Here is a 144,179-nt window from a genome sequence, read left to right as displayed (position 1 = left end):
TTCACATTAGTTGTATCAAAATGCCCTTAAATGTGTTTACAACTACATCATATTTAATTGTGTATTATAAACCATTTATTACCCACTTATTTATTATTAGTGTAAATGTTTAATAGAAAAAAGTGAAATATATTTAATCAGTTAGGTTTAAAAGTGAAAATAAACATTATTAGTATCATGTTTGAGCTGTAAATGAGAAGGTAAGAAAACAGGGTGAACAGCCAGCAGAGAGTTGGTGTAATGTGTAGTGACACGTGTCACTTAGTGACAGCACTAATATGTTATGTATTGGGTGAGATCGCAGCTTGGCCGTTTTTGTGCTCCCATGTGTTGTGGTTTATTTACAGTCCATCTGTCATCCAGAGAGTCACACAACTTGATTTCCTACACTGTGAAATGAAAAGCATTACTGGCTGAGTAAAAGTTTGTCAAAGTCAGTTTAGAGATTGTTTTTAAAAAAATGTTTTAGGATGCACCTTTAATGTTTTTTTACACACCAGACTCTAGGGAAGTAGGGAGTACACACTACAGTATTGTATAATAAGTCATGGGTTAACAAACAGGCTGGTGATCACGATGTTGAGGATCCTCATAAACCTGTATATCACTGATAATGATATACAGGCTGACTTATTTAAGCTAAATTGCTTAAAAATCAACTGTTTAACTCTATAACCCAGACTAAAAACTAAGTAAATTAAATCAAAATATATTTTTAATCACATACCTGGGAGTGTAGAGACGGTGTTCAAACAACATATAAATAGGTTGATAAAAGTTGACAGACAATTCAATTAACAGTTAAACGAGGAAACAAAATGTGAAATTTTTCCATTTTTTAAATACTCCAAAAATTGTACAGAGTTTGGTGGATGGCTTGTTAAAAACTGTGACTTATTAAATAAAATGTTTTTTCTATTCACATACCTGGGAGTGTAGAGAAAGGATTCATGTAAATGGTAAAATAGGTACATAAAAAAACGACAGAAAATTAAATTAGCAATTAAACGAGGAAACAAAATGTGAAAATGAATATATATTTTTTTGAAATATTCCAAAAAATGTACATAGTTTGGTGGATGGCTTTTCAAAGACACATTAAATGAATATATATTTTTAATTACATGACTGGAAGTGTAGAGAAGCTCTTCAGACAACAAGTAAATCATAAAACAGGTAGATAGAAATGGAAAGAACATTAAAACACATTTTTACATTTTTTAATTTCTCCAAAAGTTGTACAGAGTTTGGTTGATGGTTTGTCAATAACATGTTGGGAATGTTGACTCATGATCTCAGTTTATCTGATATTCTGGCCATGAGCTGATAATACATTGTTTGCAAAGTCAGGAAACATTGACTTTATTATTTACAGCTCTGCACCTTCTAGTAAGCCACTGCCTTGGTTTCCAAAATAGAAATCTTTTTTTCTAATAATAGTAGTAAATGTATCATGCAGCGCAGTCATGCCTGAAGAAGTCGTGATCGTGTCATGCTCGGTTTATAGCGTCGATGTGGAAACGCTTGAAAAGAAGCGCTTGGAGCACCCGCCACTCTGTCGTACTCCAATGTCCTTGTGTGCTTCCGTTACGTGACTCGCTCCTTTCTCCTCGTGCTTGCTCACAGGCACCAGATCACTACGTGTTCTTGAATCATAGGAATCATTGAACACCTTTTAATTGTATTCCATCGTTCATTTCACATGCCTGATTTTATCGTGCGTACAAATGATCACTACTCATCATCAGCACCGCTGTTGGAAGAATCTCCGAAATAAATTTGATGAAAACAATTAGTTCTGCGTCATTTCGTGTTGGTTTGTTGCCACCGTGAAGTGAACGAACAAAGGCAGAGGGGGTTGTTTTACTTCTTTTTTCCTTTTCTTTTTTTTTTTTTTTTGAAAGGAAGTAATTTATGTGGACTTGCTCTCGTAATTGGAGAGCGGGGAATTGGCGTCGGGACCGCGGAGCAAATGCAAAACAAAACTAGAAAGGATAGAAGATGGCTCTTTCTGTCTCTCTCTGTGTGTGTGTGTGTGTGTGTGTGTGGAAAATAAGAGAGAGTGAGAGGGTGTTTGGTGTTTTTGGTATAGCTCCTCTCATCTCTGTTGAAGGCTTTTATCGTCCTCTCTGGTCGTGGCGCTGATGAGGAGCTTTACAGGCGGCGGGAAAGAGAAGGAGAAGCTTGTTAGAGAAGGGAGGTGTTGATGAGATAATTACACAGCTGTCATAGTGCCTGTCTGGCCCAAGAGCTGTGCCATCAGTGTGTCTGCGTGTACACATATGTGTCAGCCGTCTGTGTGTGTGTGTGTGTGTGTGTGTGTGTGTATCTGTACATGTTTGCATGGCTTTCTTCTGTTCAACGTGTGTTTTAGTGTCTGTGTGTGTTCTCTTCAAGAAAACGGTACAATGCACATTTTTGATTGCTCTCGAACGCTGTCGTCTGCTGTCTGTGTGTGTGTATGTATGTATCTATACAGTATTGTGTGTGTGTGTGTGTGTGTGTGTGTGTGTGTGTGTGTGTGTGTGGTTAGATACTTGGTGTAGAATAATAGCTGCACTTTCTCCTTTTGAAATGTATGGCTGTGTCTTTTGGGGTGGAAATGAGGTTTGGAGCATACATTTTACCATTTTCTTTTTCTTCCATAGTTCACCCTTCTGTGTGTGTGTGTGTGTGTGTGTGTGTGTGTGTGTGTGTGTTCTTTTTTGTTGTTGTTTTGTTTTGTTGTTGTCGGCTTTATGGAGTCACTTCAGGCGCTGCAGGCAAACTCCACTTCCTCCAAGACAGCCCATAATTCTTCCATGTTGAATTCAGACACATACGCTCCCTCTTTCAGCCTGCCATGACCGCTGCTTGGGACGAGAACAGAAACTGTGTGTGTGTGTTTGTGTGTGTGTGTGTGCGTGTGTGCGTGCGAGCGTCTGCTTTTGGAAACTGTTGGCGGTGCCCGGCTGATTTTGATACATGCTCGCAACATGAATGGCGGGCCGCAGGCGTCCACACAGCCCACCAACCCACTGGCCAGATTGAGTGGAGGGGTGGAGGAGGGGGAAGCGAAGTAATGGCGGAGGAAAGTTGACCACCGTCAAGGGAAATATGTGGCGTGTCTCAGAGCGAGAGGGGGAAAAAAAACAACAAAAAAACAAGCTCTGGAGTCGGCAGGCAGCTTTTTCATTCCAGGTGTGGAAGAACGGAGAGCAGGGCGGAGAGGGCGAGAGAGAAATTGGTGGAGGCGACGCGGGCTGATATTGGTAGTTTGTGTTTCAGTTATGAGCAGAACGCCGCGGAACAGGAACAAACTCAATTTTGAGGCCCAGGGTCCTTGAGGAGAAGCGCTCGGTCCTCCCCCCGGCTGCCACCGTCAAACGAAGGCTTGACCTCTTCACTGCTGGAGTGTATTTTTTTTATTTTTAGCTGGAGCTCTGCTACTGTAGCACAGGAAGCTCTGACCTCAGTCAACACCGCCTTGTTTCAATCCTGCTGTCTAGTGACTGCGGCTGTGATGACAAAAAAAAAAATTAGGTTAAAGGAGTCGCCAACACGCACAAAAAAAGCCCCCCTCCTCCATATCAAGGTTCAGGTGTGATGCAAAGAGAGAGCCTCAGATCTGTTTTCCTGCTTGTAAGATGAGAAGCAAAAACCCCCCCCAAAAAACAAAGAGCTAATTACTGCCTGTCCTCTGTTTTATTCACACTGGTTCTGTCACATAAAAGCAAAGTAGCAGACATGCCACTAAGCCTTATCGCTTGTATACGAGTCATAATTCAGACGGCTCGAGAAAATGAGATAAATGACTCCCACCACCTTCAAAAGACAGAGGGATTTCTCATTTGAGTGGAAATTAAATTAATACCACTGGGGAAAAAGCTTGTGAATCTTCACACAGGGTGCGCCGCGGTGATAATACATCGCCTCATATGTTTTCAGATTCGGAAGAGGAGGAGGGAGCAGAGGGGGGTTATATTTGTCTTTTTTTTTTTTTTTTTGTCCTTTAATAATAACAGTATAACGGAGCAAAAATTCCCTGGGCGCGTTGAGGAATTATTAAATCCACTTGCGCCACTACGCCGCTTTCATTATGTCACTTCGGTGGGCTGATGAAGAGCACTCAGAGGAGTGTAATTGGCGGCATCCATTTGTGACCTTGGCTCGAGAGCGAGGGGGCCAGCGCGCCATCAATACGAGGCGATGGGACGTCGGCGCCCTGAGGGAGGGAGAGGCAGAGAGAAGGCTGGTAGAAAAGAAGGGGAAGGAGGAGTGGAGGGAGGGAGGATGGAGGGATGAGGAGGATGGTGGCACTGCCATCTGTCTATGTGTTCTGACCCACTGCCCTCCTCAGCGGCCCAATGCCCAAATTAGGAGGAGTGACACACCAGCTAATTGCAACATGTGAGTGTTTGTGTGTGTTTGTGTGTGTGTGTGTGTGTGTGTGTGTGTGTATGTGTGTGTTTGTGTGGGAAGCAACAGTCTTTGCACGGAGATATTAGAAGATCATGAAGCTCCACTTAGCATCATTTTTATGGAAAAATACTCCCGTCTTATTAGTCTAAATCATGAAGTGGAGCTGCAGCAGACAAGAGTGCTCTATTCCCATTACCATGTTTTAGTATCAGCCCATTTGCCTCTATGAATTGTCGGTGTACACTACTTGACCCACAGGAAGTGACAAATTGACACTTTAGAGCAAATCACGAAACTCTCTAAAGCAGCGGCCGAGCACCGTTAAGTGGCGGACTAACCCAGATTACATCTCATCTCTTCACTCTGCTTTCTGAACAGGTTGCTAATCACGAGCATCTTGTGCGCAGTTTACAAGCATGTTATAAAATGTCTTGCTATTCAAGGTTATTATTTTTTTTAGAATGGCTGACTCCTGCTATTTGGAGCCACCAAAGAGCCAGACGGCTCAGTGTAGCTTTAATAAAGTCATCTGCATAATCACTGTTAAAGTCTCTGTCAGCCCACACAGGTTGGGAACAACTATGCTGGGAGTTTCTAAAGTTTCCAAACTTAGAGATCCGTTCATTTGTAATTTTGATATCAACAGAGAATTATCAGTAAGTGGTGCAGCTCTATGGCAGTGCGGGTTGTTCCACACTGAAATAACTACTGGATGGAGGATGACTCTATGATGATCTCCTGACTCTTTATGTAGAGCCATTATCAGGACATCATTTTAACCACCTCATCTTCAAAACTAATGATATTCACCTTATATGCGAGTACAGACAGATATGCTAATATGGATTTAGACTCATACTATTGTCTCAAATCACAAACTTCCATCAGTACACTCCTGTATAGTGTGGAAATTTCAACAGGTTAGTGTTGTCTCAAATCAAACGTAGCCATTGCACACTTCCCAGAAATGATGATTAGCTAGTTACCAAGCTAGTGTTAGCATTGGTGTTCTCGTTCGCGGTACCCAATCTACAGACTGCTAAAATAACCTAAGAAACCTACTGATGGCTCATATGTGACAACAGTATAGTGGTGCACTGTAGTTACAATGTCCTCAGCTGGTCACTCCCCTTCTGCTACAGAGCCAAGATGGTGAAGAGGGCGAGAAGTGTCCATAGTTCCACACTCATTGCTTTTGAGTGTAACATGTGGGTACTCATAGTGCACTGCATTTTCCCATACTTCTACACTCAAAATATTAAGTTTAAGTAGGTAGGTAAAGTATGCGATGAGACAAAGCAATAGTCTTGTTAATTATTATTGTTTTTTTAGATCATTGCTTTGGTTTTAATATGACACATTGTGTGGTTCAGTCTCATCAATCTAGTTTGCAGCAGCAGCAGCAAGTTTATAGCAATCAACTTCATACCAACATTTAGGTTACCCTTCTAGCACCAAACAACAGACTAAGTTAACATCTAGCTAACATCAGTAAGTTGAAGATGAAGAGCAGTTTAAGAGCCAGACATGTTTCTCACTAGGTGATGGATATGAAAATCGAGAGTGAATGATTTTAAATTGAGTTAAATGATCATTTTTCTTAGTGGCCACTGGATGGACACTACGGATGAATAATATGTCAGGGTGTGAGTGTTTTGGGCTTGTTTAGTTTGTTTTGGGCTTCCTCTGCCTCTGGACTTTATTGACCAAACACGTCCAACAAAACAGAAAAACAGTTTGCTCACACAGTCCAGAGGAGGGATAATGAAGTGGAATGGAAAACACCTGTGTAAGTGTACCATGGGCGTACAGATGTGTGTGGGTAGCTCTGATTGTTTCGCAGATGTTTGACTTTCTGTAGGTGGTACTGTTCTCTCACTCCTCATCAACTTAAACATTCAAAAACATCCCTCAATACCAGATCTTTCTTTGACTTAATGCTTGCAAGTAATCAGCCAGCAGCTCAACATTATAAATGATCTGCCTGTGTTTATCTGAAGACTAATCAGTATGAGTGGAAAGTACTTGCACATGAACTTGGCCAGTTTCAAGGCAGAAATGTTGCATATTGTAGCTGTAACATGCAGGAGACACAGGAAGAGAGGAAGTGTCAGACAGAGAGATGAAAGATGAGGAAAGTGTTTTGTTAAACTCATTCTAATGTGAGGAACATCACTTGGCTGCTTGACAAGCAGCCCTGGGGCAGAGCTGCAAGTGTTGAAGGGGAGAGACACACACACACACACACACACACACACACAGGCACGCACAAACACTTGCTAGCGCAAAAAAATATGGACGCTGTCACTGTGCGGAATTTAGAGTTCACTAAGTCGCTAAGATCTGAAGGTGTGTCGAGACAGAATGCGAAACAAATTTTAGATGCAGCATCATTACACACATAGTCAATGGAAAGATGTGAGTGTGCGAGAACGTATGCAAATTCACTCTAGGTGGCACAAATTAAGAACTAGATGTGTCAACTTGAGCTAAAATGTGTGCTTTTACTGGAGCTTCATGAATCTAGCAGACACATTTATAGAGACAGGAGAAAACATTAGAGAAACTGGAGAGAAATATAGAGAAGCATTGGAGAGTTATGAGATCAGTCACAGAGTATAGTTAGCTGTGTTAGTTGACTACAGCAACCTGATCTCACAGAAATACATACAATAACCACAACATCTTAACACTGGATTCCATGGTGGTGTCTTGACATGTGTTGTGCTGAGGTGAGTTTTACATATTACGTGCCGCCACCACGGCATTCCATGTTAAGAGGTCGTGGTCATTTCACGCATTTCTGTGACGTTCGTACTGTCAGCAGCTATTGGCTGTCAGAGACAAATCAACATGGGTTGTTGAGACATTTCAGTTGTCAAATATGCATGAAACACAAGGTGAAAATTGAATTTGCTTCAGCCTGAGTTTGCCACAAAAATGTAATTTTTATAATTAACTCAGTTAAAGCTGACACAATATTTGTCATTATGTATTTAATTTGTCTGAAAATGAATCTGTATTCAGAAATGACTCAATGTTACTGTAGGTGTAGGTGATAGTGGCATGTTTAATAATTGAGTGAATTTGTAAAATGAAAAGTAAGAAGAAGCTGACATGTATTATTCTGAATGAGAGCTAATGGCTTTGAGCTGCTGGGTGACAGTTAAAATGATATGTCAAATTATTTCTGAATTTTTTTGTCAGGTTGGCAATTAACAAAATATTCAACTATTACACACTGTGCAAGTGTGCTTGTCATTGCTCACATGCTGGTGTTATGTTATTCATCAATTATTTACAACTTGAGATACTGTATATTGAGCTGTTGATAAGAAAGGACAGAAAAGAAAAGAAAAGGAACAGTCTGTGCGGTGACATTCATATTTAAATGAACAGCTTAATAGATATTTCACATTAATTTAACAGCCAGTCAACGGTGAGCTTCTAGATTACTTCATGCTGCACATTCGCCAGTAAACATTTTGTTTCCTGTGCTATTCTGAGCCTGGATGACTGAAGTTCCAGCTCCAAAGGGTGAACCAGGTCAAGGTGACATCACAAGCTGTGACACCCGGCTCAGAGTTGCTGTGACGACCGTCTCGCCTCATCAGTCACCCCTTTCAGACAGGTGTATGTGTGTATGTGAGCGAGTCTGTCGGGTACCAGCGCGCGCAGAGGATGGTGACGAAGGACAGGATGGATGGATGGAGGGGAGGATGAGGGGGAAAAAGTATCATTTAAAGTTCATCACTTACCCCTTCTGTTGTTGTTCTTTTCTCTGCAGTGAATCTACTGGACACGACGACGGTCTCAGGAGACTGGGGTTGGCTAACGTATCCGTCACATGGGGTAAGACTAAAGCATGTAACACACACACGTCCACTAATAAATAACCATACAGAACAAACTTCTGTAAACTCTGTAAGCTGTAAACACATATTTTTCATATCTTCTGTGGAATCCCAACTGCACAAATTATCACCCCAAAGTGACACCTGTTGCAAAAGTAGTCCTATTTTTATACCCTGTCATCTTGAAAGCGTTTGATTTTCCAGTTAAGAGGGAGCCTGCGCTTATTATTAAACGGTATCCGGTTGTCACGGTGACACCAAAGGGCTAATTACACGTTCATCCGTTGAAGGCAGACAACTTACATATAACGCTCACCTAATTCCAACATCAGGTCCGACATTATTTTCAGACGCCTCCACATATTGGCAGCAAGGTGCAAATCACAGGAGGGTTGGCTGTCCCACATGGGGAGAGGAGGAGGGGGCGGAGGGGGGGGGGGGGGGGGGGTGGAGGGGAAGGGAGCGAGATGAAAGAGGTGACAGCGAGGGCACGCCGTCGCATCATTAGCATATTGTAATGCCACATGATGATGCCTGGGGGTGATGAATTAGGACTCCAGCAGTGATTTTTATAGCAGTAAGATGCCACCGTGTCCCGGACTCCCCCGGCTGTCAGCGAGGTGGTAGAAACATTTAACTCACCTCCGGCCCACACAACAGAAGGTGGTGTGATTGAACGGCGGCCAGGAGGAACAGATGGATTGTCTTTCAAGTCCAGAGAAAAGAGCTGGAAGAATTGGATTAGGGTTTTGGGGGGCGATATGACTCCTTCCGGGTAAAAATCAGCATGAGAAGTGAGTCTTCTTCTGCCCTGACAGGTCTGTGTTCTAACATCTAGATTACATCAACTCAGCCCGTAGTGTTTCATTTAATTGGTTCAATATGTCAGGTATATGCCTTCCTAACTATTCATTCCTAGACATTGTTTGACTCTGAGCTTGTGCGCAGGAAATGTTTGATTGGATGGATTCAGTGCCGGAGCTCGGCTTGGTGCCAGCTTACGTAAGGTATGCATGTTGTGATGGATGGCACAGATCTGAGGAAGGTGATGCCAGCTGTAGAGTGTTTGTGCTGTCAGCCAGCCTTTATTTAAGCACTAATTTAAAAGTGGCACACGTTTATAAGAAGAAAAAATGACTTTTATTTTAGGCTGCAGATGAAAGTTCAAGTTTAGCTTGGTAAATTAACACTGAGGCTGTGTCCAAAATCAATCCCTCAATTGATCCCATGACTTACATAGTAGACTAATGATCATTTAGCGTCATCTCTGAGAGGTGTAATGTGGATGTATTGAGAGAACCGGACAACTTGGCGGACCTTTCCCTCCATTAAGAATTGCTCAATGGCCACATCCCCCGAAAAGTTTCAGGCTTCCTCAAACAATTTTAAAATTCAATCTACCATTATAGGCTCAGTGGTAATCACTGTTGCCCCACTGCAAGAAGGTGTAAAGTTCAAAACCTGGCTGGGGCTTTTCTGTGTAGAGTTTGCATGTTCTCCCTGTTCTTGCATGGGTTTCCTCCCATTGTCATAAAACGTGCATGTTAAGTCAATTCTCCTGGCACGAGGCAAGGCACTGACATAGAACTGGACTTGGTCCCTGGCCACTGTACAGTATCTTCATTTCATACTGCTCCTAATACTTACGATGGGTTAAATGCAGAGACTGAATGTCACTATACAACTGTATGTGTGACAAATAAAGTATCTTTACCTTTGGAGCATTAGACTTCTGAGTCCTAGATTCCTTCATGAAAAAAATCATTTTTTTTCTATAGAACAGTTTCCAATCACACAAACACTCATTTAAGGATGTGTGTGTTGCTCTGAAAACAAAAAAAACTGTCAGTTGTTCTAAGCATGTAAACAGAAGCACAATGTACAGGATATGTCAAAAGGAACCCATAGAACACACAAACATGTTTATTCATATAAAAATATCAGATTTTGTAGAAATGTTTCTCTTTAAAATGACAATACCAGCATTATATCATTTTGTGAGATAAATAGCAACATAGAAAGAAATAACCAAGCTAAAATCTGTATTAGCATGGCGGGTCAATAACTTGGGACAGTGCCTGCAAGCTGCCTGATATCAGGATTATTCCCATTTGGTCACATAGAAATAGACATTTTACTAGAATATGTGTAGAGGAATGCACTGTGACATATTCATTAAGCCTGTGCTGAAACACTAATGAGACAAATCAGATTTTTAATGCCTCTGCCATGTTGAGATCAAATTGTCAATATACAGATTGCTGTAGGACTGGCTCAACAATGTATTACTGCTCATTCACAGAATTAAACGACTCGTATTGTGACCACGGGCAGTGACAGCGTGTATTTTGTCATTTATGTGGGTACATAGTGTTTGGAGAGAAAAAAAGGGCTTGGTGTGAGTAGTAAGTCACAGTGTAAGTAGGTGAAAACTGAAGGAGCGGCTGGCCTCCACGTGGGAGGTTTGATGTACTCAGAGCAGTAAGTGCTGCTGTAGACTGGCTCTGTTTTGTGCTTGATAATGATGCATTCAAACTGATTCCTCAGCAAAGCTATCAGACCAGCAGCAGCACTTTATTGCTGCCAGTCCGCTTCTGCTTTCAGGTTGCTTTTTTTTCCCGGCCTGCCTGAATGGAAAGGAGAAAAGTACCAATGAATGTTTGTACTGCTAAAGAGAACATGTACATAGCTTTTTCCTCCAGGATAAACTACAACTACAAGCAGCCATAAAGAATCTAAAGCACCTGGCACATAGATGTTTATAATAAGTGATAGTGCAGAACCATTCAAGGATAGGTTCAGTCTTTTTCAATACATTACTCATATATGTACTCTGAAAGCATTGGCGTAGGAAGCATTGAAAATGTGATGCTGGACTCCATCCAGGGACCTTGGAACTATAAAGCATGAGTACTAACCTCTCCACTATGTGGGCACCCCAGATTATAAGTTTTTTAAGAGTTACCTAACTGAACAATGAGGCTGCTGTCAGTCTGTGTGGAGACTTTGTAACAAAAACATAAAAGCTGTGAGCAACTGGCAAACTAAATATGAGCCTGTCATTTAGTTAAATGCCAAGCTTTGATTTTTTTTTTGACACAGTGCTGACTGGATAGACTGATGAGCTGATTTTCAACATGGTAAAAGTGGGTGGGTGGGTGGGGGGGTCTAAACTAATAATTTAAAAAAGTGGGATTTGTCCAACCCTCCTATAATGGTGCGACACCCATGATTGAAAGAGTTTGTTGGTGTAATCATTACTGCTGTACGCCTGTCAGCTACTTATATTGTCTCAGAAATAATCACGATAAACAATATTATCGTAATTTGAAGATCATTTTATCTATCTATTTATTTATATTTTTTATCACTGATATAATGATAACATAAAGGGGTTGGGGTTGGGATTGTAGAGTGGGAGCTATGCTTATGTAATAACACAGACTGTCATTATGTTTGGGGACAGAGTTATTTACCTTTAATTCTTCTACAGTCTCCACTCAGGACGTACACAGTGAGGAATGGAGGACACTACTTGTTTAGTCAATGTGACATGAATAGCCTGTTAGCTGCTAATGTGAAGTGTGGCAATATTGAGGGAAAAACATGATGAAGGTCATGTCCATGCATCATATGATAAGTCCATATATAGACATGATGATGCTGATAATCACGTTGTTGTATGATAAGTCGATAACATAATTATTGTAGTCCCAATAAACAAATTACTATGACAACCAATTACATTTTTTTAATGTTGGCATGGCATGTGACTATTCTTTTAAACAAAAAGGGAATTTTTTCTTACAGAGACTCTATGAATAGTGTGACTTATATGCAAAGACCTTAGGGCAGAATATGTGTGTATGTGCATTTGAGAAAGAAAAAGAGAGAGAAACATTGCTGAGACCTCATGGGCTCTTTGATAAATGGATGTTTTGACAGTTTCTAAATCTCTCTCTCTCTCTCTCTCTCTCTCTCTCTCTCTCTCTCTCTCTCTCTCTCTCTCTCTCTCTTTCTCTCTCTCTCTCTTTTTCTCTCTTTAAGGTACTCACACACTCACACTCATTCAGAACACATATAAGGTCATTTTTTTTTGCCATCCTGACAGTTTACAGTGTTATGAATGTGCCATGCTAGCAGCATCAGTTTTTCCACTGCCCTCCGCTCAGGGCAGCAGCAGCAGCACTTTGATGGTCTTAGGTCGAGAAAACACAACTGCAGTGGAAAGGAAAAGATTTCTGTTTCCTGATGATTATGTCACATAAAGCCTTTTTCTTTTATATGTGCGGACATGCCTTGTTAGAGCCATAAAACGGGTGAGAAGTTCGAATTTGGCGATATCATTTGAAACACTGTTACATAACGAACACAAAAAATAACTTGGCTCTGCTCTTATCAGCAGGTTCAATAACATTATTTTTACACTGACGTATTGTTCAGGAGGCTGCACGCATGTCACTGTGAGCGAGCGAGCGAGGCAAAAGGTGAGACGGAGAGGGAGAAACAGATAGAGAGGTTGCCTACGGGGAATACAAGAGGAATAAGTGTCAAATCCACGCTGGAGGAAGATGGATTGAAATTGTCAGCGTGTAGTTTCCTGAATGTGAAGTCATTTTCAGACAGAGGGACGGGGGTCGGGGACAGACGGCTCCTCTATGCAGCTCAGACAGCAGTTTATTTTTATTTTCTATTGTTTATTTGCTGCCACATGAATTCACTTTGCTTTAACAGTATATTTAACACTGCACTGCTTTATCTATTTATACACAGATACACAGGGTAGAATGATAATGTGTAATGTGTTTAGGCCTGTCACAATAATAATGCTATCGGCTTATTGTACAACAACATGATTATCAGCATCATCATGTCTATATATGGACTTATCATATGATACATGGACATGACCTTCATCATTTTTTTCCTTCAATATAACCATACTTCACATTAGCAGCGAAGAGACTATTCATGTCACATTTGTTAAGCAAGTAGTGTCCTCCATTCTTCACTGTGTCCTGAGTGGAGACTGCAGCAGAATTAATACCATAATGACATGATATATGTAGCTCCCACCTTCCAATCCCACCCTCCACCCCCCTTGCACTATTATGCTATTATATTATCATTATATCAGTGGTATAAAATGATCTTCAAATGACAATAATATTGTGTATCGCGATTATTTGTGAGAAAATATATCGTCCAATAAAAGCAGTTATCGTGACAGGTCTACAGTGTATTGTATGAACTTATATTGAGGAACACATGGAAGATTATAACCCATAACAGTAACAAATCATTTAACAGCGAAAGAGCAGATATTTCTCAGGGTGGTGGAGACTAAAACTGAGCTAAAAGGAGAGTGAATGTTCTACATACATTCATCATGTAGCTGGAAACATGACATCTATATCAAATGTGTATATCAGCAAGTGTTTGCTAACGTATTCACGATAAAAACATTATAAGGCGATCATGTATCTATGTTTATAGTTTGTTATGCTGGCCCTACTTTAAGTGGCAAAATAAAATAAATGAATGCAGCTTTAAAGGATAAGGCTGATGATATTCAGTATTTTTCTTATTGTCAACAAATCCCATCATAACAGCAGGTGACAATGAATTGAACAGGTATTGTTTATGTATCTAAAGCCTGATAGGCCTGTATCTTAATCCGCTGTGACACAGAGCTCCACCGTTATCCAAAATCTATTAAAAACACATCAGTGAGCCACACTGTTAACACTGCCTGACATGTTCCTTCACTGGGATGAATACAAACAGTGGAGTTTACCTTCCTCCTGCTCTACATACATATTAATACATATAGTTTACTACTTTTTATGTTTGGTCTTACTTCATTCTTCATTACTTCATTCTTCTTCTGATCTTTGTTTTCCTTTTTAATACCCCACCTCACATTTCTGGTTTTATCCACTTTATTTTCTAATGACTTTATTTTTTATTTATTATATTTTATGAATCTATTCTTTTATTTTAGTATACTGTATAGTATACTATACATTTTTATCCTGCCTCTGGTGTTGCCTCATTGCAGATTCATGAGAGTTATAATAGAATATAGAGTATATAACTTCCTGTTATATTATTATTATACAATTATACAATATTATATTACTATTAATGAAAAGTGCTACACAAATATTGGTTGGTTGATATATAGTAGTATGTATTCATCCCCAACAAATGCACTCTATCTTCCTGTTTTGCTTCAAACTAAAGTGTCCAACAGTGTAAGGAAATTAATGAGCCTTTTGAAAAAACTATATACAGTATATACATATAGACTATATATTTGTGGCCTACTTTTTAACATTTATGTCCAATAGGCTTGAGGCAGAGAACCACTGCCAGTGTAGGGATACACACATTGTTAGTTTTGGTCATTTAATGGAATTTGTGGTCAGTGAGGAAAAAAATATAGAATAACACCAGCTTCATCCTTTAACAGCAGAGCCAGCAGCAAATCCCTTAACTGGGCTTAAATGAGAGAAAAATGAGACATCACTAAGATGTGAGCTTGTAGGAATGGAAGGCAAGAAATGGAGAGAGAGGGAGGGAGAGAGAGAGAAGCTGAATTTTATTTTTATTTTTTTTTATTTTTTAGAAATGTTACAGCCGGATTAAAATGTTTCCAGGAAAATAGCTGAAGATTGTCAGCTTGCACTTACTGCTCAATCGATGTGTGTGTGTGTGTGTGTGTGTGTGTGTGCGTGTGTGGAAAAGGTCTTTATTAGCACCCTGACCTCTCCCTCTATATGAGTCTCGTTTTCGATGACATCATGACAGATCACGTCTTCGACTCAAGGGGCTTCTTTCCATCCAATTTATTCAGGCAATGGTTAGGACGCCCGTGGGCTGTCCTGGGAGCATCTTTCTCTGTTTCTCTCTCTCTCTCTCTATTTCAGACACACACACACACACACACACACACACTCACACACTCTGTCTCCGGAGCTTGTCAGATAGGGCAGGAAGACTTCATTATCCTCCCGTCCGATCTATGTTGGCCATGACAGGTTCATCCACCGGCCACCCCACAATCGATAGAGCTGACGGTGCAAGCGTGTGTGCATGCCTGCATGTATGTGTATGTGTGTGCGCATGAGTGTGTGTGTGTGTGAGATGATTAACGTGGGCCGTGGAAGCCATGATGTGGATGAGCAAGTGATGAGCTGAAGTGTCAAAAGCCCACAGTCTGTTGCTATTACTAACTCCTTCTCCAACTCCCTTACTTTCCACACACACACACACACACACACACACACAGGCTGCAGGGGTGGAGCAGGTAGGCTGCAGTGTACAACAGCTGGATATTAATGCACTAACATTATAAGTTAAGCCACTAAGCATAGTTTATACTGCTGCTGTAAAATACTTTAAATCTACTTTTCAAACATATTATTACCTTAGAATAAAACATTTCGGTCAAATTATTAACAGTCACAATTTATCAATAAGAATAACTAAATGTAATTTTAACTATGTCTAATGGGTAATTGACCTTTTTATGGAAAAATCCATCTGACACAAGTTATTATTCAAAGAGTATTTTAATATGTCTTAAACATGTCTGCGGGGGGGATTTCTAATTTAGAAATTAGGCCCAATTTAGGCTGTCAAAAAATCTGGCAAGCAAGAAATAATGTGTCTGCTCTGTCAAACATCTTCTCCATCAAGTGGCGGCACCCGCGGGAGCCGACTGTAATAGTTTGTGAAAGTAACCTCTAGTTATCATTCACACCTTTACGCTTTTCCCGTGCCTGCTGCTTTCACACCACAGCAACATGAAACAAGGGAATATATGACAGGTACTGAGCTAGATTGAGTTTTTTTATTTTCCAGCATGGGCTGAGGTTAATGTGGCTTTATGTGCCTGGATCACACAGCTGTGTACAACAGCTTTGTGGTTATAAAATAATGATAAAGACTTTCAATAAAAAAAATGTGTATAGCAAGGTTGTCAAACATATTCCTGCCCTTCTAGCCTTGCTTATTTCTGCTCTCCATTCACAGTCAAGGCTTCTGATCTGGCCCTGGATGTCCAACTTGAGACTTTATGGAAAATGCTGCTTCTGACGTATTTCTACAATTTTCTACAAAAAACAGAACATATTTAAACCATTCATATATTGAACAGCTTGAGTAGTTTCTGTGCAAATAACTTGTAAAAGACTGAGACAGAATATTGTTGAAATTACACTCATTTTCCTCAACACATCTCAGGCTGTTGAGCTGTTTTGTAAATAGATGGTTTATTACAGTAAAGTTATAATATATATATATATGTTATATATTTTATGTATTATTTGCCCATCCAAATAATACATAAGCAGCTGGGCTGTATGTGGCCCTTGAGCTAAAATGAGTTTGACACCCATCATCTATAGTGTCCTGGTTTATAGATATTTTAGAACATAACATGCATCATGACTGCTGTCCAGAAATGCTGATCCCAGACCCTGCAGGCATGAGCCAAGTCCTCAGGCATTGAGCCACTCTGGCATTTTCTTTTATTCTTCTTCATCCAAGTGCCGATATCAGTCTGTGGATATGTTGCCAAGTTGTAGCTGACTATCAACTGAACTCACACTGCATGCACAACTTGTAACTAATGAAGAACAGACGTCATTCGTTCCAATGGAGGATAGATGATAGACTACCCCCAACCCTTTCTTCTTTGCATAACTATAAGTTTATTAATAAAACAGCTGTAGCATTGAACACAACTTAAGTTGTTTGTTTAAAAGGGATATACTTGCAATTCTGTCTAATATCTACTATAAGTTTTCCTCCAATGTGGTTTAAACTCATTAGGATGCACGTGTAGGTCACCTTGGACAGAAGCGTCTGCCAAATAAATTTAATGATGATTATATTGATTATGCTGTATATGCTATTTTTAGTCTATTCCTTCCCAAACACACTCTCGATCACATACTGTACAGTAAATACTTGACAATCAGCACTGTTGGAACGTTTTACTAGTCGTAATAACTAAGCTCCAAAAACCTACAGTAGCTTTGTATTTTGATCACAATAATCATCATTAAAAAATCAAGGACAACAGAAACAGCCATAATAGTGGAGTAGGTTGAGCATACATAAGAGACACTAATGGATAGATAGGTAGATAGATAGATAGATAGGTAGATAACAAATAATATATACAAAAAAACCCTAAAAGTTATAAAACTTAAGCAAAATGATATTAAGAGGAGGAAAGACTAATCAGTATTATTGCAGTGCCCCGTCACTATCTTATGATGTTATCATTGTAAAGTCTGAAGGCTACAGAAATGTAAAAGATAAAAGCAAAATCACAGACAATATTTTAACTAAATCAAATTGGACTACTTGGTCACATCCCACTATCATCCTTTCTTCTTTATATTATATTTCCTATTATAGTAGTTATGGTTTTGTGATTAGCGAGCTAGTCCACACTCTACCTTACCCAGCAAAGTAGAGCACAATATCGACCATCAATATTGTTTCCTTATCACTTCAGGAAAAGAAATGGACCCATTCAAAAGGAGCAGAGGATACAATTTAAAGTTTTGGGGGCAAAAGAGAAAAGTCTTAACAGTTGGTAAGAAAGTAACAAAACAACAATGATACACTGAAGCACTGATTTTGAAATTATTTTACTGGAAAGTAAATTAAAAAGTAAAATAAACTGTTAATGGAACAGTTTAATGAGTGTGTTGTTTAATGAATAAAAACAGGGCTGTCATCAACCAAATAAATTCTTATTTCACTGAAATCGTACGTAACCTTCGACTTATTGATTAGTCATGGAGGAAAAATAATTTAAAGTGATTGTATGTTAGGGGACAGTGTGAACTCAGCAGCCACACATTTCTCTGTTTGTCTGTTTAGCGTCCTCAAGTTAAGCTAACCCATTGTTGCTAACTTTGGAGCTAACTCCCTTCACTTTTCCAGTAGTTGGGGATAACATGTATTAATTGACACACTGTAGTCTGTACTGTACATTCACTGCCAGACTGACAACTTACTGCTAAAACTTTCCTCACCATCACTTTTCTGCCATTCGCTGTGTTACTCCACCACTCACTAGCTACGTACACATATTACACACTGTCCTGTTCCTCAGCGGAGCTGAGCTAACGAGAAATTCCCGGGTACTGACACATGTTTTGGAACAGTGCTGCACAGAGACGCTCCCAAACACTACTGATTGCCAAATAAATGGATATTTGTCTTTATTGTTGGTATTAAAACTATACTTTTTTGGCCTGGTGGCACGCTTCAGTAAACATTGAATACATTCAGTAAACACTTCATATACACTGGGCTCAGTTTATTGTCATTTTCATTAGAATGGACCTGGATAAAAGTCATGATTTAAAATAGTCATAATTAAATGAATGTTTATATTCATAAAATGTGTGAGGGACCTAGCAGTCTTTATTAGGTTGGGCCAGTTCAACGTGAAAACATTTCCATAAAATAATCTTGTGTGGAACCCCTTATTGTTAAATATAGTGAAGATGGATCCAGATTAAAAATGCATTTATTCAGACCTATAGCCACCACCTTGTAAAGTGAACCTGCATACAAAATGTATTTATATCTGCGTGGATCATCTTTAAATAGATAATATAAGTTTCTAGGCAAGAGCATTCGTTGGAGTGTGTACACAGTCAAACTACATCAAGTCATAATTCAATTATAAAAAGAGTGGAGGAGAATGACCTTTGCCAAGTATATGAATGAAAACTGTTTAAAATTCACAGTCAGTGTAGTGAATGTTTGCTAACAGTGTTTGAGAGGCACTTAAAGTCACATATTCAGATTACTCACAAACATTCATTGTTAATCAAGTTAATTGATCACTTCATTTTTGTTTTGCAATGCTCATTGTTTAGAGGCTATTTATTCTAATTTGCTTTTGCCTAATTTACTTTTCATTAAAAACAGTTAGACAGACATACAATACATCCTCGTAAAAATATAATAAAAAAAATATATAACATAAATAACTTCGACAGAATGATATAATACATGATATGGGTGCATGCAAGCTGGCTATGTGCAAGTACACTGTCATTTCATTATGGCTCATTATTGTCCGTTTTTGTTATTAAGGCTACTTTGGGAATTTATAAAACATTGCTTATCATTAGATAATGAATGTCATTTTATAATAATATCACACCAACAAAACATGCAATTATTGCCTTCCAATATCTATTTTCAGTGTTATTTTAGACTGATATTGATAGCCATGCATTGCAATTAGTGTTCTTAAAGATACTCAAATTATAAATCAATCCCTTAATACAATGACAGAGCACATTCTTTAGTATTAAAAACAGCAGTGTAAGATATACAGCAGCAGGTCTAGTCTTAATAAACATGCCAGGTGAAGGACACTTGGATCACAAGACAGTCTGGATGTGTCATCAGCAGCTGCAGAGGAGTGTGTGGATGGTAGATGGTACTCAGTCTGGAGATGGACCGTCTAGATTTGAAAGATTTCTTGTCCAGAACTCTCTCCCCAAAGGCAGCTGAAGCCTGTGTGATCCAGGTTTGAATTTTCCTGATCAGTGCTGCAGTCCTCGGAGGGGAACCAGGTGTTAGAATGAGAGATTTGAGGCAGACGGACCACCTCAGCCTCAGCAGGGTTTGACAGACAGCTCCATTCTGCTGTCGGCTTTAACAGGCGCAGCAGGGATTATCTGTTTGGAATGAAATGATCTGAAATGGGCCTCAAGTGTGGAGTCTTCTCCCTCCCTCGCAGCTTTTCTTGGAGTCTTGCAGACTTCTAAAGGCGGTTGCACCAGCTCCAACTTAGCTTGTCAAACCAAAAACTGCCCTGCGTTCAAATAGTTCAAGATGCTGTTGTGGTGGGGGGTAAGTGAGGAAAAAAAATACAATCCAGGGGAGTTGGGGCTACAAATTGATGCGTTTAATGTCTTATTAGAAACCAAAACATCACATAACAGTTTGTAAAATTCACAGGATTATACAACTTTGTCAAGTTTTTAATGTTTCTTCTCCACGATCATGAGATAAACGGGGAATACAGAGTTCATTTTACAAAGCAGTCCACCAGGAATGTGATCGGCCAACGTAGCGCCTCGCTGGATGACGTTTTTTTTGCTGCTACCTAGGCCTGACACAACAGTTATCAACTTATCGTAAAATAAGGTAATAATCAACATCATCATGTCTATATGGACTTATCATGTGATACATGGACATGAAACCCCTACTCCCTGCCCCCCTTTCTTTTTTATGCTATTATATAATCATTATATCAGTGGTATAAAATGATCTTCAAATGACAATAATATCGTTTATCGTGATTATTTCTGAGACAATATATCGTCCAATAAAAGTAGTTATTGTGACAGGCCTACAATGTATTGTATGAACTTATATTGAGGAACACATGGAAGATTATAACCCAACTGGCCGAACATAACAAATCATTAAACAGTGAAAGAAGCAGATATTTCTCAGGGTGGTGGAGACTAAAACTGAGCTAAAAGGAGAGTCATTATGTAATGCCTACGGCCACCATTCAATAGAATGGCAGGGTTGCATTTTTCACACACAGCTGATGTTGGTCTGAACACACCCTTAGAGTGTTTTCAGATGTGTAGTTAGTTTGCTTCAGGTCTAGTCAGTGCATGAGCTGGTCATCTTGTTGTTTTCCCATCGGTTCAGTTTCACCTAGAAAAAACTCCATCATACAAACATGATGCAGTCATCCTATCTGGAGGTTTACAGCTCATTGTTGACTGCTGTGTGATATGATGATATATATCGTGTGATGTGAGGAATACGTTTACTGATTCTGACGCAAATCACACTCTTTACAGCAGTATTTTTCATCATTTGGAATGTGTCCATCTTGCATGCAGATTACATTATATTGATATGAGATTTTGGTCATATCACCCAGCTCTATTGTTGACATTTGATTAGTACAGTGTGTGTGTGTCCACTGACCCTGCTGTCCAACCGGCTTTACATTTAGCTGATGCAACAATCCAAACTTATAACACTGGTCATGTTTCTACACACAATCACAGGCACACACACACACACACACATACACAGTCCTGTAAAAATTGCATCTCGGAAAAGATTACAATTAAACCATCTCCCCCACTGATCCCAGACCAGTGCAATTAACACTCCTATTCCAGAAAGGTTATCGCTGTCAAAGAGTCCACAGATGTACACACACACACACACACACACACACACACACACACACACACACACACACACACACACACGCACACAAATAGAAGCAAAGTCATTAAGTCTGTTCTGGTTGTGTGGCTGATAGTATGAGAGGCAGAAAGGTGTTGGGCAGAGCCTGATATTTCCACTGAGTTAATATGCAGACCTGTTACTTCACATGGAGCCCAGCATTAAGCCTGGAAATGCCACCAGCAAACACACACACACTCACTCACACACACACACACACACACACACACACACATCCAACCACGGTCACTTTTGGGGACATTACATAGACGTACATTCATTTCCTGGAGACCTATCCTAACCTGAACCACTGACCCAAAACTCAGCCTTCTCCTTATTATGGACATAATTTTTATCCCCATTTGGACAATTAACTTGTCTTAAGTCTGAAATGTGTCCCTAAAAGTAGCATATGACAGACCAGACCACACACACACACACACACCTTCCATCCTCTTTCTCTCCCTCCTGCTCTGTCTTTCTCTCTCTGTTTAAGAGTTTTAAAGGAACCTTTATCAAACATACTAATCTGAAATTAGATCTTTCAAAGCAGATGCTCTTCTCTGGCTTTGTCTTGTCTTTTCTTTTGACGCCTCCCGCACTGAAGCGTGTGTGTGTGTGTGGGTATATGTGTGTGTGTGTGTGTGTGACGTCTGCAGCTTCTGCAACAGTTTAACTCTATAAAACAGGAGGCAGAGAGTGAGAATAATGGATTACAAGCAGTTGGATTGTTCCATAATCTGACCTTTTTACTAGCTGAAGTCTGCCTGGTACTGCTTTACTCACATCTGCTGATGAAGATCATGTGAAATAACCGAAAGCCTCAGAACAGTTCAACTAAATGCTGTTTCAAGTAATCAAAGTACATGTCCACACTCAAATATGTAACTCATTTCGTCCCAACTGCTGTAATGTAGTTACGATTGAAATGCAGTTTTCAACATGCTGTTATTCAATCAACAGGAAATGAATAAGAAGTGATTATGATAATTAATTAAATGTTACTCTCTGGTTGAAGCTTCTCTAATGAGAGGATTTACGGCTTTTCTCTTTTATATCATTCTAAATTCTCTTGAGTTTTGACTCTTAGTTAGACATATTAAGACATTTGATGCATGAGCATGATTCCAAGAACTCTAATTCTAGTTAGGAAACTCAAAGCATACAAGAAAGTCAATTACTACAATTTTGTGGAAATTGGCTACTATTAAAATTGTGGGCTATGATACACATGTATAGTACTGTGTTTTTACAGAAGTGTAGCGCCCACTCTCCAATCCCACCCACTGCCCCCCTTGAATTATTATGCTATTATATTATCATTATATCAGTGGTATAAAATGATCTTCAAATTACAATACTATTGTTTATCGCGATTATATCTGAAACAATATATTGTCCAAGAAATGACGTTATTGTGTAGACAGCGCAATTTTTTTTTTAACAGTGCAGTTTAGGTAAAGAATTGTGCATTATATTGCATTTCATAAAAAAAAGCCACAGGAGACCAACAATAAAGTAAATAACAGTAAAAATGTATTAAAACTTTAGGTATGTTGCATATTGAACCATTAGTTGTGATATGACAAATCCTGCTCATATACACACAAGAAACCTTCCTAACCCTGACCCTAACCCTAACCATTCCTCCTTCAGCCGATGAACGTGAACACACACTCATCATTCAGTACAGAGAGAACAACGTCCAACTGAAGGAAACCAGAAATAAAAGACGTTTTTGTTGGGAGAAATAAAAAAACACAAATAAATCTAACTCACATATATGGAAGTAAGAAATTCAGTTCATAATAGAAAGGAAGGTAGTGTTCTGTATTCACTCACTGGTACACTGAACCAAGTTTTCATCAGTCCTTGTATAGGTCTAAAAGAGCTCCCAAGAGATGGCCTCATCATCATTGTGCCCTTTCAGTCTATTGAGCATAGACTCATAATGTGTGGTGTCAACCGTGGCATTTATCCAGTCCTTCAGGTCTGGTGTAACTGCAGTTTTCCAATGTTAAGATAATTGTGGAGGCTGTGACCAAACCTAGCATAGCAACAGAAAATATTCCCTTTGATACATTTGGTATTTTTGATCTATCTCCTAATAAACATACAGCAGGAGTCAGGAGGATCTGTGCCCAACCAATAAGTTAGTAGGTCTAGAAGTTTAACCCAAAACAGTGTTACTAACAACATTGGTATGAAGACCATTTAATAGTATGAGACTAGATTTCTAAGATTAAAAAGTTTGACTACTTATTTTACTTGTTAGATTCTTGTATTGTTATAATTTTTGTTGTTATTGGAATCAACATTACCATAAACTCTACATTTCTAAAATAATACTGCACCCTAAGTGACCTATTGTTTTTATTTATTTATTAAATTTGTCTTTTTTATTTACTGTAATTACCCAGTTGCACCCACCCCTGCACCACCCACACTTGAAAAAAATGTAAAAACTTTAATTATTTTGTGCATTTCAGGTTATCAACAGCTGGCACATCTCCATAAAATCTTCAACCCTGGGCCCTGCCAGTCATATAATCATCTGTTGTTGTATTAAATCCATTTCATTTTCATAAATACATTGAAGCATGTGACTGCACACGGGCAATTAGAAAGGTAACAGGTCAGATTTGTTATTCCAGTGTTTGCTACTCTCAACGTGTCTTATTGTTTCTCTAAATTATTGATGGCAGGAAGAAGCCTCCAGAGGACAGTGGAGGTCACAGATAACAGCTTACAGTATGACTCGTGGCTCATTTCAGTCTGATTATTCATTAAAAAGTCGATCAGTTCAACAGCAACGCGTTTGTTTGCGCGGTCGGGTCGAGAAAAAGCCTCGGAGCCAATCTTGTTGGAAATGTAACTTGTATGGGAAATATTCTCCATCGGCACACACCCAACACCCTGCAAGAATGTGTGTGTGTGTGTGTGTGTGTGTGTGTGTGTGTGTGTGTGTGTGCGCAAACCCACAGCTGCCTTCAGCTTTCCTCAGAAACAACAATGATGAATAGAGCCTTAAACAGCCAACTCCCTCTCCATTGTCCCTCACACCAGCAGCACATAATCATCTCTCTTTTCAACCGGTTTTCTCTCTATATTTTCTAATCAATCTTTCATTCTCTCTCTTTCATCCTCTTTTTTTTGACATCCACTCTCTTTCACATCACGCTCGATGAATAGACTGATATTGATGTCATGTTACAGGGCATGTCAGAGTCGTATGAGAGCACAGTCAGAGAATTAGAGAGGCGGCCACTCTGCCTTTTTTTTTTTTTTTTTTTTTACTTCGCTTGACGACAGCTTCTCTGATCTTCAGGCAACCCTGATCGCAACTTCTTTGTCTAAACTGGAAGCGCTAAATAGCTCGGATAAAACAAAAGAGAGTAAGATTAAAGACAAAAAAGGGGGAGGGGGGGGGTAGAGAATCAGAGGAATTGAGAAATGCAGATCAGATGAGTATTAATATCCACAAAGAGTCAGAAGAGGCTGAGATCAGGAACACAATTAGCAACTTGTTTGTGTTTTATGTAATGAGTAATAATATCAGTACACCTGCGGCATGCTGGGGGAATCAGAGGACTGAGGTGCAGATGAGTCACAGCATCGCAGGTTCAAATTTAGTACAGTGGCACAATGCTGAGCTTATTGTTGGCTCTCTTATCACCACTCTCTGCTGTCTGTCTGCAGTTTGCTGCTCCAGCACTCTGTGTGCTTTTTATGTTCACTCTGCTTTTCACAAATCTGCTGCAAAGTGACTTACAGGCAGGGCTGTGGTGGTCGACTCTGTCACAGGCTCATGAGGGCTGAGATGATGAAAAGACGTTCCTTTTTCAGTCTTCGTCTCTGCAACCTGCGTCGCTAATCAAACGCCATCTCCAAGGCTTCTGTTGTACATGTTTGACTAAAACAATGAATAGTTTAACTTTCATGTGTGACTTTCAGAAAAGCATTTTGTGATTCTTAACTACTGTTTCTGGGAATTTTACATAATTATTGTAAAGAACCTTTAAACCAGGGGTGTCAAACATACGGCTCATGGGCCAGATCCGGCCTGCCAAGGTGTCCAATCTGGCCCACTGGATATCTTTACAAAATATAACAATTCCAGAAAGGTAATTCCAATTTATATATAATACAATACAATTATCTGAAAAAACAATGAATACATTTTCTCACTCATTTATCTTAAGGCATCTCAGGCTGTTCATCTGTTCAGTAAATAGTTTAGTATAGTAAAGTTATAATATGTATATATGATATATTATTTGTAGGTTATTATGTAATGCTTTTACTGGTCTGGCCCACTTGAGATCAGATTGGGCAGAATGTGACCCTTGCTCACCCCTGCTTTAAACAGTATGGGAAAATATTACATCAGTATAGTTGTGTTCTATAATGCCCATTTCTGTAGTAAAATACCTGTCAATCATTTTACAGCAGGTTCCAATCCTGTGTTTTCAATAGAGTTGGTAATATGATAGATCTAAACTCTCAGGATCTGTAGCCCCCATGTCACACCTGAATCCTGCACTTTCAGACAGAGGCTGAACTGAGGGGCTTTTGAACTGTAAATAAGGAGTTTTGAATCATGCACATATTTTCCAGTAGAGCCACAGATTAAAAACACAGACGTGTAAATATGCAGAATATGTCTTCTTTAAACGTTCAGTCACATGCATCTTCTCTTCTCTCGCTTCTGTTGCCCCTGTTTTAAAAATCTGACAGTGCATGAAGCAAAAGTCCAACTTTGCACAGTGTTAATTACAGCAGTTGTGGATTAATGATTGAATGTGGTAGGAATTCAGCTTATGAGCTTTAAAGTTACAAGTTAATTACTATAAAGCAGCAACAAGCTGATAAAGCTGGATGGTTAAAACAACACTGAAATAAAACATAACTTTCCACTCACATACAGTACAGGCTCATAACCATCTATTTACTGACTGTTGTTTGATGCATCATTTAGTAGATATGTTCACTGTCTGAACTCTGTTTATTCCTCTGCTCCAGGCAACCTGCTAGTTACAGCGAGGGGTTTGTTTGTTTTACATCCCATGTAGCACAAGCGGGTGGTGAGCTGATGATCTCTCTGTGTTAAACAACATTAGTGCTGATGTGAGGATACTGCTGTGTTTAGATGAATGGATCCTTTTTGTTTTTGGGGTTATATCTTGTGCTCTAGCTACTGTTAAGATGCATACAGTATGTACAAGTATGACCATGCAGGTGATGAGATACATTACTCACCTTGTTCCACTGACTGACAGCTGGTTGCTCTGGCAAGATATATATCAATACTACAGAAAAAGGCAGTGAAGGATAAGACTTTTAGCTTACAATGGAGGATTTGAAATATGTTATCTGGAGTAGGAAATGGAATCAACATGGTTCAAGGTTTTTGTAGATACACACTGTGTAAAAATCAAGAAGGATCAAGTGGTTGGTTTATCATCATATCATTTTAATACATGACTGTGGATGATTGGAAAGGGAAGAACTTAGCTGATCATTTCTTTGTTCCTTCAGAAACTACAATAGATGAGGTTTGTTCTTTGCTTGTCGAGATTGTTTAATCTTTAATTCAGCAGCGTTTTGTGTTATTTCATATTTGTGTTGTCAGACAATTTCCACCACACACTGTATTAAAACATGTGGAAAGCATGTATTGGAGTTGGAGTTTTACTGGTTTGAAGAGTTTGGTAAAACAAACAGTGGAACACACTTGTCAATTTAATCATGTGCTTTTATCATTTTTGATACATTTTCCATATTTGTCTTAACATTTTGATCTTAATTTCACCCACATCACTTATTCTGAAGCACCAGAGTTAGTCCTCAGGCATAGTGTTGAGTCAAGTTAAAAATCTCTATGTAACACACTCAATATAAAAAACAACAATTATTGACATTTCTGATGATTCATGATAATCACAACATATGGAAACCACTTTTTAAAAAATGTTAATTTATCTCTACATCACTGCTCAGACAGTTGACCTGTCTGGTCTGTATCCAAAATTAAATGTAAAGTGTTTATTGTGTGTGTAATATTTTCTATAATGTATTGCAGTATAGAGATGAAACTAAAGTCATCCACTAATGAAGGCCTGCATTAGATATGTAAGAATATCCAGTGAGAGCTACAAGACTTCAGTGTTGTTTCAATACCTTTTCACCATACTGTACATGTTGATTAATAAGCCACATGACTAATTGACAGGCTGCATGTAAAGTAACCATTAACAACCTGAAAGACAGCAGAAATCATTGAGATAAATAAAGGATTGATCTGTATATTATTAATTGTTTTGACCTATTGGACACAGCTCAGGACTGATGATGTGATTTAATGATAAAACACATCATCAGAGGGTTGTAGATGTTAAAAAACATGAAGAATGATTGCACTATTCTTCCAATAAGACACACTTGAAACACATATGTGCAGTATGTTGTATCTGGAGGAGGAGTCAGTTTGGTGATGAAGGAGATGATGGAGGTGAAGCATTCAGCGTTTGATAAATGAAGTGAAAATATCATTTAATTTACTGCACGATGAGTTGATCGACATTCCATATTCATACACTTGTCTGTACCTGCAGTATTTGCGTGTGTGTGTGTGTGTGTGTGTGTGTGTGTGTGTGTGTGTGTGTGAGGAGGAAACAGTTTTCGCTCTCCATCTGCCACGTTTGATTTCTCCTGATGAGAGATCCGATGAGGCGACAGGCAGGAAACAGATGTGCAATTTACAGCCAATTAATTTCTCCCTGTCTCATTCTCGCTCATTGTTGTACTTTACTCTTTCTCTCCCTGACACACACTTATCCACACACACACACACACACACACACACATACACTACATTGTCAGTGGGGCCGCTCTGTGAAGCGCAGGCGTTTCTGTTGTCATCGCGATAGAAAACTCTTATCGCGCTCTCAGAAGATAAACACGCCTCGCTGAATCTTCCTTCTTCTTCTTCTTCTTCCTCGTGAGCAAAAAAGATTTCCATTCTTGTCATAACCTAAACAACGACCAATCCTATGACCGATCTCATCGCCTCGCCGTAAAGCTCCTGACAGTCTCCTGTGATCTTTCACTCCTGGAGAAAATTTACAAGGAGAGAAAAAAAAAATCTGAGATTTCCCAAGAAAAAGAGCAACAAAAAAAAGAAAGAAGAGGAGATGTTGAGAGTGCAGCGATGGCAAGAAGGGAATAATGAGGGAGATAGAGAGGTTATACACCGCACTAATTAGTCGGGGTCTCCACAAGTTCAAGGACGGTTTCAATTTAGCTGATAAAGATGAGAGGATGAGGAAGGGAGGGAAGGGCGAGATGGGTGAGACTTCCTACATCTTAATTATCCCAGTGGTTTTTTGGCTGGTGGCGCCTTAGGGAGTATGTGTGTGAGTGTATGTGTGTGTATGTGTGTGTATGTGTGTGTGCTGGAGTAGTGCAAGGGGAGGCAGGGCGAGTCTGGGGGTGAGGAGTGGAGTTCCGCGGAGAGCCCTCGCAGTCGTCTTATCCGGGGTCGAGTTCGGCTGGGCGTGGCCCCCAGCTTCTCCGGGGTCGACGCTTTCCCTTTCAATTACTCCTCCGCTCGCCCCGAGGATCCCGAGCCCAGGAGGAGAACGGGTAACACACGTCTTCTTTCTCGCATACATTCAAATTGGCTTCGTAAAAAAAAAGAAAATAATCAACGCAGTGTACGGGAATGATTTGCTTTGAATTTTATTGTGACCAGCGAATCAAGAGAGCAACAGTTTGGGGGGTGATGAATACAAATTTTCAATCCCCTGCTCGCTTTAACCTGTAATCCTCACTACAGCTCATCTGAAGGAGGGAGATTGGGGAGAATTGCTTTTCTCTTGGCGGAGGAGGAGGAAGTTATAGAGTTTGGTGCTGAGTGAGTCACTGGCTCTGTATACATCCACTGAGATATTTCTTTTTTATTATTGCTTTTCTTGTGTGTGTGGATGTGTGTGTGTGGGTGGGGTGGGGTGGGGGGTGTCACGGTGGGGCAGAGCTGATGGGACGATTATGTTTGAGTCTGAGTTTGTAAAGCTAACATGGGATTAATACAATTAATGGATAAAATTAGTGTTGGTTATAATGCTTGGGTTGAGAGGTGGTGTCACCGAGCCATGGTTCTATAAGAATAAAAGAAACAAAGGAAACAAAGTAACTCATGCCTGCTACATACAACTAAAATACCATTAAATTAGAATACAATCCATCTTATAAATTCATGATACATAAACAGATCAAACCAAACGATTAGGCATGTTACAATTCTTAACTTACTTAAACTTAATGCATTAAAATAGGTTTGGATGTACTTACAATGAACTGAGGTCAAATACGCATGGCAAGGTGAGCACCACCAGTCTGGAGACAAAGGGAAAAAGGGCCTCTACTGGGCCTCTATTTGTAGAGTGGGAGTGACAGTGGGAGGTGCTCACATGCATCTCCTGCTCTGCTCTCCTGCAGACAGGAGTGCTCCGCCTTGGAGTTTGTGACAATTAGGAATTAATAAAAATGTAAATGTAATGTAAACACAAATATAACAGATAAAAGGAAAGAACATTTTAAATCTTATCACAGTTGTGATAAGTGCATATTTGGGAGTACATGTAAAGTTTGGGAGTATATATCAAGTATGGGAGTATATATCAAGTATGGGAGTATATATCAAGTATGGGAGTATATATCAAGTATGGAAGTATACTGTATATTAAGTATGGGAGTATATATCAAGTATGGGAGTATATATCAAGTATGGAAGTACATATCAAGTATGGGAGTATATATCAAGTATGGGAGTGTATATCAAGTATGGGAGTATATATCAAGTATGGAAGTATACTGTATATTAAGTATGGGAGTATATATCAAGTATGGAAGTATATATCAAGTATGGGAGTATATATCAAGTATGGAAGTATACTGTATATTAAGTATGGGAGTATATATTAAGTTATGAAGTATATATTAAGTTTGGGAATAAATATCAATTGTGGGAGCATACATTAAGTTTGGAAGTATACATCAAGTTTGGGAATTTATATTGAGTTACCCAATCAAATGGGTTTTGCGGGCGACTAGCTGCCCCCTCCCACTTGACTGTTATTACCTTATGGGTTGTAGAATCGGGAGTTTAGAGGTGTGTTCGTCAGTATCAACTGGTAACAATCTTTCACCATTGTCTCCTCCTCCTTCCTCCATGTAACATCATAACTGAGGGAGGTGTGGGTGGGTGGAGGGTTAGGGTAGTCCTCTGCAGCAGCTCCATCTCACCACACTCTTGATCTACACTTCTGAGCGGCTCAGTCAAATCTCCGGACACCTGGATCAGATCCCTCTCGCCCACATGTTACTCAGCCTCTACAGATCCTGTTTTGTAGGAGTGCCTGTTTCATCGCGAGTGAACTTCCTACTGTAGTGTTCTCCTCAAACACAGGAGGGTTATTAAAAAAAAAGAGGTGTGACAGTATGGCAGGAGCCTCTTGGGGAAAGAACGAGGATCTAATTGGTTGCCTACTTGGTCTGTGCCATGCGGCCGGCGCTATTTACACACTTACATCCACTCAGTTCAGCTTCTTCATGTCACACTCTGATCTTATTTCAACAGGAAATACACTGAATGAAAGACCCTCTCTTAAAATCCCCTTCAGTTAGAGTTAAGCTGTTTATGGGAACTTTTGACGCCCTGTGATTGAGTCTCCATGTTAGCATGAATAAACCAGTTGACAGAACAACCCCATCCCCTCTTTTACTTATCGTTGCTGGGTTATTTCTAATACAAGAGCACGAAAGGATGATGTATTTTTTTTCTATGACACCATATAAGTGTGCAACTGGATTTGCGCTGACAATGAGAAGCATGAGTAGGTGTAACACGCTTGAGGTTTAAAGCAGACATCTTTACCACGGAAGATTATAGCAATGCTAACGTAACGTAAGCTCACTGCAGAGTTATTACGTTCTAGCAGGTCTGTCTCAATCAGAATATATTACATAGTGCTTGAGAAAGTAAGTGAGCTATAATGTTCCGAATCTTTATCACATTTCATTTAGATTAAATAGATTATTTTTTGAATAACTGAGAAATGTTACGTGTTGGTTCTGTTTCCAAGGATCTTTGCTTTCATTTTTCACACATCTTTTAACAATATCACACGTCTCATGACTATTTAATGACAAAGAATAGACGTCAATCAATAACTGTGGAAGCTTCTGTCTCTAGCTCTTGCTTTCAAACATAACTGTGACCGGGTGTGGTAGCTTAATCTTTCCCAAAAGTTAACATATAGTCCACCAAAAATATCTGTAGCTAGAAAGAGGTTGGAACCATTGACTTTTTTATTCATCAAACAAGCTCAATAATGATTAACAAAATGTATCAAATGCTGGATTGTTGCCCTCAGTACCCCCAATAATTAATCCATTTTCCATTTTTCCAACCTCTTCTTAATTATTTCCCTCTTTTTCCTTTTTTTTTTTAAAGCTACTTATTATTGTGGCAGCTTCTTTCTCTTACTTTCTTTTTGGCGCCCCTGTTGGGCTTTTGTAATTTGCTTTTGGTCCATTTTCTGCCAGTTGATCATTTCCCCTCATGCCTGTTGATACGATCTAACCACAGCGCATTGAGGCCTGCCAACCAATCATCACTTGGCCACCTGTCAGATTAACATTTAAAATAGTCAATCATGAGACTTCATTATCTTGGAAACCACTTTTATTTTATCCCTATTGGATAACACTGCTGTTGGGTGGAAAGCTCCTACAGTTAACATATTTTGTTTTGGACATACTAGGTTCCCCACAGTAAGATAATGGGTCAAGTATCATATCTGTGGAGCCCAACCTAAAAAATTTAATTTAAAAAAGCACATACATTTTTTTCTTTTATCATGGGGTGCCCCTTTCTACTCGAGGGCCCCAGATCACCCATATGGTAGATCCAGCCATGGTCAAATATATTCACTGTGTTACTGATTTGAACTAACATCTGAAGCCTGACTTATCCCCCTGATTTATCACAGACCCGACAGCTGAGTGACGCCTCATTGTGATTTTAAATATGCACATTTATGAATGAAATGCAAATGAATGCATCATGTAAACGCCTTGTTTACATGGAGCAAAAAATAGACTGGTTGTGATGAGAGGAGCTACGATCTGTTCACGGAAATGCGATTATATTCAATCATCTGATTTTTACACAGCAAAGTGTTCCTGTGATTTAAAAAATAAATAAAAATCAACCCTAAATTTAGAATTTAATCTTCCTGTGTGTCCTGCTACAGTACATGAAACCCAGGTATTTACTGGGATCCTCATGTATAGATAGAAGTGTTTGGGAGTGCTGCTTATATATCTGCTCACAATACACACAGGAGGAAGAGGAGGAGGAGGAGGAATAGGCCTCTTCCTGTGATTGAGTTTCCTCCCGGTGCTGGATATAGTACTACACTGTAGGTGCGCTGGAGGTTTTAGCGCACATTAACACATTTACAAATACCAACACATACCACTTCCTGTTCCTCCTCATAATGCTATTACTGGCCGCCGCCGGCATTCAGTAAACAATGTAAATCTAATTACATACATGAGGGGCATCTCATTAAAGGGAAATGTGTCCCGTCGGAATTGCATTAAGTGAATTCCGACGTGCCTAAATGTGGGGCGCGAGATTGCATGTGTTAACCGTCAGTCGCCACGACGCCTGAGCAGAATACATCAACTGTTTAAAAAGCAGCGGTAATCCCAGTTTAACTGCATTTAAGATGCGTTTGGATTTTAAAAGAAAGCACGAAGTGAATGAGAGAGGGGATTTTTCAAATTCAGCCAAAAAACCCATCTCTGCTGTTTGTCTTTATGAGCATCACACCCACACACTCTTACAGATAATGAGGTTTGAAAATCACCACTGATCATCTGGAAACTTAACACCACCACCACGCTGTTTGTCTTCTGAGAGATTCAAATATAGCACACAATACACCTGCCACACTAGCATGGTTGCCGCTTGTGTGACAGGAGTCATCACATGTTTCATTTGAAGTCAGAGCTAATAATCTCCTGATGTGGTTAGGGAGCCGCGCAGGAACCGACGAATCAGTGATCACGTGGGAAATCTAAGACGGTAGCTTGGATGATTTGCCGCTTATGAATCTGAAAGACGTGTGAAAAAAACATGTGACTGACCCAAGAATGTTCCCCTCACTCTCTCTTTCTTTCTTTCCTTCTTTCTGCCCAGTGGGACGCCATTAACGAGATGGACGAGTACTTCAGTCCTATCCACACATACCAGGTGTGTAACACTCTCAGTGTACAGAGGGCTTCAATATTTTATTAGGATTCATTATCATAATAACTTCCAGGATCACTTTGATTCCTGGGAAACTGAGATGACTCAGTGTGAATGAAGTATGTCTTTAAAACAAACAGTGGATCATTAATTAAAAGTTAATCTTTCATGTCTGTTCAATTAAATGATATCATTTTTTATTTTTATTATTAATTATACAGCTGGTTTAACTGTTCCTGTTGAGACTCATTATTTAGAGACACATAACTTTTTAGGGTGAGAATGTGTTGTTATATCAGTAGTACATGCTAGTCTGCAGCTCACTTAAACATGCATACACACACACTGACACACGATTGTTAAATGCAGTTGTTTTTAATGACCACACACCTAATCTCAATGCTGGGGTTACCTTGGTGTTCTCTGCCAACCAGTATAATTATGTCATTGTATAGATTTTAGAAACAAACTAACATTTATGACCCACCCCCAGAAAACACACCAAAGAGTGTTAATAGTCTTAATATTCTATTTATTCAGTTAACAGCTGAAACAATTAGTTTATTGACAGAAAATCAATCTCAAACATTTTTTTATCATATAAAATCAAAAACAGTTGTTTCAAGTTCAAAATATTCATGTTTGCTGGTTTTCTTATTCTTATGATAAAACATTTAATAACTTTTGATATTTGCTGTTAGTTGATTAACTAACTAACTATATAAGTAAACTAACCATGTAACTAACTACATAATTAACTATGTAATTAAACTAACTACATAACTATGTAACTAACTACATAACTATGTAACTAACTACATAACTATGTAACTAACTACATAACTATGTAACTAACTACGTAACTATGTAGCTAACTAACTATTATTTGAAAACAACTTTTAACAACAAATGTTTGACATTTTCAGTTAAATACTTGAGAAAACTAATATCATCAGATAAATCAATAATGAAAATGATCATCATTTTTTTGGCCATAAGTTATAGATTTATAACTTATATTTACCATCATAAAGAACTCATTACTGTTTCAAATCCCAGTAAAGTTCTAGTAGGGAGATTAATTCATCAGTTAATTGTTTGTAGGCTTAACAGTAGTCACATTTCAATTTACTAAAAAATAAAATGCATGAAAAACAGTAGAGTCCTCAGTGGTACAAAACAATACAAATGGATGGACAAGGCTTATAACTTATATATTTCTGTAATACTAAACCAAAGATGCGATGTGAAATGTTCTACCATCAGGAACTAACTTTCCCATTTATTTGAGGTATTACTATGATTTCAATAAAAGAGCTGGAGCTTGCAGTGTGTATCACCTGCACTGCATTTGACACAGTGTGCATCGGGTTTAGTTTTATGAGCAGGAACATTTTATGATTTGCAAGGGTACATATTTCTACCATTCTCAACATTACGATTGCAGATTCATCTTCATGTCAGCTTAGGCTTCTTCACCTGAATACATATTAGCTGATGTGAAGATCAAGGAACCCACATAGCACATTCAGTGCCTAAAAAGGTTTGCTTTTCTTCATAATGTATGTTGCTCTTGATGATCATTACTCTTACTTTAAATCAGGTCTGCAATGTGATGAGCCCTAGCCAGAACAACTGGCTGAGGACGGGCTGGATCCCTCGAGAAGGAGCCAGGAGGATCTACATCGAGGTCAAGTTCACCCTGAGGGACTGCAACAGCATGCCTGGAGTACTGGGCACCTGCAAGGTACTCAGATAGACAGGAGAGGGTTAGAGGAAGGGGGGAGGGGGACTGAAGAGGGAAATGTGTGAGAGATAGAAACAAAGCTGTAAAACAGACTTTTTAAATGCGCAGAATGTAAATTATATTCTGGTATAATATATGGTCAGCATTTTAAAAATCACATTAGCATTAAAAAACCACAATCTACTTAAACTCTTCCACAGGTCAAAGACTCAGGGTGACTGGAAGTACTTCACAATGACCTCTAAACATAATTAGGAAACTACAAATTTAACTTTAAAGTGGAAGTTCACCCAGACGAATAATCTGGTTTGAAAAATGCTTTGCCTGCACACTGTGATGCAGCAATGTACTGTGGTACCATACTACCAAACTATATCACACCTGGGTGTGGTCACAAGTAGAGGGTGACACTGAAGTGGATTTTTCACTCCTGTCCCGCAAAAACGCTCCTGGCACCCCTATCCCTTGATGAATTTAAAAAAAGATTTTGTCCCGCCCCACTCCCGGAAGAATGACTCCCATTCCCCCGACGATATCCAGCGCCTTTAATTAGCCCATAATGACCGACCAGCAACCAGCCATAGCTGACAGGGGAGAGAACGGGATAACCAAAAATATAGATAATAGAACTGCACAATACATTATAACTATAACAATTGCAATATACACAATAAAGGTTGTAATATGATTCCTGCTCCTGCCCGGTCCTGTTGATTTTTTTCCCGTCCCGTCTCAATCACGTGATCATCAGTGAAATTAACTTCAGCACCGCAGGATTCCCACTGGAATCCCGAAAAATTGTCATCTTCTTGTCACAAGTACAACAGGCCACACCCACCAGTGTTGTGGGTGTGTTCAAGAGACTTGTAGAACCTGTTTACACCAGATATTATTGGCATCTAGGGTGATCCGATCACAAGAGGACAACACTAAATACAACTATAAACAACTTCCGAGACGCATTGCGATCTGATCACTCCAACCACTTGCCGAGGTGGCCTGGGATACATTTGACCACATATCTTCTAGTGTAAAAATACTAATGTGCCCTGATGTGTCCTTGGCAAGGACACACAGGAAATATATCATCAATGCAGGACTTGGTGGTTGTTTTGGTAAACAGTTGAAAGAATGGAGAGCAGTATAGATGTACGCGGTTGGAGTAATCTGAACAGTTAGAATAACTCGTTCATAGCTCGTCTTTTATTAGCTTTTAGCTTTTTAGCTCGCACTAAAATCCAATCTGGCACTTGTCTGACATGATAACCATGAGTGGGACCCTTTGACCTTCTAGTCCAGGCATGTCCGAACTATTCCATGAAGAACCGTGTGCCTGGAGCTTTTTGTTCCAACCAAAGAGCACACATGATTCAACCAACCAACTGTCTGAAGACTCAGAACAGTTGATTAAATGAGTCATGTCTGGTTTGCCCCTGCTTGGTTGGAATAAAAACCTGCAGCCGTCTGGCCAATTGTGGAATAGTTCGGACATGCCTGCTCTACTGGAAGCGATGTAGACAGTAACGAACTCTAGACACAAGTGATCAGCTCGAGAAGATTTGAGACAGGTATGAACGCCAGTGTGTCTCGCCTGTCCACTTGTCCAAGACGTATGTTATGTTAGGTGTAAACAGGGCCTTACTTTTCAACCTGACAGATTTTCCACCTTTCAAAATGTGGACTTATGAGGACTTTGACAAACTGCTGACTTTACTTAATGAGACAACAGCAACACTACAAAATAATCAGTGTCTCACTCAATACTTCAGATGAAACCTCTTCTCATATGGAAATCTTAGTGGTCTTGGTTGATCATTGTATTGTTGTATGTTACTCACTAGGTGTGAAAAGCATACTAGATCACCATAGCTTCAACATCAGATTTCCATTTGAACTCATTTTGTAGTTCAGTGAACCCGCAGTACTCCCAGCCTTCACATCATATCATGTTTCTGTTTGTTCTCCAGGAGACCTTCAACTTGTACTACTACGAGTCTGACAGAGCGGCGGGCTCGTCTATACGGGAGAACCAGTTCATTAAGATTGACACCATCGCAGCAGACGAGAGCTTCACAGGGGTGGACCTGGGAGTCCGCAGACTGAAACTCAACACTGAGGTATGAGCAGCAGCACTAAACAACAGCATGAACACTGACTGATACAATAGGTAAATGTCAGTCCAACTTCTTTAAATCTTACCTTTAGAAACTTTATTCCAATTCTTGGCATGTACACCTCCAAGTTCAAGACAAGTTGGAAGCATCCACGGCCCTGGAGAGCGTCCTCCGGTCTCGTCACTCAGGCTGTTTTGTGCTCAGTTTTTTAGATCTGTAAAAGCAAAAAAACAGCAGGGCTTGGTTGAGTATCAGGGGAAATACTGTGATATTGATAACAACCTTGAATTGAATCTGGAGAGTGGAACTATACTTTTATTGATACATTACAATGATTCAAAACGTAGGGATTATTATGCATTAGATTCTTGGGTTAGTACCAAATGTGTATTAGTCCATGGGTGAAAATAGTCCCCAATAAATAATACACTTGCAGGATGGATTCATTGTTTATGTGGTCTTCAGCACTTTGCTCTCTCTTGCTCCACCCAAACACATGTACACCATGAAACATTGTTCTTGGTGTACATATCATTTCTACAATTCAAAGGTTGTTGTGTTGACTTAATTTTGCTACTTGTGTACACATGTGGTAACAAAATGGTGGCCACATTAAAAAAAAAAAAAAAAAAAAACCATTGCTCCATGGCGCCAAAAATGCCAAAAACTCCACAGGATTAAGAACTGTGATCAAAAACTCTACAGCGTTTCATTAAAGCAGATACACCTGTATACTGTATGCTGCCCATAGGCCTGTCACAATAATTACGTTATCGACTTATCGTTATCTTATCAACATCATCTTGTCTATATATGGACTTATCATATGATACATGTACATGACCTTGATCATTCTTTTACCTCAATATTGCCACACTTCACATTAGCAGCTAAGAGGCTATTCATGTCACATTGGCTAAACAAGTAGTGTCCTCCATTCCTCACTGTGTACGTCCTGAGTGGAGACTGTAGAAGAATTAAAGGTAAATAATTCTTACCCCAAACATAATGACAGTCTGTGTTTTTACATAAGCATAGCTCCCACTCTACAATCCCAACCCCTCGGCCCCGCTTACATTATTATTATATACCATTATCATTATATCAGTGGTATAAAATGATCTTCAAATGACAATAATATCGTGTATTGCGATTATTTCTGAGACAATATATCGTCCACCAAAAGTAGTTATGGGCAGCTAGACCACATGCCACCACCATGCCTTTGTCACATAACCCTATTTATTGTGACATACTCAGGTTGTTTGGCTTATCTACTGCAAACCTACATGTTAGGATGGTTATATTTTGATGTTGGTTTTGACCAATATTCCATAAGCTACAAATCATTTTTACATAACATGTTTATCAACTTTAAGTTCAATCTGAAAACTGAGTTTTATATATTATTATCATTTATCATTTTTCTGTGGAAATTTATGAGTTGACAAAATTCCTCTTTTATATTATTTGAAAATATCACAAAGCTGAAAACAAAGCTCATGAGTTGACTGTTTTGGAGATACAGGATTTTCACAGGACCGCAAGGGTGATTTGTTTGATCTCATCTCACAGTATCTTGTCATTCTTTTTTCTCTGCTTCCTGCACATAGATAATAGTCCCCACAGTGGAGATGTGAAAGGATTATCCAATTTTTGGACGTTTAATTCAGTTTATGTCAAACTGGATATTCACTGGATACTTCTCTTTTCTTATATTACTTTTAGTATGTGTTTTCTTTCCTTCCCCAGAAAACCAGAACAGCTGAAACTAGGCTGTGTCCATAGCTGGAGAATGTTAGCATGCAGTTGAGCAGGAGTGAAAACGCCTGTGGCAACTCAAATAACAACCGTTGATTCTGATTACACACCATATGTTTAACTTCTGGCATTTACATGAAACAGTGAGAGAAACACCCCTTAAATATCCCAGGCAAAAAAACATCAATTTCTCATTTCTGCAAAATGAGCAGTCTGATTAACACACATTGCTGGTGTTATCAACAGCTCTGTGTGTCAATTTCACATTAAAAAATCTCTTCAATACATCAAATCAGCTTGTAAACAAAGCTACTACTGATTGAGCTGCGCTGATGACGATTCAACAGTTAGAAGCTGCTACATGTGTGCTTTCTATTCATCAGTGTGTTAAGCTTTTGTAACCTTACAGTATTAAACAGGTCTGAAAACAGGACAGGTACACAAAATGAATCATAACTATTGTATAAATTACACTTGTATCATTAATTATTCAACTACAGTAGCTGCTGCTGTACTTTGCTGTACTTGTAGCAGCTTTAGTAAGAAAATGCATGACAGTAACCCAGCAAATGAGGGTTTAGTTCTTTAGATGCTGGCTGTGACAATAAGGAGATAATAAAGTAACAATATGTAGCCTAACTTGTCATATTCCTCTCATCTGACAGTGTGTCCTGCCACTTTTTCTCGTTTAAGTTCAACTGAAGTTTACTGTGAACATAATGATGTATACAACATCAGGGCATGCCTGTAGTTAAATGACTGGGTCTCCACCATTACCATTAAATCCAACATCCCACTGTGAACCTTTGTTCTGTGTTAATCCCCCTTGTTTCCTGTCATCTTTCCAGCAGTACTGTCTAATAAAGATATAAAAATATATCCAAAATAATGCAAAACTGACTGTACAGCAAGACAACAACATGTGTGACGACAAAATACAACCTGCATACACTTATGAACACCAAACACCAAACAACAGTATATCACTAGAAACAAAAAGTTCCTACTCTCACATAATAATCTATTGGAGGTTCATGAGTCTTAATAATTTGTCTTGGACACAGGGCAGTGCTACAGAAAAAACCTGTCTTTATATTTTCCACAGATCAGTTTGTGTGGGTTTACAACGTAGTCAAAAGTGATATAATATGAAAAGCAAGCATATAAAAACATAAAAATATCCAAATTGTTTTTGGAAGCAGAGCAGTTGATTAATGACTGCTGCCAAAGCTCAACACCAAACTCCAGTCCAGAGATTCAATTAGGGCTGTATTCACACCGTTCCACCTGTTTTGTTTCAAGAGCCACTATGGCAATCACTGTTTTCTAAGATGAAAAACAAAGTCAACTTGACAAACAAATTTTTGTCTCCCCCTACTGGCAGTTAGAGTATTTACACAAACACTGCCAATGTCATCGCTGCAGACCCCTCTACGCATTTTGAGAACAGTCCACCCTGGTCAACAGTCACAATCCAATCATTGCCAGTTGATGTAAAACATACCACTACTGGTGCACCACATTATAAACTCCTGTATACTGTGAAATACAGACAGATTGACCAGGCAGTGATGGGCTTAATCAGCATTGTGTGAGCTCATTTGTAAATGGTTTGTTCATTTATGCAAAAGTCACACACTCCTGCTTTAAGTTGCATTAATTCTTCTTAACACTAAGTAGTTAAAATAATCAAACTTTCATAAATAAAACATATCTATATGCATATGTTTCATGTTACAGGTGTTTACATATTGGGTACAACACTTGACTAAATTACTCTCCTCTTTGGCTGACTCTCTAAAGTGACTTCAGATAGCAGTCTATAATGCAACCTTAATTAGTCAAATTCATACTTACCTAATTTGTGCAAAGTGTCCGTTCTGAAAATACACTTGTAAAGTCACCACAGGTGTTAAACATAATAAAGTCAGTGAAGTAGCTTCACTTCTTAAAGTAACATTAAATTACTCAAATTTGCAAGTACAGTTGCTGTATACTTTAAGACAGCAGTTTCCTTTTTGCTGTTTGAGCCCTCAGAATGAGGCAATGTGTACTCTGAATCCCTGTCACATGATCACTCAGGAGCAATTCCAACACTCATTTTCAAGTTGTTACATTTACAGTTACATTTTGTTCTTTTAGAGGTTAGAAAACATTGAATTACAGTCTTTTTTATATATATCTTGAGTAATATCTATGTAAATATATGTGTGTACTGATGAAATCATATTATCTTCTGGTACTTTTGGGAAGTGTATAAATATATTCTGTGTAGACTATTCTGTGTACCAGAACCACGTTTTGTCATCTGTCTTGTTCGGTTAATTGTCTCATAACCTCTTACATTTACTCAATGACCCCTTCAAAGTGTTCCAACCCCAGGTTAACAACCTCTGCGTGAGACACTATTTTCCTGAAACTGGGCTCCAATTCAAATGCCATTCATGACAAAGTAATGACCAAAACTGTACTGCATCACTGATCTGCATAAACAGAACAAACCACTTTGTAGGTAGTTGGAGCCAAGACATTACCAACTAGTGCAAAAAACTACCCCATGAAATTTACAGCATGACTGGTTTTGTATTACTGCTGACTTTGCATCAGCATGTAAATTATAGTGGTTTCAAAAACTGCTCCTTGTTCTTTGTCCAACTTGTTGCTGCATCTATCTCACTGCAGTAACACCTGAACACACACGCTCATATGTGTGATATATTCTATGTAATGACCTGTGATGTGATATAAGTGTAATAATCCTTTGTGTTGTCACAGGTACGAGGCGTTGGTCCTCTAAACAGACGAGGCTTCTACCTGGCCTTCCAGGACATCGGTGCCTGCATCGCCCTCACCTCGGTACGGGTGTACTACAAGCGCTGCGTGGGCGTGAGTCGTAACCTGGCGGTGTTCACCGACGTGGTGACGGGTGCCGACTCGTCTTCTCTGGTGGAGGTCAGAGGGCAGTGTGTGGATCACGCCGAGGAGAGGGACACGCCCAAGATGTACTGCAGCGCTGAGGGCGAGTGGCTGGTGCCCATCGGCAGGTGTGTGTGTTCTGCTGGATTCGAAGAGCACAGAGACTCCTGTGTAGGTAAGTTGACTAAGGATGTGTTTGGTGAGCTTTAAATGAACTCTGATGGTTTGGTTCAGTTAGGATGATGTAAACAGTCGTTTGTACTCTGGCACAGACCATTGAACTGCACCATCGTCCATCTGCTCCAGACAAACTGTGGTGTGGTTTGATTGTGGTGGGAACACAACAGATACCAACACAATAATTGAAAATTCCAAACTATCATTGAATTCACTTAATTCAGGTGCTTTCACATAATCTATGTAAGTATACACAATCATAAGTTCTTAAGAAAGTTGGAAAGGGTTCGAAGGGGAGTTGTGTTCATGTCTTACTTTCCTAATTAAAACATCAGTGAAACATAGCAACCATCAAATGTCCAAATCCCCATAACATTACACTACAGATTGCTACTGTTTCCAGCTGTTTCTGTTATCATATTGAAGACAGGTGAGGTCCACCCTGAGGTCCAGAGTCTTATAAAAATAAAATGAAGGCAAACCTGATGACCTCCTGAAAATGAATTCTCAAATGTTGCTGTTCTAAAGCAAAAAACCAGTCATCAGATAGAGCCTTGCCTTACTAATTCAGACTGCAACCATCCGGAAAAGGGATTAGATTATTAAGATTATAAAGTAATAGTATTTTTTTTTATCATTGTTTCCTCCACTTGCATGTCGACAGTCCTGATTAAAGTCCTAAATATCAAGTATGACAGGCGGCTGGATCAAAAGGCAAATAATGAGAATCATTAAAGGCGCACAACACACAGTTTTCTTGCAGTGTTTTGGTCATTTGACAGGAGGGATTTCTGTGTTGTTCTTACTGCTACTTACTTGAAATGAGCTGATGACAGTCAGGATTTAACAACTCTTGAATCAGAATCTGATGCGTGTTGTGAGTTTGTTTGTTTGTTTGTGTTGCCAGACCGCCGTCAGTCAATTCTGATTTAAACTCTACACACATTTGCTGTGTCTCAAACTCATACTTCTATACTTACACTTCATATTTTGAGTGTATAAGTGCGTTCACACTGAGAACTATGGAAAAATGCAGTGCTCTATGGACACTTCTCGCCCTCAACAGTCACCATTTTGACTATGTAGCAGAAGGGGCGGGACCACTTTTCAAACAGGAAATGGCAGCAGAGGACATTGTCACTACAGTGAACATGGCTGTATTATACAGATGCATTACACATGTGTGTTTTTGCACTAAGCACCACTATACTGTTGTCACATATAAGCCATCAGTAGTAAGGATAAGAATCAAGAACCAGTTCCAGTTTAGAACTGGTTCCAAATTGTCAGATCCATCAGAATCGTACACTTCCAAACATCCAACCATTTATCTTACCTACCAGTTATGTTAGAGATTATAAACAGATTATAAAATAGTTGTTTTGGCCCTGAAAACATATGTATGCCAGCTTTTTACCACAAGAACTGATTTGCTTGAACAGAGTTGCTAAAGAATCGGACCAATAAACAGAATCGATGATGGCATTGATATCAATAAAATTGTATTAATTCCCAACACTAATCAATAGGTTTATTGGGTTAATTTAGCAATCTGTAATGATTTGGTACTGCGAATGCTAATGTGAATGCTAACGCTAGCTTGCTAACTAGCAACACTAACACTAATTTGATTTAAGACACACTGCTCGTCAACACGAACCGATAGACCAATCATCATGTTCAAATGATACTGTTAATGAACTCAACAGTATGTACTCACCTTCATAATACTCATGACTACCTACAGTAGTTCTTTCAGAAGCTCCTTGTATGTACTGCATACACTGGTACATTTTAATCCAGACAAAGTGAACCAAACTCATGATGAGTCTATTCTGTTGGTGATACTAGAAACATGCAGGTACGTTCTGTCTCGAATAGTAAACACGTCAACTTTTCATTATTTTCCTCATAAAACTCATGTTAGGCATCACAGTCTCCATTTATTCAACTATCTGTAAGTTTCCTCTGAGCTCAGAGCATCAGCAGAAATGTCTGCAGAATATAAAAAGCCTTCAAAGCAAACACATGAATTTGGAAAGGTCCTAACCTTTCTAGTGAATCAAAAAGTCTGTTTGAAGTTCTGGCGGTGGATCCCGTTCGAAAAAAAAAAGAATAAATGAAGTTCAAGGTCCGGTCAAAAAGCTTTTTGAGGTCCAACAGTTTTTCTCGAGTAGACAAATATGAGATACGAGCCCGAGTGTCTCTCTGAACTCCAGTTTCTTCTCTCAGTCTGCGCCGTCTATGATGAATAACAAGTGAAACAATACTCCATCCTCTTTTGTTTGTATTTCTTTTCATCTAAATTCTTCTACTCTTTCCCAGCGTTTTGATAGGCCGACTTCATTCTGAGACCTGTGCATATTTCAGGTTGCCACACGGGTTACAGTAATTAAAACCTATTAATCACAGAGCGACGGATAATTAAACGCTAAAAGCAGTTTGTCAGCTAAACGAGCCGAACGAGACACGCAACACTGCTTCTCTCGCATCCCCCCTCCCGCCCCACCTAAACACCTACACACATACACACACACACACACACACACATATACACACACACGCAAATGTCTGTTGTGTCTCGCCAATCTAAGACCAGCAACAAACACACTCTCGGTTAGACACAGCGAGAGCTCCTTGTCAAAATGTGTTTAAAAGCGTAGGAAGTGGAGAGAGAGTGTGTGTGTGTGTGTGTGTGTGTGTGTGTGTGTGTGTGTGTGTGTGTGTGTGTGTGTGTGTGTGTGTGTGTGTGTGTGTGTGTGTGTCCAGTTCAGAGGGCCACTTACAGACTTTCTATAATTAGTTGCAGGCAATTAGCATCAGCACAGAAATGCAAAACAGAGCCGGTAAAGAGAAGCAGAGAAAAAGTGGTCAGAAGGGAGGAGGGAGAATAAAAAGCACCTGAAGTCACATTTTGTTTACGGAGCAGATTTTATCCACATTTAAAACCTACTGATGTTCAGTCATTAATCTGAGCTTGTAGAAAAATGAGGTTTTTGGGAGGAAACATGCATAAAAATCATCTGAAAATAGATTTACAGATTTTTTTTGCTCTGTGATAATCCCGCGTACTTTATTTACCATTACAGCAGAGCCGGAGCAGAATGTGAAAGGGGCGTGGGGTGGGGGTGGGGGTGTGGGGGGCGTCTTGTCTCTTCTGGCACCAAACTGGGTCGCCGTGCTAATTCGCCCTCGCCAAACCCAGCCACAGTCACGCACCCACTAGACCCAGACAAGACACACAGAGGGAGAGAGGGGAGGGGAGGGCACGAGATGGTGAAAGGAAGGCGACTTAAGTGGCGTAGGCTTGTATGTGTGTGTGGAGGAGTGGAGGTGGGGGGGAGGGTATGTAAAAAAAAAAAAAAAAATCAGACATGAATGTGCGTGAATATGTGTGTGTATATGAGCGTGCTTAAGTGGTTCTCCCCTGATAAAGGTGCAGAGCTTTGGCTGAGAGCACGGCATGATGTATGCGTGTGTGTGTGTGTGCGTGCACGTGTGTGTGTGTGTGCACGTGTGTGTGAGAGAAGGGTTGCGTGACATGCCGTTGAAAGTGTCACAAGGAGGGAAGCGATGAAAGACGAAGGGGAAAAGAGAGGAGGGTAGAAGGGAAAAGACTGGCAGAGTGGTTGACTGGACCCATCGTCCACTTGAGTTTACATCAAAACAGTGCGTGCGTGTGTGTGTGTGTGTGTGTAGTTGGGCAATACAGTACATGTGTGCAGATGTGTACTGTATATGTGTGTGTGTATGTGTGTGTGTGTGCGTGCCTCCCGGCGCCGGTGAAGAATGGACTAAAGTGCCCCATACAGTGAGAGCGATCGAGGACACACTGATATGAGACACACACACTTAGGCTGGTCACATCTACTCAGCTCAGCCGGCTCATCCATGCCTGACACAGACACACACACACACACGCACACACACACACATAGAGAGAGAGAGGGGAGAGGATAGAGGAGAGGGGTGGGTGCTTACTCACATGTGGGTTAGCTTACTCCTCTGCTCAGTCAATGGACCACAGCCTGTCCTGCTCCTCTCTGAACTGCACTCTCTGATACTCTGAGGTGATTTATGACGGTTGAGAATAATATAATCCAGCAACTAGAAGAAGAAAAGAAACACTATTAACCCTTTAAACATTTTGTCACCCTTTTTCTTCTCTTTTTATTTATTCAAATCTTATTATTTCATCCTTTCTGTCAGCATCAGCTTGTTTCAGCACTTTTCTGGATGATGTTTACTTCATGTGAAAGATTAAAACTCACGTCTGCACCATTCTGTCAAATGCTAATTAGAGCTCCAACTAACTGCTGATTAATCTACTATACGTGACATCTTCAAAATTCTTGTTTTGTCCGATAATATTTCATTTACTATCATTTCATTTAGTGTTGATGCAAAAAGAAAAAAGTAGTAAATCTGCATATTTTGGAAGCTGACACCAGAACTGATATCAAAGCAGCTGCTGAGTCATTGTGTCTCAGTTTACTTTGCTGACTTGTAGTTTTTCAGCCTGACATATGTTCTATGTATCTTTGGAAACAATTAGACATAGAACATAAGGCAGAGTGTGAAGTAGAGTTTAAACAGTCTGACATACCAAACAGTCTGTGATGTACATGAGGTTAACAGTGTTTGTTTAGACTAAAGGAGCATCTTGAAAATTAGCTGTGACCATTTATTTTATTAGTCCAAAAAATAATTTCCTTAGTATTTTTTTTTTGTTTTTAGGGTTTTTTTGTAGAAAGAATAGTCAGCATAATTATGACTAATTATGGCTAAAATAAACACAATGTTTTACTGGTAAGTTTAACTTGCAATGAATGACTAAGCTAGAGTGAATCACAGTCAGTGTACAGCTGCTAAACTTAAGATATTCCTTTGTAAATGAACAAGTGCTTAACAATTCTGCACAACTGACTAAACAAATGAAAATATTTTCATTTCTATATAATTAAAACCAAATTGCTGATCAACCTTCTCTTCTGGAAGACTTTGAAGTTATCAGGAAATAAGTGTTCTATAAGACATGACTCAAATTACCAAATATTCAATTACATATTACATTTTTTTTAATTAAATTGAATTAAATTGATTAGGAAAAAAATAAATGAATTAAAAAAAAAATATATATATATATATATATATATATATAAAAATTTAAACCTAACACATATCCTCATCACTCTGATTATACCTTCATGTAGTAAATAAGTCTTCATATATACATTTTAGATTTGTTTTCATCATTATTTACATTAACACATCCTGGTTCTGCTGGAATATTGTACTCTTTTTTTGTTTTGTTTTACATTTTTTAAGGTATCAATTGACAGTAATCCAACAATTGATTGTACATGACCAAATTGATTTACACTGGTTTGATCCAATGTCTGTATACTTTGATCAGTACAACATGTGTATACCAATTATAATATGATGTGTAATATAATGTGATGTGTGTGAAAGATACAAACATAACCAGGACAAATAATGAGATTATAACTGTTCTATCAGTCTGTGCAAAAGTTACGTTTTTTTATGTGATATTTTTTTCAAATTGAAAAAAAAAGGATTATTTTTTTTTGTTTTTTTAAAAGCTCCATGGTTCTGCTGCTTTTGGATGTCTCTGTTTTAAGGCATTATAGCTGAAACATGCACGTTCATCTCCAGCCTTTGAATGACGTGTGTGTTTAAACCTGGTGTGTGTCCTAGTGTGTGTCCTAGTGTGTAGTCCTTGTGTGTAGTCCTTGCAGGTCTGGTTTGTAATTGTCACCTCAGACGACAATTATTGGCCCATCCTGTCACTGAGGGATTGTGGGATTGTTCAGAGCCTCTTTAACTCTCCTGTCAGCAAACGCTCCTCCCTGCCAGTCAGAGAGCAGGAGGAGGAAGAGGAGGGGGGGGGGGCTTAAAGAGTGAGGGAAAGGTTGGGAGATTGAAAAGAAAAGCAGCATGAATAAAAGGAGCGGGGCAACGGAAGGACTAAGAAGGGGTGAGATGTAAAAAAGAAAAGAAAGAAAGAAAGTGAAATGAATGAATAAAAAATACAAAGACGGAGATTATGAAAACAAAGTCAAATGAGAGAAGTGTGGCGTCAGAAAAGAAAAGGTGTGACACTCCGACTCATAATGTGATCGTTATCTGTCAATGTGGCACTGTAGAGAAATATCAGAGGAAGACAGCAGCAGGCGAAAAGGAGGATTTAATATTCCTCTATTAGTTATTACACACACACACACACACACACACACACACACACACACACACACACACAGGAGCTGAGGGCTTTGTCCTTTCTCCTGCCTGTCAGCACCTCCCTCCTCTCTGCTGTCACTCCTCCTCACTTTTGGTATTTTCAATTTATAGCATAAACCATGATGCACGTATGCAGAGGTGGACACACACACACACAAGCACACACACACACACATGCACAGAAACTAGAGCCGTGCATGGCGGTCTCTGACAAGGTGGAGCACTCTTATTGTCCCCAGGTTCCTCAGGTGTAGACAGAAAACAGCTGACACTCACCTGTGCAAAAGGGATTGAACCTGTTTTTTGGCTTACTGTCTCAATAATAATAAACAATAAGTCGTATAAAACAGAGTGAGGACTCAGTTATACATTTTATATGACTGGAAATGAAATAAAATAATAATTCTCTTTGAGGAGACAATAATCAAGTTTATTCAATAATTTTAGTTTCCAGATAATACATCAGATAAATTATCAGTGTATACAGAATATTTCAGCTCATGTTTAAATGATTGTTTGAATAATTTATTGGTTGATCAACAGAAAATAAATCATCTAGAGTTTAAATGATTGATTAGATGCATTTGTCAAGCAAAAATGCCAAACTTTTCACTGCTTCCAGTTTATCAAATGTATTAATTCCCTGCTTGTCTACATTATATATGACTGGAAATGGAATATTTTTGGATTTGGACAGTTGGTTGTACAAAAACAAAATGAAGACATTTCACAGTGTCTGAAAAATGATGATAAACATTTCTGACTATTTTGTGCTTTCTTTTTAGCATAAACAATTGATATATTGGAAAAATAGGCAGACAAATTGTATGTGAGATGTTGTTTGAAGATGCTGTTTAAGTCAAAGCAGTTGAAGCTGAAACAGTGAAAGGGTTTGAAGTGTCTGTGGAAGAGTAAACATTAAAAAGAGTTCAGGCGTTATTTAAAGTTGCTTAAAACATTTCAAATATGAGTTTTAAGTTTAACTTAGTAAAGCATGTAAGCAGTTGTAGTATCAGTCTGTATGTAAACAATAAAAGTAGTTGAAGCGACAGTTGAGCAGTAAGAGGTGAAAGCAGCTGAGATGTCATTTGATGTGTGTGTTAGCAATGAAAGACGTGGAAATGTTTTATCAATAAGAACTAAAATCAATTGAACTGTCACTTCGAGTGTTGGAGTGTATGAAGTTGGTGAAAGCAGTTGATGTGGTGGTGAAGCGTTTGATGAAAAGCAAGCATTAAAAGGAGTTCATTTAAAGTGTAATTTGTGTTTAATGTTTAATTTAGTAAAGCCTGTAAGCAGTCAGATTGTCAGTCTGTATGTAAACAATAAAAGTAGTTGAAGTGACAGTTGAGCAGTAAGAAGTAAAAGCAGCTGAAATGTCATAATGTGTTAGTTATGAAAGACGAGGTAGCGCAGTGTGATCTATAAGAACTGAAGTCTATTGGAACTGTCAGGAGTATATGAAGTGAATGAAAGCAGGTGATGTGATGGTGAGACATTAGGAGAAAATGCTCTTTTAGAGGTAAATCAGACAAGTTAGATCAGCCATTACTGGTAGAAACGGTCTGTCAGTGAAATTGTATCCAGAAAAAACATGTTCCCATCCAAACAATCATGAAACACAGTACAGGCGGCTGCTGTATTCATAAATCGTGTGATTTTCACTTATGTAGTTTAAGTGAAATTAAACTCATGAATCTTTATCTTTGTTCTGTACGGAGCGCCATGTAGCAGCTACGTCTTTCAGCCGACTCCCACTATGCTTCCCTCCAGGCTGCAAAGTTCCTAATGAAGATGCAGTTAAGTGATTTGGGGAACAGATGATTTGGTGAGAACTTCATTATTCCCCGGCTCACGACCACTTGAGTGGAACACGATATTCATAATTGCTGTCAGAATCAACTTGCGGCGGCCCGCTATTGAGAACGTAGAAGGAGCTCAAATTGAAACGGTCTCCGGAGAGGGAGAGACGGGGGAATACGAAGTGATCAAATTAGTTCCATCCTCCTGGCGGTTTGTAAACAACTGCTGATCAACAACACTGTTACTCTTTGGAGGCAAATGACACTGAGGCTCCAGAAACACACCCACACTCGCTGCCTCGGGGCGGGAAAGCTGCCCAGTTTTTGAGCACACACACACACATGCATATGACTTTCCCAAAGAGTGACACAAACTAACACACACACACAGGATTTAAGTCCTTTCACATCATTTCACAAGAGATTTGTATCAACTTTATATGAACTCTGTGAAGAACATTATGATTTTTTTATTAAAGGAGAATTACAGATTAATACGACTTGGCTTGAAGTGTTGTATTTCTGCTTATCATTTCTATCAGTTATCATAACACTGTACACACTAAACTGGGACACTGCAGCATCGCTAAAAAGAAACATGATGCGTCAAGAAACATGCAGTCTAATGATCAGACAGGTTTAAAGAAAAGTCCAGATTTGATAGAGAAAACAAAGACAAATTATAACCCAAACATTCATTTTGGGTCTCTTCACTTTCAATCCCAACAGCTGTGCCGCCTACTGGAACTGGGCCATTAAAACATTCACTTCAGGGCTGCGTAGAAACACTATTATTAGCCAAAATAACTGAAGAATTGTACTTTATAGACTGTGCTGTAATTACCTTGAACATGGTGTGACCTGCCTGTGCTGCATCTTTACTGATCCTAAAACAACAGGATACTGATTTTCAAATTATAGTAATCTTAGTATGCTCAAATATTCAAGCACTGTACCTATTCAGTTAAAATAGCTCCACATTAAACAGCTACATACACTTTAGTAGCTGTTTCCATTAGATATAGACATTCAACCAGAGCTTTCTAAGCATAGCTAAGAATGACATCTTGCTACATACCTAGCTACCTAGCTACATCTATGAAAAATAACAGCAGAAATATGACCACTAAATTACAAATGTTACAAGAATATAAAACTTAAATCAACACATTTCTATAAGCGACAAACAGCTACAAAGAGGACATGTCTGGTGTTGTTCCCTTCAGTAACTGTTTCCACCACATATAGACATTCAACCAGATTTTTGTAGGCAGAGCTAAGAGGGACAACATCTTGCTACAAAATTAGCTACCTAGCTGAAAAATAACGTCAGAAAATTGGCCACAAAAACTACAAATGTTACAGAAATAATAATTTAAATTGAGACATTTCTATGAACAACAAGAAAAATTTAATTGAGGGTTAGGGTGAGGAGAAACTAAATGGCTATTCACTCTTTTAAGCTAACTAGCTGTTTTTTAAAAACATGCTTGGCAGCAAGAGGCGATAAAGGCCTAACATGTTAGCATGTCCAAATATTTTATGTACCTGTAGTGTAGTCTTTATGTAGTGTAGCCATATTGTAGTGTAGTCTTTATATAGTGTAGTCTTTATGTAGTGTAGCCATATTGTAGTGTAGTCTTTATGTAGTGTAGCCTTTATGTAGTGTAGCCATATTGTAATGTAGTCTTTATGTAGTGTAGCCTTTATGTAGTGTAGCCATATTGTAGTGTAGTCTTGATGTAGTGTAGTCTTTATGTAGTGTAGCCATATTGTAGTGTAGTGTTTATGTAGTGTAGCCTTTATGTAGTGTAGCCATATTGTAGTGTAGCCTTTATGTAGTGTAGCCATATTGTAGTGTAGTCTTTATGTAGTGTAGCCTTTATGTAGTGTAGCCATATTGTAGTGTAGTCTTTATGTAGTGTAGCCTTTATGTAGTGTAGCCATATTGTAGTGTAGCCTTTATGTAGTGTAGCCTTTATGTAGTGTAGCCATATTGTAGTGTAGTCTTTATGTAGTGTAGCCTTTATGTAGTGTAGCCATATTGTAGTGTAGTCTTTATGTAGTGTAGCCTTTATGTAGTTTAGTCTTTGTCATTGTGAGTCCCAAACAACCCTGTCCATCTTGTATGGATGTCATTGTACTGATGTCACCATGCTCCCTAAGCTAAGCAGTTACTTTGCCGAGTATAGTATCATCACAACTGACTGGGTTAAAACTGTGAAAATAAAACCCAAGATGTAATAAACCAGAATTGTATTTGAATTCATCAGACAAGTACATCACAGCGAGCAGCCGGGAAAATGAAAAGCAGCTAATTGAGACATCCTCACTCAGCTAAATTGGGATATTCAAGCTCACAATAACACTGGAAGGCTTCCTTACACGCTGATAGATAAACTCCCATCATGGTTCATACAGAGCACATGCACACAATCGCTCATAATGCAGCTATTGCACACAGAGCGACGTCAGCCATACTGATGTGGCTAAACAAGAACTTTACAAAAGCAATGAACAACAGCTCACAGCTGCTGCGGCTGCATGCTGTGCATTGGGAAACGAGGAGTCGGGAACACGTGTTGTGACGCGCAAATGTGTGTATGTGTGTGTGTGTGTGTGTGTGTGTGTCTAAATGTGTAGTCTCATTAAATGTGTAAGCAGTGTACATCTGTTTGTTAGAGTGTGTGAGCATCAGTGCTGAGGGATTTGTTGCTACCATGCCAAGACTAATTAGTCTTTTTGTGTGCGTCTGGTTGGTCCTCATTGGTGGAATTTCGATTGGTCAATCAGGAGAGGAGAGGAATGAAGATAAGGAAAGGAATGGAGGTAGTAAGGAAAGAGGAGAGGAGTGAAGAGGGAAAGGAAATGAGAAGAGGACAGAGGGAGATAGTCCTCCCCCCCTCCCCGTCCCTGGCTTGGACGTATATATTTATTCATATTAGTTTTTTCCTTTTATAAATTCATGTCTTTAATTCCAATTAATTAATTTTGTAGCTGTGATCTGTGTTGTCTTTTCTGTATTCCTGCTGCAAACCAAGTGCCCTTGTGGGACAAAGAATAAAATGAATCTGAATCTGAATCTGAGGAAGGAGGAAACAGAAAGTGGAGAGAAGAGGAAGGCAGGAGAGGAGAGGAAAGGACAGGTGGAAGCAAAGGATGGCAAGAAAAGAGGTGAGGAATGTAAGAGGGCAGAGAAAATTAAAGGAGATGAGGAAACAAGATGAATAGAGGAAAGAAGAAGAAAGAAAATGAGGAAATGAAAGCAGAGAGGAAAGGACAAGAAACAGTGGATGAGAAGAGATGGTATTATTAAACAGTTTAACGCTGTTAAGCCATCATGACTGTGTGTGTGTGTGTGTGTGTGTGTGTGTGTGTGAGGGAGTGAGAGAGCGAGCAAGCGATAACAGAATGAATCATATCTCAGCCAGACACAGCACTGTTGTGTCACTCAAACTTCCCTCCAATCTTTGTTGTGATTGGCCGAAGCCCTATCTCCCCAGCAGGTGCTGAGGGCTACACATCAGTACACAAAGCAACTTTGCTGACACACACACACACACACACACACACACACTTGCACACACGCTCACATACCCATGTTACCAGCCACACAAAGACACACTCTCACAAACAAATCCTCTTATGTGCAGCCCATATGAATGCTTAATTCAGGAATCAAAACACACACACACACACACACACACACGAAAAAGGCCAAGCGTTGCTGGGTAAATTATTGATTGAGTGTGTGCCACCCCTGGCCTGCAGTAGCCACTTCATGTCCCAGTCCAGTGTCTAAGAGCTATTAGTGCTGACAGTAAAGAGACAGGCAACATGATAGCAGATCACTGAGAAGCTGGCAGCCTCCATCTGAAGGGACTGCGGGACTTCTTTAAATGATTTTCTGCCCTGACTTCTTGTTGAGTTAAACTGATGTGCACACAGGGCGCTGTCATTTACTTCTCCCTTTTCTAGGCCTCCACCGAAGAAAGCAGAGTTTGTATGGATGCGGATGGGTCAAATGTATGGGTGTGTGTGTGTGTGTGTGTGTCATGAATAGTAATGACGTTGGCATTTGAGGAACATTCGAGATGTTATTAGCAGGACACAGAAAAACTTCAGTTGATTCCTAAGATAAATCAAACTTAGACCAATTTATCTTTTCTTACTTTAAAACCAGAATAAAATGTGACCTTTTGTCATATTCCAGCTTTCCATCTTCAATTATGTTCAATCAGATGTAACATTAAAGCTGATGTGACACTATATTGGCATTTGTCACATACCTACCACTATGCCAAGGGCCGGATTAACCTGTGATGAGTGCGCCCAGGCAAACTTGAGCTGTGTGGCCCCAGTGATCCCTCCATACTTCCTCCCGCTCTCTGCACAAAAGGATAAGACTTGTGATATTGTATTTTTGTTGTTGTCCACGAAGGCCATGAAAAATTTGAAAATGCATAGTCTGTCTCTCAACACTCTGTGGCACTCAGCCCTAAGCTCCTGACTGCTACTGAAAACTGCTCACAAACATAGTTTTATTTGTAATTTATAGATATATGATATCATTTTATTTCACATTTTTAAAAGGCCCAGTAATTTCCTGAAACAGCAGTTTTTTTTTAAAGTAAATGTAACAAGAGTAAATTGTGCATTTGTCAGGGACTATTTTCACCTGTGGATGAATACATGTTTGGTGAAGCACTGCGTGTTTTTCAGCAGTAGTTAAGTAGAACGTGTGATTGACATAAAATAAACTAGTTTGTTTGTTCATGCTAATGTCAGCCAGTGCAAGGGTGTGACTCACTGATGTGCTTTTATTGGTGACTGAACAACAATGGAGTGTCATGGCACAGAAGAAGATATTTCAGGCTTTGGATACACACACAACACTTGTTAGAACACTTTCATTGTCAGTTTTGGTCTTTTCATGAGATTAGTGGACAATGAAAAAGAAAGTGAAGTATCACTAGACATAGCTGCAAATCACTGCTTTATTTTGTTCTATCACAAGTTACACCAAACACCTGCTTTTCTGTAATAATATCTTGACACATAGTTTATTGTGTGCTGGTTACTTTGTGTAATTTTGACTCAACAGGAATTTACTTAGGAATGTGCACCATTTAAACCCAATGGTTTTACACATGACTCAATGTCAACACACAGTGCCGCAGCAAGGCCCCAAATCATTTTATTTTATATAGTTCTGCATGTTATACCAAGCTTGTAACTAATATAATCAGAAAAACCTAACAGCCAAACATTGAACCTGTTCTGTGGTCATCAGAGGCAGTTAGAGTAAGAGCAACAATTTAATATAGAAGCATTTTTTAATCTTATAGGAATTCATGAATGCTTCAAAACAGTCAAACCAAACTGGGTCAGTTTTGACTCAGGAGGACTAAAGTTACATGGTTGACAGGATGTGAGCATGTGTACAATATTCCTGTCCTTTTATGATCATTGCAGTCTTTAACCTGCAATTTTAAACAAAATCATTATATTAAATTGCACATTAGCATTTTGAACTGAGCCTTTTTTTTTCTTTTGTCATGGAAAGCGCTTTTATTTTGGTAGTGAAAAGCTCATAATGTGGCACAATTGCAGGTCACTAATTCTAGGTATCAAAGGTTAATCAGACCATTCAAAGTGCTTCTAATAAACCTCGGTCTGGAGCAGTTTTGATGAAGCTTAGTTGTCAGTGAATTGACTACTTCTTTCTTTTTAAATAATCCTGCAAAGAATCATTTGACAGCTTCTCAGACATTCATCCAAAGTTGTTCCGTTTCTCCTTCCTATTCCACATATGAACTCCCCCCTTATCTGAGCTGCTTGATGAATCAGAAAGGACTTGTACCTTGTTTTGAATGTTAAGCATAGTGAACTTTTTTTTTCTTCTTCTTCTTCTTCTTCTTCTGATTCCTCTGAGACGGATATGTTGTGACTGGAGCTGCCTGGCAGACCGGGTGTGACCATATTAGCACAGTGTGAGTCCTTCAGTGTTTCAGCTCTCTCTCCCCCGCACACTTTGTCCTTTTCAAATATATAAATAATCAAAAACAGTTGATTAATTTCCCCTCTGATGCATCGCAGCAATTGCTAGCGTCAGAAAAAAAGAGAAAAGTTCGGCCTCCCTCCCGCCCCTCCCGTCCCTCCCCCGCTGCCTCTCCCCACGCCTTTCCCCTCTCGCTTGCATTTCCGACACACACTTTACACCGTCTGATCTTCTCAATCTGCTGCTAATATGGCTTTTAGAATGCCTCTTTTTTTTTTTTTGAGCTACCCTTCCCCTCGACCCCCCCCCCATCCTCCCACTCCCTCCATCAGACGCTGTTTAATGGAGAGACAGCCATTCAATCGGATAATTAACATCCGTTTAACGCTCATTAACCGGGATGTATTTGTCTCGTTTGATTTGTAATTACCAGGCCTTTTTTCACAGGAAAACACTGCGGTAATGTTCCCTTTTGTGATGGCTTCATTGATGCAATTGATTTGAACCCAGCAGGGAGGCCAACAGGGAGGCAAAGAGAGGCAGGAATGTAGAGTACAAGTCAAAAGTTTGGACACACCTTCTCATTCACTTCAATAAGAAAGTGCATCCACACTTTTGACATATGGACTTCAGATATCGACGCCAAACTTGTTATTTGCCTTCGTTTCTTTGATACGTGCTAGTACCTTAACATATAATATATCCACATACAAGTGTGTGTATCTAAACAGACAGTCTTATAGAAATGCTCTCAGTAATGTTATTAGTGTGTTGGTTTTAGTGTAAATCTATATTTCTGGTGGTGGTGGCTCATTTAAACACAGGATCCAGGAAGACGTTTCTTAATTTCAATCAGGCAGATTGGATGGTTAGCAGTTGGCTGGTGGTTGTTTGATTGTTCTTTATGCAAAGACATGTAAAAAGAAAGTGTTTCACATCTGAATAGTATCAAACAAGTAATAATAATAAAACATTAGGTTATCATTTTCACTTGTCTGGAATTGTAGTGTTTTCTCCGTTACAAAGCATTAAGAACTCAGGTATCTGGCATAATAAAATACAAAACAATCTGTTAACATTCAAATAATACATATGACAATGTTTGGTTCAGAGTTGAATGGAGTGTGTGTGAATCACAAGGTGAGGTTGGGACTTCTTCCACACTGTTTACTCCCTGCTTGTTGGACCACAAATGTCTCATTTCCTATTTCTACATATTGAATACAAAAGATGCAGCGTGTGAGGAGGATGTTGAATAGTTTAGAGGCAACTCTAAAGGAGCTGATGTACAAGTCATATAATGTGTTTGTTTTACTGGTGAGTAAAAAAGTAAGTAATGTAAATACTTTTTCAATACGTAATCCATAATTACTTAAAACAAGTGTCAAGGTGTCCGTATGAGCAGTGAAAGAGGTGTTCCTCTCTGTAATCATTCCTCCTGTTCATACGGACTATTAAAACATCTCCTTCAGATGTGTTTTCAATGTAAGTGATAAAAGATAAAATCCACAGTGTGTCCACACATTTAAAAGTAGATGTGAAGCTTATATGAGGCTTCAGCAGTCAGAGTTAGTCATATCAAGTGATATCTGACACATTTACAGTCCTTTTAGCATTAAATTCCCTCTTTGTGTTTCTCTGTTGGGCTGTGGTGGAAGTATAGTAACAAAAAGAGGGACTTGAAAAAGACTGTAACGTTGAAACATATCTACTTGATTGATCTACAGATAAACTTTTTTAATACATTTTTGCACAGGAGGACTGTGGACTGTGGAAGTGCATTGTGAAGGATCTTCTAATGGTCAGTATGAACAGGAGGAATGATTGCTGCAAGAAAAACATGGTTCTATGTTCATTTGGGCTCCTGTTGTTCTGACTGGAAAAACTGTGAACTAGTTCTTTAAAGTCCAACTGAAACAGCATGTCTGTTTTTTACTACAGCAAACAAATCTGTTATTTAAATCACATCCTGTGCTTTCATTTGAGAAAGAAATCAGTATCAACAAGGGAGACACTTGAGTTGAATTTTGTGCTTTCATAACTGCACGTACTTGTCTGTAGATAGACAAGACAGAACCTCTCTGCAGAAACGTGTATCACTTTGTATTCATCACACTTTACTTCCAAATCAACATACAGACATACGGTGAATAAAATCATTTCAATCAAGGGAGACTAAGTTATTAAGTGAGCTTATTTCACATTGTGTGCACAGCATGGAAAAAGTTCCAGGGATACGTGCGGAGTCTTTGGCGATTAGACCCCACTGTGATGTCATCATAGTAAGGGAGGTAGTCACTCCATTAGCCGAAACACAGGAATATCCTCTACACTGGTGGCGGTGAAGGAGAGAAAAACAGTCTTGCTGGGACTGGTGATGAGCTCAGTGGAAGGACTCAGGGGACAGCTGCTTCTGAATAACCAGGAGGTGGATGAGGTGGAGGAGGGTCACATCAATCTGACAATGAAATGACAGCTGACAGCAGCGGAGAAAAGTACAGTTTGAAAGTTTGACAGCAGCAAGATGTTTGGTTAACTCTGATTGGTTGAACTGAGTCAGTTCCAGTCAGCTGATGAAAGGAAACGAGGAGCACTGAGAGAGAAACAATGGCTCATAAATAGTCAAATGAATAAACAGTGGTGCTGACTGCTCATGCTAACTCTAAGTTTAATTTGATTTTAACTTGATTTTCATGAAATATTAATTATTACCTTTCTGACTGATTGACAACACTAATTAAAAGCCAGACAGCAACCTGCTGAGCTACCAAACAAACAATAAAAATACAACTGCTAACCTTCAGCAGGCTTGAGAAGTCATCTATGTCTATATCTATGTCAATCTATATCTCTATATATGTCTGTGTCTATATCTGTCTATATCTATGTCAATCTATGTCTATGTCTATGTCTATGCCTATATCTATGTCTATATCTATGTCTATTGTACATTGAATAGTTTAAACATCTGCAATATTGGTCAGTTTAGATGCTAAATGTTGTGGTCCACTGTCTCCAAAAGCACCGCTAACAAACAGCTGTCTGTGCTGAATGCTGAATACAAACGATGACTTGTGACTGTTGTGGTTTCTGTTGGATTGAATAGGAAGACCACTTAAACAAACGCTGCAATACAATGAGTCTCTACAATATTTTCAGCTCTGTTCACAGTTTCTCTCAATAAGGTCAGTTAATTATGTGGTGGGTGATCATATTGCCAGAGGAAACCTTACCCAGTGGGATAAACTAACTCTTTTTCACTTTGACAGTTTAAAGTTTGCAATTTTTCTTTTCTTTTTTTTCTTCACATTTGGGTCTTTGGTGGTAGGTAGCTGTGGCTCAACGTCGGGCTGTAGGTTTTATGTGTGGTGTTCGGCCTCACTTGTTCCCACTTTACAGTCTAATAAATGCTGCCTCAGACTGGTTATTTTCTCTTCTAACGTGTCTCTGCGGCAAAGTCCCAGAGCTGACTGCATAATGAGCTGCTGACTGTCTTGTGCTAAATGTGCCAGAGTATGTGAGTATGCTGTACAGTATAAACTGCAGTGTAGGCTTGTGCCGTATGGCTATCCGATGGAGCACGGACCACTGACTAGATGACCATGGATTGTTTTATTCCCTGCTGATATGAGGATATCTAAATTGTTAAAATATAAAATCTCCTCCCTACTGTGCATTTACTGGAGGTACATGGAGTTTCACTGTCAATCAGCACAAAGTGACTGCGCTTCTTAATTTAAAGAAACCCATTTGTGATCCTTTTTCCATCTGCTGATCCTGACAAGTATGCTGTGCAATCTGACAAAACCCAGCATCTCTGTTCTTCATATGCCTGCTCAAGTGCTCACCAAAGCTGATCCTTATATCTGGGTCTATTATTAACGAACCGACTCACACGCCTGTATTTACCGACAATTAACTTAAAAGACTATTAATGCATTCCCCATCTCACACATTTACAGCACAACTAGTTTTTAATAGTTGTAATTAGAGAGACAGTGAAACCTCTGTTCAATCCCCTGCTCTCTATGATCACACACACTGTTTTAATGCAGTCCATTGCACCATATAGTTCTCATTAACACATTGTTCTGTGTCTGTTGGCAGACATCTGAGGTGTCATGAAATCTGATCAGCTAATAACCGACTCACGCAGTTAATACAAGCTGTTGTGCTGCTGATGATGAAGTCATTGTTTTATGAGCTCTACATCATCTGACAAAATGAACAACAATACAGATTAATGAGACACTGACTATACGCTTATTTAAAATGAGTGATGACAGAGAAAGGAAGTGGACCACCATTCACTATGAAAGAACAGACACCCTACATCAGATAATAGTTGCATCTTGGATTCATTATAGTGATGGTAAAGATGATGCTGAATGAAAAAGGTTTTGATTTTCTTGGAATTGTAACTTCTTTTTTAACACAAAAGCCATAAAACAGTTCAACATTACTGACATGGATATCAATACCAATCTGACCACAACCATGGCCCACAATGTCTGGAAAATACAAAACAAAAGAAACTGAAAATACATAATAATAGATTTTTGCCATAATCTCCCAGCCCTACAAGAGACATTGGCTGATTTTTTCCTTGGCACAAATAAGCTCAACCCATCTATCTATCCTTCTCTAAAGATCCTTAACCAGTCCCATCTATTCTCTCCCTAAACCCATCCATCTCCACGCACCTGGACCTAAAGCTGACTAAATCAGGCTCACCTCAAATTGGAAGGGGACGTCTTCGTTTAAAGCTCACAGTGAGCTGTAGCACAGCGACAATCCAGCTGTTAGTATCTGGACTGGCGTTGTAAGAGGGAGGGACACTAAGGATGGTGAGTGTCCCATTTCCACAGCTGATCTCAGCGACACGTTCATCCATCACTCAGACAGCTTTAGTGGCTCGTTAGTGGCTTCATGTGCTCCCCTGGGGAACCAGCTGAGGAGCCTTTGGCTAACTTTGTCACTAGATTTTTTGGATTGCATTCGCTTCCTCACAAGGTCGCCACTGAGCGAGGTCGAGGACAACAGGACTAGGGATGTTCTTGAAGAAAATGTAGAACTTTTTAATCAGCTCTTATTGGTGCATACATTTATAAGTAAACATTTGGGATCTTATACTTTCCTGCTTTTCTTCTTCAAGTTATTGACTGATGCAGCACAATTGCAGTTGAACTTGTGTCTGGTGAATAAAAGGCTCTACATTTGCTTTCCCAGTGTTTAGTTGTTTTTTACAGTGTTAAAGACTGTGGTATACAGAAAGTTTTGTTAGGAGGATAATTACTTTAAAGATGGGTTCACATTTTTTTTCCCAGGTGTGTCTTAAAAGAAAATTCAGGTGCCCATATGTATATTGAAAAAGTTTTCCTCCCTGATGTCTTTCCAATAGAAATGATGGGTTGACAAAATCTGCAATCCTCATTAGTGAAAAAATACATTAGAAGTTTGTCTGAAGTGTAAGCTGTCTGACTTAATCAAATCCATAGAGTATCTTCTAAAGTTGTAGTCTTTTAAGTATTAAAATGTTTCTTTGTTACAACCCCTCCACCACAGCTCAGTACAGAAACACTGCCTGTGGAAACACAAAGAGGGAATTTTGTACTTAAAAACAGAATGTTTGACTATAGAATGTTTGATTTGTTCACCTCAGGCTGGAATGGATTTTTGTGCAGAGCGTGGACTGTGGATTTTTTCCTTCATCTCATGAATCTCTTAAATACCAGGATGGACAGCAGGAATAGGATTACAGCAAGAAAAACATGATTTAATATTCATATGGACATCTGACTGCTCTTTTAAGACAGACTTTTCTTTAACCACAGTCTTTCACTTACTTTAACCAACCTGTGGTTACCGTGTTCAGATATTGTTTCAAAAATATTTCATTAAACATAATTTGGGGTTTTTGTTGAAACATCGTATATCAATTTTGTTGTCTGGCAACAAGGCTGATCATTTACAACTGCAGCTTCCTAACAGCCAAGCATTCAGATTTTAGACATCACATTTTACGTGTGACAGATCTCTTACTGTTATAATTAGCTGGTAACATTGTTTAAGAATAGTTATTTCAAAAAGAGAGATAGAGATTTATTTGACAACAATAAAAGTACATGCAGGACTTCAGTCACTCAGTACTGGCATACAAGTCAAATACAGTTGACATAAATATAGCTTATTTCCATTGTGGTCCTTTATGGAGAAAAGGAGGATCATATATATTCAAGTCAGGCAAGACTGGTTAAAACACAAGCAGCAACAAAGCACAGGAACTAACCAACACATCAATCAATCTCAATCAATCATTTATTTACAGTATGTAGCACCAAATCACAACAACAGTCATCTCAAGGATCCTTACACATAGAGCAGGTTTAAACCCTACTCTTTAAGTTTAAGTTAAAGAGACCTAACATTCCCACATGAGCAAGCACTTGGCAACAATGGCAAGGAAAAAACCTCAGGAAGAACCAGGCTGAAGGTGGGCGGCCATCTGCCTCCAACATAAAGACATAACACACATAAAGATAACAGTGATTTAATATTGAATGGTCACTGTCTCAACCTCAGACACAGTCCTGACTCAGGCTGGATTCCCATTTGGACTTCCTGACTACATTTAAAACTGCTTGGATTTAAACTTGACTTGAATGAACTCGACCCTAACTCTATAAGGTTTTAACTACAGCTATAGCACCAAGTGGTCGCCTCTGTGACCTGCGGTGCTAAAACAACCAACAACCGTTCCAAAGATGGAGACAAAAGAAAAGCAAGAAAACTGCTGATTTGTACCTTCACCTGAAATTATTTAAAAACATAAAAGAAATAACAAAACAGCAGAATACAGTTAACAGAGGGTCATGTGACCATCACCTGTAGTGTTGCTTCTGCATCTTTCAATGTCATAAATCTTTTTAAATATAATTCTTCCACAATTTTCACTCTTGCTTTTCTTTTTTTTACAACCAAAATGTGTCTTTACACATTTTACTGATTTGTTTTTTCAGTCCCTCTTTTTTTTTTAAATGAAGAAATGCATTTATTGTTTTCATTTCATTATTGATTTTCAGGTGTATTAAAATGTATCCTTGAAGCCGAGCATCCTCTGAGCCAGCACTGTGCGCTTAAATGTGAGCTTTCACCAGCAAGCCCAGGTTCCACTTAAAAGCTCTACTCCCCTCTACCCCTGCCCCTCTCCTCCCTCAGTCTCCTCACGCGTGGGACGATGATGGGCTTTCTCCAGCTCCCCCTTTTTCCCGATGTATTTATTTACCCACTTATACAGGGAATAAATCAAGGTCAGCACACAATGCTGCACGCGGCTATTAAGATTCATTGTAATGCAAATTCTCCTGTAGCGAGTGCACTACATTGACAGGTACTGACACACAAACAAACACATGCACAGACACACACTTTTACCAAACGCACACATCTGTAAACAGTTTACCTAAAGCAGTGCGACCAAACAGAAATGCATGTGTCTTTTAATACCACATCCCTTTCTTTTCCATTTCCACCACTTGTTCTATTCATAGGCCATATTTCTGTTGTATCCATCACATTGAAAGTTAACTCTGTTGATCTGTTTTAATATGATCAATACACAGTAGAATTAAATGTCAGTCAATATAACTAAACAAATAATATTCTGAAATTCTTTTCATGGAAAACTGCTGAAAAACACTTTTGACTGCAGCCATCATAAAAGCATTTAAACTGTTATCCTTTGTTATGTCGTCCTGTGTGATGCTGTTTAAAAATGTAATATTTTTTCCAACCCTTATTGTATTTGTTAAGTTGTGGCTGTAATTCCCAAGAGCTGCCCAATATCACAGAACTTTATTCTTCATTTCAGAGACAAAGTCTGCAGTGACACAGCCTTGATGCAACAAAAAAGCAAACTTTCAACATGTTTTATTGCTTAATACAATAGTCCCCAAGTGTAGAAACCTCACCACACACATCATTTCAGACTTTATATGCAGAACAATAACTGCCTGAATGGAGAAAGAAACCTGTAGTAAACTGGCCACAGACATGATGCAAATGAATGAAATCACTCTTAAACGAGGTAGAACTGAAATGACTGAAGGTAGCTCGGTGCCTTCCAGACAACAAACCAGTCAGGACTGATCCAGAATCAGCACCCTGGACAGCGGTCGTGACTCTCCAAAAATGTCTATTGGAAAGACTGTGTGAATATTTGGTTGTTAAATGTAACATGCTGTAAGCTGTCAGACTATCTTTTCACATTACTGTTACAAGGGAGTAAACTGTTGGGGTCTCCTGGGGGTAAAGGTCTATTTGTTCCTTCATAATACGCCTAAAACACTGAAATTAACCAGTTGTTCTACATTGGGACATTATCAGGCTTCAGTTGTAAATGTTTTAACTTGTTTTAGACAGTTTGATTAAGAAACTACTGATAGTTTATATTGTTCTCATGGTGCCTTCAGTTTTAAAATTAATTTTTGACACAGGCCTCTACAAAACAAGGCTGCAAGATACAGTAGCTAATAATTCAGGACCCAGATGATTTAAAGTGCTTGTGGTGCAAATTCCTAATCAAATTGGCCGTGAATCAAATGACTTAACACTGTTAGCACACAGTGAAGTTCAGGGACCGTGGGACCAACTTGTGGCCCATTTTGTGTGCTTTTCCAATCAAGTATTCTTACTCTCAATTCCAATCCAAGAACATTGCAAGTACTTCCCATTACAGAGTTCTACAATCTCAAATATTCTCATCATTTTCTTATTGTTCTTTTTTTTAACTTAATTTTTCTACAGTGAGTTGTCAAGAAATTGTACGACAGCTAAGTCATTCTACATTTAGAATATATAACTTACATTACAGTTTTTTCTTGTAAAAAAGTCACTGCAATGGAAGCAAAGTTGTTGCTCGCACTCCAACTTACTGTCACTGCACAGCAACATAAATGCAGCGACTGGTTGTCACTGATTCCATTCATAGTTCACTCTGTCACAACATAGTGTATTCGTAGGAAGTTTCTTCATCCAGGAAATGAAAGGACTGTGACATTCCAGGCTGTAACCAGAAACTTTTTCAAAGCTCGGTTTGTGCTGGAAGAAAAGCATTCACTTCCTGTTTGTGCTGTAAAAGATATTGCCTGAGATTCTGCCTTGGTGGCACACAAAGTAGAACTAAGACAGTCGATAGGATGAGACACACTGGAGATGTTGTTCCCAGGCATTTTTAATGGGTATTTTCCAATGTCACTTCATTTACAGGCATTCGTTGTCATTCTGCATTGACCACATTGGTCTTTGAGCTGTTGGTCTCTCTATTCGTCTTCTGATTGCGATATTTGTATTTTCCCATTTATATCTTTCTTCTGTCCTTTATCCAGAGCGCTGAATGAGCAGCGCATCAGAAGTGAGGTGAAAGGATATCACAGCTGGTCTTGACATGGGCCGCCTTCGCTCTTCCTTTGCATATTCACCTGTGCGCTGATAAATTCATGTTGCGTGTGCTTACTGTGGCTGCATCCGACACCCCCATGTGTATGTTTGTGTGTGTTCTGCATTATCATAACCTTTGCATATGTGTATATGTGTGTGAGTGTGTGTAGAACTCCTGGCGAATCTGTCAGAGACTTCAAAGCGCTCGCCGCCGCCTCTCTCCTTGATGAACGAGCTGTTCCGATGTTTATCGTGACCTGCTTTTCAACTCAGGGGCTTCACAAAAAAAAAACATCAAGGGATGGAGGGATTAACGGGATAAAAAGGAGGAAGAGAAAACAGTCTGGGATAAATATTGCAAATAGAAATAGTTTCTGGTTCCGGTGGGGGCTCTGACAGTGAAAGAGAAGATCACTATCACATCCAGCCTGTTTATCTATAGTGATACACATACTGTGTGTGTCTGGTGTATGTATGTATCTGAGCATCTGCTCTCTGTTTTACATCTGGCACTTATGCAGGTGTGTGGGTGTGTATGCACATTTTTAGAGGTAAAGTTAATTCTCCATCATAATTGTCACCGTTTAAAATCCTCCAGCTTCAGCCTCTTATTGCTGAGAAGTTAAAGCCTCACTTTCCTTGTATGACAGTTATCCTCATGTTACACTAAGTTAGTGATGGCAGATACTAAAGCATTAGCATGTACCACTGTGGATAGCTAATACTCAATAGAGTCTAACACTATAAAAAATACATTCAAAGATTATCTCACATATTTTAAGACATTTTTTCCAGTTTTTACTTGTTAAATTAGGGTTTGAAAATTAGGGTGAAAAAGTAAATGTTAGGCTAACAAGGATACTAAACTAACAACTAACCCATTTTCCAGGTTTACAACCACAAATACGAAGACAGTACTTTAGCCTTTGCACCCACCACCACACCTGCTTCAGTTACACTTAATTCTGAATATGATCGTCACTACCACCACGGCCAAACAAATTACATATGAAAGTATGTGTGTTTCATGTTTGTACACTCATATAAACCTGCATAATGGCTGAATTTTGATTTCCTAGCTAGCTAAAAGTTAACTAAGCAGATTCAGGCTATGGAGCAGTAAGATGGAACTAAAAATGGGGTTCTAAGGATTGATACAGCGTTTACTCAGTTTGATAACGTTGTATTATATTGATACATTTTGTAAATAGAGTATATACACTGTCAGAATTTCAATAGCTAGCTACCAACAGCTGCTATTAGCTATGAGCCTTAATGCTAATGCTAATTCCTGGTTCACGTTCATATTGTGCAGCTTATGAGCAGCTGAGTGTAAAAAAACGTTCAGTCAACTGTCCGCCAACCAGTTGTAATTCCAAGTTGGAGATATTGAGAATTGATTAGCTAGTGATTAGCTAAGATATCTCCCTCTTGAGGAAAAGAACTACAGAAAACAAGATGGCTGTTAAACCCTGTCGCTGGCAGTTATATCTAAATAAAATCACATATCAACACAAATAGAGTCAGTTCAGCTAATTATAAAAAAGTTATATGTTTGTTTGAACCTGGTAGCACTTGTAAACAAACAGTTAATAGCACATTTAGCCTGTATCTCTCGCTCCACTGTAAGGCTAGCTGTGGTGCTAACCATCTTAATGAATGATGTCAACAGGAGGTTCTTCTCATGTTGCAGACATTGTGTGAATGGATCCTGACACAGGTGCTAACTTCATCTACATTCAGTTAGAACATGTGTTTATTTTTTTAAAGATACCAGTTACTTATACTGACTCCTGCTTGTTGACATCCCAGCATACACCTCTGGTACAGTGTCAGGCTTCAGACTGAACATTTTGGCAGAACTCATGGACTTGTATGTGAAATTCTTGAACCTGTCCTAGCTAAGATGTGCTAAGCAGACGCTGCGGGTCCCTCTTGGCTTGTCGGCATGTCAACCTGATGTCTGTAAATAAAATCCAGACATTTCTGTCTCAGCACAGGATTCCTTGGTAAACAATGGAAGGATGCTGAGCTCCAGCTTAGAGCTCCCAGCTCTGCTCTGCATCCTAAAACTGTAGACCTCATTATGTTTAGGTTGTCAAATGTTTGACCACCAGCCACTGTCTGTCACTCCCTTCACAAAAATGTCTGTATGACAGACACACACAGTACAAAGTGTCACGCTCTCCCTCTCTGTCCACATTTACATGTTTCACTGTGACTCTTGATGAAAGCAGGTCTTCACAGCAGAGAGGACAGGAAGAGAGAAGCTGACATTTTCAGCAGTGGCACTGACAACTAAGAGGTCATGACACATCCTATGGTGAATCCTACATGATAGGAATTCAATTATGAAATAAAGCCTTATAGAGGAGCCCCTGCTGTTAAAGCACCACTCTGATAATTAAGCAATATCACACGAGAAGGAGTACTGCTATACTGAATATCAGCACGGCTGTGATTCAGTTGTAGGCATGAGGCCGCAAGATATTCAGAGATTCAGAGATTCAGTACAACAGCATGACCTCTGGTGTGATATTGCTTTTATACAACAGTTCTACAAGCACCATTTATTAATTGACACTGACAATAAGCGAGAACAGATTATGGTTTGTTTGTTTGTTTGTTTAATCATTTATTTGACTCCACCAATATAAATAGCTTCTTGACTGGGCTGTTGCCAAGCAACACAAACGTTTTCCTGCACATTAGCTTGCTACTTTGTGTCGTTGTACACATTAACACAGGCTAGTTACTGTGTATTTTATATATTTATCTGTACAGTATGTTTCCATTTATTGTGCAACCAGTGAAATGAGTTACCAGCTTAATCAGAGACTGTGTCTGAATGGTCTCAAGTGACTCTTTAGTTGACCTGTCTTTGTTTACATTCGTCCTGCAACTCATTACTAGGGCTGGATATCGGTACTCAATACTTTGAGACTATGGACTGAAATACATTGATACCAAGTAGTATCAAAACGTCTCCCGTCAAATGATACCTGCAAAAAAATACTTTTTGCACCTAGAGCCACAAAATATGAATATTTGTATGGATTTGTTCACAGCCAATCAACGCAAGCCTTATTCGATTAATGCAACATGTGATTGGCCCACTGCCACAGCAGCTACAACAACGAGTTCAGCAGCCAAAATGCCACCTAAACATGTGGCATTTTATGCAATTTAATGCTTCGTTTCACATGATGGGTAGCTATAGAACAAAGTACTCAATTGGTATCAGTGTCACTTCAGAGTACTTGGATTGGTACTGGTATCGTCATTTTTTAACAATACCCAGCCCTACTCATTATGAATCCAGCCTCTGTATTTTTATATAAAGCATCTCATCTGTGCCCACTCACCTTCTCTCACCTGTGCCCTCTCACTGCCACGATCTTCCTCACCTTGAGTCCCACATCAGACAGCCTCTGTATGGCAGTGGCTCTCAGGCTGTGGATAGTGTGAGACGTGTGTGTCCCTGCCTCTCTGCACATCCTGGGTAACATCTGTGACAGCTGGTTTACTCTCAGGGGAGCAGCAGTATACCAGAAGCTGTCTGTCAGAGCTGTTACCCTCCTGGGCTGCAGACAGAGGGCTTTTGCACCAGGTGGAATTTTGGAGAGATGCTGCCTGAGAGGGGATTTCCTCGCTCCTTAGACATAGCGCCTCTCTGATTTTCTCTGTCTGTCTCTAGTGTGTCTTTATGATTTTCTGTTTCTTTGTTGGATGTCATGGTGAGTTACTTTGTTCCATTCTCATCACATTTTAGGATGACAGAGTCAAGTTTGAGATCCAGATTCCCCTTTTTTGCCCCTGTGTCCAAAGTGCAACTGAATATGGTACCAGACCTTGTTCAATAAACCTTTTGGACTGTCTGGACTAAGTGTTGCAGAATATTTTAAGGTCTTCAGGTGAAATCAGGGGGTGGTGTGTTTATTTTGTCTTTCCCTGCCTTCCTAATCTCTTTTACAACACCTTTGAAAACATTATTAGCTGATATGAGTTCAGGGTCCTGCATTAATTCCATGAACGGCTAACCGGAGGCTCATTGATATAACGATTTAAACCAGCCCGAAGCCCGAGGTACCTGCTGATACTGTAGAGCTCCCCTTTAGTTGCCCTGATGGATCCATAAAACCGCCTCAAGACTGTGTTCACCTCGATCTTCTCAACGGACTGAATGTCGATGTGTATATTTTTGAGACTTAAAGTAATTCAAAGTCCATGTTGTTTGCCTTACAGTGTTATCTTCAGATTTGCTCTTATCTAACTTGTCTAGGTCGACTGATGTCATTTGAGCACACCTGGAGGTTTGAACTGAAGTATCCAACCTTTTTCAGCCATTCATAATTTACTCAAATGTTTGTTACAACCTAAGCTAAAGAGTTAACAACTGTTTATATAAACAGTTATTACTATTAGAACACCTGTAAATCCAAGAGATACATGTATAGTTAAAAGTCCCAGTGCTGTTGTACTCTATATCAGCACTTCTTGTTGGAACTAAATGTCTTTCATAGTATCTTAAATTAATTAAAAATGACTAACTCAAATGTCAAGCACAAAGAAATCTTCTTCTTCCAGTGGAGGAAAGTAAAATCAGCTCTCTAACTAATTTTCCACTCATCAGTGTGTACAATAAGTGTGATATCCAGTGGGAGTCACCATAAGGAGAAAAAGACATGTCTTAGTAGAAGGGCTTACATCATTTTAAATGGAGTAACAGTGTCAGTGTGAGATGCAATGAAACAATTGTTCTGCAACAATTCATCAGTTCATTGATTATTTGACAGAAAATTACTCTGCAAATATTTTAATCATTAAGTTTGAGTTATTTTTCAAGATAAAATGGCAAAAACTCACTGGTTCCAGCTTCTCAAATGTGAGGATTTACTGCTTTTCTTTAGCCAATACGTCATATCTGGACTATTTGTCAGACAAAACAAATTATAATGGTAATTTTTCACTATTTTCTGACTATTGCACTTTATAAAATATAATATATTTAAATTTGCCTTTCAGATGTGCCTTCATCTTTCTTTGAACTCGTGAACTCATATTCTTGTGTTCACTGTACATCATTGTCAGAGCAATTACAGCTGGCTTGTATCCAATGATAAAGAACTCACCCTCTATGGCAGTGGTAGGCAAATAGCAGCCTGGGAGCCAAATGTGTGGTCCTATAAAATAAACTTTTCCCTTTTATAGGTACCATCACATCTTTTAGAATAGTCTTTATAAATCTACAGTACATAACAATTTAAATCCAATAGATTTCACCTCATAACATCATATAAACTTACCAGATAAATGACCAAGGTGCATACCATAATTTGTTCTATCAGAGCAGAACAGATTTGTGTCAGTATTTTTTCTTGAAGCAGGCCACTGTTTATTGTGTGGATAAGTAATCAATTACATTTCTATTCTTAGTGTACACAGAGGATATGTTCATGTTCATGAGTCATTTTTTTGCCAAATGAGTATTAACATAAGCTGCTGTAACTCTATGAGCTGTCGCTTACTGATGGGAATTATGAAATCTGCCCTCAGATACAACCCTAAAACTGTTATATAAATCAATTTATTCCTGAATGTATTAAAAGAAATGAACAGAATATATTAAAACATATTAGACCTTGGTTTTACCTCACTTATATGTAGGCCCTCCTAATAAGCAATGCTGCAAAAATATATTTTCATGATCATTGTAGCTTCTAGTCTTGCCCGGCTCCAAAAAAAAAACACCTGTGAAAAGGATGTTCAACCACAGGAGAGGTGTAAAACTACAAGGTGCCAAAATGCCTGGGGTGTATATAATGTTTCAAAGTGTTAAATAATTAAAGATCATGCCCTGAGACAATCAGGTGGTCTTAAAAACAGCAAAAGCAAGTGGAGTGTTCATTCTAAAAGACAAAAAAGCATCAAAGTCACATGACCTGTGTGTTTTGTAAGTAAAGCACTTCAAAATATATCTCAAACTTAAACTCATTTATAATGCTAATATTTCAGTGTCACATTTACGCATTTTCTATTTTAATTTTAGTTAGTTTCAGTTTGTACGGATGAAAAAAAAAACCAGGCACACTGAAACCTGGAGAGAAACCAATGGAGTTTTTTCATTATTATTTTATCTTTGAAGGCAAAGATTGCAATGTTTCCCCCGCTATATTGTTTAGTTTCCTCTCTGTTTTTATTTCTGGTTCAATTTTACATGTCTGTCAAAACTTACTTATGCATAATGTGAAGTGTGCAAATAGAAGAGAATGAAGCCTCTCCACAACAGGGTAGGTACCTTTGACTGGACCCTCATAATAAAACAACAGATGGGAAGCCAGCTGGGGATCATTTCCTAGACATAGTGGTTACAGAAGCAATCATTTTTTTTAAAAAGTAACTTTTTAAAAGAAATAGCTGCTTCATGATAGAATTAACTACAGTTTGTTCCACTTAACTTTTAGCTGAAAATAAAAATAAAAACCTGCCTATTAAATTGAATCATGCAGGATATCAAACAAATCTAATCAAATGGTTGAGTTGCACATCAGTTGTATGTGTTTGTGTGTGTTTCTGTGCAATCATGGGGGACTGCATGTGTACTTTTCAGGTGAAAGCATTCAAATTCATCTAAAAATGTCTCAGCCAGTAATCCACAATACATTTTAACTGTTCGCTTTGTTATAATTTCACTCATGTTGGGTTATCCAATTTCATGCTTCTTTTCAGCACCTTTGAAGTCTAAGCACCTAAAAATGGTCTCCTATAAACAGAACAAGGAAAGGTTAGGAAAACACTGTGTCTATAAAACTTACCAACAGCATTCTGGGAATCCTAAATTACCCTGTGTTGGGAGAGCAAACACGAGAAAGTTGGTGTCTACTGCTGCTGCTGCTTTCTGAGCGTATGCAAGGTTTACCCCTGCCCCATTTACCATAGCAGAAGCCTATTAAATGCCTGGAAAAAAAGAAAAAAGAATATATTTATCAGAGCCCCCCTCCATTATTAATCAGCGCAGAGTTAAAAATGAATATGTATCAGAGGAGCTGAATAAGGTTGAAACACGGTCTGGATTCTGATGGTCTCACTGGGAGTATCAACAGTGCAAAGCCTTTTCAGCCCAAATCTGAGGAGAAAGAAGTATGACTTTCATCTCCCCTGCTCCACGGTCTCTACGGTTACAAGGCCTGTAATTATACATAGATTTGGAGGAGGGGGAAGGGGTTGGTATGTCCTAAAATGAATGCTTTTGAGGAGATGACATAGTTTTAAAAAAAAGTTGAAGCAGTGTTGATATGCACGGCTTGCCATGGGAGAGCGATTCATGCCTTTTCTGGCTGCACTTTCTCAATTTTTATCATGGTCTGAGTGATTATGAGTGCAGAGCCCTTCCATGCAAGCTCTCTATTTACTCTATTTATTCTCTCTCTCTCTCTCTCTCTCTCTCTCTCTCTCTCTCTCTCTCTCTCTCTCTCTCTCTCTCTCTGCAGCCTGTGAGGTGGGTTTCTATAAGCCGGTGGCTGGCGATGGCCTGTGTGGTAAATGTCCTCAACACAGCCACTCAGAGACCAGAGCCGCCCTCGCCTGCCCCTGCGACTCCAACTACTATCGAGCGGCAGATGACCCACCAGCAGCTCCATGCTCCCGTAAGCACAAACACAGCGCACAAGATTATCTAATCCCACAGGCAAGACCGCATCCAAGACGTATGCACACAAACACTCACACACATCCACAATACACAGCAACTATGGAATGATGTGGCAGACTTATCTATGCCTCAAAAATCCAATTTCCTGCAGTGATCAAAACCTGCGAAAGAACTCGAACCCTGTCTTTCTTTTCTCCAGGCCCTCCATCTGCTCCAGTAAACGTCATCTCCTCGGTCAATGGGACGTCTGTGAATTTAGAGTGGGATCGCCCTCTGGATACTGGAGGTCGCAGCGACCTGCAGTACAACGTGTTGTGTCAGAAGTGTTCAGGGGAAGGAGGGCCCTGCGAGGATTGTGCAGCCTCCCCTGGAGGCGCCAATGGAGGGAAGTCTGGTGGAGGGGCAAGTTTCGGGACCGCGGGAGGAGGGGTGGTTGAGCGTTTGGGCACAGCCGCGGTTCGATTCGTCCCACGCCAGACCGGGTTGACGGAGCCTTGGGTGACAGTGCTCAACCTGGTCGCCCATACCAACTACTCCTTCCGCATCTTGGCCTGGAATGCGGTGACGCACCTGAGTAACGAGCCCTCTCTTTTCGCCTTGGTCAACATCACAACGAACCAGGCAGGTAGGGTTCGGAACAATGACATACAGTATCTCATCATCAAGGCACGTAGATGTTAGCAGGACACGAGTTGTATGTGAAAGAATTTGTGATGGCTCAGGCAGCTCAAGCTCAGACCAGTGAACTATGATGTCTTATGTTAAAATCCAACCTTGAATAACTCATTGCAAATTATCCAGAGAAAGAGAAATAAGAGATAAACTTAGCCCTCGGGGCACGTTGGCAGCTCACTTGCAGTTGCATCATTTGACTTTAAATCCAGCCTTGGCCCTTCATCAAAAGTCTCTCTCTTCTCTCCTCGCTGTCTCTCTCCTGTCAAATTGAGCAAAAGTGCCAAAATAACAATCTTTGAAAGAAATGTGCTGTCTCAACCACATTTTGTGCTGATAATGAAAAACAGGTTGTGCCACCTGCACTTTGTTTCCATAAGGACTAGCAGCCACTGTCAGCAAACAGTGCTCATGTCCAACTCTGACGCTTCTTTACTCCATACTGAGTCTATAAACACAACAAATGCTACCAGCTTTATCTTCATCCTCACTAGCAATAAACCTGTCATTGATTGGAGGCCGGTTAAGTATTACCTGCACTCAGCGTGAACTTTCCAACTTTACAAAGCCCATGAATCAAAGGATTTATTTATAGCTAGGGTCTGATCAGGGTTTTCGGTTTTAAAACAGCAAAGCTTTCTTGATTTTTGGTCATGGTCTCCAAGTGTGGCCCACCATCAATGGATGACCCCCCACAGCAACTGAGGAGTTGTAAGGTAATAGGAAATAAGAAGAGAAAAGAGAGACGGGTAATGAAATACAACATGAGAAGCCAGTTAAAATCTAACAAGGTCCATTGTGAACATGGTATGTGTCTTAACCACAAAGCCACAATGACACCTTACAAGAAAAATGACAGCATACACATTTATATCTGAAATGACTTCTTGTCACTCAGCAAATTATGACTTGTGTGTCTCAAAAGCACAAGGTGGAAATAGTGTAATGTTATAGTGCTGCAAAATGTCATAAAAAGCAAAAGAAGAAGAAGCAAAATGCCAGTTTCTGTTTACCCAATCTTTCCCTAAAATTCAATTTGTACTTGACATATCAATATTTTTATGTTACTAATGGGTGAAATGACATGGTGTAATGGGAAAGAGGTCCATCGCACTGAAACAGACACAGAGAATTACTAATGGACTTTGCAGTTCCCCTTAGTGCTACTCACTATTTTAGTGTATTTCCGCACATTGTTTTATGGCCCTCAATGTGGTATTTTTAGTTGATTTTCACCACTCTCATTGACCTAATTTCCAGCTGTATTTGGGACGTTGTTTTAAGCAAAAAAGAAAGTTCTGATAAATCATGTGTAAATTGCCAATAATCCTTGCTAACTTGTTGTGTTTTCTGCTTGTTTTGCTGCCCCCAAGTGGCCAAAACAGGTATTGCTCCTGCTTTAACCATGTAGTTTTTGTCCTTTACAAGAAAAATGACTTTGGGAAGGATTAGAATTATGATGGGTGCTCTTGTACTGTAGAATTACTCATTTCTATCTCTTCATTCTCTCTAAGTTAGTGTAAAATTTGAAATTACCAGCTCAAGAACAAGCGGTGTTGAGGCTGAACTGGTTACTATTTGTTATACCCAACAGTCAAGTAAAAAATGCAGGAAACCATAGCCCTTTAGTAATCTAAGCTAGCTTTCATTCTTTTAATCCTTAATTTTAACTGTACAACAGCAGGTTCTTCCCCATTAGATTAGATTAGATTAGAGGCTTTATTGCCATTATTCCCTTTATTCAGGATCAGACTCTGGTTCATACCCTGCTATGCCCTGTCTTACATCATTACCACAGGGAAAGGTACAGGTATTATAGGAATTATTCGTTAGGTTGTCTTCTGCTTGGCAGGGGTTGAAGATGGGGACCACACCTCCAGCCAATAGAGTTAGGAGTAGGTACAAGTAGTTTCTGGATGACAGAGGGGAATTTGGGCTGTAAGGAAAGATGGGTAACCAGGTTATTTAGATTTCTCTAAATAATAATCTCTTAAATAGGCACAGCATTGATAAAAATAAGTCAAAAAGGCCGTAATAAATCATTAAACCTAACCCACATCTCAACTATAGCGACAGGAACACTGGCAGATCAGAAAATATAACATGTAAGCATTTACAGTTTGAAAGATACTTACAAAACAGTGATGTCCTGCTGATACAGATGTCACATGAGATAAAAAGAATCGTTTTGACAGACAGTGACCAAAATGCTGTGTTGTTTAGTTTTGAGTTTTGAAACCATGTGGCAGTCACATTTGAACTAATAATTTGAATCTAGTAAAGAGTGCTACAATTCAACATCAACTATGAAAGTCGTGCAAGTTTAAGAATCTTCAGAAGACTGACTGAGCAGTTAAGCAGTTCCTGTGTAAACCCACATCACTCCATGGTGTTCTTATCACCCTGCTTGTTTGCGATCGTCTCCGAAGTGCCACATCTTGAACTAACAAAGCGGCCACTTCTCCCATTTCTTGTTCAGCCCCCTCTGAAGTGTTAGCGATCCGCCAGGAGAACACCAGCCAAAACAGCGTGACTCTGCTGTGGCACGAACCCGACCAGCCCAACGGCGTTATCTTGGAGTACGACATCAAATACTATGAGAAGGTACTAACTGCTGCATCTGCACCCAGAACAAACACTGTCATCATTTCTTTGGGGTTGTGTCTTAAAATTGTGTTTACTTTCCAACTATCTCAACAGCTTATGATGGGGGGGGGGAGAAAGTGACATAGCCTCTGCTTTACCTGAATAACATAAGCTCATTGTCTTCAAAGGCCTGCGACTAAGCCGAGCCAAGATATTGTGAATGCAGAGAAGTGGAGGTCGGATAGACTCCGGATAACTTAATCCAAGAAAAAGATCCTGCTGGCAGCTCGGCTAATTGAAAGGAAATGGGGGTTGAGAAAGAGAGAGCAAGGAGGAGGATAAGATGGTGTAGATTCCAACTTAGTGCAAGTGACAGTGACAGCAAGCGGCTGGCGGGCGCATAAGCCTCGCGACAAGCTAATTGCTGCGAGTGTGGGAATGTGTGCATGAGTGCGTCTGTGTGTGTTTGGGTGAGAAGATCTATGTGTGTGTGTATGTGTGTGTGTGTTGATAGGAATCAGCTAATTGAGGAGGGAGCAGCCTTGGGGCCTGCAGTCTCATAGCCAAACAACAGGATGGTGTGGAGAGCACTGAAGGATTAGCTCGTCTCTTGCACTGGTGTCTTAATCTGGCCTCGCTCAGGGGGCGAGACGCCTGTGGGGGATTTTCAAGTGGACAAGTCAGCAATGTGCTTTCTTAAGGTTTCTATATGACTGTACTAAACAACAATGAGTCACAGCAGGGTGGAGGCTGCAGCAGTACACTTGCTGAGGATAATAATGAAGACACACACCAAAAAAAGGACCATATTTTGGCACCAAGCACTTCTTACATAATTAGGCTCTTATCCTTTCTAAGGACACATGCATGGTTTACTTTTTCTGTTGTTTGGATGCACCTTGCACCTCTTATTATTGTTACACCTTTCCCGCCTCCAAATTTATGAAGTATCTCTGAATTAAGTTTGAAAAGATGCTGCAGTAGGCAGATCAAAACAAGGTAAGGATAGCAGCGATGACGACGATGATAATGAACTTTATTGTTAGTCGAAACATCCCCCAAAAAAACCCACAGCTTCCTTCAAAAACAATAAATGAATATGTGCATCAAGAACTAAACTTAGCATGGAAGGTAGGTGTAATAAGCTTGGCAATTTACATTTTAACAAATAGTGCATCATAATACAGTAGAACCAATTATGTGAAGGGAGTACCTGTCATTCTTCCTGGCGGATAGAACCTGATTAGAAGATATTTGAGGTAATTATCTGCCAATTACATGGGGCTGGCAGATAAGGCTGTATTCATTTATGATAATAGGATAAAGGATAAGAAATCTAATGTGTGATTTAAGGAAAGATTGTAAAAAAGGGGAGATGGGGGTAAAGCTTTTCATAAATGGCAGATCTACTGTGATCTGCCCTTTTCTGTCTTGATTCAAGATAATGACTTATTTATATAAAAAAACTGTGGCAACTGGCACTGCTTTCTTTAAAAAATAGGTTTACAAAATGATCTTAATGCTATAAGCAGTTTGGCTAATAACGTTGTTATTAGTGGTGTTTAAATCAGTCAAGATGATAAAACATGCTAAAAATAAGTCAATTTCACTTTTTGTCACTTTTTTGTCATTTTTATTGCAGCAAATAACAAATAATGCACCCTAATACACCACCATCACCCACTATGACTTTAATAATAAACATAAAGTAGAATTATCACCTTCCTGACAATGTCAACAAAAATTAAAAATGTATAGACTTCATTAATGTAGAATTTATAACAGAGCTGTTTGGATGTATTGGATTGAATTAGATTGCACAGGTGTATCTTATGAAGTGGTGGGTGAGTGTATATCCCAACTACCCATCCACCCCCTCTCCCCTACACCAACCAACATAGCACACAGACAGGATTGATGTCCAATTTGTCCACATTAAAATAATTAGTTTTAATAATAGTTTGTGCATCATCGACTCTCGCTGATGATAGTGGTTGTGTCCACCCTTAAAGTCCGTTTCCAGGTGTTGGGGAGTACTACTGCATATGTGAAAAAAGTTGTATATTTCCTCAAATGATGCCACTTCAGTCAGCGTCAGTTAGGGATCTAGACTATTGGTTTGAAAATGGAAAAAATCTAGGGATGCAGCGGTAGACAGAAGTGAAGTTATGCAGACCATAACTCACCTTAATCTCCTAATGTGCTGTCAACAGAAATAACAAGATGGGAATGTTTTTTCTTGGATAATCCTGGATAAAAACAAATACCTGATAATCAAGCTACTTTATCCCACAAAAATAAAAAATATTAAGCTGTCCTGCTCATTAATGTACAACATTACCCTCACTGGCTTGATACGACCACATATAGCCCATTAAAGGGGGACTTGGAGTGTCACCAACAATAAACTGGCCAGCGCAGGCATAGTGTTCATGGTTTCAGTTGTGAAATGTATGAATCTACAGTATTACACACTATATATTATAAACCACTATTTGTAGAGAGTTAATATGGAACAGCAGAGCTTAAGTTTTCATGGGGATACACAGTGAGCTCATAAGCTGACCAGCATGCCAATTTCCCAAAAACCTAATCTTTAAATGTGGCCATTTCTCTTGCAGGATAATGAAGAGCACAGTTATTCCACTCTGAAGTCTAGAAATACCAGTGCCCGAGTCTCGGGATTGAAGCCGGGCACCAAGTACATCTTCCAGGTCCGAGCCAGAACGTCAGCAGGCTGCGGACGCTTCAGCCAGAATGTGGAGATTCAGACTGGGAAAGCAGGTGTGTGTGTGTGTGTGTGTGGATTGTATGATGGTATATATGAAACAGAGAAACAGAAAGAGAGCATACTGTATTACTGAATTGTTGCTTTAAACTTTCTGCCTGCCCTCAGCCAGAGGAGCCCTTCAGCAGTCGTATGCTGTTTAATGCAATGGAAAAAGTCCAGTAAGACAGTTTATTCTCTTAAAAGACTTGGCACAGACAGCTTCTCAAAGCCAGGCCAGACTGCACAGCATGGACCGGGGCTAAAGAGACTTGGGTGTCAGTAAGGCCGGTAAGCGCCTCAGTCCATCCTTCTGTTCCATTGATCTGCGCTTTGTTAGAGGGTCACCCCTGTCAGCAAAACTGCAGCCTATCCTAGCTTTAAACTGCTGTACACGGTCCCTAGGTGGGTATGGAGCCTTCATGAGTCTGTCCACCTGAGGCAAGAACAACACAGAAAGTTAGGTGGTACTAAAAACATCTTTTATTGTAATATTTTTCTTTCCTAATGGAGGATTTGGCAGAAAACGAGCAGAGCTGACTCTAGGTCTGCGAAGCTCAACCTCCCGCTTGGTTGGAGTCCCAGTGCTGTTTCATTGACTAATAGTCTCCCTTCATTCTGCTGTTCACTGGACCCCAACGTTCCTCCAGTTGATAATGATTCATTTTCAGACTCTGGAAAACAAGAGAAGTGCCCACATCCCACTAGCCTACATGCTGAGTAATCAATACGTCCTAAAGTTTATGACAAACAGACTGAGTAGCCTTTTTCCAGCTCAGTCGTGTCCATCCTTCAGCAAACAGTGCTGTAGTTTCGAAGGGTTGGGTTGTATCCAGGCTTGTGTGATATGAAACAGTAAGCTGCTTCAAGATGTAGCCTGGTAGTCAGACTGAATTTAGTTTTTGCTACTCTAGCTGCGTGACTCGAAGGATGGAGATATTGCTCTCAGTCAGTCCACCACTTTGTTCCACTTAATAGTAATAACTTTGGTCCACAGACTTTTTAGCTAGCACTGTCATTAGGTCAAAATATTAATACGCATCATACAGTACTTTAAAACTGAACATATACTTAACGTTTTGTGCTAAATCATACATTTTAGCATGCTAACACACTAAACCACCACTTGTTCTACTTGATAGTAACTTTGGTTATCCACACACATTTTAGCTAGCACTGTCATCAGTTCAAAATGTTAATATGTGTAATACTTCAAAACTAAGTGCTAAGTTGTGCTAAGTCATAAATGTTGGCATGCTAAACCACCACTTTGTTCCACTTCCTAGTAATAACTTTTGTTATTCCCCAGGCTTTAAGCTAGCACTGTCATCATCAGTTCAAAATGTTAATATGTCATACTTTAAAACTGAACATGTACTAGTGTTTTGTGCTAAGATGGTGACGCTGGAAAAGTAAAGCTAAATATCAGCATATTAGAATTGTCATTATGAACGAGAATGTTAGCAGGGTGACGTTAGCATTTAGCTTAATGCACCGCTGTGTGTAGGTACAACTCCACAGCTGCCAGTGTAATTGTAGATTCTTACTTTTCCAAATGTTAGTTTAACGCTGTTCAATGCTGATTTTTCTTTCAGTAGCTACCATCCGAAGACCATTGTCATAATTTGATTAAAATGTACATAGTATAACAACTTTTCATGTGTCAAGTAATTTTACTTAAATATGTATATCATCACTGAAACCTTTTTCAAAAGGTTAATATGACAACTAATGTAAATCCCTTCCCCTAAATAGTGAGAGTTTCTAGTGCAAAAACAGGACAGTATCCCTCACTGGCATCCCACAACAATGCCAGTTGTTTTGCTTATGATACCTGACTGAGCTTCAGGGAGTGAAAGTAGGTCTGGTTTAGGTGTTAGTATCTGATAATACAGTTAAAATGCAAAAAAAGGAGTGTTTGGTTTGTATTGGCGAGGACCTATGGGATGGTTGTGGGGATTGTTTTTGGGGGCTTTGATCGTGAGGTTGCCAACACATATCAACGCATTTATCTAATCATGTACATTTATACCTTATTGACTATATTATTTATGCTTAGGTACTGTATGGTTGCTTGGTGTTGTAGCCTCCACTTGAAAAAGGAAATAAAAAATTGGTCACAAAAAAACAAACATATCATTACATTTGAATTTGCCACCAAAATCATAATACATTCACATAATACACAAAAAACTATTACATCTTCATTAAATCATAGGAAGTTTACAATACATCAGTTTTTATTACATTTTATATTACATTACATCATTTGTTACTACATTATGTGTACCCACCATATCAACACTGACAGGCTTAAGACAAATGATAACAGTTTGACAGTAATGTTATGTGACAGACAGTACATCGGTATTTATAAAGGGGCGCTCAAAGGTAAAAAGCTTGAACACATATACATCTGGCACAGTAAACAATCTTTTATAGGAACATTTCCTGCCCATAATGCCACTGACAAACTTTGAAAATGCAAACAGGTGGTAATTAGAAAATGCCAGTCTCTTTAATGAAGCTTCACAGTCTTGTTTATCTTGTTTAACCAAGAACACTATCCCTGCCACCTGTGTTTGTCAGTGTGTGTCAGCGTCTGTGTGTGTTTGTGTGCGTGCGTTTCTAAATGGAAACTGCAAACACCGTTTTCCTTCAGCCTGATGTGTTCGTGTGTGTTTTCTCTGCAGCTCCTCTGCGCTACAACACCATGACTATCATTTGGATCTGCATGGCCCTGGTGTCCACACTGGTCACCTTTCTGGCCATCATCATCTGCAGGAAACGGCAAGGCTACACTTTACCACACTACCCATCGCTGCTGTGTGTGGAACACTTTCTTACACTACTCTACCTCTCTTTGTGTGATGTTTCTTGTGATCAAAATCCCATGTGCACTGTATTTTCCCAACTTTTGCCACATGCAGTATTGGCTTCAAGTAGAATGAAAGTAAAGTTGTAATCTGTCTTAGAATATAGCCTTTAAATGTACTCAAGAAGTGGGGAAGGATCTCATTTAATCCTATATTTGAGAAGCTAAAACACCTTTGTTTGCCCTTCTCAAGTTGATAGGTGCATAATACAGGCTTGCACAAATAATCTGCATGCTTTTCTACCAGGAATAAGGCTGATGAGTAGGGGAGGAGTCCTGAAAGCTGTAACGCTTCAGCTTCTCACATCTTCTCAACTCTCCCTGTCTTATTTAGCTAATTTCCTAACTTGCGATTTCCACCTCACAGTGGATTTAATTATGTTGATTCATGTCCAGTAGGCTTGCAAGCCAAATGTTCCCACTTATCCCATCAGCCCCCCTCCAACACCCCTCCCCCCTTTTTGATGTCCTCAACTTACATCTCTGTAGTACTGCAACGAATAATTAATTTCACCGCAACTTAATTAACTCATACTTCAATGCATATTAAATTTTTCATTTCCATTCTGTTTGAGGGGGAAAGGAGAAGAAGTTGGAGGATTTAAAGATGTTATCCAATTGAAATCATATTGTCCACTATATGAAATGCTACTAAGATGGCTTTAGGTCAAATTTATATCTAATTTATTAAACTCCATTTACGACTCAGGACAGTGTCAGTATTTAAACACTAAATCAACCTTAATGAAAATGAATACACATAAAATACACTAAATCATGCAAGTGTCCTAACTTGGAGACATATAGATGTTTTTTATGCCTTAATCCATCACTTAATGGAACAAATTGTAAATAAAACAGGTGTATTTGGTTTCAGCAGACCTTCTGTCACCTTCAGCAGTTGCTTTTCCTTTTCTCAGTAGCATGTGCTTCCATCTCGTAGCTTGGACAAGTGAATGATTTGTGTAGAAGAGACAGTGTTCATAAGTCAGCAACACAGCTATACCAGGTTTCTGAAGTAGCTTCAGTATATTGAATTATTATCTTGATTCTTGATAAAGTTTTAGCCATGGACCTCACAACCATTATATAAGGGCAGAACAAGTCCTACCCACTTTTTTAAATTATTATTTTAGACCCCCCCACTTTTACCATGTTGAATAGAGTGAATCAGTCTATCTGCTCAGTGCTGCTTTGAGAGCGCTGTGTCAAAAATCAATGATGGCATTTGACTAAATGTTAATATTTTGTTCAACTGTTCCTCACAGCTTTCCTGTTTGTTTGGACTGTTTGGTCTAGCTCGAGTTAGGAACATTGTGGGTATATGACATGTGCTGTAAGCATTCAGATGCCAGGGAGCTCCCCAGTTTTTCCATTTTTGTTACAAAGTCTCTACAGACTGACAGTCTGGCTGTTCAGTTAGCTAACTATTGCAATGTTTCAATGACGGGCACCCTCACAGTCAAGTGGTTAGTGCTCATACCTTATAGTCACAAGGTCCCTGGTCAAGTCCAGCATTAATCATCTCGTAAGACTGTCCCACCCACATTTTCAATACTTCCTGCGCCAGTGGTTTTAGTTTATAAGTAACACAGAATGAAATCCAGTCTAAAACAGAAAACAGCCTCATTCTGACTTGAACCTCAGTATACGCTTGTGATGGTGGCTGAGACTCAAAGACTGAAAAGGCACCCCACAGCGTGATGTTGGGGAGTTAAGATGTCCTCTGATGCTCAGTACTGGCAGGTGTACAAAAGCGCTATTTTTAATTCCTGCAGGAAACTCAGGAAGCACAAAGCTGATTTTTACTCTGGCCCACTTCTGTTTGAAGAGTACTGCATTTCAGCCTGGACACGTCCTCTTGAACAAATTTAAAACAGGCTTTCAAACACAGATACCCACACCCCCACCCCCTGCTAACTAACACTCACAGCAGCCAGTAACAGCTTGTGTTTCACCTCGTCACACCCATGAGACCCAAAGTGTCATTTCTTTTAACCACATTCACTGCCTGCATGACGAAGGTGAAGATATGAACTTGACATAATTAACTTACTCAAAAAGTGTGTGAACATACACATAGAAATAAGATGCAACCAGACCATAAGCAAATTAATTAGCCTACAGGGGCAACATTAGACAATAACTGCACAAACTGTGCTGAGTATATAACTTGAGTGCTAAACACTAAACAAAGATGAACTCATAATGTGTAAAAGACAGCCTGCTAGTTTTGAGTCTGCATGTGTAAAGAAGGCTTTAAATCCCTTAACCCTGTCACATCAATGCCCTGCAGAGATGTGTTAATGTCTTCTCTACATGAAGAATGATGTCAGTCAGCTATCAAAACATGGAGGCATTTGAATAGACGGTTTATTAATTTACTCATTACCTTTATTAGCAAACGTAATTTAAAGAGTCAGTTCATCCAAACTTCAAAATATAGTTATATAATATATGCTTTTCATTTCCTTCTGGTGGTATAACAATTCTATATCACAAACTGATTTCCATTCAGCTCTATTGTGTTGGGGAGGAAATCTCATACAACAACCTGCACAAGTAAATATTATACAATATATATAATATTTTTGTCATTTGGCTGTACTGACACTTTGAGGTCTTTTGTGACTTTGTATTTGATCCTAAATGACAAGATGAACAGATTGACGTTGTTCCTCACCACTGGCAGCCTTGTCTATGTTTCAGCTGTTTTAAGTGAAATGGGCCCCACCCTCTCAAAGGGCCTCTGACTGACATGCAAAAACTGATTAATTGTACACAGTGCTTCAAAGCTAACAGCCAGCTTTAATTGCAGTTAGAACCAGTTAGCAGCTGTCCAGCAGCGTGCCGGTGGTCATACTGTCATGCTTCATGGTCAGTGCTGCTTTTGCATCACTAAAAATGTTTAAAAAAAACAAATATTAACTGCAGGAACTGACTAACAAGCTGACGAGTGAGCAGAAGCCTCGGGCCTTTTAGCAGGGAGGAGGTCAGCCAACTGCTGGGTGGTATAGCAAGGCGCGCTGCAAGGGGGCGAGGGGAGTATTAGGTTGATTCAAGGGTCTGACAGGAGCCCTAAAAATGATTAGAACATAGGTTAATAAAAGGATTAGTCACCATTCACTATTGATGGACATTAAAGTACATTTTATTTACATTGTACACTTAAACAGTTTATTTTTCTTCCAGACAGGCAATCACATGGTCATACTAGCTCATAGAAATATAAAAACAACCAAAACGAAAACCAGTTCAAGTGAAATCAGAAAAAAAACTGAGTGGTGCCTTCATGTGCACCTCGTAAACTCAACTACCAACATAAAGTTATTCTTTTATAATTAATTTCTCTCTTCTCTTTTTCTTTAATTAATTAATTAATTTTGTTTTGGAGTAGGGGGGGGGGCACATTAGTTCTTGAAACAGACCCCTAGATGCTCAACGCAGCCACTGTTCCCTATAAATAAAGCTAAAACTAAGCTTCAACGAATGATAAATAGCTCTTCTAAAAGTTAATAATTCATCATGAACAATTATTGATTTATTAATTATGAACTGTGGTTTTATCTGCAGTGGAATTTGATAGTGTAAATGCTTCACTATTGTCCTGTATTCACCCCGCTGTATGTTTATGTGTGTGTGTGTGTGTGTGTGTGTGTGTGTGTGTGCGCTTTGTATAGACACTGTGGCTACAGCAAGGCCTTCCAGGACTCTGATGAGGAGAAGATGCATTACCAGAACGGCCACGGTATGTTTGGCCCCCGTTCCTCAATTATTACCAATAAAAGATTAGATCGCGTCCCTTGAAGAGGTCGCATTTTCATCCCCGATGTAATAAAGTTCATCCTTAGAGCAAACAATTTTCTCCATGCTGAGCGATTACAGGGGCACAGCGGCCTTATTTCCCGCATGCTGTTTATTCCTTCCCTCTCTCTCTAGCCGTCTGTTCCTTTCTCCAAATCATTTTCTTTCCTTTTCATCAAGTCTTCCCTCCACACACCAGTGACAGGGGGGGGCTCAGATGCGATGTCGCTCTCATTCTCTGATATGTGACCAAATGCTAATGTTGTGTATTTTAGTGTCATTCCCCGATGCGAGGTTCTATATCGACCCGCACACATACGAGGACCCCTGCCAGGCAGTCCACGAGTTCGCCCGAGAAATTGAAGCTTCCAGGATCAAAATAGAGAAAATCATTGGCTCAGGTAAAACCATCAACTTGTGCGCGCTTACACACACACACGCGCACACACACAAACACACAGTGAGAATCATTGGCTGAGCTAACTTAAAATCATTGGCCGGTGTAAAGGCTGTGGTGTGCAGCAGAGAGGAGGATGGCAGAGCGGAATCAGAGCGTTGCGTGGGGCTGTCAATCAAAGCTCCTCAGACAAGCGGAGAATACTAACAGCGTGTCAGCTCCACAATACACTGTGCTAGATATGACTGCTGCAACCATAAAGAGGAATAAAGAGTACAGAAGTGAGGAAGACAAATAACAGCACACTTAAAGTTTCTCGGCACAAAAGATAAGAATTAATGAGAAAGTGGATGATTGGCTTACTTTAGGTTTTGCACATATATGTAGACGGGCTGCCTATAAGTAGATTTGGTTCTCTTATCTCACTTGGGAAATTAAGTTAAGACACATTCTCATTTACAACCATGGCTTAAGAGGAGCTGAACACATTGCATGCTTAATATACCAAACTGACTGTATTTGGGATCATTTTGTGTGTGTGTGTGTGTTTTTAGGGGAGTTTGGGGAGGTGTGTTACGGACGCATGAGGCTTCCCGGGAAGCGAGACATCCCAGTGGCACTGAAGACCCTGAAGGCAGGATACACAGATAAGCAGAAGAGGGACTTCCTGGCCGAGGCGTCCATCATGGCCCAGTTTGACCACCCTAACGTAATCCGGCTGGAGGGAGTGGTAACCCAGAGTACGCTGCTGTCCATCTGTGTATCAGTCTGAACCTAGTTTCAGGATTATTAAGCTTCATGCAAGAGCATTTTCATTCTCTTATCTTAAATTTCTTTTTGTTTTGTCATGAGGTGGACCTGTACAAGTGTGCCACGTCATATTCGTAAATGACGCATAAATAAACGTGCCTTGCCAAGAATAGTTCATTAGTATAATTGACACCCTCAAAATACTAAATAAGGTCAGGCGTCTGGCATAGTTAAAAATAGCTCCATTCATGAAAATGGCACCAAAGACTAAGAAGAAGAACTTTACAAGCTCTGAGATTGAGGTCCTGCTCTCAGAAATAGATTAACAGGAACACATATTATTTAGAAGTGTGGTGGAATTAAAGGTCCAGAGAAAGCCAAATAATGTGAAAAAATGATTCTTAGTGTGAACGCTGTCTCAACTGTTGAGCACAACTTCACAGAAATAAAAAAATTAATTGTTTGACATGAAATTGGATGTCATAAAATGGACCCAAACCATAACCTCAATCACAAACATTTCAATTAAATTTAGAAAAGTAATGATCAAATACTTGCATTGTGGAAAATGAACAACAAATCGCTTTGTAGTTTCAGCCGTTAATATTTATATTGTAAGCTGCCATTATAGCATAGTTTCAATTGCCAATTTAAAGGTGCAGTGTGTAGGATTTGCTGGCATCGACTGGCGAGGTTGAACACCTAAATACCCCTCCTCCAAGAATGGAGGAGAATGTATGGTCACGAAACTTTTCTACATTTCCAATGTAGATATAAAGGGCTCATTCTAAGGCAATGAAAACACTAATTAAAACATGCTTATGAAAATTATAATCCATTTCTGCCAAGTCTATTTCACTAGATGCCACTATATTCTACGCACTGCACCTTTAAAATTCTACATACTGCACCTTTAAATGACATGACAATATCATGTCTAAATTGTCAAATACTACTTTACGACTAAAGAAATACTTCTACAAACAGGGTAATGTTAGCATGATGATGGATTCTGGTTGTGCGTGACTGGTACGACAGGACTGCACCACTCATACATTTTGTTCGTAATCCTAAATACAAGAAAATTGGTGAATACAGCAAGTTTGCATAAATCTCTCCTACGCCCTAATTTAGGAACAAATCTGTGTGTACGAGTGTTTCTTGCATGTGGCCCATTGTCCCTGAAGCAGTTATGATAGGACATCTGGAATATTAATTAGCAAAAGTGTAATAATTACCAATAAAAATACACCATACACCCACCCACATTCTGTGTGTAATGTCATGGAGGCTAGACATAACTTATTTTAACAGGTTTTGTCCCATAAGCTCTTGAGTGCTCTTCCTTTGACTTACAATTCTGGCTCCACATTCACATTTTGTCTGAGTAAGCCCATTGTGATTCGGAGGAGGACCTGAGCTGAAGAAATGAAAAGAGAGGAAAGGATTGTGGGGTGAATGGCCTAATATTTTCCAGGGAGCTCAAATCACATAGGAATATGAGAACGTGTGACATTTTTGGAAGGTAAAAGACTTGCTGAAATTTGATTGGGATAATAACCCTGATAATAATCACATTTTACCTCCTAAAATATATATTCCATCTGCGAGGTAATATCTGAGTGTAAGTGCTGACTGAGTTAAGGCGATTTCAAACCTTGTTTTGCCAAAGTTCTTTAAAGGATCAGTTCACCCAAATCACAAAAACATACCATATATGTTATTTTTTCCAGATTGAACCCCTGTTTTTATAGAAGCTGTTCAAAGCTCAGTGATGGATTGACATAATTATCATGCTATGTGCCCAATTTAATAGTACATACTAACTGTTTACAGTAGGTACTGTATAGTATACTTAGATATTGCTAGTATGCAAGAAGTTATATATCTTCTTTTTTTTCACCATCTTTCTGGAGCTGTCTCACCACCGTTCACAATGTATTTTCCTTTATTAGCTGGTGTGAGAAGCAACCACTATTTTTTTCTGTGCATTGCATCATGAGCTAATAATGAACACCAACAGTGCACTCAATTCAAGCTCTTTTTAATTGCATGCATACTTTTGAAGTATGCTTAATTTTGTCATTTATCTAGTGTGAACACACTACATACTTACAACCTGCTCAGAATTAACATGCAGTGTGGTGTTGAGACTTAGAGTGCCATATGAAATGAACACTACTGCATCTTCATGGTTCGATAGTGTGAGTGTTTTTGTGGTTTAAGTGAAGTGACCCTTATGTGAGATCGAACAAAAGAGCATTGTCTTGACTTCCTTTTAGTTCTGTTTGATGCCATCAGAAATGTGTTTCTTTGCATCACAATTAGTAGCATTTGGTTAAGTTTTGACTATAATCTTTTCTTCGCACAGTAATTTTGTATAGTTGTCATTTCTTTTATACATCATATGCAGCACAGACAGTAAATCAGTCTTAAACATACTGAATAGGTTGTAGTTATTCACTCTATGTTTCTGTTTGTCTTTCCAGGCAAACCAGTGATGATCATCACAGAGTACATGGAGAACGGCTCTCTGGACTCCTTCCTCAGGGTTGGTATTGAAGCCTTTTGGTCTTGAAGGGTCTTAGAAGTGTTTGAGAATTGTAATGGGTCAGGTCTTTGGTCTTGGTCTCCTCAGACTTTGGTGCTAAGGCGTCACTTTGACTGTTGACATGCTGTATCATGTATAATGAGCAGGTGGAGATCTTTGCTTTGCCTGTTCAAACATATCCTGCTCCTCATTGATGTCCATTGAAAATGATGTATTTCCAAGTTGTCAACTAATCAGCTACTAGCTAAAAAACTTTATTTAGGCTTGTTTACATTCCATTTTTAAATAAAGCAGCAGTTTTAAGAGTTTTGTGATTGATTTTCTCAAAACAAAAATGACATTATGCTTACTGTAAATTTCTCTCTTGCTGTGTTTCAAATTGCATACTTCTGTTAGTACCCTTCTGTGTCGTACACTGTGTACACTATGTATGTGTAGAGCACATTTTGACAGGTTAGTGTTGTCTCAAATCAAACAAGGCTGTTGGCACTTCCCCGAAATGACGATTAGATAGTTAGCAAGCTAGCGTTAGCATTCGTGCGGTAACAAATCATTACGGCTTAATGAACCCAAGAAAGATACTGACAGCTTATATGTCAACATCCTCGGCCAGCATTTCCAGTTTGAAAAGTAGTCCCTCCCCTTTCGCTACAGGCCAAGTTGGCGATCAGTGAGGGAGCAAGAAGTGTCCATAGTTCCACACTCACCTTTTTTATTGTTTTGAGTGCACTATCCGGGTACTCATAGTGCACTGCATTTTTCCATACTTCTCACTGTCAACACTGTCAAAACATTAATGGTAAGTACAGAAGTATGAGATTTGAGACACAGCGTTTCTTTATCTTGTACAAAGTGAAATACAGCATACATCACTTCCTGTGTATGGAGGGATAGTTGCCAACCTGTCAGGCACTGGAGGTTTAAAGCAGCAAAAGTTTTCTTTAACAAGTCACAGGTTGAATTAACATTGTAATACACTGGCAATGTCAAACAGCTGAGGTATTTGCTTATGTGAAAATACTGTGGATTATTACTTGAAAGCAAATCCCTAGCATGTTTTATTCTCTTATCTTTACTCTCTTCTCTATCTTGATTAAAATCTCTTCTATTATCACTCTCCTCCCCTTATTTCTGCTGCTATACATCACATCTTTTTGATCTTCCATTAATACTGTCTCTCCTTGCCTCCTCCTTCCTGATATTTCCTTCCTCTCCCTTTTCTTTTTCTTACGTCCTGTAGAGACATGATGGCCAGTTTACTGTTATCCAGCTGGTTGGGTTGCTGCGCGGCATCGCGGCTGGTATGACCTACCTGTCCGATTTGGGATACATCCACAGAGACCTGGCTGCCCGTAACATCCTGGTCAACAGCAACCTGGTGTGTAAGGTGTCTGATTTTGGCCTTTCCCGAGTGCTGGAGGATGACCCAGACGCCGCATACACCACCAGTGTGAGTTTTCACATTGAGGCAAGCATTAATTCAGCCACACCCACACATTCAGACACGTTTTACAGACGAGTCGGGTCATTACATATGACAGGACCTCAGTAATCTAAAATTTTGAAAAAAAGCATCTTTTTATGACATTTTGAGAAATAGGCTTATTATTTATTTATTTTTACTCATGAGTGACATGAATTGATGATGATACTCTCTGTGTGTGTGTTAAGTATGGTTTAAGATCTATGAGATGGTTAGCTTAGCTTAGCATAAAGACTGGAAGCAGGTGGAAACAGCTAGCCCGACCCTGTAAAATGTTTAAAAATCTGTCAACCAGCACAACTACAGTTCACTAATTAACGCATAGTATATTTTGTTTAATACACACACTGACAGAATTAAAAGCTAACTGTGTATCCTAACTTTTGACTGGTACCTTATATGCTGGAACAATTTCTTGGTGAACAAAGCTAGCTAAACTTTGCAAAGACATATTTATACTATATAACTCCCACTAAAACTACAAATTGTTGTTTCTACATTTCCGTTTGTGCATTTGTTGGTGAGATTTAGAGGTGCCAATTGGAGAATTGTTGAACTTTGTGACAGAGTTAAGCTAGTTGTTTCCCCCTGCTTCTAGCTTTTATGCTAAGCTAAGCTGAGCTAATCACCTCCTGGCTCTGGCTCCACACTTACACACAGACAGTGTAGTGGTGGTAACTCTCAACAAGAAAAAAACAAAAAGTATATTTCTGAAAATGTAAATGTTTTAAATTGAATTTCAGAACAGACGACTGAAAGGACAAAATATAAGAATATAAAAATGCCTTTTTCTGGCTATAACCACAATTATCTGATTTTTTTTGTTAGAGCAAATATAATGCATCACAGTTATATTTAGCGATTTACATTGATAAGATAAGTAAAATGTATTTATTATTCTGACACAGCCTTTATTTTGAAAAGGCATTATCCCAGAGTTCTAGCCAGGAAAACTGCATCAAGACATAAATAAAAGTTTGAGGCAAACACAGTTTTACAAAAGCAATACAAACGCAATCAATGTCACATGAAAGCGAGAGCAGAGTAAAGTGCTCCAGGAGGGAGCAGTCCAATATTAAATGTGCAGCCTAATGGGAACAAATGTATTAAATCTTAACTAAAAAAAAAAAAAAAAGGCTGCTCCTCACAGAGTCTGATACGATCAGCTCACAGCAAATAAATGGAAATCAGTTTGACACATTTCTCTGTGGCAGTCTGTTTATGCACAGCAGTCCAGTTACAGAAAGCAAGGTGATTTTATGCAGCATTACTCAGAGACATTCTGAAGGGATTGTAGTGATATTACAGTATCATTACGGCACATCTCTAATTAATGGTTGATAATGGTTGGAGATTAGTACAGTTCATGTCTGGACGTTGTTGAAAAGTGAATCAGGGTGTGTCCATACAGTGTTTTTCTCTGGCAGAAAAGCTGGCTAGTTTTATTTCTATGACAACATATCATCACTCTAACCCTATGATAGACGAGCGTCACCCCATTGCTTTGATGCTTGATTGTTCCTGTCTGACATAGGTCCTATCATAAAGCTCAGGATAGACACACATGCCCAAAACAAGCTTCCATTTTCTTGGTTACCGGGGTTATGAGTCTTAACCCATCTATTATATGATTGGTTGGCTGAAAAAGAGCGACAGTAACAACACCTGCTCCTGTCTGAAAAGTTCAGCTCTCCGAAAAAAGACAGAGGATACAGCACCTTCTCCCTAGACAACCACATGCTGCCTCATAAGCTCTCTCCTCATTGGGAACAATTAAAAAAAGACGCTTGGGGGAAAAAGCTATATGTATACAAACCCGAATGCTGCTTATTGTGTGGAATCTGGCAGCAAAGTCACTTTGAAGAACCTGAAACTATTGAGATCAAGAGTTGGGGTTAGAGAATTCTTGTGGCCAGTTGCCAGTTTTAAATCTTTAGTAGGACATCAAGTCTTTAGGAGTCCAAAACGTTGACCCAATCTGAAAGGCAGTAGGTTTGAACAGACTCTAACACTAACACTGACAACAGTTATCAAGTAATAAGCAGCTGTGGTGGGAATGAGCAGCTTTAGGCTGCAACAGATAATATGATGCCCTACAAACAAATCAAGTCACAGAAACTAATTCAGTAAATAACTTGTTTATATGCTTCAAAGAGTCCTTTGTAGATATAACAGAGAGTCCTATTTTCACCAGACACTAAACCATTTGAGTACTACACATATTGACACAGACTCTGGCCCATGGCAGTAAAAGACAGACTACCTGACATGATTAGGCTGTCGGTCTCTCAGATCCGATCTTGAACAGTGAAGACCTCAAAGTCAAGTATCTGTAATGGGCTACACTGTGAGAGTAACCTTCAAATGTTTAAAGTAACCTACAGGGAGTGCTTTGTTTGTGTAAGACGTGATGTGTCCATTTGTCAACCTAATTAACTGTCAGTTTTTTATCAAGAATAATGTAAGTAGTTCACATACTTGCCAAAATTTGCAAGTCTATTCTTCTCCTTTCCACCATGACTCACTTTAGTCTCCAGTGTGTCACTGAAGTCAGTTTACTCAAAAGTGAAAGTTTACTCAAATACTGCACTTTAGTACCCATTTAGTACTTAACCATGTCCACTGTATTTTTACTCTATTACATTTATTTATGCTACTTGATACTTATTAGATTGTGATTCTACATTCATTGCTTACTTGATCAAACAGCATCACTGTAGTTTTTACCAAACAAGAGAAAATAATATATTTGTTGGGGACTATTTTCTGAGATGTATTGATACACATTTTGTGCCCTAGTGAGTATTAACAACAGAGCAGATTATGTGGAATTCCTTGATGGTTTTGGTGATGTAGAATCTCACCAGACTTTGATCACATGTTTATTTGTCTAGATCTTTTTTCCAACTCTGTCTCAGAAAGTCTGGATTTGTCCTTCTTCGTCTTCCCTACAGGGCGGTAAAATCCCGATCCGCTGGACAGCCCCGGAAGCCATCGCTTACAGGAAGTTCTCCTCCTCCAGTGACGTGTGGAGCTACGGAGTGGTCATGTGGGAAGTTATGTCTTATGGAGAGCGACCATACTGGAATCTCACCAACAGAGATGTAAGCGCGTCTCTTGACCATAACTAACCTTTGATGTTATTATCATAGCAGACTGTGTAATCTTTCTCACTGTCCGTGTGCAGGTGATCAAATCTGTGGAAGAGGGCTACCGGCTGCCTGCCCCCATGGGCTGCCCTGCTGCTCTACACACACTCATGCTGGACTGCTGGCAGAAGGATCGCAACGAGAGGCCGCGCTTCTGCCAGATAGTCACCGTTCTTGACAAGCTAATCCGCAACCCAGAGAACCTGAAGTCTATTGACACGCTCTGCAGGTGGGTGGACCGCTGAATAGATTCATTTCTGCAGCAAAGCAACATGGGTGCATTATGTCACATACTGAGGAGTTCTTTTGATTTAATTTGGCCGGACCGTTCACCAACATTTAATCAAATATTGGTTCATGTGATTAGCGGATTAAGCAGAAAATCAATGTGAGACGTGCCTGCGAGGGGTTGAGAAGATGATCTCCTGGACAATATATGGTGACAGACTGCTAGGCTACTAAGTAACCATCCTGGTGTGGGAGGCAGAGTAAATCCAGTCTCATCCTGCTGCTCGAGCGCGGTGGGATAAAGTTACAGCCTAAAGTTTCCCCCCCAAAGTTCTCTGGCAGATGAAGCGAGCGGTGGCGTTTGCTTTCCAATAAGCTCATCTCTGATAGACGCGCTGTGCGTTAAGTAAAAGCCTCGCTGCGATATTGACATTGATCTGCGGTGAATCTGGGACCAGGTTTAAGAGGACACCTGGCTGAAGCTGGACCCCGTGTAAATTGCTCAGTTCAGATCCCAGGTCCTCAGGAGTCAGCGGTGCGTGGAATTGCGCGTCTCTGTATGTGTATGTAAGCGTGCGTGTGTGTGTGTGTGTGTGTGTGTGTATGTGTGTGTGTGTGAGGTGAGGGAAACAGTGAGTTGAGGAAGAGGCAGAGGAGAAGGAGGAGTGTAAAGGATTTCTCCCAGTATTAATCTACCCAAAGCAGCCATCCTGCAACCACAGCCGCCACCTCTTCTCTATCATTTTAACTGCTATTGATTTTCTGCCTCGGTTACTTGCACATTTCAAATACCCCCTACCCCACAACTCCCTTCCCTCCCCCAACCCCTCTCCCTCTTCCTCACTTTTTGACTCTTCTCGTTTTTTGTACTTTCTCCAACTAATCTTTTTGTCTTCCCATTCATCTTCCTCTCTCTCTCCCTCTCTCTGTCTATCTATCTATGGACCATCTGTCTCTCTCGTTGGATCGCAGTTTAAACAGTCCTCCGCTGATGGACAGAGCTATTCCCGACTTCAGTAGCTGTAATTCAGTAGACGAGTGGCTGGACACCATAAAAATGGGCCGCTACAAGGACCGCTTTGCAGCAGGGGGGTACCACACTCTGGGACACGTCATAGGCATGAACCAAGGGTATGTACTGACCATGGGGGAGTGATAACGGCTCAGTCAGAGTTGTTTGCTGTCGGGCTCCACCAACTGATAGATTTGTGTGATATAAATTTGTAGCTTTAAACCCCTATATTCTGCACTCAGACTGTTTGATTGTCACTTTGAAATTTAGCTTCTACCAATTTGGATCGCTGTAAAATATGTTCCCAGTAAATCTCAGCCAATCAAGCTAAAATCAGTTTGGCCACCGTCATTTCAGCAGCGCTCATTTGCTTTATTAATTACCACCTCCGCAGTTCTGTCTAATTTGTTTTTTTTCCCACTGAGCTCAGTCACAAGCACCACAAACCCTCCTACAGTTCTTTTATATCTGTGCCAGGAGTCAGAAAATGAGCATCTCTCTTTCATCCAGCCTTCAATGAGCACAGTGTAGAAGTAACACATATTTCCAGCACATTGTGAGTGATGAGGAGGGATTTAAAGTATGATTCAGATCATTATTGGCTGAAACTGCTGATAGTTCATACATAGTTTCAAGTAATGGTAAGTAATATAATAATGCACAAATTGTAACAACATCTCATCATACTCACCAATCTGACAGAAATACTGTCTACATTAACCTATTAATTCCAACCGTTTCTGCTTTGCTTTTTTTTTTGATCGGCTTCCGTCAGTGAAGCTCAACACTTACTACACTTGTGTGTTTTGCATTGAAAGGTCTGTAAAGGAAGTGGGAGATTTATGCCCTTTCTGTTTTAGCATGTGAAATATCTGTGCAGGTGGTGCTGCCTGTAATTCAGCACTGATTGAAAGAATGGCAAAGTAGAAAGTAGGTTAAAAGTTGACTGATGAATTTAATGCTGAGGAAACAATATTCAGAATTTGTCAGGACAACAGATAAAGTAAGTTTTTAGGAAGTTCTGAGCATCAGTTAACAGCGAACAGCATCAACTGCAATGTAAAATAGCAGTTAGAACACTGGTAGATTTCTTATTAATTAACATATAAATAAAATATAAATGTAGATGTTTCTCTAATACAGTTCATTCAAGTAGTGAACCAATTTACAATATGTTCTGCCTAAAAAGCCTCTTTATTTTCCTACAATTTGACTCATCAGCATTATGACAAGGGCTGGGTATCGGTACTCAATAACTTTAAGGTATCAACTGAAATAAATCGATACCAAGTAGTATCAAAACGTCTCCTATCAAACGATACCTGCAATCCATCCTTTTTGAACCCCAACATGTGATTGTCTAAAAGTCTTAATAATTTAGAGACTTTATTATTTATTGGTTCTATTGACATGACGGGTATAGAATGAAGAACTCAATTGGTATCAGTTTCATTTTAAGGGTATTTGGGTTTTTACTGGTATCATAATGTTTAATTTTGACTATCAGGAACACTAAAACCATCTTTGTACATTTTGTGTGTGGTATAGGGACATCCAGAGGCTCGGAGTGACGCTGATGGGCCACCAGAAGAAGATCATGACCAGCGTCCAGCTGATGAGAGCGCAGGTCCTGAACAAGAGTGTGCCATCAGTGCACGTATAACTCCAACACTGAGGTTTCTGTCTGCTGAAATCTAGAAACCCAGGTTTCTATAAGGTCTAGAGGAACTCCATGGGAAACAAGATGATCAGATAAACGGAAGAAGAAGATACGCAGGAACTTTACAAGACTTTTTTCCTCCAGAGATTGAAGAACAAAACGTGAAAGGTTTTAACTATGGAGCAAGTAAACTTCTATGGGACCGACTTAAGTCCGACCTTTCATTTTTGCTTTCCTATCCGATTACATTTTCTGAGTTTAAATGTCTTGTTTATAAATGAAAAGACTGCCTTAATTACCACAAATTATTTTAATTTTATTGTCTACAAAGAGAAGATAATTTATCAATCATGAATTTATCAGAGTAATATGATTTACAGAACCGGGCAATAGCAAGAGTATATGGAGTGATAAGAGGGTGGGGGTGGGGGTGGGGGATGGGTATTGTGTGTTCAAATGTTCTGTCTGACACTCGCTGCCTCTCAACAGCTTGAGGAGAATGAGGCCCAGAATAACGCTTGAGTCAGAAAAAGTGGAGGAAAGTGAGATAGGGCTCACCCGAGTTGCCAGATCATCTCCACAGTGGAGAAGACCTATTTCACCCCAGGCTATTAATATCAACAACAGGCACATTTCTCCGCCATCCAACCTTGATGAATGACCCCAAGAGAGCCCTTAGAGCCCTCTGCCTAGTTTGAAGCTGCGCGGCGCACAACTACTGTACTTGGAAGATGTGTATGATTCAGTTACAGTGCACTTTATTCTACAATCTCTCTGTGTTGTAGAGGCTTTGAAGTTGTGTTACAAATCTCCTCGCAGTCATAACTGGAACTGCAATGTTGGTCCGTTACGAAATTAACCATTTAAAGATATGATATATATTATTATTCATATGCAGTAACAACCAGGAAGAAAAAGAGATATCTGTGTCTCATCTGTGATAAGTGTCTCATCAAGATTTATTTCTGAAGTAGTCTTCACTGTGAAAGCAAATTAGAAAACAATATTTATATGAAATTTTATTATATGGGCTACTTCATACATTTGCCTCTATTTCAGATGTTTTCCAAATGCACTGCTATTTTTAAAGCCTTTCAAACATGGTTTATATGTGTAGAAAATATATTTGAAAGTCACTAACTATTGCAAACCTATTTCAATTTTGAGTGTCAATAATCTTAACTACCACTTACTAGCATTTTATATAAAACTACCTGTATATGTAACCTAGGTATGGAGGTCATGATGACAACTACACCTTTCAGTTTGCTGATTAAGGTCTTGACAGAGATGTGGTTGAAATCTCCTGAAGCTAATAAAACAAAGCAAATAAGTGGACTCTGAGTTAAGATTATTGTCAAATAATGTCAGTTCTGTTGTTCTTATATTTTAAATAGCTTAAAATCTATTTCAAATATATTATTTAATAAATAACTATATATATTCCTCAAGGCATGTCATACATGCTTTTGCTTGATTACATATACAGACATTCTTTATAATTTGGTTTAAAATAATTTTTGAAATGCATTTGGAACACCCCAAATATTGGAAATGTATTAATAGCCTAAGCTAACAATCTTAGCATTTGGTTTTTTTAGTGCTGTTTGTAAGCTATAATAGGTAGCTAGCAGCAGGCTCATTTAAGCAATGTAGCTGCTAGTAATACTCATTGACAACTAGATGCTAAATCTAGCTTGTACATGATCTAGTGTGTAAACTAGGTGTACAACCAGAGTGAGATACTGATTTGTTAGTTAAATGTTGCTGAAAATATCTGAATATAAAATGAGTCAGATGTGTTTGTGGGGGAAATACCAGTAAAAAAGGCAGCACAAAGTATGTCTGCTGGATTCTGTTTAAACGATTAGGACACCCTTCTACAATGGCTGTCGAGGTCCAACAACATGGCTACCAGCGCCCCGCCAAGCACCCAGTGTTTTTTTTTTACTGTTTTTGACTCAAAGACTAAATCTAGTCTGTCCATAGCGGCCATCATTAAGCCCAAAAAACAACAACAAAATTATCCTAAAGTCCGATTTTCACCTATATGCCAAACCTGGGCAACTTTCAACATTTTTGTATTTCCTTAAATAATCCCTTAAATATTAATCCTTAAAATCCCTAAATACTAATCCAATATTAGTGTATTGTGTATCTTTTTAGCTTTCAACCAAAATTAGACATATATTAGGGTGGATCGTCCAATATACCTGAGTTTCAACATCTTCTGAATATAATATTATGCTGGGAGGGGTGTGTTGCATCTGAAAGCCCTCTTATTCTCTTGACATTTGTGAACAAAATGGTACAGAAGCTGTTTACTTCAGTGGATCTCGCTTTTGGGATCAACATCACTAATACAATTCAGTGCAATAATTCTGAGGACATATCCGAACACATTTTTATTGTCAATGCTGGGAATATAGTACACATAAGCTACGCAGACTGTAAAATAAAGTGTTACTTCTGATTAAATGTGATTACACTGTTTGCCTCAGTGTTGATGAAAAGGTGAAGACGAACATGTAAGTAGAATGTTTGTATCTAAACGCTCTCAAAATGACATAATCAGCCCTAATTTACCCCCCCCTCCGTGCCATCAGAGAATGTCTTTTCTTGTTCACCTTGGTAGGTTTTCCTCTAGATGGTTGATGTCAGTTTTTATTAGAGAAGAACCTCATGATATTTCTTGAATATGTATTATAGTGGCATTTCACTACAAGGTTTCAATGATTTCTTGTTTTTCTTTAGGATGCTTTTGAAGACACTGGACTTGAACTGAAAAAAACCCATATTTTATAAAGTTAGGATATGTTTTTGCTAGATGAATTGATTTATAATGTATACAGCAAGTTCAGTCACTGGAAGGAAGAGTTAAAAAAAATTACAACAACAACCGGATTTATTCACATTTTATTTATTCATGCTCATCTGTTTTCCAAATAATACAAATCTGAGAGGTTTTATTACAGTTGATGAATCATCCTTATTGCTAATGATAAATCATAAATGTGCAAACTGTCCATAAATACACAATAAAGGAACGTTTGTCTGTGTGTGACTGCAACAGTGATTTTACGCCTATTTATAATACAACAGAGAGCTGAATTCCCACCACGCTGCTGTTTCCACTAGTTTTCGGTTCTTATTCAAACCCTAATCCTCATGGGAAATGTAGTTGTTGAATGCAAATAAAATGTTGTTTCATGTTGATTTGAAATCGTGCTAATCAAAACTTTTATGTTAACAGCGGATCAAATAACTATGCATAATGAGTCGAGTGACAAACCCACAGAGAACAGAGAATTATCATCCAGCTGTGCGCTTCCTTCAGCATTTATTATGGGCCCAAGTATAAGTTGATCCGTCCTCTATTTTTTCTTAGTCCTTTTTGAAAATACGAAACACCTTGAGGCTAAACCTGCTGGGAAGGTTTTCCCGAGATACTCAAAGAAAGTCCTCATCCTTGAAGTCTTTTTCTCATGTAAAAGTGAAACATGAAATACTTCCATTAAAGCGGAACGTAAATCCTTCATTTGCGGTCACATACTCCCACTCCTCTCCTGTCAGGCTCCTGAAGCAGTTCAGAATGAGTTATCATGTTTCAGACTGTCTGTTAGAGCTCCTCACCGTGACATTCTGTGACACCAGTATGTTTTGGCTGCCTGACAGATGATTCTGTCCCTGGCCTGTTTATGCAGTATTAATACGTCAGGAGAAGCAGGAATTTATTTCCTCCAAGGTAGCAAAACACAAGCTGTGAAAAACTCCAATACAGAAGGTTAAAGTGGGCTTACTAAACAACCGCCTAGCAAACAACCTTTAGAAAACCCATGATGTAACATTCTCTATTTAAAAAGAATATCTGGTGTTATGAAGATATCTAATACACAGAAATAAAATAAACCTTTTCAATGGTAATATTCAAGAAAATGATCATCTTATATTTGGGTCAGTATGGTAGCTCATTTTTGGTTTCAGGTATGCACATTACAAAATCAACTCTGATCCACCTTGTTTCTACTGGTGCATTCCAATTGTTCTCGAAAGTCGTCATTTCCAAGTTCCTAGTTGGAAATTTCAACTGGAATGACCCCTGAAGTCAGATTTACGACTGGGAAGGTTGGAACCTCACCAGCCCCGACCACAAAATCCAAGACGGTAGCCCTGTGTATCAACAGTGTGAAAGTTGTAGTAATATCTTGTTTATTAGCAGTTCTGTCTGCTCTATGTCTAGCCAACAGGTTAGCTAACAACTTTTTGTGTGTTATTTAGAAAAAAAGTCAAGTTATGCAAGACATGCTAATTGTAGTTAGAATATCTGGATAGAAACACAATCTTTTAGACAGGCTAATGAAAACCCCTCGATGAAAAAAAAAAGGCTCAATGAGATGAGTGGAACTAGCTCAAAAGATGGCAGGGTGCACCCTGCATGGGTTTTTTTTCTTCTATGAATCCGTCCTTATGAAAATGAAGAAAATCTGTGTGTCAGACCTTGCAGAGAGATTTGTTGAGGACCGTGTGAGCAATCACCTCACACGGTCCAAAGATCATTTGTAATGAATATTTTCCCTGTGTTCAGAAAGGGCAGAGCTCAAGACAATTCATCCAGGACTCATCTTTGACAAAGAAAAGACCATCATTACTCGCTCTGCTTGGTCACATACAAGAAGCATATTTATATTCACCCTGAGGTGTTTGATCAGGAGTCAATTTGAACTTTGTAGTGCCATAACAATCATTCTGCAAGACTCAGGTTGAAAACAATTGACTTTGACTTCCTTAATGCTCGTTGCTGAGTTTTTGAGTAAATTGCTTTTTTTTCTAAAGGAATGAGCCCTGACCCAGCGCTGAAACATCATTTTGAGCTCAGGCTGAATTGGGAATGGTCCTGATGAATCTGTGTCTGAGTAATTGTCCTTTCCTTCACCTTAGGAGGGCTGTTAGGAGATAATCCTCTCCTTGGTGAAACAAGACCTAACACAACATCATTAATCTCATTACTAAGGCCGTGTTGCTTTGTTGCCACCGAGTCCCACTCCCAATTATCAGCCGCAGCCCCCGTCCCCACGATGGTGCCAAGTCCCCCCTCATCGCTGACGACCATCTACACTGTCCCCTGATTGACTTCTCTGAGAGCGGCGGCGATAGCGCTTGGTATCTGCAATCAGGAACCCTCTGAGCTTCGGCTGTGTCTATGTCCTCATGTCCCCCCCTATCCCCCGATGTCCCGCGGTTGACTGCGAATGGAGCGCAAAGCCGATCACGACAACAGTGGTTTTGCTGTTTCTTATCGCCTCACAGCAGGTCCACAACACGAGGCAGCGGCACACAATGCACATGGATTTAAACACTCGAGCACTAATTGTCAAGTTTGTTTCTATCGTAAAGAAGCGAGAATTAAAAAAAATCATTAACAAGCTTTCAAATCTGTGTAAATCTCTGCACAGTCATAATGAAGTCTTTGTGAACAACCTTGGAACAATGCATGTGTATAGCTCGTAGTGTTGTAATTCCTCCAGTATATTTCATCAAGCAAACAATCGGCGAAGGCTGAACAAGAAGCAGTCGCTAGGGATTGCCTCGTCAGTTTGCTCTGCCCAGCACTATATAGGTAGTATTACTATTGTTCTTTGTCATTTTTACACTGCTGGATAGGATGGGGACTTTTCGCTAAACAAAGCACAAAATATTTCTCAGCTCCATTATTTCACACCACTTTTGTTTGACAGAATGAGGGAGAAGGTGTGTAAATTCATTACCGACTGGATTTTTTTTAGATTGACCTGCCACTGTTCCGCAGGAAATGTGATTAATATGCTATAAGAGGAGAAGGAAACTCTCTGTTGGATAAGCTTAAACCCTCAGTTCAGTGCGAGGCCACCCTGACTTCTCAAAAAGAGCAGTAACACAGAAGTATTGTGTTTTGTGCTGACTGGTTAAAAATACCCAGAAAAATATGACTTCTTCAAATGTGTCAGAGTTCCTCCCATGGAACAAAAATACCTGATCAGGGGTCAGGTCCAAATTAAATCACCCTGTCAGTGTGTTTACATGCTTTTAGCTTATCATGGTTAGATTTCTTTGGTTTCATGTAAATGAGAAACCCAGTTTCCATAATCAGGGTAGAGTATTAGAGAATACTTCCCAGCTGAATTCCTAGTGGAGGAAGCAGATTTTTTGGTCATGTATAACCAGGATGTCTAATCTTCTCTTTACATGTGAGCAAGTGCCTGACAAAGACTTCAGACAGAAAGTATTGCTTTGACAGAGCAGCAACAGGATGAAAGGAAGGATCATTACATGTAGCAGTGAAACCTTGCATTCACAATTATTTCATTCACACACACACTGAAATGGAAACTAATACCAAGAAGCTTCTAGAAGTCTAAATTAGACGGTTGTAGAATTCAGTCACGTTGATGTAAAGAAAAACAGCATGCTCTCTATATAGAGGCTGTCCTCTCACTGCACTGTCTGTGTAAAGACTCTAAACACACACACACACACACACACACACACACACACACACACACACACACACACACACAACAGAAAGCAGTGTCTTGAAGCACTAAAATACATTTAAAACACATATTCCATGGTTCCAAAATGAGTTCAGGATTAGAGGAGAAATCTCATTACTGACCTGCTCCGTATGTGTAAATGTAGATTCACAGTAACCAGATTAGTGCAGTGTTTCTCATACTTATACTGTAAGTGAAAATGATGACTCAGTCTGAGTGGAGTTCGAAAAGTTGAATAAGGTATTTTTTATTTCTATGTACTGGCTGCAGATGTATGTTCCTCTTCGACAGCATCCTACACACTCATGCACAGGCAGTTTCATTTTCTGTATGTCAAGTGGTTTGTAAAGTTGAATTCATTATACTAGTTTAAGTCAACATGAAGACATGTTTGACAGGACAACCTGGTGGCTCAGGGGTTTGAGGCTCAGTGAACCGTTACATGTCATTCCCCAACTCTCTCCTGCTGTCTCTCTACTGTCAGCTATCCAACAAAGGCATAATAGAACTCATCTTTGGAGAGACAAACAAATAATAGTCTTCATCTATCACTATACAAGTGACTGACTAATCCCAGTAACCATGATTTGGGTGATTTGACATCTGGGTGTTAAGATTAAATATGGGCTGAATTTTGATGGAAAATTGAAGTTAACCTTGATTTCAACAGTAGTTCTGTGACTATATTTTAATAAACCTCAAAGATTTGTTTTTTTACTGACTTATCTCAAAACTTAGCTTTTTGAATAGCTTTAAAGGTTTTCTGGGAACAGACATGACCATGAAACAAGACAGGTGAGGAGGGGCGATGTCATAATTTTAACTTTATTATTCAAGCTGCAAGTAAAGCACGTTTTAAAAAGCATCTAAAAAGGTCATTCTTGGGTAGAGGCCGGCAAAATATTTAATATGTATCATTGTTTGTTTGTTTGTTGTTTCTATAGTGTAGGTTATTGTGTACAGTCATTTGTGTGTTTGGATACCAAGGATGTATGAACAGTACCGAATTTGTAGTCTTTTCTTTTTCAACGTGGGGGGGTATGCATTTAGGTTATATTGTGATTGTAATTGTAATTGGTTGTATTTATTTTAACATAGACCCCAGGAAGAGTAGCTGTTGCCTGGGTAACAGCTAATGGGGATCCAAATAAACTAAACTAAACTAAACTCTGCTCTGTGTCTCTGTGTCATGAATGTATAAAGAGCAGCTGGTCTGTGTCTCTGTGTGACTGAAGGCGGGGCTGAACTACACACACAGAGCAGAGAGGCAACAGCAGACAGGATGAAGCTCTGCAATCACTCAAATCCAGCAACGTGGCACCTTCCTTCATGGTTATGCTGAGGCGTGGGCATGTTTATTTGTGCTATAAAATGTAACCACTGTGAATGAAAATTAGAAAATAAAGTTTTAATAGTCTGATACACTGCTTTGTTGTCCCTAGCACTGCTCACTCAAACACTGTTGGTCTCTTTCTCTCTGTACAGACTGTACAAAAAGGTGCATCTGTGTCACTGTGTGTTACATGTGAGAAATTATAAGCACAGGAATATCAAGTATCAATAGAAAGAAAACTAAAAAAACAGACCAAACCAATGACTAGGTTAGAACAATAACAATAATGTGGAGCCAGTTTATTTGGTGTAACTTCCCCATCATAACAAAAGAAACTGAGTTCTCAGTTTCAAACACTGTCACAGCAGATTGTGGATCTGAAAATATGTTTTCTATGCACCATTATGCACAAACACCATTATATTGTGCATATATTCATAACTTAACGGTGCCACTCTGTAAGTAAGACATATATTATTCATGAGGTACACAGAGGCTGACAAAATAAATATAAATAAATAAATTCAAATGAAAAACATACGTGAACTTTGAGAATCAACATAGTGCTGAGTCCTGTGGATTGTGTTACTGTTTTCGGGGGTGTAGGTGCGGTCAGGTCATAGAAGGTATACCTTCCCACCACACTGTAAAATCAGCTTTGTACACCATTGTGTCTGTAAGTGTCAGCCTAAGTGTTTACCAAATAACGTATGTGTGCAGACGAATGAATAATAATTACTGTGTAAATGTTTGCGGCATGGTAACAGATTTAAAGCTGCAATTATTCATGTGTTTGCTCAGAATGAATCACATTAAGTCATTATATTGACATAAAGATTTTTATCAGCTGCTGGACAGTATTTCTCTGGCTGAATAAACACCATGTTTTGCTGGAAGGCTGAAATACAAGTTCAGTTACCGGCCGCCTTTAATCATTAAAGTGACAGCAAGATTGTCACAAACGCGTCTGATTGTTTGGCACTTGTTATTGTCGGGGATAATCCATGTAGCTATCCTGCTCTTATTATGTTGTTTACATAATGTTCAGTTTTTAACTTGCTTTAACCGCATCGACCTTAAAATGAGCTTTGATGCGCACCAGTCGATGTGAATAATCAACACAGAAGAAACAGAATCTCTAACACTGAGAATAAACTCTTGGCAGTCCCAGAGATACTAGCCCCATTTCTCAATCTCTTTTTTTGTTTTTAAAGATTCCCTCCAATGAAAATCAAGTTTTTACCTTGTTAAAATGTCCATGTGGTGTTTTTTATACGCTACAGAACGTAACAGGAGTGAGATAAGCGATCAATGGCTGAGCATTTGAAACTGCTGTCAAGGATAGTATCAAAAACACAGATTCAGTCAGGCACGGTTTACTATGTCACAAATCTAAGGAACCAATCATTTATAATTAAAGATGATTCCCCAGCTGATTCTAATCTGCACGGAAGAGTAGTAACCCGTTGAGTTGAAAAGCCAAGTTCGGTACATTTCTCTCTGTCAGGAGGAAAAGTTCCTTGTCTCCTGATGAACACTAAGTTTTAGTTGGATCAGATCAAGTTTGTTTATCAGTGAGTAAAAGTAAAAGAGTGATGGCTGGCCTGGCCGTGGTAGCTTTTAGCTTGGCTAACAGGCTGGTCCACTAACTAACTAACTAACTTCTTGTCTTGTCATTGTAGTTGACCAAGCTTCAGTGGAAAGTGAGGTGGGCAAGTTCAGAAGTTCGTTTGGGCTGTACCTTCTTAGCCTAACCTCAGGTGGTGTTATAGGTACAGTAGGTGTGTTATCTGCACACCTACTCACTTTAATAGAGTTCCTAACACTTTTTACACCATAACCAGGATCCAGAGAAGCTACTCCACTGCTCCTGGTCGTCATGGTTATATTAGCATTTTCATAGATTCTGGAACTTTTCATGAGGGTGGAGTAGATGTCAAGTTCAAGATTTTAAAGTAGTCGTTGTAGCAAAAGCTGTTCAAAGCACAGTATCTTTATACATCTCATTACATGTTTGGAGAGGATCTTTAAAACAAGATTGCTGAGTCGTGTTCTGGTTGCGGTCATGTTATGTAGCTGTAACAAGAAGATGTGAAGATCTGTGCTCATCAAAAGATCTTTAGCAAACTCAAGAAGGGAAATTTCAGAACTTTGATATTCACAAAGCAGAAGCTACATTGATGGCATTAAGAAGCGATGGAGTAGCTATATATTTGAAATATTATAAAGTAATATACAGACAGTTAATGTTCGAGCAAAAAATGTAATGTTGACTATGAAGATATTAGCTTGTTAGGTTTGTTTCTGTTCATCCATCCATTCAGTAGCAGCAGATGCAGTGCAGGCCACATGTATCCCCAGTCACAGCCTCCAGCTCCTCCTGAGGGTTCTCCAGGTGATCTGGAGTCAGTTGGAATTTACAGTCTGATGCCTTCGGCTTGTTCAGGCTCTCTTTCCAATCAGCCTGTAATACCTTCACAGGGAGACATCAGGATGACATCTTGATCAGATGCATAAAGTACCTCAACAAGGGCAGCCATTCTGCCCAGAAGGTCTTCTAAACACACTGAAAAAGACGTCATCAATGCAAGGAGGGTCATGGCTACCACTGCATCTGCTGTTATTTATTATCCAAAGATTATTGGTTGGGATTTAAACATGCAGATCAGCAGGGTTTTCTGGTTCAGCTTTTGAATTGAGTCACTACCAATGTGTTAACCTGTCACATCTGAGCAATTCCACATGACCCTCTTTCATTGGCTGATTCTCGCCAGGTTGGAACTGAACAGGGAACGGACCTGTAAGTTCTATACTCAATTATCTATCACCTGGCTACAGTGTATGTTGGTCCAACATTACCACAGACAATGTTGATATTCTATTCTATCTTGCAAACCCAAAAATGACATTCAATTACATTGTTTTTTACATTCAGTACTGACAAAATTGATTTAATAGAATCAAATTCTACTCTGCTTTTTTGTGCCACCTAGTGGCAGCAAAAGCACAGTACATTAATCAATGTAAAAACAAGATGGCAGGCATCTTGGCAAAGTCAATCAACAGCCAATCCCCAAAAGTGGATCAGGTACAAAAAGTATTATGGTTGAAACTTGTTTATTTATACTCAATAACATTTGTAGTTTGACATGCTGTACAAATTTGACAAATTTTAGCAACAATCAGGAAGTACTGGTTTGAGGACATTGGGACTTAATTATCATTCATGCAAAGGGCAGGTGTGAATATAAGGAAACAAAAGATGTATACACTGGTGAATTAATTGTGTTATCCAGTTAGATACACCCATTGTCCACATTTGAGGACTTTTAATTTGTAACAATTTTTACTACAACTGCTAGATGGTATAAACATAACTATTGGTCATTTTTTGGAAGCTGAATTTTAGACCTATACTGTTGTTTAATAGAGCTAATGAGGTTTGTACAAAGGCTATAAAACTATGGTGAGCAAAAAGCAGAGACTGAATACAGATTGGACTCTGCAATGCCTTAAAATTCTGTCCTTTAAAATCTGACGGAAAGTCCAACACCTACTGAGCTTTTGTGAACGAGCTTTAGTTAATGCTGAGGATTCACACACAGCTGTGTTTCCTGATGTGCAAAGACCAAATGACTCACAGTGACTGTTCTTACACCAAATATTTGTACAGACTCTCCACAGGACATTAGTCAGGATAGAATATAGGCCCTTTCTTCACCTCACCAAACATAAAGAGTGCTTGTCCACAGTTTCACACTTTCAAAGGTTCAAAAGGTTCCAAGGTTCAAAAAGATCTGGAGTCTTTCAGTTCGTGTATATCCAGTCCTCTTATATTGGAGCTTTTTCCTTCTATTTTGCAGTCTGTAAGCACTGCCTCTGTCTTTTTATGTGCAGGAGGTATTTGCAGTTATTTGAAATCAATAGTACAATATAAAAAACTTTAAATAAAGACTTGTATCACCCTCCAGAGTTCCATATTTTAAAGACCAAGCCATGGCCATCTTTAGACAACCTTTATTTAAATTCTTCCTGTAGAAAAAATGATGAGACAGGGTCACTACTTGTAGAAAAATATAAATTTAAAAGAAATTAACCTATATCTGTTCGCATTTGTTCCACGACATCAAAGAGATCTGATAACCGGGCAGAAATTACAAACATAATTCATTATGAATTATTCAGATGATAATGAGCACCACTCTGCGGCCACTCACCGAGCAAATCAAATTATACAACAAATGGAGGAAAAAAAGCCCGCCTTCGCCAAATACGATTACAGTACTTTGATAGGCCTAATGTGTTTTGTTTGTCACAGCGGAGTGCAGATAAAGGAGCAGTCACACATGATAGTGCATCAGTTAGCCGGTCAAAAGCTGTGCTTGTTCCAAAAACAAACCCCATTCATCTAGCTTTGGAGTATGATTATTTGAACGTCTGAAATTTCATGACCCAGTTCCCATGCAGGTTTTTTCAGAAGCGGCATCAAATGAAGCCGTTCACAGAGTAATCATGTGGTGTTAGCAGACACATCAATGATTTGCCTCAACATGCTCCACATCAAACGCATCATTCATATCAGCGCTAACACGGACAATGGCGGGAAATCAATTGTGCATGTGTGTGTGTATGTGTGTGTACAGTCTGTGTGTTTTGGAGCAAAATCAATGTCTGAAAAACAACAACTTTTCACAGTCTGTGCGGATTTTCAAACCCTGTCTGTCCTCTTCCCTGCAGCCAGGACAGCTCATCACTTCATCACACCACCGGCTGTTTCTGCACAATAACAAGAATGCTATTAACATATATGGAAATGCTGTGTGAAAACAAGAAGCTACCCCTTCCCTCCTTTCCTCATGCCCGCTGTATGCACCCGTCTGTGCTTGTGTGTGTGTGTGTGTGTGTGTGTGTGTGAGCCTGAGTGTGTGTTTCTGCATGCGTGCCCGCTGTGTGCACTCGGATTCTGTGTTCAGAGGGAATTGCTCGCTTTGATGTTCTCCGATGCAGGCAACTGCTGATACCCCTATTAGCTTGCACAGAGCTGATGCAAGCTACGCTATACTGCTAGTCCCCCCTTCCCCAAAAAAAACTGGTTCATTTCAATGCTAAAGTGGAGCAAGATAGAAATAAGCTACATTCAAATCCAGCCTGGGGATGTCAGCACAAAGAGACAAAACCACACACTTTATTTAGGAAGATAAGGCTCTGGAATTAACATGGTGATAATGATGATAATAAACTCGTCTTCCTGCGACACAGCCAAGGGGACAGTGCTGAATCAGAGAAGGGGGGAAGGAGACGAATGTGGTTGGAGGTGAGGAGATAGGAGTCACACAGAAAGAGGAAGGAGAGAAAAAGTTCAAGCAGAGATAACAGGAAGTGGAGGGGAAACTGTAGAGGAGATGGGAGCTTGCGTTCAGTGGGGTATGACTATGTCAGACTCAAACTACTGCTGGACAAAAATAAGCAAACTAAACATTTCCAATGTGTCTTTTTGAGTTCTGTGTGTCTGCACTGATATGTGCTGCTTCCTAATCTACAGCCTCGTCTAAAACTAATAAAAGCTCTCACTCTTAGCTCCACTTACCACCACAACCACAACCTGTTTGCGTCCCTTGCCCTCTTGTGGCCTAAAAGGTGAACAACAGTTAAACCTGGGCAGACAATGGAGGGATTAAGTCAAGTACTAATTTTAGAATGGAGCTGGCTGCTATTTGATGTTCAGATTAAGGGAGGTAGAGACATTGATTGATCAAACAACCAGTGATGTGGTTGTTGGACAATTAGATGTAGTCTGGACTAAGGCTGGGTATCGTTTAAAAAATTACCATACCAGTATTAATCCAAGTACCCTTGAAGTGATAATGATACCAACTGAGTTCATTCTATATCCATCATGTGAATAGAAGCATTAAACTGCACAAAATGCCACCACTCCTTCACATCTTAATGGTTTGATCTTTACACAAATTCATTTTTAAAGTCTTCAAATTATTAATATTTATTCAACCAAAAAGGCTTGCTTTGATTGGCTGTGAGCAAGTCCATACAAATACTCATATTTTCTAGCTCTGGCTGCAAAAAGGATTCATTGCAGGTATCACCAAGACTGTGCTGTATATATAAATAAAGCTGAACTTCACATTATAATGTCACAATGTTTGCATTTTGTCAGTCATTTACAGGTCCATGTTCTTCCTTTTTACAGGGTTCCTACACATTTGGAATTATAAAATTCCATACTTTTCCATACCCTAATTTCCAGACTTCTCAGCGGGGTTTTTTTTCAGAGAATATGCGACATCTGATTAAATATATCAGTGTATTATATTTCACATCATATTTAATTATTCTTAATAGGGGATTGTAGCCATCTACATGCAAAATAAAAACTCAGGTGAGTTCAATGCATTGAAGTTTATTTTAACAGTTCAATGCTTATATTTTTTTGTGTCCCTCAAGTTTCTGAAATAAATTGTTTCACTCACTCTCACACACACACACACACACACACACACACACACACACACACACACACACACACACACACACACACACACACACTCACTCTCTCACACACACACTCATGTGATGCAGTAACAAGACATCAGTGTTTTTTTCCATTAAATGTGGCTCAGAATTGCCTTCCCCCCCATGTTGGCGATGTCAAATGAATTCACACAAAGTTTGCATCTAGCTCTGTTTCTGAATTGCAGACCTGCCAACGTTGGCAAAATAGTACCACTTGTGTCATGCGGCTTTTTTCGCCGACTTTTGCAACTCCATTGCTTTGCACTGATTGTGCTGAGAGCCACAAGTTAACTGTATTGCATTATTTTAATACTTATTTAATTACAATTATTCTACTATGTATTTAATTAAAATGGTAATTATTTATTTTGTATATTGCAATACGTGTTTTTATTTTCAAGAATGTAATAATTAAATTGGCTTACAGCACACATAACCAGGGCTAATGTAAGTATTACCTGCACCTCCCTGATAGCCTTACTTAGATGTAGGGGCTGTAGACTAATCAGTTGTTGTGATTTTAGGAGTCATCCACACATTGATCTCATCAAGGTATGGCTATAGCCTTACTTAGATGTAGGGGCTGTAGTAAGGCTGCACCTAACACCTCTGAAGTGTTTAAAGGCCATGGAACTAGGGGTACAACACCTTCAGAGGAGTGGGGAGCATAGGCACATCATCAAGAGTCCAATATGCTCCTTTATAGGCGGGTGCGCAGTGTGCAGACACTGTGCTTGGTTCCGCCCCAAAGGCACTTGCGCCATGCGCTTCACGCCATGAGCGATAAATCGTTAAAATGGGGCCCTAAATGGATGGTGGAGCTCCATTTTTCAAAAGTTGTGTAACAATAAGACTTACTTATAGGTTAGCAAAGAGATTAAAGCTGCTAATTTGGCAAAACCTTGGAGTCTGATGAATTGAATTAATTCTACAATTACAAAGTCAATTGTACACAGCTATCAACATAAAGGTCGAACACAATACAATACAAACAATACAAAATCTTCAAGTGTGTGGACCTTTTCACTTTTACCAATTCTTTCTTCTTGGTCTGTAGTTTGGACATCTTCCAACCTGCATGGAGAACTTCAGCTGCATAAATAGCCTGTGCAGTGTGTTTTTCTACTTGAGCATGTATGTGGATTGTGTATTTCACCGGAGCAACCTTAAACGGCGCTAGGCTCACGCCTAAGGTTGTGTTGAGTCAACGCTGCCTGGTTTCGATTGTGTGTCTGAACCAGTGTTCACAGGTACATCAGCCCTTTCTGGTGCTAATGGAACCTTTCTGCAGTGACTGACATGTATCCAGGTTGCCTTTTCAGCGACTTTGATGGCGGTGTATGTCACAAGCAACACCTGGAACGGGACAAGCCACCTGGGAGCGTGCCAAGACTTCCTTAGGAGGTTCTTGACCACCACGAAGTCCCCTGGTCTCAGTTGGTGTAGTGGTCCTGTGGCAGGCTTGGGAAGAGCTGCTGCTATGATGTTTGTGATTTTGGAAAGGTTAGAGGACAGGTTAACACAATATCTCAAAATAGCATTCTCACAAAGGTCTGTGGATGGAAGTGGCTGCCTTGGAGGAGAGATTCCTAAAGGAGGAGGAACTGCAAACAGTTCAAAGGGACTGAGTCCTGTTGTCATTCTTTTCCTCATTCTCATGTACATGCCAGTGGGAGAGCCTGTGTCCAAGTTAATTTGGTATCTGCACAAATCTTTGCCATTTTGTTTTTTAGTGTGCCATTTTCTCTTTCCACTGCGCCCCCAGTTGCTGGATGATAAGCCCAGTGATTTCTCAAATCCAATACCAAATAGTTACTTGGTTGGTGGAATGCTTGGTTCACAAAATGTGATCCATTATCACTGGACAGTCCTTTTGGGATTCCCCATCTAGGGATGATTTCTGTCAAAAAAGCTTTTGTGACCGCACTAGCATCTTGTCTGTTTGTTGGGAACGCCTCCACCCATTTTGACCACATATCTACCATAACAAGTTTGAAAGAAATGTCTTGATAGCTATTGGACTGATAAGATTTTGTGTCCAGAGGATGAATCCTAATGTCTTTGGTGATCCCTTGACTTTTAATATAAAGTCAACATAAGGTGAGCTTTTATAGTTGTAAGTGAGATATCTCAGGATGGATTTCCATGAAATTTGGTTCAGACATTTATCATCTCAGGATAGATTGGAATAACTTGGCGTAATGTTAACTTTTTATCTAGCACCATCATTGAGTTCAAGTTTTACTTTGTCCTAAACTTTGGTTTGTGACAAAATATTTGCAAAACTAATGACATTTCCATCAGCCTCAGTTTGTAGTGCTGAGTAGCAAATGTTGTAACACGCCTAACTAAATTTACCATGTTCACTAAATTGGTGAACATGGTAAACATAATCGCTAGCACAGTCTTACAGAGCCACTAGTAGACTGTAGACTTGTAAACAACATTTATTCTATCTACAGCCTTGTCAGTTTCTTTCTCTCTCTTTCCTTGGTTGTGCTATTCTCTACCTGTCCACCAGACTTTCTCACCTGGTTCTCCACCACCTGTTCTCCTGGTTGCTGCACCTCAATTATCTTCATTGCTACTCATCATCAGTTATGTATACTGTTCCCTGCCAGATCACCAATAATATTATGTTGAACACTTGTGATCCTACAAGTCTTTTCTTTTCTCTGTGTTTTTTGCCTATTTTCCTGCCACCTGTGGTTTTGACCTACTGCCTGTTTTTTGACCTGCCTGCTTGCCCAATTGACGGCCTTCCTGTTACTGACCTGTTTGTTTTTTGATTATTGAAGCCCCCTTTTTATCACCACATCTTACTCTGGTGTCTGCATTTGGGCCAACCCCATAATTTATAGTTCATAGTCTTTTTTTCATGTTAAATCTGTTCAATCAAGCAACACTGTGTTTATGTTGATTGATTTTTAGAAATAGAGAAGAAAGCTGGGTCGCAATGAGCACTGGCTTTACTAGATGTGAGTTACTGAAAAAGAGAAGAAAACTTATCAACATCTACTAGTATCAGAAACTTCTAAGAAAAAAGACAAAGAGCCAATCACAGTCATAGTTTCCACATGGAGTCTCCGTAGCCACTGTAGCCCCTACATGTAGTTAGAGGAAGTACCACTGAGCTACAGTGTAAAATATAAAATATATGGGATTGCTCCAGAGTTGATGCACAAAGTCAGTTCCAGATAGAGCATCAACCATCGTTTTAAAGGATAACACTTATTACAGTGGGTAACGGACAAAACCAGTTGGGGATTCTGTGTTCATGTGAAGCTAATTAAAAAACTGTCCATGCTGAAAGAGTGATTAAAACATGTATGAGCTCACACACCATAAAAGACTCATGAATTATAAAGCGGTTGCTGAGCATATGACCCCAAAAACCCAAAAACCTCAAAACTCGATAAATTTGATAGCATAATTTCCTTGCACTAACTCAAAGAAATTCACACAATCTCCTTAATTCTGTTAAAACTGTTATCTTGTTTTTTAGGGTTTTTCCCTTCTTATTCTCTCTTTACTCCTCATAGAAGATTATCCACCGGTCAAGGCAGAGGCATGAACCGACCTTAGAGTCACCCCCACTCCTTCTTTGGCCTTCTGTCTCCGCTGCCTCGCCATTGATGATGCCACACGTGTATCGTTAAGCCACAGAAGAAGAAGAAAAAAACCCAAAACTTTAGACTCAGGGAGAAATAATCGAGGGGCGAAACGGCCCCGGTGAAAAATAAGTGGATAAACTTTGAACTTGCAACTCAGCAAGGTTTATTTGTCAGACGTACCATAAGCCTAGAGTGCCTTTCCTGTAATATAAAAAAATACCCACAAGTTTTAACTTCATGGACTAATCCAACTTGACAGCACGCTTAGTGTGATGAGAAGTTCAGATGCCCAAAGCCAACGGAAAGGAAAATAAAGAGCGAGGAAAGAGGGAAAAAAGAGACAAGAGGTGACTTTCAAAGTTGTTTGGCTAAAAGAACAGTAGACGGGAAGAGAGTTGCAATGATGTAACTTTTCTTTTACATCATGGGGAAAAGGTTAGAGGGGGATTGCTTTTTTGGGGGGGTGGTTGCACAAGGAGCGACAAACACCTTCAAAAAACGTGAAGAGTCGGCAGGAAGATTAAGCCTCAACACAAAAAAATCAATGCAATAAACCAGGGACGTAATATTGCAATGAAAAGCCGGGAAAGATGGAGTGAGAAGACAAGTCGCTCTTGTCTGTCATCTACGACTTGCCAGCGCTCGCAGTCATTTTAACTCGGCAGAGATTTAAAAAAAACCTGGACGTGGAGCGACTGATAACAGCATTTATCGCCGCAAACTGCTCGAGGGTGAAATGTTAAATCGGAACACCCACACCTTTTCTGTGAAGATAAAGAGCTACTTTGCCTGAATTTACCTTCTAAATGATGTTGATTCTGCATCATTACAGCCACAGATAACACACGATGAATGTCATATAAAAAGGAGTATGCAAGGTCTTATATTCAAGAGATCGCTTTTATGCTCCTGACAACCTTTTTTTGATTGTTGCAGCGGTTTTGAAAAACAAAAACAGCAAAGATCAGGCTCACGTCGTACACTTGATTCTAGCAGACATGAGTTATTCATGTTTGACCGGCAGCAGTATGTTTAACAGCAGCTCAAAGGCTACTGGCGCTAAACTGGTTCTCTCCCTGCCAAAAAACCTCCAGAATACAAAGTCTACCACCACACACACACACACATCCTGCCCCCAGATTCAACTTTCCAGGGCTTAATGGGAAACCTGATTTTCAAGCGGTGCCAAAGGCATGTCGCCCTGACTAAACTAACTCTATCGAGTCTTGGGGGGGGGGGGGGGTTAGATGGGGTAGAACAGGAAGGGGTGAGAAGAGGATAGAGGGAGAGTTCAGAGAAGGAGAACGCAAATGTAAAATGCCAGATCTCAGCAGCAACAATGCGTGAGGCTAATGAATACACCAAGATGAGTTTACGAGGATTTCTAGGTCAGAACTGAATGGGACGACATATCTAGCACAGAGAGAGGGAGGAAAACAAGCTGATTTGTAATGTAGTGTAATGTTTTCCTTCTAATTTCTCGAAGCCTGTTTGTTTAATTCCCAAAATATCATAATACGTTTTTTATGCTCACTCCTAATTAAAAAGGAAATCATAAGAATTGCTCTGCTTAATAAATTACTGTAGGTTCGACTGCTTCCACCCGACCGTCCCTCAGACTGAAAGTGGTTCTTTAAATGGTCTTTCATCACATCCTCGTCTGTAAACCCACCTTTAATGCTTCGTTACACTTTTATCCAGTTGATTGTCTATAGATTTGGGTTTTTACAGGCTCACTTGATTCCTGACTGTCCTCGGGTCCCTTTTGGATCCATTTTTTTGAAAATGTCTTCATGTCTGGGAGGCTTTCCCGCAGGTCCTTTATAAAGCATCAAAGGAATATTGTAAGGATTTGAATCTTACATGTGCTGAATGTGAAATTTCAACATTTAATCACGGCTCAAGACTAAATGCTGTATTCTTGTGTGTTTCATTTTAAGGTCCTCTGTTTGCTGCCTGTTTTTGCTTTTATTTCTTTATGGTCTTCTGTGTTTTAATTTGGTTTTTATTGTTTTTTCTTGCTTCTGCCTTTTGTTTTTATGGACTTTTAAAATGTTATTTCTGTGAAAAGTGCTATACTAAATAAATGTATTCTTCTTCTTCTTCTTCTTCTTCTTCTTCTTCTTCTTCTTCTTCTTCTTCTTTTTATTGTTATTATTAAATTGATATCATAGACTACACTGCATCTGAATGTAATATATTCCTTATTAGGAAATTCACAATGTATGTTTATGTGCTATATTAACTTTGTAAGGTTTCACAAGTATTCAAAAGATTCAAGCTGCTTAAAATGAATATAAAATAATTCAAGACAAAACATGCAGTTGAAACTAAAATTTAGACTTGAATGTTAATTTTTGTTGAGCTTTCTGTGTTTTGTATGAGATATTTGAGTGGTGTTTAAATGTCAGCATTTATTAGTCAGTAGTGGTTAAACTGCTATTAAGAGCTTGGTTTATTCTTTCTTCTTTTTTTGTCTCCCATAGTTCTCATTTCTTTGAAAAAAATGTTTTTTTTGTTTTTTTAATTTCAGATTAGTTTTTTTAATGTTTTATTTTAACATTTTAATTTTGCAGTAATTAAAATAAGTAATTAAGTAAAATGTATTCATATAGTGCTTTTCACAGACATAAGTCACAATGTGCTTTATATAGGCAAGATAAAACATGAAAAAAAAGATATAACAATCCACACTTAACACACACACACACACACACACACACACACACACACAGAAAATAAGCAGATGTAGGTTGACTTTGTGTGGCTGTGTGTGATGTCATGTTGGACTGAGCGCAGACAGGAGGAGACGGAGGCAGTGAAGAAGAGCTGGAATCCAGTAAAAGGCTTAAATAAAAGCAGGACATGTTGCCACTACTGATAACAGATTTTTCACACATGCGAGCGCTGAAACATGAAAACACAAAGCAGTACAGACACACATAATATCATATATGAAATGTACACAATTAATTACAGACACATACATGTTAAATATGAATAAAACTAAAGGAGGACATACTTAAATAATCTGACTCACAGGCTTCACACAATAAATTCAACAGCCACGAATGATTTGGTGCAGAGTGAAGAAGTGTGTCTGTGTCAGCACTTTACATGTCATGTGAGCAAGCTCGCATGCAAAGTTTGTAGATGTGTGAATGTTTGAATGTGTATCTGCATGTCTGTGTAGTGTGCGTGTATGTGTGTGTTTGTGTGTGTGTTGCGTGTTTGTCTAGCGTGGCAGTGTGTGGAATGTCCCAGTTTAACCACAGATCTCGCCAATGGTTTGTGTTCACAGCATGACATCACCCCTGCTGCTATCTGAGAGGAGAGTAAGGAGAAGGAGCATGCCAAGTGGAGCGGTGCATCATACACACACACACACACACACACACACACACACACACACACACACACAACCACACACATAGCAGAGCGTGGGCATGCGATACAGTACATCAATAAACTTGTACAGACTCGGGTGATTTAAGGGGAATAACAGAAAATGGTCTCATTCCTGTAAATGCTTATAATAGTGTGAGCTACAGTATTAGAGCATGAAACACTGTTATCCACCAGTGCTTTGGGTTAGTTGTTGATCCGTTTGATTGAACTCATCTTCTTTCACTCTCACATTGATTGACTGACATTTTCACACAAGGGCTGACAGTTTATAGAGCTAGATGTATTGTCATTCTGTTCATATTCTTCACATTGTTAAAGTATTTTTTTTTTGTAAAAGATATTTTTGGGAAAAATGTTCTCTCCTACATACTTTTTAAATATGTTTCTAACCAATCTCCACATAGAGATTTAAAGATACATTCCAAGTTTACCACCTCTTATCTTTATATGGAAGCCCAATTCTGCCAACACAAAAAAGTGTAAAAATATAAAATTACATATTCTATTCGAAGCAAAATTGTTAGAGGAAGTCAACATTTTGACCTTTAAAATTCTCTGATACTAGGTAAAAATTTCTGACTTTTACTTCTGAAACAAATATTTATTTATTTTTACATATAAAATAATAGGCTAATAGGCTACATACTGATATAACACATCGGAGAGCCTGAAGCCTGAACAACATTGTTTGGTGGCTATGTTTTTATCTTATTATAATTAAATTTCAACGAGGAAGTCAGTCAGCTCTTGCACATGTTCTCAGTAGAAAAGGACTCTGAAGGAAGCCTGAAATTATTTTGGCATAGGCACCAAGCGAGCAACTTACCATTCATGGGATTGAATGGGGCACCACATTCAGTTCTTCTTAAAAATGTGCATGGTAGAGCATATGAGGAGTAGTTCAGGGGGCCTGCTAGAATATTCACAAAACAGAGCTAGCCCAGCTCTGCCTGTTAAGAAGAAAAGAGCAAAGTGAGATGCATTCAGGGCCGTTCACAGATATTTTGGGGGTTACGTGCTCAAGTGAACAAAAAGGGCACCCCTCTTATAATTATTAATAAAAAAATAAAATGACTACATTTTTCTTACATATACCTGTACAGTTATGCACAGATTTCACACAGAGATCATCTACATTTACCACAAGAACAGGCAACAACAAATAATGCAATGCCACACTGTGCACACTTTAGTGGTTTATACAATTAAAAAAAGTCAATAAATCTTTATACAAAATTGAAAAGGCTGTGTGAATAAATAAAATAATAAACCAAACAAACTACAAAGCAACAATTAGGCTAAGTGTGTTCTGTGTACTGAGGTGAAGGGAACATGATGCCATGGGCCAAATTGAAAAACTAAAATATGAAATTAGAAAAACAAATAGAAAAAAAAAAAGTCTCACAAAAAGGGCACTTATCTGGTGGTGGTGGGGTAGGGGGGTGGGGGTCTATTTGTGCATGGTACAATGCCTGGTGGCATTGATTAGCGACACTAACAAACTCTGCTAGCAAATTAAGTCTCTGTGCAAAGAGTCAATAAAATATTACTGATTGCTCCTTTAACGATGACCTCGCCTCTCACTGTTTTGTTACATTTACCTTAATTTAAATTGTGCTATGTCGTCCATAACACAATATTGTCCATTGTTGGTGAAGATCCAATTTTTTGTTGAAAATCTGTTTCATTAAGGGGAGTGATGCTGCAGGGCATTGTTCTATTGTTCTTGTTTTACAGAAACTGGTTAAATCCCAAAAAGATAAGACGCTATGCATATTTAGCTGTGCTGTATCACATGGTGGATAGGGATCAGGCTGCAGTCACATATCCAAACCACGACAGACACAAGATCAATGATGGAGCTGGATTAATGTCATCAGAGGACAGAAAATAGAAGTCGCTGCAGTGACTAAACAGAATATAAAAACATATTTGGAAAGCCAGCATGAGGAAGCCATAGGGTTTGTTTTTTACAGATACTTTTTAAACTTTGTCCCATTCTTCAGGCAATGAACTGTATCTGTAGCCTATCAACTCATTTGTTGATCACATCATCATGTATTTTTTAACCTTTTCTTACCCGCCGAACCCCAGGAGATCAATAAGAAACACTTTAAAGCCTTTCTTTTTTTAAAGCATAGACCTAGTTGACCCATTGCTTTCATATCCTAGACTTAATTTGGAATTCAAATCAACTGTACTGAAAAAATAAAAAAGCTTCATGCATATAATTCATACATTAAACACAAGCAGCACACCATTCTTGAGGTGTTGTGTCTTTTTCTTTTTTTTCCTACAGCCTGAAGCTAGAAAAGGAAAATTATTCCTCTCCAGATGTATTGCATATGGATGAATGAACGAGTGCCAGGGAGATCAGGCGCTACCAATATGCAAATGGGGAGACTAATCGCTCCCAAAATAAAAATGACCAACATCAGCAGGATTTCTGCCTTCCTCGAACAACACAGCTCAACACTAGAGTTCAACCAACATGGGGTTTTAAAGGCTGATACTGGTTATTTAGTTATGATTGCCAGCAGCCTGCTTGTACTGTATGACTTAAACATTTGTTTTGCCTTGTTTTAAACCTCATGTGGTGGCCTGAGGTCAAGCAGAAATGGGCAGAGAGGGTTTACTCTGGACCAGCCCACACTGTCAGAGTTCATTCAGCTATTGATTGATTCTCTGCCTGCGTTTGCCATTTTCTTGAACTTACTTCAGATCCTATAACTCCCACCTGCCCTGCAGTAACTCCCACCTGCACTGCAGTAACTCCCACCCTTCCTGCCTTCCCAGTCACCTAATTACCTCGCGCCCCTCTGCTCACCTGTTCCCTATTACCAGATTAGCTCCCCTGTATTTATACCAGTCCATTCCCAATTGCCATCTGACAGATTTTCTACTGGGGGGTTTGAGCCATACAGCTTTATAACCTGCCTGTTTCTTCCTATTTGCCTGTTTTTGTACTTTGCCTTATTTGCCTGGTTTTACTGGCTGCCTGTTGCTGACCTATGATTGATACCTGCTGACTGACTGTGCCACGCCTTTCTGTCAACTACAACTTTTTTCGTTTTCTTTTTTTTAGATTTTGCAGAACAAAAGGTGGATATAAAGCAAGTGAATAAAAAGTGCAAACCAACAATTACCAAGCTATTACCAAGTAACACAATGCATGTGACAAGAACAAGGGAGACAAGAAGCATAAATGCAAAGTTTAGACTGATGAGCAGACAGTGGGTGAAACAGAAGGTCTGCAAGATGTGTACAAAACAACAAAAACACCACCAACCCCCCCCAAAAATAATAATATAAAACAAAGCACTTATAACCATCATCATCATCATCATAAATTACATATATCTATAGAGCTACAGTCTGTGTATGTGTGTGTCTGTGTGTGTGTGCTGGTAAATCAGTGGACACACTTTTTTTTAAAAACTTAAACTGTTTCAGAGACTGGATTTCTGGTGAGCAACCCCTAGACCTTTAGTAAGGGGTTTACTTTGTTCCAACCAAAGTACCCAAACCAATAATGTGTTAGTCTGTCTCTCCAGGACTTCCTTACCCTGTCAGTGAACACGAGAGCATAACCAGTCAGAGGGTCGGCTGAGAAGAGGTCAAAAGTCATCAACCAGGATTCAGTAGACAGCTGGAAAAAGATCAAGGAGGGTGTTTACATATTACACCAGAGATGGGATTACAATCTCCAACCCATATGCAACCACCTGTTATCACATGATAGCAGTTATATGCTACATCTGCAGATGAAGACCATGAGAAGCGGTGAAAGCTCAACACAAAACCTATTAAGATTATTTTGTCAAACTGCTATTTCATAGATTACGAAGGATCATAAATTCAAATTTAAAATAAACAAAAACAAAGAAGTAACTGAAGTCTTCCTAACATTCCCCCAAAGACAGAACCAAAGCAGACACTGTGGCAGACAGATATGCAGCATGGTAAAACCTCCCACCACACATGATGAGGGGACAAATAGACAGCAGTTATATTAAAGATTGTCTCATATTTCTGAAAACACAAACATTACCATCAGAATCATTTGAAAGATACTATAATATAATACACAGATCAATTTAATGCTTTAATGAAAGGTCAGTAGTCAAAAGATGTTCACTCATCTTTATTTGTAACTCGTCAGTATGTCAGTCTGTATTTTTTTCCTGCTTAGAATTCAGCATGACGAGCAACATTTTCAACTTTGATTGTAATTGTATGTCAGTGTGTGTGTGTGTGTGTGTGTGTGTGTGTGTGTGTGTGAGTGAATGTGTGTGTGTGAGACTGTGTGTAGTCTTTCTGCCCTCAGACACGACATGGAAGCCAGTCTAATCTGGGTTGATGGTGGGTTAAAGAGTGCTGCACGCAAGCACAGGCCCAGATGTATGTGTGGGTATATGTGTGTGTGAGTGTGCGTGCATGTAAGAGTCTGAGTGTATCTGTCTGCCCCTAAAACACGATATCATGACATGATGTATGGGCAGGGTTAATGAGCAATTTAAGCACATGCACGCACACACACACACACACACACACACACACACACAATCCCGCCCTGACACATGGAAGATCATATCTATGCTCATCTTCCTCGACTACAACTTTCTCCTCTGCTTCCTCTGCCTCTCACTTATTCATCAATTAAAAATGCATTCATTTCAAATGCTAGTCTGGGATGTGCGTGTGTGCGTGTGTGTTTGTGTGTGTAAATGACTCATTCCGTGACTGGGGCATGCTTTTGACCAGCAAAGACGGAAGGGCAAGTGTTCATGAATGAAATATATTGCCCCAATACAGAGAAGGATGAATGGAGGAACTTAATACTCAGTGACAAATGCACATGATGTCTAGATACACACACACACACACGCACGCACGCAGCCACCACCACTAATATTACTGACATTAAAAGTTTTGTTTTTTATTTTAAGGACAAACTACTCCTGGCGTGTTTTTACTTCACTGTGCAATAGAAGATTTTGATGAAGATGAAGTCTTTGTGATCTACAAAATCTATTTTTATAATTGTGGTCTTTTGTTTTTCAAATTAATTTTGGGCATTTGAAAATGAGTTGCAACAAAGGTTAACTGTCAAAATTAAACACTGTGGTTACGTTGCATGTGTATTATCCAGTAGGCTAGCAGGGCACAACAAATGTTTGTGATAAAAAGAAACATTCATATTTTTGGGAAATACACTTTACACTTACAGTCAATACACTTATTGACTTTGTTGCTCAGTGTTAGATGAGAAGATTGATACCACTCACATGTTTGTACAGTAAATATGAAGCTAGCGCCTGCAGCCAGGTTAGCTTAGCTCTGAACAAAGACAGGAAACAAACAGCTAGCGTAGCTCTGTCCAGCACCTCTAAAGCTCACTAGTAGACCCTTTTCACAGCAGATATTTTGACTTGTGAAAGCAGGAAAAGATCATTATAACTTTAACAATAGTTCCCAATGGGAGCGTACCTATGTTCCCCGGGTCCTATGTTCCCCGATCGCGGCTAACTCGGTTGCTAGCTCAGCGGCTAACTCGGTTGCTAGCTCGGCGGATAACTCAGCGGCCAACTCGGCGGCTAACACAGCCAACTGGCTAACTGTAGACGGGATCATCCCTATGTTCCCCGGTCACATACAAAGCGGGGAACATAGGATCCGGGGAACATAGGGATGATCCCGTTCCCAATAGCTAACCTTAACCCACCTCTAACCTTATCTCAACCCTAAACCAAGGTTTCACACCAATATGAATCATTTACATTATGGGGACTTGCTTTTTGTCTGCAAAGGGAGCTAAGTCCTCACATATGACTGCATATAAACACACTGAATTACCCATACACTGTGTGTGTTAGTGTGTGGGGACTTCAATCACACAAACACACGTGCACAGCCACTAATGTTAGAGACACAAGAGCAAAGAGAGAGGGCAAGTCACTAGAAAAAAAAGATATATTTCACATAACTTTTGGCACATTTCAGTCTACACTGATAACTAAAACAGCCTACATCTTCAGTTTTTGCCTTCAACTGGTTCTGGGTCAGAAAAGTAATATTAGCTGCTAATGCTATTATTACTGGTTATATTACTCAGGTTGACAATAGCACCCATGTCACCATTTTACATACTGAGGTTTGTGGTGCTATAAGTATGTTTAGGATAGTGTGGCATGTTTTTATGCAGGCTGCAAATGTAATGTAAGACTTTGGGCACTAACACACAGTCATATACCTTAGAGGACATTACACTGACTTAAATCAATGTGAGAGACTAACCCTTACTGTGACCCTAATCTTTATCCACCTCTAACCTCTAACCTTACCTCAACCTCACCACACCACACTAACCCTAAACCTGCACAGACACTAATGTTGTATCTCTAACTCCTGTACTGGTTTTCAGATATGTACTTATTAATCTTTATACCCCTACTACCAAGTGTAAGAGAGAGAGATTGATATGTTACTGTGTCCAGTAATGAAAGTGTGAGGACAGTGAAAAGTGTGTCCTTGTTTTAACTTGCAACCTCAGCACCCCTCGCCAAGCCTTACCCCTTTGGGCAGACAGTGTCACTTTTCAAATCTCTGAGAAGTAGACTCATTTATTAGAGTTTCCACACAATCTGATCAGTGCAGCGTAAGAGACTTTGGGAAGGTTGAACTGACAATTTAATGGAAGGAGCTTTATCCATAGTTGCCCCAACCTTGTGATGAAATCCACAAAAAAATGGAAACACCAGCCCTTTATTTCTAGGAATAAGAGCAGCAACTATTCCATTAGGTGAAGCAGCTGTATAATTAGATGCCTGGTGACAGCCATTTAACAGCAATAACCTGGGGTCCTGATGGCTAACTGGCAGAGCAGAGGTGCGGCGGTGGCTCATAGCGGTTCGTGGCAGGTCGTAACAGGTATTGGTTTGATGCTAATTGGGGCGGCATTGAGGTGGGCAAATAAGGCAGCGCTAATTGGCGGTCAGGGACACATTTCAAGGACATCTCAAACAGAGGCATCTGCTGCACTCCTGAGCCGCTCCAAACAAACACACACATACACACACAGCTCTTGGACAAACAGTGGCATCTGTGCTTCTCAGCGGCAGTCCGAAGCTGAGCAGAATGCCTTGTTGTTGTTTCTTTTCTTTTTTTTTTGCAACGCGCCACGCTATCTTTCTGAAGGGAATCCACATTCACGGTGACTTTATCTACTGAGACGGTGAATTCATATGGGTGTCTGGGGTCCACACGTGTGTGTTCACATCACTCCAAAACCTGCATGCCACAGATGAGACACTGTCAGTGAAAAGGAAAGTTCCAGACATGCAAAGGGCAAACTCATCAAGCCCAGAAACCCGACAGGATAGAAAAACACAAAAGCCTTCATCTCTCCTCCAGACTGCTAAGAGCAGGATTAGGCCTTCTCGCCACGGAACAATAGGCAGACTGTTGTGCTGATAACGTCATGTTAATCAGTAATGCTTTTTCTCCTCTTTGCCTGTTGGCATCGACTTCATACTTGCTGTTAACTGGTTGATAAACACTGGCAATGTCCACCCCATCATCCCGTGTAGTGATACTCTAACAGATGGTAAGTCCAGGAGGCTCCAGAGACCCATTGATTCCTTCAATCCTTCATTGAAAAGCACATAAACTGGAGGGTCAGACAGGATTAAATTTGGCCTTTTAATTACATATTTAACATCCTTTCATTTACTTTATGGTATGCAGCGACAGTAAGAAGGTTTGCTAACTGCTGGAAACAAACTATTCATGAAAGTAATCAGGTTGACATATTTTCATACACTATTTGATGATCAAATTATTGCTGATTGCTTATTTTCAGCTTTCTATATGTTGCCTTTGACTTCAACAGTTTCCACCAGCATCTGAAAAACACAAGCTATTCAAGCTATAGATCTTACAGTCCCTATATGGTAAATGGACTGTACTTACATGGTGCTTTTCTAGTCTTTCAACCACTCAAAGTGCTTTTACACTACAAGTCACATTCCCATTGACACATTGATGGCAGGGGATGCCCCACAGGGTGCCAGCTTGCTCATTATGGGGGAAACTAGCATTCAAAAACACATTCACACACTATAGGTGTAGCCATCAGGAGCAATTAGGGGTTCAGTATTTTGCCTAAGCACACATCAACATGTGGACTGGAGGGCCTGGGAAATGAATCGCCAATTTTCCGATTAGTGGACGACCCACTCTACTTCCTGAGCCACAGCCGCCCCACATGCCATCTCCATAGCTCTGGCGTAGCGTATGGTGTAGATACAAATATTATAATTAAATTTTGCATGAATAGTAAAAAAAAATACATAGCAAAACTGTGTCCGATTCTCAAATCGACAGGCAAACCAGTAAAGATAACTGGTGGAAAGCTGTTGAGGGATCATGTTGGCCTGAAGCATGACTTGTGAAACTAAATCGTAGTTGACAACTCCACTGGGTATTAATCTGTCTAAACCCTCAAGTCCAGTGTACACTCTGGCTCATCACACTGTGTTGGGTCATTTGACATTTTGTTTATTGAGACAACAACATGCATCATACAGAGAGAAGAACTAGCTTTATGGTAAAGTAGTTGGTATGTACTTAAGTTGACACACATCAACACTGAGAAACAGTACACTGACATTTGTTTGTAATGACAGATGCCAGCTCATGATGACACATGTCAAGACTCTGCTGGTGTGCAGGCCTACATAGAAAACAGTTGCAGGGACTTTAACACACTTGTCAAACTATGGGTGTATTGCCCTTCAGCATGTCAATATGGGAAATTATCAATGACAAGGACTGTGGTGTAGGAAATTGGTGACATTGTAATGTACAGTAAAGGAAAAAGAAGGGCTAAGGATACAGAAAAAAAGACGTTTTCAATGTAAGTATTAGTCCTCACTTTGTTGAATTGAACTCTTTGCTGAACTGTAGCGGAACTCATTTTCATTCTATTTATGTCTGTAGTGAGTACTATACATTAGTGGTCCATAGACTTCAGTGGTCTGACAGTTGATCATTGTACTGTGTGTGGTACTTGCAGGTCAAAAAGGTCATGCAGCGCTGCATGTCTGAATGGGACCATTGCATGACTGATTTTCCAGTCTGAAAAGTGTGTGTGTTATGTGTGTGTGTGCGTGTGTGCGCTCGCCAACTGGTCAAGTTACTCCAGTCTCTTCCCTCCTCTCTGACTGCACGCCTCACTGGGCTAACACTGTCTGGAGCTCCTCCTGTGTGTGCGAGTGTGTGCGAGTGTGTGTCTGTGCGTGTGTGTGTGAGTGAGACAAAGAGTGTGTATTATAGAGAGTGAGAGAGAGAGAGACAGAGAGAAAGACAGCCAGCCCCTGGGAAGTAGGATGGTGTGATAACACTCAGAAATGATAGTTTAGCCCTGGAGAGCACTTGACACGCAATATCTCAGATCGACACGCACACACTAACACACACACACACACACACACACAGCTGTCACAGTGAAGGGTAAACAAGCAGCGCCAAGGGCTTTGAGAGCAGGCAGGGAAAGGAGACTCGGCCTCATCTGTATGTGTGCGCCAGCGACGGTACGCGGGTGGGAGTGGCGTCTGTGTGTATATCTGTGTGAAACATAAGTAAAGTGGACCAAATTGAGTATATTGCCACTCAAACAATAGACAGTGTGAGACCAGAGGAAAAAAGCACACAGTCAACGTGGACACGCAGCTTATAGATCTCATCTCACCTCCTGTCTGAGTTCTCCCCATTTTCCTCCCGCCTTTCACCAGCCCACAGCGTGATGGAACAATGGGGTGTCAGACATATAGGCACATCAGGTAGTTTGGCAGTCTATAAGGTTCGCTATATGGGATCGACATGAAACTTGAGACTTTTAAGCTGAGATGTTCTGCATTAGCACCATTGAGCCTGCTAAACTGAAATATTGTGAAATTAGCAGGGTGTGTTTAAAGGCAAATGGGAGCACAAAAATCAATTTTCCCACCGTGAAAGCATTACGTGAAGGAGGCACGAGAATTACCTAAGTACCCCTGCTGGCAGAGGGGTTTTTTTGTTTGAAGAAAAGTAACTCCTGATCACTTTGTGAGGTTTTGTTTGCATCTTAAAATGCAGTAAGAAAACCAAAACTTCCATTTTGGTTTTCTGGAGGCAATGGGAACAGTCAAATATAACTATAAGAATAATTTCAAAAAGGTTCATGGAAAATAAATCTCCTTGAGGAGGGTTGACACACTGGCAGCTGAGCACTTAGCTGGTCTCTGAGATGTTCACCTGAAAGATAGATAGAACTTTATTGTCACTGCACATAAAATACAACAACATTTCATTTAGTATTCCCTTCCAAGCAGCATACATGAAAATAAATATATAAGTATATAAAAATACTACAGATAAATAAATATATGGTTGTGTAAATGGTAAAGTGCAGCATGTATATTGCACTTAGTCCCAGGATGAGTGTGTGTGAGTGTGTGTGATGACAGTATTGTCAATTATTTAACCCTTACATTCTGTTCAGGGTCAAATTTGACCTGTTTTTACATTTGAGAGCTGTAAAAACATCCTATACACATTTCTTTTTGCCAGACTTTTCCAAACGTGACCAACAGTATACAAAGTGGAAATACTGATACACATCTATGCAAATGTACAAGGTTTGACCTGTTTTTATTACAGAACATTTAAAAATCACCATTCAAATGTGTTCAAATATTCTCATGCACCATGAAATAGTGATTGTCTTTTTTTCATAAGATTAACCAAACTGAGGCATTAATGAAACATGTATTAATTACTGATGGGGAATTTTTGAATGTGAACTGGTGTTGAGACTAGTTATGAGTGTTCACAATGACCTAACTTTACCTTTTTGTCATAATCAGCCTCTTAGGGTTAAATCTAATCTTAACCCACTGTAGTGAAGACAATCTGTGTAAAAAGCATATGGATCATTTGGCATTTACCTTTTTTCCAGTAAGGACTTTTCAGATTGTTTTAACTTTTTTATGATATAACACTTTAAAGGTGCAGTGTGTAGAATTTAGTGCCATGTAGTGGAACAGACTTGGCAGAAATTGAATATAATATTCATAAGTATGTTTTGATCAATGTATAATCAAATGAAAATAAGTACTGCTGTGTTTTCATTACCTTTCTTTCTATATCTAGAGAGGGAGCAGGTCCTCTTCCACTAGGCCCACTGTGTTGCACAGCCATGTTTCTACAGTGGCCCAGAATATTCAGTTGGTTGCAATCTGCACTTTTAAGTATTAGTGCAAGTCAACTACTGTTCAGTAGCAAAAAACCCTAATTCAGTTTAGACATAACACAGGGCCAGAGGAAGAATGAAGATAGCAGAAGATGGGAAGTAGGTGGCAATCAACCAAAAGGAAAACTGCTGTATTGTTTTTGTGTTCTGCAGAGGACAGAGAAACAATAAAAGAAAGGATTTCTACAAGCATCCCTTCACATTTTGTCAAAATTACTCTCTACCAAGGACAAGTGGTGCTGTGCAAACAACAAAGCAGAGCATCACTAAGAAAAGATGCACAGACAGAGAAAGCACAGAGACATTTCCCTCCTGTGAAACGTGCCAGAGAATCAATGAACAAAAATGAATGGAAGCAAAACAAAAAAAAACATGTGAGAGCATCGTCAGCCTCGGGGCACAGCCGAGTGCTCTGTCAGGTACATAGATACACCAGATGTTTGAGATTTTATGAAAGCTCATGGAAAGAAGTAGGAGAGACAACCGCACACCTCGATGCAGCACATACTGTAGAACAAGTAGTTAATTCCTTTCTTGATGTCAAATCTGTTCTTAGCTAATTGACAGAATATCGAATAAAAGAAGAAATACCAGCCTCCTCATTTAAAATTCAACTGCGGCAAGAGATCCGGACTTAATATCTGGGCCCGGGAAACACATTTGGCTCCAGTGGCTTGCAATCGATTTCCTCAGAGTAAAAATCTAGTTAAGGTCTATTTCCAAAACATACAGATATGCTTCACAGCTATGTAATTCACCACAGCATGGCAGCGCCTGGAAATTGGTATCATGGCAGGGTGCACATCTCCCCTCTAGCATTCACTATTGCAATGGAGGAAATCATTAGGACACCAAAATGGGTTGGGGGTGGAGGAAGTCAGCGGGGAGGAATTCACCTCCCTACCCATCAGGGCACGTTTAAATGACATGACATCATGACATACAATAGCAGACTGTGTTTCTTAAAAAAAAAGGCTTCTCAGTTGAATCTAAAACAGGGTTTGAACTTAAGCAATAAAAATCAATACACTTCAGAAGTTAGTTAAACTTGAGCTTTCTAGCTGATTCATATGTGAACACGAACCCCCGCCCCCCTTTTCATCAGCTCCTTACTCACAGCTATAGCACTATCTCCTAAACCGCTCACACTACAAATGGAGCTTTAATGCCGAGCTGCTTCAACACCAACACATAGCCAGAGAGCGCTTCAAACTCCCCCCATGGGGAGAGAATTTATCTCCTTTATCCGTCATGAGGGGGTCTAGTGCACGGCGAGAGCGGCTGGTGTATTGTCAACGGTGAACATTATGAACTTTTCACGGGGCACGAGATGACAGAGCAATCTGCTGAGTCTGCAGCACACAGATCACAGCGGGGAGAGAACAACTCCTCTGGTGTTTGACGCTCAGCAGTCACCATTGCCCACAGCTAATGTCATACAACTGCTACAAGGGAAGGATGATTTTTCACTACTGCACTCTCGACGGTTTCCTTCAGAACTCTGTCCCCAAGGCTAAAGATGAAATGGTGTGCGTAACGTCAGCCAATATCAACAAGGAAACACACACACACATACACACACACACACACACACACACACACACACACATATAGATACAAATGCTTGAATGCGCTCAAACGCCGGTTGCCATCATCCTCTCAAACTATTCTCGAGGGTGATCAGAATGAATTTGCATACATTCTTAAATGTAAGCGCTGAACTCTGTAATTATGTGAAGCCCTGAGTGTGTGCGATAGACTGTGCCCATAATTGTTTGTGTATGGGAAGAGAGGGCATGTTTTCAGCAGCAACGAAAGGGGAGGCACCCTCGCTGAATGCAGCCCCTCGAGCAGCTGTCTAACACAGCTGTGGCAATTCATAAAAGATACACTTGCGCACACGTATTACCATAAACGCACGCACACACACACGCAGCGTTAAATCTAGGCCTCCTGGGGGACGATACCTTCCTCCTCATGTTTCCGTGACACAGGCGATGATAATTAGACTAATTCAAAGTCTCCTCGGAGTGAGGGACGAAGATGAGGCGAAGGCAGGCAGACACCCCTGAAAGCACCGCAGCAAGGTAGACACACACATACACATGCACACACAGGGTTGACAGGGAGTTCATCCAACCAACTGCCATATTGTAGCATAACATTAATGCACCAGGAGATCCATGCCTTATTGCAGGCAAGACTGGGGAGTAACCAGGGGCTGAATTGGGATTGCAGAGGTACTGCAGGGGGTACTTCTTGATCATGACCGGAGGAAAAAGGAAGATGAGGGAGTAGACGACTGACTGAAGCGCTGCAGTCTAGCTTTGCTGAACGGCACTGATAGTTTCTGAAACTCAAAATTGACTATTTTCTGTCAAGCACTGATGCTGTACACTGTATATCATTTTCCATCTCTGCAAAAGTGAAATGTAATTAGTTTTGGTGTAAATATGTGGAGTAAAAAATTTAAATAGTATAGTAGAATAGTATAGAATAGTATAGTTTATAATAATAATAGTAACAGTTTTAAATCAGTACTGCAGGGTGATTAGCTATGAAGCTATGAAGACACAATGTGCAGATAAGACAACTTAACAGTTACCTTGAGTCACCTTTCTCCTCTTTTAGTGGCAACTACCAACCCCCTCACCAAGCTAACATGTACCAGACAAGCCAGAAACAAACTGATCTATCTTTCATCAAACTACCAGTTACCTTCAGTAACTGTAATCTAATTATTTGAATATTATATTTGAATATTAGTGAGAAAAGTGATTGCATTACTTATTGTCCAAAGCTGGATGTGAGGTTGGCACCAGGGAAAAAGCCATGGGGCCATTACAATGAAAAGTGTCATTCCCCTTTTGAGATTTGAATATGTTCTGCAAACTTCGTGGCAGTCACCTAATTTACCACTTAAGAGATATCTTGTTTGAAGAGTCTTATATACTTGAGACATGACAGGATTTAAATGGTAAATGGACTGCACTTATACAGTACCCTTCTGGTTTTCTAACTACTCAAAGTGCTTTTACACTACACTCACACACACACATTCCTACACTAATGTCAGAGGCTGCCATGCAGAGTGCCAACCTGCTCATCGGGAGGAGTTCACCAGTCACACAATTTGGGGTTCAGTATCTTGCCCAAGGACACTTTGATATGCAGACTGCAGGAGCCAGGAATCAAACTGCTGATCTTCCGATTAGTGGACTACCTTCTGGACCACAGCTGCCCCACATTGTGAATGAACCTTTATAAAACAGTTGGTACCAGTCACCACTGCTCAAAGAATCAGAAGGTGTGGTGGGCAAGTTGAGATGATTCAACTTCAACTGTTCACTTACACCTGGAAGGGAATACCTGGCAACAACCTATTGCACTCATTTTGAGAGGAATGGAACCACATAGGCTAATTGTTTTGTACTCCACTCAACTATGTAAAAGGACTTCAACTTCATCAGCGGCTGCTTGAACTACTTGGGTTTGAACAAGAAACATGCAAGCTCAGTATTCCTAGAAATTCCATCCATACTAGATGATTCCACATGTCCAATGCCATTATTCAGTGCCATTGCAAGAGGTAGAAAGTAGCGTGCTCTTTATGTATCATGGCAGAAAATACAGGTGTGGTCCTATGTAGCATGTAGCATATTTGACTTTCATGCAGAAGGCCTGAGTTCATGTCCTGTCCTGCAAATCATGACAAGTGATTTATTTCACCCCACCTTTACCATAGTCAGACATAACCATGATTTTTTTCTTAACCATAATCATGTTGAAATTGCTATGTGCTGATATTGTAGAATGTGGCAATTTAAAAATCATTTGCTTTCACAGTTAAAAAATATTGTCATTAAATCTAATCGTCTAACAGAATTTCAATGCTCTTGTCTTGCTGTTCTTGCTCTTGCTGTCACATTGTTTGTACAAAGACAACAGTGATGTACAATAAATAAGCCTTATACTGTGTTGCTACTTCATCTGTTGGAGCATAATGTAACCGAATCCTCTTCTAATGGGACATTACACTTGTCTGAACAGCCCTACTGAGACTCATAACCCTGTGCTGTATGCCTGTCACTGGTCTAGTCTGCTGCTGTTGTTGCAACAAACAACTATAAAGCTCATTTCATTGAAAGTGTGAAATGATTTTTTCAGTGGAAGGCTGTTGTAAAATTAAAGTTTATTTTAGAGATGATGGTTTTTAAAGAAAATTCCAATATTTAGCAATCAACTATTGTAACTACTACTCATCATGCTGCAACTCTTGTAGAGTTGCAAAGTTGGAAGGGTCGCTGGTTGTTTTTCCCCATTCAGTATTAAAATATTAATGTAACGATCAGACTATAATATTACCACCAGTTTCAATTATCAACCTTTCTGAGAAATCATGTTTTGTCTGGGAGGCAGGGGGACCAGGTTGCAGACTGAGTTAGGAAACCCAGACATCCTTCTCTTTGGCAATGCCCTTCTGGGGGATCCCAAGGTGTTCCCTGGCCGGAGTGTTCTGGGTCTGCCCTGAGGTCTTCTACCAGTTGGAAGGGCCCAGAACACCTCCAGAGGGAGGCATCTGGGAGGCATTCAAACCACCATAGCTGGATCCTTTTGATGCAAAGGAGCTGTGGCTGTACTCCAAGTTCCATGTAGATGACCAAGCTCCTGACTCTATTGCTAATGTTTAGCCCAGACTCCCTCTGGAGAAAACTGATTTCTGCAATCTCATTCTTTCAGACACTCCTCAAAACTCATGACCAGAGGTGAGGGTTGAAGAGTCTAATGGCACTATGACCCAGTCCCAGAAAATGTATGGATAGGTGGATATTTTGTTCTTTTGGCATGGCAGACAGGTAATAATACTATCATACCCATGAGTGTAATGAATTCAAATCCTTATGTTACTGAATTTCTTAACAAAACGCACAACCATAGTTGCTGAATTCAAGTGATTGGTGTTTTGAGTGATGTCACTGGCTAAAATGCACATTGTGAGTCGTAGTTATACACAGTCAATTGTGTACCTTTTACTAAACTTTTTACCAAATAACCGATTTTTAATTTTTTTTAAAATTACTATGATTTAACCATCAGAGTTTTGTGTTGATGTAAACTGTAATAATGTTGTGAGTATCATGACATTATGGGAAAAATGAATGGGATTGGGATTTTTAGTTTTGGAACAACGGGCCTCTGAAATAGCTTCTCTCACTTCATAAGTCTATTCTGCTAGACTATTTCCATTTAGAGCCAGAGATTGAAATACAAAACTGAGACACTCTTTCCTGACCAGTTACAAATGCATTTCACCAATATGGATGTATGTTTGCCTGCTCATGAGAACCAGAAACCTTTCATTTCATAGGTATAACCATCAGATCTAGATAGTCTACTGACATGCTGACAGATTCTAAAACTAGTCATGCTGAAAATTAAACTTGGGTCCTTTAATTTTACTCAACCAAATCAAATGTTGGATGTCTCATGTTGGCAGGGTGAGGTAAATTTCGTAACAGCTTTTACAGACACCCATACTGGAGTAATTTCTCTGGTCAGACACCTGGTAGAAACATAATTATAAAAACTAGAAAAGGTCACGACTAGCTGTAGTCAGAGAGGAGCCTCCATCAGATGACATCAGATGACACCTTAGATGTGATTCGATGATATCTGAGTTTCAATAACAGTCCAATATTGTTCCAATATGCTGGCCTGACCCCATCTTCTTGGCTGTAATGAAACACAGACTAGTGACAGGATCAGCTGTAGGGTCAGCTAAATTCAGGGATTCAAATCCAATAAAAGATCAGAATTTCACCTGAAACCTAGAAGAGGCAGACTCAAGCTGTGTTACCAAACCATGTAATCAAAGAGAAATGCCAATACATTACACATTTCCTAGTTTATAATATTTTTCCGCCAGGTAAGGAAGCTCAAAAGTACTTTTTATTAGTAATGTTTTTGATGAGCATATTAGTATTTCAAGAAAAAGTTAAACATGTTGGGAATATTCGTATTTTGTTTCTTTTTGAGAGTGAGATAAGAAGACTAAAGTCAATTTGTGTTATGTGCAGAATTACAGTCTAGAACCTTGACTTAGCTATTATGCTAATTAGCATAATACATGAAAGCAAATATCAAACCTACCAACACAAGTTGTCTAATTTACACAATGTGTTTTGTGTGTTTAACCTGTACATTAACAGAAATGTAAAAAAACATGTTGTAACTGTTTCTTGAAGATGAAAGAGTCTGTACAGAGGCCAGCTGTTCCCTGTTTTATGCTAGGTTATCGACTAGCTTACAAATTCATTAATTAATGCAGTAAATTCTTTAAAATAAAAATGCTTTGGACCATTTATTGCCAGTTGTGTGTCATATGGTTTGGCACACAAACTGAAAATAGTACCTGCTTTTCTATACATTCAATCCAGAATCAATTCTGAATTGAATCAGCATCCAGGTATTGTGGTAGTACTGAATTGGGGTATAAGTATCTTATCACAGGCCCATGAAACACACAACCTTTATCTTTTTTTTTCATCTTGGTATATTGGGCTTGGTAAAAAAATGACAATACGAGTACCAATCCAAGCACCCTAAAGTGATACTGATACCAATTGAGCACTTCATTCCATACCCATTACACATTTTGTGCTTCACCACCACAGACGAGTTGTAGCTGGGTTAGCAGTGGCAGTGGCAGTGGGCCAATCAAATGTTGTGTTTGCATTGATTGGCTGTGAGCAAGTCCATACAAACCGTCATATTTTCTACCTCTGGGTGCAAAAAGGATCAATTACAAGTATTGTTTGACAGGAGACCTTTAAATACTACTTGCTATCGATTTATTTAGGTCGATACATTAAAGTTATTGACTCTCAATACCCAGTCCTACTGGTATAAAATTTAAACCCCTATGGACACTTAAGTCTGTCAATGAATCTTTGCCATGTATCTCAACAAAATCATGGGAAAACCCTGAAATAGCTGTCTCACCTTAATGCTAGGTCTATTCATCCTATTCCATTCTGTCACTGCTGTGGCAGTGTGGTTGGCACTGCTGGGGGAAAGGTTGTCATTCATGCAAATAGGGGACGAATGGAGGGCTTGTCAGTCACCTTGGCTGGAGGCAGTGTTTAGGGCTACCAATAGCCATAATCATACGAATCCAAACAAAACCCCCCTCTGCCTGGCCTCGCTGCAGCCAAGGGCACAGATTACTACAAAAAACCAATTTGGAGAGGCCGGGGCGTGCTGCATCCATCCGAGTCAGAGCGGATATGAGAGGCAGGTTCTTTGTTCTCACTGATATTTATCTGTCCGAGGAAGAGCAGGAGAGGAGATGTCACTTTCAAGAGAGGTCTCGAAGGTCGGCGGCCTGGTATTAAACAGATCTATGCATGTATCCAAGGGAGATAACATCACACATCACAGCCTGGCATACAAGAACAATCTGAGGGAAAGTGACACCCACATGCATATAAAAAGGGTGGCAGGGTGTTGGATGGGATCACTGTCTAACCCATCACTACTTAATCAGTCATGTAGCCAAGGATAAACTTATCTACACTCTAGCCTTCTTCTTTATGGGCTGACATAAATCTTACTATGAACATTTAATACATCAAATATCAGAGTATTTAAAGGACAAAACAACCATAAATCAGCAATCAGTGATGTGCTTTCTAAAACGATTGAATTTGTCACAAATTATTATCTTAACTTTTATCATCTGATAATTAAAGAGGTACTTCACACTAAAATGTGTTTTTTGAGCTGTCAACTAAATTATATGACTTGTACTATGATGAAACACATTAATGCTGGTGTTTTAGTTTACTGCATTTTAAATGTATGCAATTCAAATACACACATATATAAAAAATGTAATAATCATATATACTTTAGCTCCATTAAAAACAGTGATAAACCACAAAAAGAAAAAAGGCAGTTTCTGAGAAGTTGTAGCCTGAAGCATTAGCTTTTAACCCTTTTCACTTTAATCTTTTGAGTGGATCACTACATCCATAACATACATACACAAGACATTTATAGTAATATAGAGTGGCATAGGGTGGACCATCATGAGCCAGGTATGTCATGAAATTTATGTCAGTTAAATAAATGAGATTTTTCCAGCTGATAACTGCAAGAACAGACAGCTGGAGAGATACAGAGCTACTTTGATTTCTATATATCGCTGCTGAGCAACTTCTGCCCTCCTGCCTCATACAGCTACACTCCCCTCTCTTCTCTCTCTCTCCCTCTGAAACTATGCGGTTGGTGGAGTTAGGCTCAGACCTGGGGGTGCAGTGACACTTTATCGACTAACTACACTAACTACAATTGCTATTTTCCTGTTGTCCCTGTGTCAAGAATGTTAAAATGTATTTCCTTTGAGGCCTACAGTGTGGGTAAAACCGAAGTCCCACATGCCTTTTTAGGCTAATCAGAAAGTTGTCATTAATCTAAATTAAAAGAAATCATTTTTCAAAGACTTGTGCAATGTGACTGTATGAGCCTGTGCTGTGTTTGAAGAAGATTACCCTTGACTAGCCGTCTGTGAATCTGGACAGACTGCAGTCAGAGCCTTGCTGGCGCCAGTGTAGAGAAGGAGCATGTCAGCAGCAAGGTGAAAAACTAGCAGTTATATAAAAGGGAGCAAGCCGGAGCGAGGCTCTCCTTGCTTTGCCCATTCTCTGCCTCCTCTGGGTTAAACCGGCGAGATCAATCCACAGCTGTGAAGTAGGGAGGGCACCTTGAAAAAGCTGCTATTTATTTGTTTGAAATGTTCCTTTTTCTTTCTAGTCCTCTTAAGGCCACTGGGGATTGTGCCATTGATTTCCACTTCAATAACTTGACCTGTGACCCCCGGAAGGGGCGTGATGTCCCTTGGCTGGCTACTCACAGCCAGGTGTGACGAGGGAAATCTCTAAGCCTCTATTCCTTGGTCTCACTCATTTACATGATTTAGAGTAAAGAGATTTTTTCTTTGACTTGGGTTAATTGCAGTCTCTATTCTGGTGCACAACAAGAGAGCAATGGGCAGTTGTAGACTTGCAGCTGTTTCATATTTTTCCAAAAGCTCAAAAGGCTAGTCACCTCCATTTCAGCCGTGAACCCTGAATCACAGAAAGAGAAAATTGGAACATTTACATGCATCTTGTAGACAGAGATAATCTCTCCGCAGCCACATATCTCAACTAAAGTGCGTATTTCGGTCTCCAGCTTCCTATGTGAGTGCATGAGGTAGACTTTTGCTGTTTGCAGATGGCCTCTCTGTCTGTAATGAAGTCCAGACCACCTGAAGAGATGCTGTCAGCCAACGCAGAGTCAGCCACAGGATTCAGCAAACTCTGCAATCTTTGAAAACTGTGATGGAGCATATGCAACTCAAGATCACAGCAGATTACAGAGATTGAGCGGTATAGCTCATCAATCAATATTGTCCTAATTAATGCATCTCTGCTGCTATGGGATCACACACTGAACAAAGCAGGTACATTTTTAGAATACATCAATTCTAATAATGATAATAATGGTGATGTTCCTTACAGTCAGGAAGACAATGAAACAATTATACAAAAGTTGTATAATTAATTAAGCCTTACATACTGTTCATATTCTAAGTATTCCTTCATAATTAGTCCCTATGCCAACTTTTGCGCAAAGTGCACATGTATTTTGTATCCATAGATATCTTATCTATGGATACTAAATAGCTGATTGATCCTTCACTAATGTTTCAGAGAGCAGAGAGAGTGTTTTAGGAAAATACATTCACAGTCACATTATATTATGATCTCCTGGTATCTGAAGCAAGAGAACATAAACAGCCATAATTATTTCTATTTCTATTTATTGAAGGTGAAGAATGCAACAACATTTGAATGGTAGGTTCCATTAAACCATCAATCAACACTGACCATGAACACCCTCAGTATGCAAAAATGTGTAGCAGCTGCACACACATAAATCATTTTGAAATATTTAAATGTTTGTATATTCTCAGCCACTGAAACATACTGTACACTGTCAGGCTTAGAAAATGTATGTATAGGATGTTTTTAAAACATTCAAATATCAAAATGGGGTCACATTTGACCCAAACATGTAGGGTTAATTTAATATTGATAATGCTGTATTTCCTGTGACAGTAGTGTATAAGTGAAAAGATCACATGAAAAGCAGCAGACAAACAAATCATGCATAAATATAATCAATCATTTAAAGGCTGTATTCAGTTACTAAATAATTTGTTTTCTAAGTTGTTGGATATATGATGAAGCCAGTTTTTGCACAATATATATAGTATGAGTTTGTAACCATGGTGAGAAAACTTTGGGGTTTGTAAATTATAATGCATCCATGTATATGCGACATTTCATCCTATGATACAATGCATTACATGACTCACAGTGTCCCTCTTTGTTCCTCCCTCTCTCTCTCTCTCTCTCTCTCTCTCTCTCTCTCTCTCTCTCTCTCTCTCTCTCTCTCTCTCCATCCATGTGATGAACCCGGCCAGAATGTGGCAGATGGATGCAACCCAGGTATCACAACAACAGACAGTATCTGGGCTACGCCCCCCTGTTGTCTGTCCTCATAACCAAAGACAGAATAATTGACCCAAACTATAATCTGAATGTACATCTTCCCTTCACTAGATTTTTGAAGACTGATTAGATTCAATTATTGCAGCATCATGACAACAGAAGAGGCTCGGTTTGGTTAAGTTTTTGGCAACTAAGTCAGATCGGGGACAGATTGTGGTCATGGTTAAAAGACAACAAGGACACTGAGGTCATTTTCTCAGTGTTGCTTCCGGAAGTTTGGGTTTTTTTAACCATGAGAACACAAACACACTCAGTAGATATTAAAGTCTAACTCTGATACTGTCTAGACTGGGGATTGGCAACCTGCAGCTCTGAAACCCCTCTGCATTGGGGTTCTAACAGTAAAAGAAAAACTATTTCTGGATTGGTGCAGAACACCAATACCCAAGTTCACTTTCTAAACAATGTAATTAATATAGCATAGAAATAATAATAAATAATAGATAAATACAGAATAGAGCTAAACAACAGAATAATCATACAAAATAGTTAAGTTGGCAATGATGCCAGGCTCAGTGTTTAGTGTATCAGCACAGATGTTATTGCACAAGTTTTCAGCAGTATTATTATGGCACATATAGTAAACAGTATATTGCACATTCCAATATATCTTATTGTACATGTTCAGTGAAAGGTTATCTCAGACTGAGGAGATGTCAGAGTTCAGAAGGTTTATAGCAATTGGGAAGAAGCTATTTTTTAGTCTGTTTGTGTGTGTAGAGATTGATCCGAAGCACCTGCCTGATGGGAAGAGCTTAAACAGGTTATGTCCAGGCAGCTCAGTGCCAACAATGTCCTGTGCTGTTTTTACAATATGCTGTAGGGCTATTTTGGCAGCTTTGGTGCAGCTGCTGTACCAGGCTGTCAAGCAGTTAAACAAGACGCTCTCGATGGTGCATGTGTAAAAGTTGACCAACAGCTTCTGGGGGAGGCTGGCTCTCTTTAGCCTCCTCAGAAAGTAGAGGCGTTGTTGTGCTTTGATCATGGTGATAGGCACCGGTGCAATTATTTTTTTGTGTGCCCCCACCCCCGCCCTAAACACAAGCGCACGCACACACCCGCTTGGACACACACATGCACAGCCACTCGAGAGAACTGTTATTGTCACTATGTAGGCTAACGTTACAGGTGACTGGCCACACACTCATCCTGCAAACCAGCCTTTCAGCACCACGGACAGCAGCGGAAGCTCCATATACAGTCTGCCCTGACCCGGGCTCAAACTACCATATCCTGATGATGTCTCCAAACTATCAAACATTCAAATATAGCCGACACTAACAAAGCTACACAAAGATATCTTGCACAGTATGTCCATAAGCATAACCATCAAGAAAAACACAGCTCATTATATGCCTTATAAAAACACAGCATTAATGAATGGATGTGGCACCTATATCACACAATCATTTTTCCATATGAGGTTACAAGTACATTGCCATAGATTTAAATCCCACTAATTCCACTTCATAACAAAGAGAAGCTGTACTCACTCATTAGAAGCTCAGCAAAGTCATTTACGATGCTGCTCAGGTCCAAAGTCCTCACTCTGCTGTTCTCAATAGAGAGTATAGCCAGTCCACTGAGTCCGGAGAAGCGCTGTGCTGTTCTCAATAGAGAGTATAGCCAGTCCACTGAGTCCGGAGAAGCGGGACGCGGCGGTCAATGCCACTTCATTTATGGAGCTAGCTGGCAAGCTAATGCTAGCCTCCAGCGGCAGGCTAGCTTTTGCCGGGAGCGTACCTATGTTCCCTGGGTCCTATGTTCCCCGATCGCGGCTAACTCTGCTGTTAGCTCGACGGCTAACTCGGCTGCTAATTCGGCGGCTAACTCGGCTGCTAGCTCGGCGGCTAACTCATCTGCTAACTCGGCAGCTAACACAGCTAACTGGCTAACTGTAGACAGGATCATCCCTATGTTCCCTGGTCACATACAAAGTGGGGAACATAGGACCCGGGGAGCATAGGGATGATCCCGCTATTGCCTGGGTTGCCTGGGTTTGAGTAAAAACGTGTCTAATTTGGTCATTTTAGCTTTACCCTCATCCTGCTTCTTTCTTTCCTTCCTCTTTTGTACTCTGCTTTTTTGTTTGGGCTTGCTAAACATGATACTACCTTTTCTAGTCAACTTTCATCCACTTGCTTTTTTTTCCTGCTGAAAGGAGAAACAACTCATTATGACTGACAGCAATCAAGGTGATTGGACAAATTATTATTTCCTTCTCCCATACCAGCCACTCAGCGTTAGCCTACCTTACCGACCTGCCCAAAGCTATTTCATTCTCAAAAACAATACAGCTGATGGACAACTGCTTTTATTTTTTTTTCTTCCTTCAGGGCCCCTGACAGTGTCTGGGCCCCGGTGCAGCTGCTGTTATTTATTTGCTGCAACTCGAAGTCTTCTCTTCACAGTTGAAACTGAGACTTGCTTACTACCACTGCTATGAAGCTGTGCTTGAAGCTGTTGTCCTGTGAACCACCTATCACGCAAGCTGTTGACTCTCAGAAACTTGTCTTCTGACTCTGTTGTGGCTTTGGGTCTGCCAGACCTCTTCCTTTCAGAGTTTCCCCCAGTTTCGGAGTGCTTTTTGATGGTGAAGGAAACTGTACTCACTGACACCTTGACTTTCTTAGCAATTTCTCTCTAGGAAAGACCTACATCTTTAAGTGTTTTTGATAATTTTCAGTTTTGGGTAACCTTACCTTTTTTTTTAACCTCTGGCAGTTCACCACTTACCTTTGTGCCATTTCAAGCTATTCATTGGACTTGAACTGCTTGAATATCAATAAAAAACTATTTGGGTGTTCTAAAACTTTTGACCGGTAGTGTATATATTTTTATTTTATTTTCTAAAGTTATATAAGCATTTCAGCAAGCACATAGTTGTATCCAACACGCCCGCCACAGCCATCTGTTGTTTTGTCCGACGACGGTTAAAAACAAATTTATCCATGATAAATATAGATCAGCTTACTAACGTTAGTTTAATAACGTGACTGTAAGCCGCTAAGGCTAACTACTACAGCCAGGTAGCTTCTAACAAACTGTCTCTGTGTTGAGCATACACTAAAAGCACGCTAAGGTGAGTGACGTACGGACTGACAGGTTCCCCACTGATCTCAGGACAGTGATAGTCTATGTTGATTAATAATAATGGGGGATGCTGGAGGCCAACTTTTAATGAACCCAGA

At 39.6% G+C, this 144,179-nt stretch overlaps 1 protein-coding gene across 1 annotated transcript; it reads left to right on the top strand.

Annotated features, from left to right (window-relative positions):
- The first annotated feature begins 33,807 nt into the window (after window positions 1-33,807).
- Window positions 33,808-97,663, top strand: epha8 (eph receptor A8). The gene is made up of 19 exons (XM_053315043.1): window positions 33,808-33,858; window positions 35,459-35,602; window positions 37,570-37,719; window positions 42,253-42,568; window positions 73,566-73,721; window positions 73,926-74,099; window positions 74,178-74,351; window positions 76,878-77,002; window positions 79,606-79,768; window positions 82,445-82,541; window positions 86,307-86,374; window positions 86,706-86,831; window positions 87,382-87,567; window positions 90,067-90,128; window positions 91,369-91,578; window positions 94,566-94,715; window positions 94,799-94,989; window positions 95,961-96,119; window positions 97,549-97,663. The coding sequence occupies exons 1-19, from the start codon at window positions 33,823-33,825 to the stop codon at window positions 97,661-97,663; spliced, it is 2,802 nt and encodes a 933-aa protein (XP_053171018.1). The 5' UTR covers window positions 33,808-33,822.
- The last annotated feature ends 46,516 nt before the right edge of the window (window positions 97,664-144,179 follow it).

The sequence above is a fragment of the Scomber japonicus genome, chromosome 3 (assembly GCF_027409825.1).
Source record: "Scomber japonicus isolate fScoJap1 chromosome 3, fScoJap1.pri, whole genome shotgun sequence".
NCBI lineage: Eukaryota > Metazoa > Chordata > Actinopteri > Scombriformes > Scombridae > Scomber > Scomber japonicus.
The sequence above is the reverse complement of the archived record's forward strand: the minus strand, read 5'-3'. Positions and strand labels throughout refer to the sequence as shown.

Bases quoted from the DNA above. Each gene is read 5' to 3' on its own strand.
- epha8 (XM_053315043.1), top strand. From the start codon at position 33,823: ATGGACGAGTACTTCAGTCCTATCCACACATACCAG. The intron at 33,859-35,458 runs GTGTGTAACACT...ACTTTAAATCAG, and splicing joins GTCCTATCCACACATACCAG to GTCTGCAATGTGATGAGCCC. The intron at 74,352-76,877 runs GTAGGGTTCGGA...TTTCTTGTTCAG, and splicing joins CATCACAACGAACCAGGCAG to CCCCCTCTGAAGTGTTAGCG.